Source organism: Symphodus melops, assembly GCF_947650265.1.
Source record: "Symphodus melops genome assembly, chromosome: 6".
NCBI lineage: Eukaryota > Metazoa > Chordata > Actinopteri > Labriformes > Labridae > Symphodus > Symphodus melops.
The window spans coordinates 7,890,071-8,034,249 of record NC_136696.1 but is presented as its reverse complement, the minus strand read 5'-3'; the positions used below and the strand labels follow the sequence as shown (position 1 = coordinate 8,034,249).

Below are 144,179 nucleotides of genomic sequence, written 5' to 3'. Positions count from 1 at the left end.
AATCAATTGTGTGATTTTCTCCACAACAACAGCTTGTTGGAGGAGTTCCAGTCGGGATTTAGAGCTTACCATAGCACTGAGACTGCACTAGTTAGAGTAACAAATGATCTTCTGTTAGCCTCAGACAGGGGACTTCTATCTGTGCTCGTCCTGTTAGATCTTAGTGCTGCTTTTGATACAATTGACCATCAGATTCTGTTACAGAGACTAGAACAATTGCTTGGAGTTACAGGGACTGCTTTAAGTTGGTTTAGATCCTATTTATCAGACAGATCTCAGTTTGTGCATGTTCATGATGAGTCATCGATGTACACCAAAGTTAGCCATGGAGTGCCTCAAGGATCAGTGCTTGGGCCGATTCTCTTTACATTATATATGCTTCCTCTAGGTAGTATTATGAGAAAACACTCCATGAACTTTCATTGCTATGCAGACAATACTCAGCTCTACATATCAATGAAGCCAGAAGACACCAACCAGCTTTGTAAACGAGAAGCCTGCCTCAAGGACATCAGGACCTGGATGACCAGAAACTTCTTACTGCTCAACTCAGACAAGACTGAATTTACAGTGAATGGACCTAAGAACCTTAGAGAGACTTTCTCTGCCGATATGACGGCCCTTAGTAGTATTAGCGTAGCCTCTAGTACCACTGTTAGGAACCTAGGAGTTTGATCAGGATATGTCCTTTGATTCATACATTAAACAAATTTCAAGGACAGCCTATTTTCACCTTCGTAATATCTCTAAGATCAGGCAGATCCTGTCACAAAATGATGCTGAAAAATTAGTTCATGCATTTGTTACCTCCAGGTTGGATTACTGTAATTCTATTTTAGCAGGGTGCTATGGTAAATCTCTAAAGACCCTCCAACTCGTCCAAAACGCTGCAGCTCGTGTTCTTACTAGAACTAGGAAAAGGGACCACATTACTCTTGTATTGGCTTCTCTCCACTGGCTCCCTATAAAATCTAGAATAGAATTTAAAATCCTTCTGCTCACCTACAAAGCTCTAAATGGTCAGGCACCATTCTATCTTAAAGAGTTAATTGTACCGTACTATCCGACAAGAACATTACGTTCCCAGAATGCAGGCCTGCTCGTGGTGCCTATAGTCTCTAAAAGTACTATGGGAGGTAGAGCCTTTAGTTATCAGGCACCGCTCCTTTGGAATCGTCTACCAGTCGGGGTCCGGGAGGCAGACACACTAGGTACTTTTAAGAATAGACTTAAAACTTTTCTTTTTGATAAATCTTATAGTTAGGGCTGGCTTAGGACCAGCTCATAGTTATGCTGCTATAGGCCTAGACTACCGGGGGAACTGGCACCAGGATCTCTTATCTCTCTCTCCCTCTCTCTCTCCCAGCTTTCATATCTTATTACTGCTTGTCACTATCTTTATATTCTAACCTCTCCTTTTTTCTGGGAGCTCCTGAGCTCTCTTAAGTTCCTTGGGACTGTTGGTGAGGATGACCTCAATCGGCAGCTTCATAATAGTACCCGCAAAACGCCAGTGTCAATGTTTACAGTGAAAAGGCGACTCCGGGATGCTGGCCTTCAGGGCAGAGTGGCAAAGAAAATGCCATATCTGAGACTGGCCAATGAAAGGAATGATGAATATGGGCAAAAGCACACAGACATTGGATAGAGGAAGATCTGAAAGAAGTATTAGGGACAGACGAATCTAAGTTTGAGGTGTTTGGATCACACAGAAGAACAACTGAAAAGATGCTTGAAGAGCACCTGACACCATCTGTTAAGCATGGTGGAGGTAATGTGACAGTCTGGGGTTGCTTTGCTGCTGGTAAAGTGGGAGATTTGTACAAGGTAAAAGGGATTTTCAATAAGGAAGGCCATCACTCTATTTTACAACGCCATGCCATACCCTGTGGACAGAGCTTCATTGGGGCCAATTTCATCCTACAACAGGAAAATGACCCAAAGCACAACTTCAAATTATGTAAGAACTATTTAGGGAAGAAGCAGGCAGCTGATATTCTATCTATTATGGAGTGGCCAGCGCAGTCACCAGATCTCAATCCTATTGAGCTGTTGTGGCAGCTGCTTGACCGTAAATTACACAAGAAGTACCCAACAAGCCAATGCAACTTATGGGAGGGGCTTCTGGAAGCATGGGGTGAAATTTCTCCAGATTATCTCAGCAAATTAACAGTTGGAATGCCAAAGGTCGGCAAAGCTGTAATTGCTGCAAATGGAGCATTCTTCAACGAAAGCAAAGTTTGAAGGAGAAAATTATTTCAAATAATAATCATTATTTCTAACATTGTCAATGTCTTAAAAAAGTGTGATTTTTCATGGAAAATACAAAATTGTCTGGGTGACCCCAAACTTTTGAACAGTAGTGTAGGTCGACTTGTCCTGAGTCCAAACCCACCTCTTCCTGTTGCACCTGTCCCACTCTGTCTCCATGCTTGAGAGCAGATTGTGCTTGCACTCTTGGGAAGAGCCGTTCGTACAGCTGCATCTAGGGACTCTGCCAGGGTCATATTCAGACATACTTTGGTGCACTTGTACTCCTCAGTGAGGCTAGAGACCAGCCGTTCCACAGCACCTTATCTCTATACAGCTGATGTTACTGAGGCAGCTTGGCAGACACCACAGTTTCAACTTACCGCTACGTTGATGTCACTGATCCAAGCCCATTAGCAATGCTGCTTTGCTCAAAGCAACGGCCTGAATTCCCAATATAGCAAAAGGGGCATTACATTTCCAAAAACCTTGCCGAACGACTGACCAATTACAACAAAGCAGATCAGCCAACCAACCAGATCCGACTTGGCACAAGTGGGGACCAGGAGTGTGGGGATTCTGAGCTTTAGAAATACATGCAGATGAGAGAGCCTGCATGGAGCAGCAGTACATGAAAACAGACAACTTTTGAAATATAAGCAAACAAAGCTTTCTAACATTCAGGTTAACAACAGGTTAAAGGAGTGTGTGTGTGTGTGTGTGTGTGTGTGTGTGTGTGTGTGGGGAGGGGGGGGGGTTCTTTCTCAACCTTTGAAATTTTACAAACAATGGAGGAAAAAACATGTAACTGTTTGATCCCAATGTTTGCACCTGTTAGTGTTCCTTGTGTTACAGTGTTTGTTGTATTGCAGTTACAGCTTCATCCAGGTTTCCTCTCATACATCCTGTTTAAGCAAACAGCTGAGTGTGATAGGACTAGGCAGTGAAGAGCGTTGACCAATTTTAAAACCTGAAATATCTGAAGGATTTCAATGTTTACTGATGAACTTTTTTTTTTTTTTTAATTTCATACACTATAAATCCCGAAGGGAAAACACTGGTTCACTATACTAATGTATTTATTGTACTATTGAATACAGTTTTTAGGTTTCCTGAGTCTCTATTTAAAACTTTCCTATATAGGCTAGGTAGCTAATTTTGTAAGCAACAATTACAATTTTGAGAATCAGAAAAAAAAAAACTGTTAGTGTCTTTGTGTGAATGTGATTATTTTCCCTATTATGATAGCCATTGCTGTCATTGATTTTGATCTCTGACCTACCGCTTTAAACTGTGGGAAAAGGATGTGAGGAAGATTGGTCTGATGCACTGTAAATTCTTTCCGATACAGTTAAACATCTGGGTATTTTTGGCAATTTAGCTTTTATACCAGGATGAGAGAGTTTCAGTGTCCATCAGTGTGTGAATTGGTGATAACGGTAGGTGTTATCTGGGAGGTAAAAGTGCCTTGAGACGACAAAAGACAAGAAAAGTGCTTTACAAACTCAACTCCAATTTCCATTGTGATCATCAGTATCATTAAGAGTGTAGGTGTTCATGAAAGAACTGGCTTTTTAGCGTTTTGTTGTGACGACCTAGCCTCCACTGTTATGATAAACATGGTAGGGCTCTCCACCTGCACGGGAAGGGGGGGGGGGGGGGGTGTAATGTAAACATCTGCCAGAAGAGGTGTTAGACTAAACAGAAGACACTCTGAGTGTAAAAACACTAACTTACACATTTTAAGTAAATAGTGTGCCATCAGAGGTGTGGGGCTGAAACTGAACAGTCGGAGGAGAGATGACAAAGGCTTTTGCGGAAGAGAACGTTAAGGTTTCAGAATAGGACCCAAATGCACGACAGAAAACAGATCAGTAAGTAGTAACAATAATTTAATGAAACAAGGAGTAGTGACACTAGTGAATAATATGAGCAAGAGTCCAAGCTCACGTGAGCGGTGCAACAATAATCCTGGTGACGATCCCAAAAACCCAATTCCAGCAAGCGTGAGGTGAATCCAAAGTGATAAACAGGAGACGAGCAGACGACAGGAGGGCAGGTAAGTCTTGACGAGGAGAAACACATGGAGAGGGTAAGTACACGCAGACCACAGAGGACATCAAAAATACAAAAACTGGAGAGCCTGATATGAGGTAAGATACCAACGAGGTGAAGACAATAATCTGGCGCCGGCTGCATGGAGAGAGTCGGCTTAAATACTGGAGCTGATGAGATGGTCCACACCTGTGTGCGCACCTGCAACCACTCTCATCAAGGGGGAAGGGAGAACACAGGAGGAGCAGACAGACAGGAAAAACTGACAACAAACACACATGGAAAGCACTAAAAAAACCCAGATCATAACAGAGAAATCAGAATGCAGAACGCTTACAAGGGTCTCTCATGCTCTGTATTTGACTGTGTTCTCCAAAGATCTTTGTTTAATAAATGTTTGCTATTGAACTTCATTCTCTCAGAGGTATTCTCTTTTCTCGCATCAAACCAACTCAGGGAAATCATTGTTTGGTTTCAACACTTGTTGAGAGATCTCAAAATGAACGGTCATCTAGCCTGCTGAGAAACTGTCACCTGTCTTCTGGCCAGCTAAGAAATACAAGTGGAAAGTTCATAAAGTTCAGTGGAGAGTTCATTAATGTTCATCCGGCTTACTAAAGAAAAAACCACTAAGGGGAAATTTTGTCTGGTCTCATTTTGAAAGAAGTGTTAAACAAAATGCATATCTGTGCATGCTTTTTGCTCGTGTCCATGGCAACCACCCAGTGTTATATTGTATTTTGAGAAGATTGGAAACTTATCTGACCTTATTAGTTATTTTTGTATTTCACAAGAAATCTTATGCAAGTTAATTTGATGCTAATGTATTACCCCACCCTATGTAGCAGATTTATTGGTCCTTTGCAGTAGCTTTATGCAAATTTATATGATTCATATGTACTCACGCTTGTAAATAGACATGAAATTCATAGTTTTTAGAACGAGTCAAGCAGCCGAGCAGTCGAGCAGCCGACCCCGGACTCTGGGACTTTTTCATCCTCAATAGCGGAGATTTTTCTCACTTACAGGAGATAGACAGTCCTTTTTATATATTTGTCTACACCAAGGAGGGATTTATTTTACTTATTATCAATTGTTGGATTTATTATTGTTGTGTATTACTAAAAAAAACAATAAAAGGGGGTCTTCCATTGTAAGACTCACAACAAATAGAATTATTTTATTTTTTTCTTCACCCACGAGAGCCACTGTGGAGAAACAACAGGGGTCCTCAAGGTAAGAACATTCTCCCCAGATCTTCCACAAGCCCGAGAGGGGGTAAGCATAGACGAAGGATCTGAACCCCGCCGATAGAACCAGAGACCGCAGGGTGAGAACCTGAGGGGTTCAGTCCTCCAGTAGGAGAGGTAACCATTCCTTCTCCCATCATCTGACCGATGGGAAAGAAGTCTCGAAGCGTACTATATACTCTCGCCAAACCACGTCGAAACTACAGCCCAGTAGAGCAAACCTAGCGAGATCCACACTCGTCCCAAAAAAGCAATTAAAGTGGGGAGCGCAAAAAGGGAAAGCTAAAAAATAATAAAAGGAAGCCACCGTCCAGACGTGGCATTAAAAAGAGTGCCACTGTCCAGATGCGGCAGCAGCTCCTCCTGTCGAAAAGGGAAGCTGAACTCTAAAAAGGGTCACCGTCCAGACGCGACAGTAACTTTTCTCCGGTGACTCAAAAAAGTACTGCTCCAAAAACCCACAATCAATTAGAACTACCGTTAGACAGTAACTACATCCTTTCTTTTTTCCTTTTTAACTTTAGTGACTCTGGGATTCTGTTGTCCCTCATTGACCAACACACGTGTGATTGTTTGTGTGGTGACTGTAGGACAGAAGGGAGGGAGGGGCTTAACCTGGGGATCAGAGTTCACAGGGAGTTGGCAGAGAAACTGAAGGGGTTCACACACAGAGCAAGGCAAGCCCAGATAACAAACTACACTTTAGAAACAAGCCCAAAAAATGTCAACCCATAACTGGCAATAATTGTAAGCGGCTTTACAGAAAAACATGCCCAAGTCACTTTTAATAAGCAGACTGGTAATACTGATTAACGTAATTTTCTTACCCCTGAGCTCTGCCCTTTGTTCTCTGGTGACATCAGTGAGCCATGGACTACGAGAGTTGCTACAAGCAGGTTTGGACACTAGAGAGCAGAGTGTGTCTGTAGCCTCATCTGTAGATTAATTGTGGCCAAGACCTCATTAAACAGCTGAGCTGGTGTTAGGTACGGAATGATGGTATGGAACCATTGGCGGCTGTGCCTGAGGGAGTTCCAGTAAGGAGACAGTGAATTGAACGAGGAATTGGTCAGATAGATGTAGAGAGGTGAAAGTCAGGTTTGCTGTTCCAAGTCAGAGTCAAATCAATAGGAGTGCCTGCTTTGTCGGTACTAGTAGGGACTTGCTTGAGGTCAAATGAGGATAGGAGAAATGGGAAGTGTCTTTCCTGTGCTTTATCAGTGTAGGTTGTAGGAGTACATGTAAATGGTATATGGGCGTCAGATTCGAGAAGGATAAAGCACAAATCATATTCCAACATAAACAGAATCTCAGTACAATTGCTTTTCGTCGCGGGATGGACTTCAATCCCTTTGCTTTAAACCATATTATTGTTCTTATAAAATATGGGGGTTTCATTGTCTCACATTGATGAGATCACTGAAAGGGACACGCATACACACACAGGACTCTCATGATCAGCTCTCAGACTGGCCTCTCAGGCTACAGTATTTGTTTGAGGCACCTCTTTGAAATGCTTGTGCAGCCAACTGCAACCCCCATTAAGTTGACCTGACTAAATTACCTGACACACTTTTTCGAAGTAGATTGTGGCTTTTAAGAATCCTCAAGTTGTCGGAAGCCCTGTGGTGGGCACAGGCCTTTAAAGGTTAGCCAAGACAGTGAATAACATGCAGAAAAGGTGACATAGTCTCTCTGCACATGGCCCACACATTTCTAACATAAATGTCACTATTGTATACTACAGAGGGGGTGTATGAAGATACAGCCGGAGGTAAAGTCACCACCGATTCTTTGAAAACGTACTTGTTGTATTGTTTGTTGTTTGAATCAGGCACTAGATTACAAAGAATGCATTCGACAGTTCCACAGTTTGTTTTTTTATTTTGCCAAGAACAAACGTCCAAAAGTAGCTAACTATAGTTAGACTTACCTAGCTTTTGTTTTGTTGAAGTCACTTTATATGAGCATCATTCATTTTAATATTACAGTGTCCATTCTAAACTTTGGACAAGAAAATTGTATCAGCTGCTGTCTGCTTTGGTGTCTCTTTGTTTATTTGTTTGTTTGGTGCTGTAGGAGTTATTTATTTGTTGTATATAGTTGTAATTTAGTTTACTAATATTTGGGTGGTGCTGTTTATTTAATTATTCTACACATCTTTTTTATTTAGAATAGATTTTGGATAATGTTTTATTTTGCTTATTTGTTTTGTATATTTAGTTTTTGCATTTGTATTTTTACTATGTATTTGGGTAACACTGTGAGCACCTGAGGTGGTAGGTAAGGGACAGGTAGAGGACCAGCATGCATCTGGTTGGGCCTGTGGATTTTTACCAGCGCAAGAGAGGCGGCAGGATTCATGATTTTCTTTTTTTATATATATACTTTATTAATCGCAGAGAGGAAACTACACTCTGTTCTTATGCATAGTCCTCTGGATCCCAACCCAATTCCCTACGGACTTCGTTTGCTTTCTTTTGAACCAAATGAACCACAAAAAAACTGCAGATCTCTCGCATGGACATTGGACCTCCTTTGCCTGCATACATCACATCCCCTTCGTGCATCAGTTGATTAAGTTTGATATCAATTTATTTTGATTTTTTTTCGGACAAATAGCCACTAAAGGTGCTATAGGGCATAGCTTCAGTTATTTCTTATAATTATCAAATGGTTTACCAAATGTATCTATAATAATAGAAACACTTTTCAAACTACAATTAATTTAATCATTCTTGACATTACTATTTTCATTATGGTTGTTTTAACTTTTTTTCAAATTCTTTGCCCATCTATTTTGCCCCAATTTTGCCACTACATCTTGAGACAAGACATAATGGAACGATTGATTGCTCAAGAGTAGCTATAAGATGATCAAATGGAAAGAATAGGTCAAGTAATTGTAAGGTAAACTCATGGCTGCCAAACACCCACTGACATTGTTTAAACAGTTGAATTGTCAACGTAAAGGTCCTTAAACCATTAAAAAAAAAAAGTATTGTTTTTGTGTTTAGCTTTCCTGTCCTCAGAAAGCTGTTAGACTGACCCCAGATAGTCGCAGGCTTCCATCCTAGGATGTGCTGAATGCTCTGAATACTTAAGAGGATTTGCTTGTTTGGTTCTATGAAAATTCATCAGGTATGTGTCATTATTACCTCAGCAACACACCCTACATGACCCTACCTTGAGCTTTCACAGTTTACTGTTACTACATATTTCCATGATATCTTCACAACAGATAGCAATTTCAGACATTATTTATGGCATCAGTGTTTAAAGGCTGGGGTCTCAGGAAGAGATTTTAATGGTAAGCAGTTTCCTTTCCTTTACATTCCCTTGGTCTCATTGAATATTTAATCAAGCTTGGTGCATTCCACTTTGACAAACGTCCACATCAAACTAAAACATTTTCAACAGTTACATTTCCTCCTCTCAAATGGAAACACATTCAATCGATAAAAAAATCAAAAGTTGCTATTGCACATGACCTCTATGTTTCATCTGTTTCTCCTACAGGTTTTAAACATGTATATATTGTATCACATACAACTCAGAACATCTCAGAAACAAGCATGTTATTATCATACCAAGCAGAGACAGAGGAGTATAATGTTTCTGGAAAAAGTCACAGTTCTAATGGTTAAAGATGCATTGTACAGATTGTGACCAACAAGTAAAAACAGTGATGCCAGGATTTCTGGCTGCATGTAGGCTAAAGTGTTTGCAATTGTGTATTATAACTTCCCCTCTGGCATTTAAAAAGTATGTAAAAAAAAAAAAAAAAAAAAAGTACACGTCATCACGCTTTTATAACTTAAAAAACAGGCTTTTACGTATCAAGTAAAAGACAATCTGTAGCCCATATGAGTAAAGAGACCTGTAAATAAAGTTCAAAGGTTACACAAAAGGCTTCAGTCTATCTAGACGTGAAATATATTGTTTGCCTTTTTTAAATGTTTAAAATCTTCCTGTGAGTTTTTATTAATGTGAACACATGAATACACAAAGCAGTGCAGGGGAGAGGAGGAAGAAACTCACTACACTGATTTCTGCTTCATGGTCAAAAGCTAATTTTGAGTAGCACTAGACTTAATATGAACAAGCTCAGATTGACTGATTGGCTTGATGTTATGAGGGCAATGATGTGTATCATCAGTATTCTACCAACATAGCCAAATGGATTACCGGTACACATTAAATGTGGCAGTAATTGTGATGCTGTTCAATCCTACTATTACACAAAAACAAATCTATGGAGAGATAAATTGGCACCGAGGCTTTTATAATGTCATCTTCCTCAAACCTGCATGTTTTTTTCTGGCCATTTGTAGGCTATAATCTAATTTTCATAGAGAAAATATCTGGCCAGTGAACAGCTAAATACTTTGAATTCTTTTGATGAAGAATTTTCTGTGTGCCTGTCCTTATCTTTTTACTTTAAGTATGGGTGAAAGCAGGGCCCCATGATTGATTGGGGAATTGTCCCCGATTCACTCCACTAACTGCATACTATTGATGGATTGATGAATAATAAAAGAAGCTACATTTGAAAAAGGGAAAAGTCGATGAAAAATAGACCAAAAACCAAAGACAACAGAAAAAAAGATTTATTTGTAAAGCACTTTTCACAAAATGCCCTGTAAACAAAGGGACTAATAACCAACAAAGTTTTCTAAAAATAAATAAATAAACTTTCTACAGTCCTATTCTTGTTAGTTTCCCATCAGCTTCAAGTGATGGCTGGAGTGTTAACAAAAGTTCTACTTCTAAAAACATACACATGAACCCCTCCTGCATCCCCTAGGAAACAACACTGCAACATGTACTTTTGGTCCACTGCAAGGAGGAGAGCTGATATTTTTTCTGTTAATAATAATAAACTGACTTTTATCTATTACTATTGGTTTGTGTGGACAGGTAAACATAAAGGATGAGGATGAAAAGTTATAACTAGCAGTTCATACTGTGATCTGAAAATGAACACTCTCACTTCATAAAAATACAAAACTCTTTTTTTCCAATTATCCGTAATATATGAATGAAAAGTTGTCTTTGTACTACTAAAGGTAGTATCCTTTTTTGTCCTTTTCACTCCAATAATTCCAAATTAAGGACATACATATATGTATAACGCACACTCACATGCACGCATACGCACACACACAAACACACCCACACTAGAAGAAAGTAGAGATGCATCGATTGTGACAATTCAGGCTTATACCAACAGTTAAAATAACAATTTTGCTGATTGCATACACAGATGTTTTTTTAAATGACACCTTTGACTTTAAGGCTCCCACAATGCCGACTTTTCCTCTAATGCTTGACCACAAAAAACGATCAAAGTTTGTCAAAAATTTGACTTCCCCTTCCCAATAAAAAAACACTTCTCCGTGTAGTTAGGTGCACTCGATGCCAGCATGAAATTGATGACACCACAGATAAACATTGGCTACTGACTTTACTGGCACATGCTACATCATTTGCCGACTGTTCCATTTCTTTCAACAGGACCAATATTATTAAATACTGATGTTAAACCGGTGAGTGTTCATGTATTTTTTTAATGTACAGTACACAACTTTACTACTGCTGTCTCTTCCATCAGTGTGGTTGACTTTAAATAGCCCTTGGCTAGCCAGGCTCAGTATGCTGAGATATTAATCCCCAAACAGAAAATCAGATATCTGACCCCCCAAAAAATTCAACGGTAAGACAATACCACATTATGGTGTTCCAATGTATCATACTATATCCAGCCCAGCCATCATGGTAATAACAATGCAACTTAAATAGAATCAAAACCACAATACCCAGAAGGTATTGTGAGGTGAGATCAGTAGACTACAATCTAATTGTGTAGGCCAGCAATTATGACTATGCTTGGTCTTTAACACGTTAGACATTAACATATAATGCAAGCTGGCTTTAAAAGACTTTAACTTCCATGTGTACTTCCATCCTTTTCTTAGAGTTTTTCAGTGAGTAATAAAAATGAATGAAATAAAATAAAATAATTGACAGTAGTGTAAGGAAAGTAGTATTTAGAAAATAGAAACCCTCTTTACACCAAGTTCTATTTTCAACCACAAAATAACAAATAGTACTGTTGAAACAACTGACGAACACTGGATGGTGATGACCATTATCTTGATGGACATGCATCACAGGTGATCAACAAGCACTAAAACAGACCAAACAAGGCCTTGAAGCGTCTGCTAAAAAAAACGTAGTGACCACAAGATTAAACGTTTTTAACCACGTCAACCTGTTCTAGAAAAATAAAATGATTGGGGATGCTAGCATGATTTAAAAATGGCAGCAATGGAGTTAGACATGGGAGTGCTCCTTTTAAAGGTGTTTGCAGAACAGTGTACAAGCTGACGACTATCTCAGGCACCACTTACGCCTACTGCATAAAGCTGACCTTTACTGTCAGATAAGGCACCGTTTGCTTAATGCAAAAAGGGTTTTGATGAGCGAGGTCAGTCAACATTAACATATCCTTGAAAAGAAACAAGGCGGGTAAAAACTATCAATTTAAATGCATCGTAAAAAAGTCAAAATGTAACAGCCTACCAAAGAAAGTTGGGGACAAAAAAACATGTTCAAATGACAACTCTAAACATGTCATCAATATATGTAACAGTTAAGTAAATAAATGACAACCACTAAAACACAGTAGCCTTAAACATCTGCATGTTCATCGGGTCCTTATCAGGAAAAAGCAGACAGGGTGTGTGTGTGTGTGTGTGTGTGTGTGTGTGTGTGTGTGTGTGTGTGTGTGTGTGTGTGTATTTTAGGTCGCATAGGGTGCAACTGTGAAAAAGGGCAAGGCCTTAGGACTCTTGAGGCACCACCTCCATCACCTTCTGACACATGGCTGTGGTCGAGACTGCAAAAAACACAGAAGCGATGTATAAAAGATTTACTGTTTTAAAAACCTAAATGTGAGAAAGTACAGGTATTGCACTCACAGATTCCATGAAGCAGCCACTTGGGTTTGTTTTTCCACCACACACCCAATAGGTAAACAGGGATTCCAGTGCCGATGATGCCAAAACCAATGGCACACTCCACTGGAGTCTTCCAGAAGGAGACAATGATCAGGAAAAGGCAGGCCAGCACAAAGCTCACTGGGAGCAGAATATTCACCTACAGGGAGAAGACATTAAGACTGGTTAGCTTGAACACATCATTGAAACAAGAACCACTGTATTCACTGGAATTAGATTTGAGTGTTGAGTTTGGTGTGGAAGGACTTGACCTTGACTTAATGAATATTATCAATCAGAAGAGTAGGAACTGAATTAAATGTTTTCAGTGGATGCTTTAAAGGGGGCAGACATCTGGCTATAGATATTCTGCCTGATCTATTTATGATGCGATCTTGAATAATATATGTTAAGTGTGTTACTTTGTGTCTTTTAAATGTTTTACAATGATGTTTTTTATTGTATGTTTATATGTAGGGCTGTTCTTTACTTCTCAGAAACATTGTTAAAGGGGACATCCGTTTTGGTGTTGAGACCCCCTGAGTTTTCCCCAGTAGACATCACTCCCCTGTCGAGTCAATAAAAATGGCGGACCTGCACAAAGGTTTTGTTTTAGGCTGGAGGTGGAGTCCATGGATGGAGATACCAGTGGAGGGGAGGGGATTTTCTTAACAGAATCCAACTTGTGATGTCACAAAACTTAGAAAATTTGAAACAGAGCATTTTTCTCTGAATGGTAAGACTAAGGCAGACCGGGGGCACTGGTGGCGCAGTGGTTAGTCCCCATGCATGGAGGCTCTCGTCCTCAATGTGTTCGACTCCAGCCTGTGGCTCCTTTCCCAATGTCAATCCCCACTCTCTGTCTCTGATTTCCGTCAATATCCACTGTCCTATCTCTCTAATAAAAAGGCACAAAAAGCCCAAAATACATCCAAAAAAAAAAAAAGACTAAGGCAGACCATGAACAAATGACTGGATGTATTTATTTTAAATTTTGTGGGCCGATAGACACTCAGGTTACCCAATTAAATGTTCAAAGTCCCATTTAATCATTGATAAATGTGCCGCTGCGGCGCTGCCTGTCTTACCCAGAACACTTATAGAAAAGAGATTTGTTATCTTAGGCCGTGTTCACGCTAGAATTCTTTTTTCAACTGCCAGCGCCTTTTTTTGGCATAGAATCCTATGGAAAAAGCAAGAAGGATGACGCTTTTTTAAAACATAAGCGCCTTTTCAAAAAGTACCCCGCCCAACGCCTTTTTTCAGTTGAACTGTTTTAACTTTTCAGAAGCGTGCTGTGTGACGTCAAGCACCTTTTTGACAGCTGACCAATCACAACAAGTCAAGTAGGTATCCGTGTGTACCTTCCCTAGTAACCTACGTCCCTAGTTACCGGTAGCCAAAAAGACGTGGTGCGAATTGTGTGTCCGCTCCAGTCCGTTACTGCTCCGTGCACCCTCATCTGTCAACAACCACCTGCTGCGTACTCAGTCTGCAGCTCGGAGAGCACAGCCGGACAGCTGGAGTGCGAAGACAGGAATTCATGAGGTAATTTTACGAATTCAGTTTGCAACGGCAGGCGGTAATACGATGGTATAAAACTCAATATATAACTTATAAACACATGCACAAAGTGTTTGCATGCATGAGTGTTTTATTATGAAAATAAACCGGAGGTTTTAATGTTGTGTCTGTGTCTGACTTCCTGTCCGGCTAGTTCTTTTCTGTGCTAAATTGATCTGTCGTGCACTGGCCATAAGCTCTAGTCTAATTCCGTTGTTAAGGTTACAGAACACTTGTGCAGTAGCGCTCAAAAGGTGCTGATGGCACGCAGCCTTTCTGGCATAAATAAAAGAAAAATACAATACATCCTTTGAATGGACTTCAGTATTGACTTGATGTCCAGTGCTGGACCTTACAAAAATCTTTTGTGGCTGACTTAGAGCAAAAACCCAAAGTTACAACAGATGGACAACCCTCTCAGAAGAGCATTCGCGAACCTTTAATATGAGGAGCACTTTCAGGTGACAGAATACCTGGGTGCATGATGGCTCAATAAAGGGTGTCATGAATCTACAAGGTAGCAGACAACCAGTATCTCTTCATTGAAAAGATTCATTTGTTAATGAAATTGCTCCATTCTCTGGCTGCTCTGTTTCAAATCTGTTGAACAGCAGGAATGTGACAGACAAAGAAAGGAGAATGAAATAGAGCGGGAGAGTGAAAAAGAGAGGTGGCCTGCAGAGATACAGTGCTACCACTGTCCCACCACTCAGTCGCACACACACGCATGCACACACAGATGCACACACACACACACACACACACACACACACACACACACACACACACACACACACACACACACACACACACACACACACACACACACACACACACACACACACACACACACACACACACACACACACACACACACACACACACACACACACACACACACACACAACTTTGGGGTAGCAGACTAATTGGAGGAGTCGGGGCGGCTATCAGGCTGTAACAAGGATACACACATACACAGCATCATATGTCAAAGCTTACAAACTCGGGCAACAATAACTCAATAGTCCTTTTTGTGTTTCAAAGTCCTGCAGCTATTGGTCCATCCAGGAGAGATGATGAACGTCCTCTCATGCACATACTATCTCTCGGCAGGCCTTAACACCAGGACAGAAGAGATATAAGCTTTGCTCTTTGGATCTTTGTTTGTTGCATAAAATGATATTTCCTGCTTTGAAGCTAACTTAAGTTGGAGTCAATACTGTAGCAACAAAGAGTGAATTGCAATGTCATTAAAACAGGTTACCAAGTGTCTGTTCCTGCCTCACAAAGGTGAAGAGAACCAACAAAATGCCAGTTTTGTTTCTTCTGTTTTAATGGTCTATTGCAGGGATCCTCAATAGACGACCCACAGGCCGCAAGTTTGTGGCCTCTAAACTGTTATTCCATGACTGTGTTTTGGTTGGGTCATGTGACATGTGTATACCAGGACTGGTCTCCATGACAACAACTATCCACATATAGCCTGTTACTGGGTTACTCCCTGCTGCAAGCACAATTTTAACTTCATTTCATTTCATTTTTGGAGCACTTCGCATATTGACGTTTTGTCAGCTGTAAGGGATTGATTTACTGAGATCCCAATTTAAGTGGAGCCTACTAATGATGGGCTGTGTCCTCTATGGCTTAGACACTCAGGCATGCCACTTGGGCCATTGGGCATCATCAGCTGGCCAGCGTTTTATGAGATTGGACATATATGCCTTTGCAAGAGGTATCAAATCAGGGGGTACAAGCAGCGGTGAGATCCCCCAATCCAAGCGTCGAACAGAGTAGCGGCCCAGGGCTGTAGAGTGAGGAGAGCAGCTCAATAGGAAGAAAGGCACACTGAATGGGACGAGCAGGGGGAAAGAAGCGCAACACCAGATAAAAGTAAATGTCCAGTTGAAAATGTGATGTTAACTAAAAGAGGGAAATATTGAGACATAACAGTCAATGTTGAAATTCTTTAGAATGTAGAGCAGACATGAAAGCAGATCATGGGGGAAAAGATGAGAAGGACACAGTGAGCTAGGGAGGTCCGGGGGCATGCTCCCTGGGAAGAGATTTTTGAATATTTCTTATGCATCTGATGCATTTTGAGAAAAAAAAATAACCACAATTACTAGACCAGGGGTGGGCAATTATTTTTTACAAGGGGCCACATGAGAAACCTACCGTATTTTCCGCCCTATAAGGCGCACCGTATTATAGGGCGCACCTTCAATGAATGACATATTTTAAAACTTTTTCCATATATAAGGCGCTACAGTAGAGGCTTGGGTATGCATCCATCGGACGGTGCTAGGCTAAAGCTAGCGCTAGCTCATCCTCTTGCTTCCTCCACTTCCGCACCATTGATTCGTTAATGTTAAACTCTCTCGCTGCTGCTCTATTCCCGTGTTCTACTGCGTGACTGATCGCCTTGAGTTTAAACTCTGCGTTGTAAGCGTGTCTCTTAATAGGAGCCATTTCAGGGTCTTTACACAAACACAAATGGAAATAAAACGCCGTTTTATATATCCCAGCATGCATCGCGCAATACTTCTTCTACGGGGGAAAATTGAGTCGGCGGCTGCTTACCGTAGTTGCGAGACCTGTTGCGGCTCAATATTGTAGCGATTGTAGAGCCAATCGTGGGGTGTTGATGCCGCAAAGCATTATGGGTGTTCAGGACTTTGGTGTAAACCATGAGTGTTTTGGGTATTGCTGTTCATGACTTTCTGCTGTTGGCAATTGTCATGTTATTATTTCATGTTCTGTCTAAAATATGCCCCTGCTTGGAACAGTGTGTGTTGACTGAGATTTAAAGCTCGCCTCTGGATCTTTCTTCCACGCAACTCGCCATAATATTTATTCAAATATAAGGCGCACGGGATTATAAGGCGCACTGCCAGCTTTTGAAAAAGTTTAAGGTTTTTAGATGCGCCTTATAGGTCGGAAAATACGGTACATTTTGTCAGAGGGCCGAATAAACGATAACTTGAACTCTGCTCAATGTTCTCTCACTGTAAAGTACAAAATTATATATTTTGAATAGCTGGTACTGGCAATCGGAAGAACAAAATGGTCTGTAAATATTTTTAGAAATAGGCTTTGTTAAATTGTGGTGTGCAGGTCAAAGAATAAAATACTCCTATTGGTGTAATAAACAAAAAAAGTGAAATATCGTGCATTTTATTTTTATTTAACTTTGTTGTCTTTACAAGCAAAGAAAAACCTTATAACAAGTCCAAACAAAAACTTTGAATACCTTTCATCTCATTCACTTCAGTGAGAATAATCCAGTCTATCTTCATCAAGCCTCTTAGTCTTGTACAAATGAGTCTTTAATTACCTATTTATATTTTTAGCTAATTGTAATTATTTAATGTTTACATTGTACACATAGAGCACAGTCTACCAAAATTAAATTCCCTTTTTGTTAAACATACCTGGCCAATAAAACTGATTCTGACTCTATTTTGGGTTTCAACAAGGACATTCAAATCTGGTTGAATGTCTAAGGTGGCTTTGTGAATGACAGCTGAGAGGTGTTCATCACTGATAGAAGATCTGCGTTTGGATTTGTTTAACTTCATCACTGAGAATGTCTGTTCAAATCTGTAGTTAGATCCACAGAGGACAAGCATCTTCTGAAAATTATTATAGTCATACTCGGCCGCTTTGTCCTTCAGCTGAAGCTCCAAGTTTGCAGCAATGTCCTCAACCTGCCTCGTTACAGTGCGTCAGGAGAGTGGCACGTTGTCAAGTGCTCCTTTTTCTCCATCAGTGGAACAAGGTCCAATAAACGCTCCTTAATAAACGCTCCGTCGAAAAACGTCTTACTTTTTCTGGCAACTCGTCCTGACGGGTGCATCTCTGCCTGTGTAACGTTTTGTAAGAAACCCTTGTTGGGTTTGCAACTTTGCTAGCAATGCAGTTTACCTTCACTCAAGCGCGCACTGCGTGCATCCATACGGAAGTAGTATGAACGTAGCGTCTTTCAAAATAAAAGCGTCAGAGTTTTCGAGCATGCAATGTTAGAAACCAAGGCGCACGGATTGGGCATGTTGAGGTGAGGGATTTTCATGTCTGCAGAGGCTGTGAATGTTTAGTTAAATTAGTTTAATCATGGTGTTCCTTTTTCTTAACTATTATTGAATTGAAATAAAAAATATATGCCTACCATTTATTTTTCCGTCATTCAAAACATGTTAACACATGGGGGGGAGAAACGATCTTTACCCTTACCCTTTTATTGAGCCTTTGTCTCCTACTAACTGCAATAACAGCAGCCTGGTGTGCCTAACACTGGGCTCCTGGATTAGCACGCTACTTTCAAAGGTGTTAAATTCAGACACAGTCACTGCGGGGGTTTTTTGCGCCAGGCTTTATAAATCACAATGCGTGTACTAAACTAACTTTTGTTTGCATTTTTGTTGTTGTTTTGAATGAAAAGAACATTTTGTTTTGAATATTACAGTATTATTGCATGTGGCCTGACCAACCTCAATAAATGGACCTTTGAGTCATTGAGAAAAAATTTTGTGGCCCTTTAAGATTTGTATTTGAGTACCCCTGGTCTATTGCATTGAGTTGGCTCACCTTGATTGGTCGTTCCATCTCTGGCTTCTTATAACGAAGCCACATCATCCCAACAATTGCCATGGCAATGCAGAGCCAGTTGAAGAAGCTGAAGAAGTTTATAACAGAGAAGATGTCGTTGGAGAAGGCGTAGAGCAGAGTCATCAAGCACTGGAGGGAAAGAGAGAGAAAAAATGGAAGGTTTGCAATAAAAGATACCAGGCAAAGTGAAGTTAGTGCACATTAACTAACGCTCACTGATGGCAAGCATTCATTGTTTTTTTCAGCGTTGATTTACAACAGCAACTATGTAAACATGCATGTTAAAGTTGTCACAAACTTGGTATGGGGTAAATTACAAATCTGAGTGAAAGACAGCGAGAAAACAGTCATCTGCAAGTAAATAGATTTTCAATGTGTTAATTTTTTCTACACATACCCCACAGCAGAATTATTCTCTGCTCCATTACAAAGCTTAACCGACACAATGACATCTTCCTAATTAAGAGAGATTTATTCCATTTGCTTTGTTTATGAAATATATATTTGCTTAGTGCAAAGGGATAAAGAAAACAAGACTACCTACAGTGAATATTAGTGAGGGCAGGGGTGTCAGCAGGGTGGGATGGATCATTGACAGCAGGCTTGGCAGGTGACCCTCCCGAGAACCAACAAAGAATAATCTGAACGGGAAGGAAAGCCATCAAAAGACAATTCAGTTGAATAACATGCCAGCATTGATGGAATGCAATTTCTTTTAGTTTTATTTACCTTGATGATGTGAACAGAGATCCATTAACTGATCCAAAGCAGGACAGTCCTACAAACACAGGGATGATCCATGCCATTGGACCAAGGTGGTAGTTACCAAAATCCTGCAGAACAGTTACATATAAAGTATAGTGTGATTGGTCAATAAGCACCTTGGCTAAAAAAAGAAAAGAGAGTCTGGGGAACAAAGGGAGAAATACCTGAATTATGAATGCAAACAAAGAATGACCAGAATGCACCTGTTTAATATTGTCAATATGTATGAAGGAGCCTCAGGCCTTCTTTAGGGTCACAATGCTTTGCTATTCTCATGTCATCAACATAACAAAATCAGCTGAACTTTGAACAGGTCAGAACAAGTTGAACTTTTTAAATTGGCAGTTAAAGTTTGATGCTTTCGAAGAATTTTATGTATGTACCCAAAAAGTATACATGATGAGTATAGAGAGGTGGTTTAATTCAATCCATGGGAACAACAATTTCTACAACTTGTTTTTGGCAAACCCCAACACTCGTGTCAGATACAGACGTAAACAATGGCTTGCCAGTTTGGTCTATTTAGTCAAAATTGTTCTTCCCTGTTTTCAAAAAACTCTTCCATTCCTTCTCTCTAGAAGAGGACAAGATGTAACCTTGAGCCCCTACAATTTCAATCCATATTTTTTTTTTTGTTACAAAACATATTAAAAGTTGTTCTTGTTTCTCACATACTTGCTCAACAGACCCACTCTTTGAGCTTCGACGACACAAAAACTATGTAACTAATAAATTTCTCTCTGTCTTCCATTTCTTAAGTTTGATTTATACTTCTGCCCTGGATCCACACAGTAGCATATGCCACAGCTTTGTTTGAATTATTAAACTACATAAGAGACCTAAAGAAATCACGTAATACATTTAATTATAAGTGGCAAATTGAATTTCAACATTAAGAAGGAGTCTATTGTTTATCTTGTTAAGGTTCATGTTCAAAGGTAATGAATGATGGTCACTTTTTTTTCTTGGCTTTAGAACCTCTTTGAGTCGTGAATATATACCATTGTTTGACTACCCGACCTGCCAATGCTATTGCTGAGGGTGATTGGGATGCACCCCTGGAATCAAAAGAGCACTACTGAATCCATCACTAGCTGCTCAGACCAATTGGCTCTTATCCAATATGCACATAGAAAAAATTAACATTGTTGTACCCTCCACTTCTGTCTTATGTTGCCACAAAGATATTGCTTTTCTACAGGGCAATGGGATAATGTAGGAAGCTTAAGTAGCTTCCTGTGTTATGAATCCTGTCTTTTCTCTAAGGCCTGCTCTTTAAACATGGCCTGTATTTTTCAGCAACATCAATGTATCTTTATTTCACCCTGCTGACTGAAATCACTAATATTATCATTCCACTGTAATACATTTACTGCCGTAAAGTGTTATAATCAAATGCTTCTGGGATGGTTCTGTTTAATGTACTGGACACTGGTAGTACAAGTATATATTATCATTATTAACAAATCAGATCAATGAATTTATTTGTGTTGATCATGGAAAAGATGAGGGAATAGTACTTTTATGTGTTCACTGTAACTGGAAGCCTTCATACAAAAAAGTTCAAACTTTCTGCACTCACCACGGCCACAGCCTCAGAGCCAAGCATCTGCTCAGGGGAGAGGGTGGTGAAGTATGCCAGATTGGTCAGGACGTACACTATTGTCACTATGGGCAGAGAAATGATGATGGCCCGAGGTAGATTTCTGGGGAAGACACACACCCATTGTTGTTTGTTACAATGGAAACAACTAGATACTATCAAAAAAAAAATCTGAATTGTTGAAAAAAATATTAACATGTAACTCATTAATACTCACTTATATGGTTCAATCATCTCCTCAGTGACAAAGTTCAAGTAGTTCCTGGAAGTGGAAAGGCAAAAATCATAAAGTCACAGTAGTCATAAAGTTAAAGTAACGTTGTTTAATGATGTAATTAATGAGTTTACAATGTTGATTCATGACCTCAGAGCATGACAAATCACAAAAAAAGAAGTAACGTAGCAAATGTACTCTCAAAAGTATGAAAAAAAAGATCTGATCTTGTAATTCACTTCTGGGTTAGGGTCTTGGAAGTGGTCTCCTATTTGTGACAGAACAGTGAATCCCGATCCAGCAGTTGCTATTTTTTGGGAGTATTCCCATCAGAAGAAATATTTACATTCTGGGCAAACGCTGTAGCATTTATCACACTTCTAGCCCAGAGACAAATTCTTTTACACTGGAAGTCTGTGAAACCTTCCTCCTTTAGACACTGGGACAAAGAGGTACTTTCTGTGATCCCATTAGAGAAGTTGAGTCGGAATTATTAACGGGACAGATACACTAAAACCTGGGCCCATTTTATAGAATATGTTGAAAATGTATCCCTCTCATGATGTAATGGTCTTTTGCAAATCAATGCTGTCAACTCGATTTATGATGCATAGTATAAGGATATATGTGGTATACTGATGCTTGATATTCCCATTCTGAGCAGTGTGAAGTCATTTACAGGAATTGTGTGTAACTATATTTTGTGTACCTATCTCTATTTGTTTTGGGGTTTTTTTGTTATGTAGTTTGAGTCTTGGTAGGTGGAATGGGTTGGGTTTGAAACACATTGTATCTTTGTCATTTTCTGTTTTGTAAATTGAACATCAATAAACAAAGTACTCAAAAAAAGTATGACAAAAAGTTTTACTTTAACAAACTGCATTAAAAGATCAAGTAGGAGCAACATTCACACAATCTAACGTCCAATTTATTCAGAAATGAAAAGACATTTCAATTGTTTTCATAGATCAGCAGAAACAATACTAGAAAGAAGGCTGGTTGATAATTCAATATTATGTGAATGAAGATACATTTATATATTTAAAAAAGAAAAATGTTTTCTTAAATTTCCATCTTTTTACCATGATTAGTCACTCACAATTTGAATAAGTCTGATCCTGAGTTGGAAAGTGGATGAACTTGATTACAGATGTAGGTCGATGTTTTAACTCACCAGCCACCATAGGCAAACAGGCCGCTATACAGCGCCAGGCCTATGCTGCCAAACTCATATTTGGAACCTTTGAAGGAATTCTCTGGAAGAAGACCATCTGTGCTACCTAGAAAATAAAAGTAAGAATGAAGATAAAACACACAGAAAGAACCCTAAATCTGACTGCCTGTATTATCCGATGTACTGATGTTTACTAGGCAAGTCTGGAAAACCTGCAATGTGGAGCAAGAAATCAACATTCATATGAAATATGTATATAAGTGTGCTGATCCAGAAAGCTTGCAGAATAAGTGCAGTTAAGACAGGCTGAGAAAGTTAATAAGTGACCCAGACAGTGGCTCAGCTCCTTAGACTGACCTGAGGGATGGACGGATCAGGAAACTGATGAAAATAAGGGACAACTATCGGTAGATGAGATTTTTAAGGGCATGGCAGCAGTAGTTGATAGGTAGAGGGTTTTTTTCTTCACTTTATTTGATCAGCCATTGTTAAGATTTATCACATGTTGGTCATAGCCTCTCTCCTCTGATCCCCAGACTGCTGCTGGTTTGAGGGGATCTAGGCCACATTCCTGTTGGTGCTGCTCCCCACAACATGCAAACACATTCTCAGACATGGTGACGGTTACTAAACCAACAGCCTGGGGCAGTGTTGGTACTAGAAGGGTTCGAACTTTGTGAAGTGTGGGAGCCTAATCACTGCACTGTATTTTATAATAGACAGCATCCTACGGCCTTGTTATCAAAACAGGAGTTGTTCTAGGGCCCATAGAATTAAACATCCCTTATCCTTCATCCTATTCAAAGAGGCATCAAAGAGTCTCCTTCAAAGAAAGCAGTCAATTTTCTTTTTTCGTGTGTTCTGCAGATCACTTCAGGCTGGGCTGAGCGAGATAAACATTATATATTACCATGAATAACTTGAGTTGCAAAACCACAAATTTGCTTTCAATTTCTCTTTGTCAACTAAGCTTTAAAAATACATGGATAGATGACAGACACAGAAGTGTCCCCATGTGTGCCAAGTCTGATCTGATTGGTCAGCCGATCTGCTCTCTCGTAATTGGTCAGTCGTTTTGCTTTGTTGTGGGATATGTCCTGCCCTTTTTACATTAGGAATGCTACAGTCAGTCACAGTGGAGGTTGTGCTTGCTACAATGAGCCAATGGGCTTGAATCAGGGACATATTCATCTTGTGATGTCACAACCCAAATTTTCCAATGAGGGAGGCTGGGGACCAAGAGTTTCATGCGGCTATTGCTACTGCTAACAGGAGGACGTAGGAGAAGCTGAGTTTCTGCGGACTTTGAATTTTTGCAAATATTTGTGCCTAAACATACAAAACACACCTGGAAAACACATCATATAGATAAAGATCATGTAAAACAAGAAAAAAAGTATAATATTGAAACTTTACTCTGTTATATTTGTATGAGTTAGTATGAGATAGATTACATGAACTTGTTGTATCACATGTAGTGGACTGGGATAACATAGAAGTAAGTGTTTATAGTGTGGGCAGGTGTTCGAGTTAGCAGCTAATCAGATTACACTGATCTCTAAACTGAGACACCAGCAGACTGTGTCATCATGGAGTTTGAAGGCACACACAAACACAGATTAAATGCAGTATGTGCAGCACAAACTAAGAGCACCAAAGTACACCAAATACCTGTCAACATAGCGGCAGAAACTGCGCACTTATATTGTACTTTTTCTTACGGGAAAACTTTAACAACACATTGGAAAATGTAATTTCATTCTGGAATAGAACAGTTGATAGATTTTAGAGCAAAACTTTTTTTTACTTCCAAAAAATCCAATAACTATCTTTTTCCTTGGCTGGATAACCAACATGCGCTATAATATTTATAAAAATAGTCTACCCCCAGTCTCTGTTTAATTCTAGATTACCTGAGGTGTCTCGGATGAACAGAACAAGAGCACAACAAGAACATACTGTTCAAATATTTAAGATTAAACAACGATAGACAAGGTCTCGCTTTTGAAACGGCACTGATTAAAGGACTAAGTTTACAAGAGAGAAGCATTACTGTTGCTGCTGCAGCCATAACCATAAATAGTAGTTACACTGGCATGGTCTTCATCTACTTTCTTTTTACTTTGTGGATTAAATCACTCAAAAACAAAAAGAGAAGAAAGGCGGATACAGTTCCTGCCTCTACTGAAGTGGCAGGAACTTGCAAGGATTGGATTATTTAAAGCTCGTGCTTGTTATTATGTCTCGAAGAATAGCTACAGCTTGATCCACCGAGGTTTAGGGAGGATTGACATTTTTTGTAACATTTTTTTTACAGATAAAGTTTGCAGCAATTTAACTTTGAAAATGTTGTGATTTCAGGCTTGAGAAAGAAACTGTCTTGTAACATTTTTGAGACAGATATTTTTGAAACTCTTTTGAAAAATTAACACCAATTAACAAATGATGACAGAAGTCATTTCTAATGCCAAAAGTGATCAAAGACTATATTAAATACTGTGACATTTATACGCCTTACCCCGGTTTCTGACACCTGCACAGATGCAGACTCAGCCAAGTGACATACATGCAAAATAAAAATGACGGTGGCAAAGACAGCGTCTTATTCTGGAGTGAGGAAGTTTTGTCTTTGGCTAATAAAAGATAAAACATAATTGGAGGTACAGATGGTGCAAAGCATCAATATGATAAGCTTAAAATTCTGTGGTTAACAGGCTGCAGGATGCCAGTTTCCTAACATACACTACATCGTACATGTTGAGCGCGAGTCTGGTCAGTATATGAAATGTTACTATGAACCTGTCACACCAGTCATGATTGCGCATCATCATCACCCATTGTAACCGTATACGGTGGCAGTGGCAGACTGACGACCAGTCCGAGTTGAGGGCAAGTGCCGGATCCTGCCGAAACAAGATACGTAACCTACCATATCTGGACAGGAAATCATTTGATTATGTCCAGCACCTTTGTCACTATCCAAATCTCTCGTTAAAGGGATACTTCACCCATTTGCATGAAGCTGTGTATCATTAGAAACATGGTAGTAGAGTTGAATGGTCGTGAATCCAGCCCTCATTTTGCCCTGAGACGAGAAAAATATGTTTTTCTTTGCCTGGAAGTTTTCTTCATGTGATGCAATATGACTCTTTTTGCGTCTCAGGGCAAAATGAGGGTTGGATTCACGACCATGTTTCTAATGATACACAGCTTCGTGCAAATGGGTGAAGAATCCCTATAAATGTGGAACAATATAACGTCATTTGTTCTGACATTCTTTTTTTGTATTTAAATAGGAATAATTAATAACAATAAATGTGTTTCTGCTTGAATCCTTTTTTCAAGAGGGACAGAGCGAGAGGTCAGATCACGTAACTTTTTTGTCTCTTCCTGCCGCCCCAGAACAGCACCCTCCCTGTTCTTCCCTTGCTGTAAATTAGTAAATATATGATATCGGCAACGCTATGTGGCCATTTAGTAAGCATGCAATATAACCCACAGTGTTTTCATGTTTCTCAGATTTTTAAATCACTTTTACCTGCCCAAATAAGATTCAGTAATCAAAAACTGAGATACTATCATTGATCGTGTATATAGAAATATGACATCAACCCTTAATGGTCTGTATTTGTGTCTTCTGATATTCTTACATGACCCCATCATTTAATCAGGGACTCATTATATTCAGAAATGAATACCCATTTACTTATCTCATTGCAGTGCAGATGTGTAAATGCTGTTTTTTGATATTCTTAATATGTTGTTGTAAGGAAAGGATCCATTAAATATGTACACGGCCCTTGGGTGCGGCAACTAAAACACTTGCACAAAGAGGCACTTTACGAATGTACATTAAGTATTTATGCTTGCTCAAGGTACCTTGGCCAATTTTGATGAAGCCGATGATGATGATGAGTCCAAGTGCCAGAAGCTTGGCTAGTGCAAAGAAGTCCTGCACTCTGGTGGCTGCCTTCACACTGTAGCAGTTGACAAAGGTCAACAACACTGCAAAGGAGAAAGAGAGACATGTACAAACTAAATTACACAAAGCTGACGCTGCCTCGTTATTCTTAACTTCTGTGGTTTGATTCGGTGCAACAAAGGATTTTAAACTGAAGAGTGTACCTTTCTGCAGCTGTTTTGTTATGTTTAATAGCTTTAATTTGCACACTGACCACTGAGGTAAAATGTGTATTTGAATATGGCACGCTTAAGACTTTTTTTTCTTCTTCCAATTACACATAGTGATTTTAACCAACCCCCTGCTGCACAAAAACACTCAAATACAAACCCCTAGAGTTGTTGAAGCGGCCCCTCACCCTGGATGCCACTAAAAGTGATTAACTAAAGCAGCAGGTTCTCTTCAAAGCTCCTAAATCAGGTCAGGGCCTCAACAGAAAGACGAGACAGAGCACAATGAGGCTCTGTGTTAAAAAGTCCAAGACAAAGAGAGAGAGCCTGAGTACAGTGGAGGGACTGGTTACACACTGTTCCCCAAATACACATAGACGCTTCTACATAAACTTACCCAGGAATGGGTAAACTCATTTAAATGAAAGTTAAAATCTTGAATGTTTGTATTTAAATAATGAAAGGATCAAATGATACACTTATTCACACAAAAATATACCCATGGAGTAACTGTGTGTGTGTGTGTGTGTGTGTGCATGAGTGGAGATTTGTGTCTCAGCCCCAAAGTAACCCTGACAACCCCACCTTCTAAACTGCAGGCATGCATGCACACACACACACACACACACACACACACTTAAGAGAGCAAGCAATCCTCGTTAAACACCCTCTCAAACACACACGCGCACCTTCAAGCACGAACACACACAGCCCTCTGTCATGTGGTCTTAAGAATTTAGTCTTCAGTCCAAATAAAGATTAGATACCAGGGTTGTTAGCTGCCACCTCAAACATCCACACACCACAAATACAATCTCCAAACATAATCATGAATGTAGATGGTAAAAGAGTGTGTAAGGCGAAAGGCGGACTTGCTCTATGTGGCTGTCAAAGACAACAACTTCAATTTAAAGCTCAAGAAGAAAATAATCCAGAGTTAATCTTGGTAGAACTCAGGCAGTGTGTCTGGGAAATGCACTTAAAGTTATGACTATCTCAGGGCGGCCCTGAACTGCACATCAAAAAACACTTGCTTATCATGAACATGACATTAACGTCTGGATTAAGCTGAGTGCTGAGAGGAGGATTTAAATATTACCGTTCCATACTTTCAGTTAAATTCTCAATATTTTGTAATGACTAAATAATAATTGACAATTTAAATGATTACACATGTCATGTCTGCAATTGGCAAATTGCAAATACCTAGTTATCGTCAGAGTAAAAGCTACTAAATATGGCATATAATAGAGGTGGAGGAAAAATCAGTACAGCATAGTATCCCAATATTTTTCAAGATGATATTATATCAATCTATGTCCCCAAAGTATCAATACTTTTATTATATTAATGACAAATATACTCTTTTTATTTTTAATTGCTGAAGGGTCAACAATATGATTTGAACAAGTAGCATAGTTAAAAATTACTATCTCAAAACGTGTCATGTAATAAACATCTTTAAGCTTCTCCCTATTTTTTCATTTAAAAAAAATGAAAAGGCATTTTTTAACGGCCTATAAAAGGCCATTTTAAACTAATAGTTGATATCTTTTAAAAACATCATTATAAAAAGTTAACGTATGAAAGAGCAACATAAATTGATTATCAGACAAAAAGCCCGGCATGTGCATCTCTCTACATTACCGGAGCTGATGTAACAAACGACACATTTTACAGCACTGTGTTTGAGGCTGCGCGCGAGAAGTGCATCCAGGCATCACACGTGCTCGGTCTGAGGCTGATCTTGGACAACTTGATGTTCGTGACATGAGTCTGTAATTATGTATTTGTCAGTATCGAACATAGGAATCAAAACTCTGTAGTAAAGTCAGAAAACTATATTACCAGTGAACGTCCCTAGCTGGACTTAAACAAAGCTACTCACATATACAGAGACAGGCCACGACCTTGGCCCCATTCTCTGGAACTGGGCAAACGGGGAAAATGGGTTTTAGAAGGTAGGTGGCAAAAACATAGGCGACTATGTATTGCGAGGACGGCCGAATGATGAGCAACTCGATCCAGAGTTTTAGGAAAGCTGGCAGTGAACCGTAAACCTCCAGGATGTAGGCATAGTCACCACCGGACTTGGTGATGGTTGTCCCCAGTTCCGCGTAACACAGAGCACCTACGGTGGAGAAGACTCCGCACACTGCCCACACAACCAGGGACAAACCAACAGAGCCGGTCTCTTTCACCACGCCTGTCGGTGTGACGAAGATGCCGGAACCTATAATTGTGCCCACGATGATGGCCACACCGTTTAATAAGGTGATGGTCCTTTTTAAAACGACCCCTTTCTCCCCTCCCTCTCCTCCGGCGGGGTTGTTGGGGCTTTTGTCGTCGCTTCCTGGTCCTCCATCACGGGTTGAGTCCCCCTTTTCCCCGCCGATTGCCGGGGCTAGCATCCTCTCTGTGACTTGCTTGTCCTCCTCCCTATCGGCCGAGGAATTTGAGTTCCTCTTTTTCAACCCTGACATCGTTGGCTAAGTTTCCCCTCTTTACGTCCTTTACTCGGCGGACACAAAGCGTGCAGCTCTGCCGACTCACGCCCTCTGTTTACTGTGTTCCTCCTCTCTCTGCCGGTCTGGAATGTGGTCGGATGTCTGAACCAGTCACGAGTAGTCCGCGTTTCTGTTGGTGCGAGTCAGAGAAACGTGGTTTGGTTTTCTACTATATTGATGTACATAGAGGCTGAACTGGCATGATGGCCCTCCTCCGTCAAGGCCAGCCCCTGCTTGTACTGTCTTCGCTCTGATGACTGGATCAGTTTGATCTGTTTTCGCCCTCTAGGGGCAGAAGGCGGAGCTACACCTCTACAATTTTAGATCTCGCACCTCCACCTGTTTGCTTGAGCTTGTGGCTTCAACCTGCATCCTCCTTTCTCGTACCATAATACATTTAAATTTGTTTTTAACATGTTTTTTTTTGTTTTTACCCTGTTTAGTCCTTTGTAAATGTCTGTGTAAAGAGCCCAAGGTGTGTGACGCGAAAGTGCATAAGACGAGAGAGAGGTCTCCTTTCTGCAGACATGAGGGAACTCACCATGGACCCCAGTCCCTGCATAATACAACAGGAACGAACTAGTACTCAACAGTGAACTGTCGGTCTGGTTTGTCATCCACCCTACAAAACCAGCTCGTCTTGTTTTATGATGTAAAATGTTATGAGAGAAAAAGAGCACATAGCAGTAGGCTAAATGCTGTCCAAGAATGAGGATTCCAAACACCTTGTGTCATTAAAGGAAAGCAATGAAACGCCTTTTTGCGTCAGCAACAGTGCACACATTTCTGAGTCCTTTGTGCCATAAAAGGTGTCAACAACTTAACTCACAAAATGAAGGGGGGAAAAAATCAAGACTCAGGACAGAGATGCTGTTAGGAGATGTTATCACCCACATTAAGCTGTGTATCATTAGAAACATGAGAAAAATGTGTTTTTCTTTGCTTGAAAGTTTTCTTCATGTGATGCAAAAAGTGTCATATTGTGTCACATGAAGAAAACTTCCAGGCAAAGAAAAACATATTTTTCTCGTCTCAGGGCAATATGAGGGCTGGATTCATGTCCATTCAACACTACTACCATGTTTCTAATGATACAAAGCTTCATGCAAATGGGTGAAGTATCCCTTTAAGGACATTCTTGCAAAATAATGCTGCAAATAACTAACAGCTAACTGATTAAAGCATGCTTTGTTTAACATGGGGTTTCAAACTTTTGTGTTCTATCTTAAGAGTCCTAAAACCAGACAAATTTAAAACAAAAACAATGTTGTGTTGAAATATCACTCTAAATACAACTCATTTAAAGATGACATAGTCTATATTTAGTTGTAAATAGTTATTTTTTTATTTGTGTTTGCAATCAACTGGAAGACTTTTGTTTTTGTTTTCAAATGCACATTTTGGCAACAGTAGGCTGATGATTTGTTTTTCTCGACAATTTATGGTGATCATGTGTAAAAAAGAACAGTGTGTTAAAGGGAATACTATGAGAAGCTTTTAATGGTGCAGTTCATAAATGAGACTGATGCCAGGCCTTTTAAAAGGCCACAATTATAAACTCTGCCTAACTAACGTAGTCATTTCCTGCCCCAGCAATTTGATTAGGCAACAGCAGAGGAGGCTTTAAAGGGAAGTAGTGGCAGAATGAGTGCTTGAGTTTAAGCTTAGAGCATGGCATCAAAATGTAAGTTTAAGAAAAGGACCTCATTTGTTTGACTTGTTGTATTGCTAGAGAAGTCGCATGTTGTGAGACTGAGCCGAATATTCTTAAAAGACTACATGAGATCACAGTCAGCAAAAAAAATCACACAAATGCCAAACTGTAATTTCACTGAAATAACAAATGCTCTTGAGTCTTTGAGTCCTACACACATAAAAAACATTATCTTACCACCATGGCCCATACTGTGCTTATTGATTGATTTATTGATGCATCTCCATTTACATGTAAAGGTAAGATATAAACATTTGACACTGCAACATTTAAATACCAAACAAACATTCCATGCACTTTGATCTGATGGGGTTCAAATGAGTCCAAAGAGTGCTTCAGTCTGACCTTGTTAAAAGATGGTTAAACCGAAGTCCTCATGTTGAGACACATAAACAGCCAGGGGGAAGGAATATTTTTAAGATGCAAAGGTGGACTATGAAAGTCCCCCAGTGTGATCAAAAAAAAGTTTGCGCCGTGTTAATACAACTGACCGTCCAAACACACACTGAGACAAATACAAACTTAAACACACAAGCCGCAGACATCTCATTTCCTTTGCCCAAACTAGACCCAGTAGACACTGTCTTCAAATCCAATTTAAAGATGCTTTCTAATATTGTTTCTGTTGATCTGTACAAAGCCTAAAGAATGTTAGACCCTCTTCTCGGGTCAAGCCACATACCAAGAGCCACAAATATATCTAATACATTTTAGTCACACCTAAACTATCCGTCTTTGTTAACCTGTAAATACCCCACAAGGAGTCTTAGTAATAAGTAAAGAAACCAGTCTGTTTGCTGTGGACTGACTTCAAAGAAAATATTATGTGCAGTATAGCAATAGCATACTGAATCAATTACACAGCTTTTCTTTATAAATTAAAAGTTTTTTTTTTCCATTTTTATACACCAAGCTATTGGATTAACTCCAGAAATCAAAAATAATGTTAACATAATTTGAAGAACTAAATGAAAAGGCCATTGAGGGTGGTACAATACAGCACATGTGATATTTGTAGTTAACTTTCAGTGAATCTCAATAGTTCTGAGTATAAAGGGAGGCTGGGGCTAAAACCCCAGCATCAGATTACCTCAAGTACTTCATCGCCTCTTAATGGAGAATTCCAAAATGACTGTCTTATGTGGCATTAACAGAGTAAACCCACTGTAAACACAAAATAAACACAAAAAACAGATAACAAGACAAGATGCAAGCTGAAAGTGAGAAAAGGCACTTGATATTTCCTCTCTGTATAATTTCATTGTTCATATAATTTAACAATTACCTAGAGCCTTTATCATAACAGGGTCTTATAGAAAAGGTATTTCTCCATATGATACATTTCTTCTAAAATTGCTTACCATCACCCTTTTATTGGTGGTTCCTCAAACACTTTTTGGTTAGTGTTATTATTATGAGAATTTTTTAGAAGGTATGTGTACTGAGTATTACATGCTGCTTGTATAATCCGTAAGTATGTAGTGCCAAAACTGCTCTCAACCTTAAACCCAGTAGGCCTTTTTATTTTATGGTTGCTGGTATCTGTGACCAATTTGATTGAATCACATGACAATAACCAGCTATAAGAAAATTGTCAGCCATTAGGTTCTTACACCATCTCCAGCAGTGACCCGATTCCCAAACCTGATTATATTCTTCAGTGCAAAGAACTGAACTTAATTTGTGAAACATGTGGACTGTATTTGACAGATATTTACTCTTCTTTTCCCATTCAGCTTTCACACTGCTTCTTTGAGAGTTGTTGAAATTAGTATATTCTTGATACAAGGTTTCTGCGAATGTTACTTTCATGCAGCATCAATGAAAATTTTGACCCATTTCTGTGCCTATATTAGTTGGTGATGGTGGTGTCGTCTGCGAACTTCAAGAGTTTCACAAAAGGGTCCCCTGAGGTGCAGTCATTGGTGTAGAGGGAGACCATCAGTGGAAAAAGAACACTGGATGTGACGCTCCCCAGCCTTACCTGCTGCCTCCTGTCAGTTAGGAAGTTGGGGATCCACTGACAGGTGGAAGCTGGCACTGTGAGCTGGGTGAGTTTCTCATGCAGGATATCCGGGGTGATGGTGTTAAACGCAGAGCAGAAGTCCACAAAAAGCATCCTAGCGTAGGTCCCTGGGGAGTCAAGGTGATGCAGAATGTAGCTTGAATGTAGCCCATGTTGACTGCATCCTCCATTGACCTGTTTGTCCAATATTGCAAACTGCAGGGGATCCAGCAGGTGGCCTGTGACGTCCTTCTACAGTCTCTCAATGGACTTCATGACCACAGACGTTAGGGTGACGGGTCTCATTGAGTCCTGTGATGGCAGTTTGTATTTAAAGCATTTGAATGGATAACTGTGCTGTGACGAGGGGCAAGAAGACAAGTGACACAAGCAAGGAAAGAGAACCATCACCTACCTCGACATCTCAGACACTGTCCACTGTCTATTTAAGGTGGAAATTGAAGAATTATCCTCTGATTTGTACTATAATATCTAGAAATCAGCCAAACTGAAAGACATTTTCCATGAATTTCAGAGCCGTTTTTGTCAATTCCCCTTAAAGCAACATTTTTCAGGCTCAGGATTTTTTTCACTTTAAGCCTTGTTGTGGTGGCTGCGACACTCATTAGTGTAAAACATTTCAATACATTGTACAGTATGCATTAAAGGCTGACTGTTCTCAGTGCATGTTCTACTGGTACTTACTGTATGTCCTATAATGGATGTAAGAATTATATTTAGGGTCAATTATTCAATGGGGCACATTTACAGTTATATTGACCTTTTTTAGTGCTGGCCCATTTCATTAAAGGGGAACCATAGTGTAAAGAATTAACAGGATTTTTCTCACGAAACGCATGAAAAGCTGTTCCCAAGGGAAAATATTTGTGAACAAAGACATGACACTGTGGTGTGTTTGTGGGAGAGACTGTGTTGTCCTAGCAGTTGTACTGTATAACCATGCGCTCTGTTTCCAACCTCTTTTACAGATAATTTCCATTTAGGCTGACCACTGGCATTAAACATATTCTGTAATCAATCTATCCAACCTGCTTCATTAAGTTGGCTCTGTAAAGACTTGTTACTGCTGATGTTTAAGAGATGAAGAGGTTGAAACAGATACATCAAGTGTATCAGTGCTTCTATAAAAGAGTCATTTGTTGTCTATGGCATTTTGAGTAAAGCCGTCTTTATTTTATAGAGAATCATCACAAGCCCTACGTTGGCTTAATTTCTCAACCTCCAGCTTCTTTGGTTCACAATAGTTTCTTAAAATGGTTGGCACCAACAACAAACGATTTATGGCTTCCAACATATAAAGGGAGTACATCAAGAGTATTTGGAGATGAGAAAACAGCCGAAGACAGCCAGTACTAGACTATCATTCATCAGGTAAACAGTGGCTAGAGTAGTGCTTTTGAAATCTGAAAATCTATTAATACCTTGTTGAATGTGAATATTTTTGAGAAAATAGAGCATTATTTTTTGATTTTCGCAGAAGAATAATATACCTTTTTTTTTAGTTAACAAGTAAACTTTCTGCCTAATTTTGATTTGTATTGAAAAAATGTAAACATTTTTACTTTCTAATCTTTTTACCTTGAAAAGAAAAACTAACAAAGGGGAATGACTGGTAGGCTTGGGATTGTAGTGTCCACTATGCAACTGTTACTCCATCAATAGGTGTAAGTATACGTTTGTGGGTAGGAAACAGGGAGGAGGACCCAAGTGCAGAATAAAAATTTATTAAACAAAAGACAAAACAAAAACTTACTTAATAAATCCAAAACATTCCGAAAAGCAACTCGAGCAAAAACAAAGAAAATCCCCAAAAAACCACGAGGAGAAACACAAGGAGCAGGGAGAAGAAACAACAGGCCACGACAACCGACATAAGACAACGATCCGACAAGAGGGTAAGAACACACAGAGACTATATAGACAGGGTAATCAGACACAGGTGAGACTAATCAGACAGGTGAGGACAATAAGGGTAATCAAGACAGGATCGAAACAGAGCAGAGAACACAAGACCAGAACACTGAGGACAACTACAAAGTAAAACCTGACACGGAAAACACAACCTAAACCAGATAATACAAAATAAAACGGGAAACACTAAAGACTACACTTAAAACAGGAAATAAAGTTTCAGGTAACATAGAAACACACTTAAGACTAACGAAAACACGAGACTATGTACATTAAAACACACAAGGGAAACGAAACAGAACACTTAGGAAAACTAAAATAAGACGAAACACAGAAACAAAACAAAACCATGACAAAGTACTTTTAAAAAAAAAAAAAGTTGATTCTTTAACACCTTTCCGTCTGAAAGTAATGTACAGATTACCATATGAGTAAATTACATTAAATTGTATTTTTTTTTTGTTTTGAATTAACTAAAAGTGTTGCCTTTTAAGTACTAACTTCGTGAAATATTGTGTTGCCTGTGACCATGACATTGTAAAATGAGGTGGACTGACAACCGAATTAAAACAAACCAGTTTCGACAGGGAGAGACAGAGGTAAGATCCCAAGAATGGAAGTCCATTGTTCAAAACACTAAAGCACCAAACAAATACATCAGAGAAGCTGAAGTACAGGGAGATAAGTAAAACAGGAGAAAGACGAGGAGAAAGAGATGCTCGCTCTGAGTACAGAGGAAATGGGCCTCACATTGTATGCTCCTGTTTATCTGCCTGTGTGGAGAGCTGGAGAGGTTCATTGGTTGATCTAAAACAATTCCCCCAGAGAACAGAAGGACAGCAGGAAAACAATTGTTCTCTGTTTAGAACATGCCTTCTTCAACTTCTTTTCATGTTTTCCTTCATTGAGGGCCAAAAACAAGCTTTCCTCAGGGCAAACTAAAAAAGTGTGCTTGACATTCGGCTGAAATATGTAATTTCTTATGAAATGTTTACATGATCTTTTAACCATTTTTGTAATCAGCAGTCAAGGTTTACTCTAAGGACACAAGAAGCCTTGCACTCTTAAAAGTTTAACCTTTACCTTTAGTTTAATTAATTTTGGGGTAATCTCGTTGTACAAATACAACAATAGAAGGATTTGATTCTCCTTAGTTGACCGCATGTCAGAATGCCTTTCAAATGTACGTTTTGAGAAATTGAAAACTGCTATTGTTGTTCTGATATTTTGTTACCTGAAAACAGACAGCTGACTATTCACTAACAGTGATTTGTGATACTCCCAAGACAGATATAATTTACATCTCATAAAAACATTGTTATCGCTTGTAAAAGTCTTTGTGTAAGTAACGTTTAAAAAGAGCAACAGTTATTGTGAAGTTCAAAGCTTTTATGTCTCCATTTAGTCTGTTCCTGTATACAATCAGGGGAAGACTAGTAGAGACTGACAGGTGTGTCCCTCTTCACTCAGGCCCCTTTACCAAGCAGCTAAAAACAATAAACAGCCCTCGAGTCAGGCTCCAATCTCCATGTCTTCTTTTTGAATCAGGTGGAGACCAAAATCACACCCAGCCATGCTAACAGTCTTTAATAGAGTGTAAACAGCCCACCCTAAGGACCACAGGCATTTGGGTGGGGCAACCAAACATCCCCTCTCTCATGGGTCTTCAAAGGTACAAGTCGGGATAGGGCGGGGTGTGTGTGTGTGTGTGTGTGTGGGGGGGGGGGGGGGGGGGGGGGGCGACTTCGAGAGGGAGCTTCGAGAGAGAGCTAGGTTTGGTCTGACTGAAGTGTATAATTTTTAGTATAGACATTGCCTCTAAAGGGGACCATACTCATACATAAATTTAGTCAAATGTAAAAATTATTATAGGTGACTTTAATGTTCATGTGGACATTGAAATGATTGTCTTTGCACAGCGTTTGTGTCTATATTGGACACCATTGGCTTTACTCAGGGTGTAAAGAAGCGTGTTTGAACCACACTCTAAACCTTGTTCTAACTTACTGCCTTGAAACCAAAAATTTAAGTCTCCCCCCAAATCGTGTTTTATCAGATCACTTATTAGTAACTTTCAACTTTCTATACTTCTATACTCTATAAGTTTTTCTGATTGTGCTGTACCCATAATTAATAAGGAAGCAATTTCAGCGGCTTTCATTCAATACAATGTCCCAATGTCGATAGAGCTGCAGGTTCACTGAGAGTTCCTCTTGCTTAGGTTAACCCCCTTAAACAAAAGATTAAAGGACAGGCTAGCTCCATGGTATCTGAAACTCAAGACCTGAAACAAGCATCTTGAAAGAATGTGGCCTTCCACCAAGAAGAAAGTTGTTCCCTCTGGCAAGGTAGTATTAATAAATACATGAAGGCCCTACAACATCTGTACCAGAGACAGTCATAGCTCCATAACCCTCAGCAGAATTATTTCATTAAGGACGTTGAAGATAAAACCCTTAACTGGCTGGATCTCCTCTAACACTGGAACAATGGAAACAGCTCTAAAACGTTGTGCATAACTAGACAGCTTTTCACCTAGCAGTTCATCAAGGGTCCACTTGTAGCTGGCTGCAAGAGCCCCTGAAGTCTCATACACACCACATTTATGTTCACAGCCAGGTAGAAAAAATATATTGGTCTGCCCAGGATTTGTTCCCATGGGCACACACTGTATGGGGGGATTTTTTTTGTAACCCAACTGTGTTGATTTTATGAAAGATAACTGTGAGGCGTGTAGTTAACCCAGTTGAACGACAGGCTTGGATTTACTGTTTGTCCGAGGTTTAAAACCCTCCTCAGCTCCAAGAGATAATTCTTGCATGGTATGAGCCTCTGGAGCCCCCTGCAGTAACAGATGGGTGATTTACCTTCCTAAACTAAATTAAAGTGTTTTCATGTAAACCATCACCTATTTTTTTAGATTTGATTCAAACTAAGATGATTAAGCATTCTTACCCTTAGTTAGCACTTTACTAAACATGATCAAGATGTCTTTATTGACAGGTTAGGTGCCACAGTCATTTAAAGGAGCTCTACTTAAGGGGCAACTCTTGAGTCAAGCACTTTAGATAATACAAGGCCTCTAAATAACCTTCCAAAGATCCTTGTTAAAGTAGTGGATAATCAGTTCTATGACTAGGGCTCAGTGGTCTCTGAATCAGATGCAGACACCCTCTCTACTTTTAAGAGTAGATTTAAAACATTTATTGATATGGATCCTCCCCTAATAGTGCTGCTATAGGCATAAACTGCTGGCCTGGCACACATAGCTCCTGAATCCCTCTCACGGCCGATGAAAATTACAGTTTTTAAATTTTACTAACCTTCCTGAGAATTCTGCTGTATGGGACCTACCCAACTCCAAATGCTTCATTTATCAATATCAGTTTTACTTCATTATCAGTTTTATAATTCGAAAGTTTATCTTGGAGGTGCTTGACTTCAAATGCTATGACATTTCTATTAAATTTCCATAAAATCATCTTTAGACTTCCATCATAGGATGCGTTTTTTTTTTTTTAACATCCCCCCAAAGGAACAGGCATCTCTGGGAGAAAAAATCTTCCCAGCAACATATCTTTGCCTATAAGGCTCCAGGTGGAGCAGAGCACACTGAGAGGTTAGAGGACCCACTGAAGTCCTGCAGGGCAGGAATGTCTACTACCCATTGGAAAAATAAATAGCTAAAATATATACTGCATAGTTGAAAAACACCTGCTTAAACATCATACCAAAAACAGAGTTCAAGATGTGCAGAGTGTAAAGCATTATGGAGAAAATAAAGCATGATGACAGAGTTTTGTAACACATTTATTTTTAGAAAGTAATATAAGAAATGAGAAATGAAAAATGGGGGACTTTTTACTCCCCAAAAATAATAAAAATGCAGGAAAAAAAAATCCCCCAAAAATGTATATTTTTATTTCTGATGCTATATGAAAGATACCGACATTAAAGGCCTATCATGGTGCAAAACTGAACCGTTGTACATGTAAGAAATACAGCTGTTCAAGATGAAGACAGTAATGGGTCCCTCGTTCCCATGTTAATGTAATGAACAAAATGCATCACTTGTAAAGACAAAAGAAAGGCAAGCTTGTAACATTCCCAACAGAGTTATTAACGCTCCTCAACTTCCATTTAGAGTAAACTTAATTTAAAATTTTTTAAATAAATGCATTTTTTTAAATCTGCCATCTAATACCTTGGGCTCCTTCACCATTTATCCATATTCATGTTTTTTGTTTATTTATATTTTTGTTCAAAATTAAATTATTCTTTCCCGCCACAAAATGATTGGTTTAAAATGTAACACTACTTAGATATTGGTGAGATCATTTCTTCTTGCATTGGTGAGATCTGTTATCCCCCTTCTCCAAATTGTTTTTTTTTCTACCTCTTCTTCTGTCTTCAATGACTCCTATAATAGTAATGCATAGTTAGATTCAGCAAATGCATCACAATTGTGTGACATGAAACACAGCGGGCAGACGAATAGACTTATTTAGATCATTAAAGGTTACATAAGTTTTCCTTTGTTTGCAAAATCCTTGTCTGAACTGTGTCTGCAGTGTTGTTGGACAGAGGAATGTGCAATTTACAAGCTCAGGAAGATGTACAGCATGAGCATTATGACAATTTGTCTTGAAAATGGAAGCAGAATCTAGTGCTAGATTTTTTTTCATTTGGACAAGAGAAGAGAATGACATTCTGTATCAGAAATTGCATTACAATCATTACAAATTGCATTATAGCTCTAACTTTAATTATTTTGTGCCAATATAAACATATCCTCGATATACACTGTTAGTGAAAAGGTGATACACCAGGCTTTTACATCAGTTGTTCCCACAGTGTCACATGTATATTCAACACCCTAAGGACATCTCAAGTGTTTCATGGGTCTACTAAAGCCATTTGAAGTAGCATCCCTTTGAAATTTAATTATTTTTTCGAGTTCAGTACTGACCTTTTTTCATCACAGCAAAACAATGTTACTTTAAAACCCATTCTGTTAAAATCTCCAAAGCCTTCTGCTATAATCTACTATACAATACACCTGAACAGTGTGTGACAGATGGCTTATCTGCTGCTACTCAATATACCTTGGTGTTTTTAAAGGCTGTCTGTAAATCAAAGTTATCAAAGGCATACTCAAGGTAAAGACAGGGCTGCAACAATTGGATTTTTAATCTTGTTCGATCATGGAGTTGAGTCTGTGTAATGCCGCTCAATGTTAGAACCTTTTAACACACATGCTTAGGTTTGCTTTGTGGTTTTTTCCATTAGTTGGGTAAAATCAGCAGTTCAGAACAGTTCTTGGAGTAGCTGTACAAATAAAAAGCTCAACAATCATTCACATTAATACAAACATTAATCCCCACAGCAACCACGCCTTATTGGTTATTTGTTTTTCACCATTAAAACCAAAAATCAAAAATTTCAGTAACCCCACAATGCAAGTATTTAACAACAAAAACATAGGTAAATAGGGATATGCCTCCATGTAAAAATGATTAACTGTCCTACACTATCCTCTCAGCCAAAGATCCACTGGGGATTTTAGTACTATTTTTTTGCTTTAAAGTTTGATGTCATTGTAATTGACGTAAGACCACTTGATGAAAAACACATTTGATTTGGTGACTTTGCTGACCTTGTCTCACACTATTTCTGATTAAACATTAAAGTACCAAAGATTGCGAAGGTTTTCTGTGGAACAAAGGCACTTCTGGTCATTTCCTTTTTCAGTCAAAACTCCTTGCCGTAAATTTTAAGAATCAATTTGCAGAATAATCCGGAGCTTTGAATTTGAATTGAACAGTAAAATTCTGTTAAAGTTCTAGCATAGGTGTGCTTGTATTGACATTTTTGCTACATTATGTTTATGTACTGTATTGCTTTGCAGTCACTTCAACCAACCAAATCTAACCTACAGCATTAGCTTAGCACCAGGGGCACTATCCTTAAAACCAGCCATACTTATTGAGCTGATATTGCTAACTTTTAACCCAAGGCATTGCTTTTTAAAATAATAGAAATCCTCACATTTCTACTAACTTTAAAATTCATAACAAAAAAAGAAAAAAAAACAGCACTTGGCTTGTCTGGCTCCAGAGCTGCCATTATGCATTTGCTCATAAACAATCCTTTCCAACTCTTTATCTTAAACCCATAATCCCCCACCCTTTAAATTATAACACATTTCTCTTTCTCCTGTTTTTATCCAAGTCAGATGGTGTTTGGGTGACATGAATTAGAATTTCTAGGTTATTATTTGAATATTTGAGCACAGATTTAAAGATAGTGTTGGCTTGGTCACTGCTGGGTCTTTGTCTGTTACTGTGTGAGATGTTGTGTGTACTAGATCCAGCAGCTTTAGTGGCTGTGCTTGTCCCCCACAGCCGATGGTGCCTCTTGTAGGAATGGGGAGAAGGAAGAGCGAACGGTACGGCCGCAGAGAGGCTGTTGCACACGGAAGTTGTTTACCATACTCTTTTGTATTTCCTCCTCAGCTGAGGTAAAAAGAAGGCTCCGAAAGACTGCCAGCTAAAGAGGGCAAAAGAGATGAAGGCTTCAGAAGAAATGTCATGAGATGGTTCATTTTATCCTCTGAGTTTGTTGTCAAGCAATTTCACATCAGTGCATCTCTTCTCTTGGTAAAACTAGATGGAAACACTGAAACAAAAACAAGCTAACAGAAAAAAAGGCTATGTTTAAATCTAGTGGTTAGTTTAGAGTTCTTTTATTATCTTCTCCAAGGGTCTTAATTTAAAATTCAAGTCCAGTCCAAGAAATATTCCTCAAGTGAAGGTCCAGAACATCATATAGTCAAAACTTGTGACATGATTTACTGCCATATATTATCTGCCTAATAGTTCCATAAACGTATATAAATATATATGTGGCAGTCAACAACTGACTGTCAAATCAAATCACTTAAATTGGTCTTTCAACAAATGTTTATTATGAACTGTGTTCTCTGATAACAAACAATTATAATACCAATAATAACCATTTCTTTTTCCACACTAAAGGGATTATGTAATCTTAAGAGTTTTGGCCTATAACATATAAGGACATTTAACACATAAGCTAAATAGGCCTTAAATCAAACAGCTGTAGAGACAAATGCAGAAAAAAAGAAAAATCGCTGACTGTGAAATTTAGGCTACTGTGTAGATTTGGTAATGAAATTTGAAAATTTGAAGGTGAAACAAGTCTATGCTCTATTTTCTGAACTAAACAAAGTTTTTTCGAAGGAAAAAATAGTTCCCTGGAACACTGTTTAGAGCTAAAAAGCTCCAGGTGAAGCTCATGTCTGATGAAGGACGAAGGCTCGAAACATTACATGCAATATTCCATTAAAAATTATACTTCACTGGAGCTGACTCAGTACTTTATCTATCGTTGGATGTTTTTTGTCCAGCACTCCTTTTTGACTACCAGGAGAGCTACTGGTTTCACTGTTGTTGGCCACAACCACAACTTCTGCCGTCAAATTGACATAAAGATATAATTCATAGCAGTAAGTATAGGCAAAACTGAATTCTTAACACGCAACACTTGTGCTTTGTGTAATCTGTTTCTAAAGAATCACATCTGACTGGTCAGTAGGCAGAGTTTCATATGGCCTGATCTCTTGTCCCAAACATAACCTTCTTTGGAGTAGGTTAGGTGTTTGGCACAAGTTACCATGGTGATCTTAGTGCTGCGTTCAGACAAGCAACTAAAGATACAATCCCTAAATGACCGCTAATCATTGGTTTTGTCTGACTGACACAACACCTGCTGCAAAAGCAGCCTGTGCATGGAATGAGTTGCTTGGGGTAACAAACACCATTGTTGAAATTATTTTGAAAAAATTCTGTAACAAATATCAAGATTGTTAAATAATATATGAGAAATATCATCTTTGGGGGATGTCTGAAAAACAATATAATTTGGCCAAAAATATGCGATCCTATCTGAACTGAATCATTACAAAAGAAACCTGTTGCATTATAAACTGCTTTTCACTCTATTGGTCGTATTTATATAGATTGATTATAGCATATTTTAATTAAATCAAATTAAAAAAGCTTTGATAATATTTAAACTATGTATCAAACTAAAGTTAGTATTTGGTTAAACACACACACACACACACACACACACACACACACACACATACCTGGTCATGGCTGACTTCTATGTGCTGCTTCATAACTATCCAGGTCACGGACTCTGTCAGAGGAGGTGTTGTCAATGAGCCATGGTACGTCCAATAGTCATTAGTGTTGGTGGGTAACAGACAGGCAGGATCAAATCTGGTGAACTCCACTACACTGTCCTGCAGACAGAAGGGCAGGTAGAAAAAACATATGGCTATTTGGGCTGCTCATTGAATTATCATTGAAGTTACAGGAAACCGGCATGTGTAAAGACAAAGCAAAACTGAACGATTCCCATTATGTTTCTTAAATATGTAATATCATTGAAAACTGTATTTAAACCATAAAAAGAAATATGAATATGAACGTATAGCTCCAACAGAAGCCACACAGCTTATATACATGTAGGTTACCTCTCGCAATCACATACATTTTCTTTGTACTTTAAACTAAGTATTTCAGTTCCTTTTTTAGTCTTGGCCATACCCATGCACGGTTTTTAGCCAGATGTGAACCTTGGACAGTGGGAGGGGAGAAACGCGTTAATCATTGATCAATATTGTGTTTGCGCTGTGGTGTTGTATGCAGACATGATTGTAAAGGAAATAGAAGAAAGGACTCTGTACACAATCTTCTTGAACTCCAGTATTGAGCGTTAGGTTAGAGAAGTAAAGGGCACTGACACTGACTGTGTTATTAGCTGAACAATATTTCCATGAAAACAGTTTCTAAAAGGCACAAACAATATAAACACAACCAGATGGTTACGTTCAAGCTGAGGTGATGTTTATACGGCAGCTAGCTGCATACACCTGTTGCTCAAATGGACGAGTTGATTAAAAATTTACTTCCCGTGACGGTGTCATTCAAAAATAGCCACAGAGACTACAACCTATTTTTTTTAAATTCAGGCTGTTATATCATCTACACCCTCATTCAAGTTGAGTTTTGTAATATTGGGCCTACTTTTCATTTCTGAAATATCCACTATACAAGCCCCTACACAAGGTGTTGGATATGTTGTAAATATTGTAAGATGGGGATTAGATTTATTGTCTTGAAGTATTTTCTAGAGATCTTTGTTTCTCAAGTTGAGGTGACAAACATTGTTTTGTCACCTCAACTTGAGAAGGTTGACGTGACATCTACTGAACCACTTGAGGGTGTCAGGCCTCGTCTTTTACTCATCTTTGTCAAATTTAAATTGGACATCATTAGGGCTACAACATTTTTTCAATACAGTGACAGATGTCACCCCTTCAGTTAAAGAAAGAAAACCTGTGGTGTGCTTCCTTATGAATACCGACCTTGTGTCTGATAGCTGGGAGAGCGTCAACAAGTTTCTGAAGCCCTTCATGTCTCTTTCCCACCTACACAAGCAAAACACATGAGATCTGGATTGTGTGGATACTGTTATGCACAAGAAGTAAACGTGAATCACGTATGCCCATGTGTATCCTACCTTAAGAAAAATTCCTATTACAGCCAGACCATTTTCCTCCATCACTGCCTCCTCAAACAAACTGTACTTGTCAGAGTTCCAGTGGACCAAGTGAAGCTGAAAACAAAGGACACACAACATGAGTTTGTATGTGTTGGTGTGTGTATATCAATATGACTGAAACCATCGCCTTAATCACCAAATTCAGTGATCCCGAGTGGAGGCTGAGGTCCTCCACCCAGAAAAAATAGTAATTCTGTTGAGTTGTTATATTGACAAATTCCTTCTGAATTAATCATTAATCTAGTCAAAAGTCGTATTATACGCTGTTAAAAAAAAACTGTAAAATGTGTCTTTCAAATATTCTAAATTACCCTCTTACTTTTTTCTTATGGACCTCATTTATCAGTTTAAAATGTGTATTTATTCTTTAGGTTAAAATCATCTTTTGTCTTGTATGCAATACCCTGTTAACCAAAAAAAGATATAAAAGAGAGTCACTGCAGTAAACAATTGTTGTCGATATAGATTGTCAACAATGACCAAATATACATAAAAAGGGAATTCAGTGCATGTGTAAAATAAGAAAAATAAATTCAATATAGCTGCTAAGTGCCAATAAGTCAAGTAATGTTTGAGGAAAAAGCTTGGCTAAACCATTTGCAGAGGACTTTCTGTAAATGAAATTGTTTGAATTTCTTTTAAGATAACAAGTGTGGAGTCCTTCATGAATCATGCTGCCACACAACACAACAGGGCAGACTATTCAGCATAAGCTGCAAAATAACCGCAAGAACAACTGACATGTTCAAAATTGTCAGTTTGTTAAATTTTTCATTTACTTTAGACGGTTGTTTTGTGTATATAGTGTGTTGTGTGTCTAACTGGTCACTCACTAAGCTAGTTATGGACCTTTGGCATAAGACTGTAGCTGTGGGCATAGTTTGACTAGTTTTAATGCAGAGGAAGACAGACTTAAAGAAGGAAGGAAGAAACAGAAAAAGGGAAGAAAATCATAAATGGGAAAGTTGTGAAAATCAACAGAGTCACCTGAGCTTCTACTCCCCCAAATATATCTCTGTGATCAAGTGTAGGCAAAAATATATGTTACAGTATAGGAAACTAGATTGAACAAAAGTTCTATTGGCACACATTAACACTAACTATCCCCCTAAAAACACAAACTCGCAAAAAGAAACCCATTTTCATGCAAAGAAAGCAAAAATGTGATATTCTGTGGATGTACATGTAGAGAGTGCTTAGAAACAAGAGAAGTATTGTGGACACGTTCCAAAGGAACTAGGGCTTGGCACTGAATAACCACATTAAACAGGGGAAACTGGTTGTTACACAAGTGTGCTAAAGTCAGGGAAACATCATAAACCACCATATTCTTTTATCCAATATGAGTCTGTAAAACATTAAATCCTACCCATGAACAAAGCCTTTGTTTTAATAGGCTGTAATGATTATAAGAGAAATGGAGAAGCAGTTCTACATCAAAGGATCTGGACTCGTGCCAGTGATACAAATAGGAGAATAAAAAACACATTGCATGATAAAGACTGAAACCCAGGATATAAGGATGGTCTGTGAGCCGAGCTGCTACAGGCTTAATGGATGGTACTTGTTAGTTTGTTTGGTTAAGCTTTAACTTCACAAAGATTTTACCCATAGGGAAATCTCTACAGGCATCTTCACAACTAAAATGTCAGGTGATCACAATTAGGTGAAATATTGAACAAGGCAGTTTCCAGATAAAAAAAATCCTCTGTCAAAATGGTGCTTGTGTCAAGTGCCTAAAAGCTCAAGTCAAAGTTAAAGGGGTTGGCTTTGTTGCAAGATAGGGTTAGTCCTAAGTTAAGAAAACAATTGATCACAAATACACAGGGCGAGCCCAAGTTCTGTGAGGGCCCTAAGTAAAGGGTCATTGAGAGCCCCTTCCAATGAATTTTCCTCTTTCTACCCACAGACGGATAACTTCTCTTATTTTTCCTTAATTGAAGAATTGTGGTTTTCACAGGAGTAATGCTGTGATGTTTAGCAGGGCATTGACAGAGAGTGCTGTCAGAAGGGGCTCCTTTAGGCAGATTTCCTACTGTTGTTGCAAAATGTGCACAATTTTAGGCAATGCTCAAAGTTTGTCAGCCGTCGGGGGTCCCTACTGGCCTAGGGCCTGCCTTGGCTTGGGGCCCTAGGATATAAAAAAAAACAAAAAAAAAACAACAACACCAAGATAATCCCCCAACAGCTCATTAGATTTTTGTTCTGGAAAGGTGAAGACAAACCACTCTGTTAGTTAACGTGGAACGAGAAAATCTCCTCTGAAGTGACAAATGGAAAGTGTTAAAAATGAAGTGAGGACACTGTTAGTAGCAGCTGAACATAAATAGTTGAAACAGTGACACATTATGAAACTTACTGCCTGTTGACTAGCAGCGTCTCTGCAACTATATTTACCAAAGCTAAATGTGGGAACACAGTGTCTAAGGGTAAACAATGGTCAATCGCCCAAGCCGTGCCAGCATCCTCTGCATTTCTTTGAATTCCCCCCTGGGGATAATCTCTTTTTTTGTTGTTGTATTGAACTGAATACAGTCCTCCTTATAAGTTAACATCCACATAAATAAAAACTTCATTGATCCCCGAAGGGAAATTAGGTTTTAACACTCTATTCTAACACTAATTGAGAGATGTCAGAGTGAGGGAGCTCCCAACCCAAGTCTGTACGGACTGAACTACCGCTTGTTTAACCAGACAGCAGGTTGAAAGAGACCTCTTCCCTTTCTCCTTTTTATTCAATTACTTTTTCAGAAAATAGAATGTTACTACCTTTGTAATATTCTTTCTTCATCCACGTCAATGCATGTTGAAGGTTTATGTTTCATATGTAATTGAGTTGGTGAATGCATATTATGAAGTTATGTCATAAAAAAAAATACCTCTGCAGGAAATAGCCTCCTGTCCAATGTGTGCTCTGACCCCCAGGCATTGCTTTCCCCCCAGTGGAAGTGGAACTGGCACAGCCTGAATTTGTCTTGCAGGGGGCCCCCTTTCAGTACTGCACCAGAGAGGACAAGGACCAGTTATTTGCACTTCAAATTTTGGCTCATAAAGATTACACAAACTTTTTAAAAGAAGGACATTTTGTGTACAAAGGACTTCGATCCTTTTCCCTTCCAATCATTCTCTGAAATTTGATTAATAATGTCCTGATCCATCTATTTAAATCTGAACAAGTGTACACAGCCGAACAGCCGTCACTCTGTGTGAAAGCAATGTAATACTTAGCCTTCACTGATAAAACATGAGAGTTACACAGAGCTACACCAGGCATCATCATTAAATGACCAGCCTCTGGGACAAAAATAAATAAATCTTCAATTTTGGTGAAATCTTTGATTCAAAACACATTTAGGTTCTTTTGTTTCTGAGTTAGCTACACAACTGTGCAGATGGTCAGTTCAGACTAACTACAAGTACAGACCTAATAAAAGGAAGAACACTCACAAAGGTGTAGTTAATGAGGTAATTCATTATTCTTTTAGGAGGCAGGGAGCGTGCTTCATATGATAGTGAGCAGTAACTCTCTTCCTTTCTCCCATTTAATTTCCTCACAAGTAAATTTAAGCTACTAAAGAGATGAAAGACCATGATCATGTGAATCTTTTCTTAAAGAATGTGACCTTTCTGCTGAAAATACCAATCGTGTCCAATTATTGAAATAAATGGTGTTAACTACACATAAACAAAGCTTGTGTTTACTTAAAAATAAAGACACTTCCATCACAATTGGGAGCTCAGTCCCCCCACACCCATACTTTATGTCCCAAATGCTGAAATACAATAAAATAAAAAACAACAGTCAACATTTGCATTTTTGTCTAAAATAAGGATGTCAGCAGGTTCTTAATGTAGTTAAATTGACCTAAAACATCCAATAAAAATATCACAGTCAGAGACCACTATCACCTGTAAAGCAATGACATTTTATTGCACCTGTAAAGGCTATCTTTCCCATAATAATGAAAAAAAAACAACAGATACGGAGTGAACAGTATCAGGTTTTGGCGACAAAAATATCCAAAGAATGAATGAATCTCAATTTGTAGTTATTAAAACAAATGTAGTGTATAGTAACTGCAGTCATGCTTTCTCAACATCTCACTGTTACACTATCTACTTTTGTCCTATATGTAGCTCAAAATAAAAAGACGAGGCATACGACACCTTTAAAGTCATAGGTTGTGCAACTTTTATAAAAAAAACAGTAATTTCATAAACCTTCAGGAATATATATATATATTGTTTTGGAAATAACAGGTTTTTATACCAAATTACCAATATCTTAAAGGCAGACTATAATGGAACTTTAGATATGCTGTACTAGTCTGACATGAAAGTCACATGACAGTCACCACATACACGAAGCTGCTTTCATCAGCAGCTTTTAAGTGCCACATTGATTACTGGATTTTCCCACAGAGAGCGCTTTAAGGGAGGTGAAGAAGGTGGGGTGGGTTTGAAGGAGATAATCCTCTTACGCATTCCAAAACATAAAGATTTAAAGAAAAACAACTGAATTGTCCTGATCCTGTACTTTATAGTGAGAAACGTCTACTTCCTCTTTCAAAAGTGTAAGTAATAAGTAAGGTAAGAACAAGTGGATTTCTATTTGTAAAGTGTTTACAAAACAGCACATACTGGATTTGTCTGTCGTGTCGTCATACTCGACCAGAAAGGAGTAACCGTTGTTCCAGATTTGTTGGCAGGTCTGTGGGTCGTAATCGGTTAACAGAGGCTTCAGTTCAGTATCAATGACAGTCTTTCGCACAACAATGTCGATAGGAGACTGGCGATCCCCTCCTGGTACCGCAAGGGGTCCCTGCCACATGGGATGCACTGTAGAAGAGAAGAACGGAACAGGAGAGGAAGAAGAGGAGAGACAAATCAAAGACTGTGTGAAACAGAAGACCTTAAGCAAAAGACTTTGAAAAAAAGCTGACACCTACTTTTCATGTTGTTCGCTGCTGCTTCCTGCATTTTTAGACAGTTCATTTTTGTAAAGGAAAATTTTTTTTTTGTTTCATTAAGTAAATCCAAAAAACTAAAAACCTTTCAGTGCAACAAAGACAAACACAATCCTTCTTTGATGAGCTGTTTGAAAATCTGAGTGGAAAAGGATCAATTGAGCAATACAACTTCCTTCTAATGCTCTTATGATTTCTTACAAGCTCAGAGAAGTGGGCTGGCTGAACAGAAAGTGACATGCGGAATGTCCTGGCACGCCCCTACCTCCCCTCCACAGCAGGAGAAACCTACCAGGACCTCGAGCTGGTCAAACTGCCAGCTCGTGCCAAAGTCTGTAAACGGACATAACTCCTTTAATAACCTGAAACTGTACTCACCTTCCCCAACTCTTTTCATTATTTATTTTCGTTTACCTTAGAAAGACATCCAAAAAGCAAAATACTCTTTTAACTCGTAAAATCCAAACAGTGCTAGTATAAAAGATGTTTTTCTCCTTCCTTTACAGAGACCTAAAGAATAAATGTATGAAGTATACTTAAGACCACACTTCTTCCTCTCCATTCATCCAGCACAGGGGGAAAAAAGTTTCCACTTTGAGCCAAGCTAAACAGGTCTAACAGGAAAATGACCTTCATCTTCATCAGATTTCCGTGTTCCTCATGGGGGAGCCGACACAATGGCCCTCCTTTATCCACCTGGTGTAGAAACCAGCGTAGCTCTTTGTTCAGAAATCCTCTTATGACAGGGTCCAGGTGGGATCTATGAAATGTGTACACACGTATCTGGACGATCACAGCGAGCAAATGACTGAGTGTTGAGAAGTGTGGTGGCTGAAAATGATTGTCATTCAAATTAGAGCCTGACCGATTAATCAACCAGCTGATATTAACTGTCGATATTAGCATATCTAGTGAATCAGCTACTTTATTGCAGATATGCACCGATATTACAAGATTTATTCACCAGTCATTTGAGTTTCATTGTATTTAACTAGGAGTTCTCTTTCACCAGCAGCACCTATATGGATTACATATATGGATATGGATTAGTATCACTATCGGTTCAGCCTCAATATCGGGCACAGACACTCCACCTAAACATTTTTAGCAATTAAAATCTTTTTTCTGATAAATGTGTATGCACAATCTGAGTGTTCTCTGCAACACTTTGTAATTATGATTCAGTATTGTGTCCTCCGTTATGTCTTTAAATCTATTTTGGTGTTCATCACGGACATTTTCTCACAGACGGTGATGCTTACTGTTCAAAAGATGTGGACTTCAAGTTGTTGTGTTTTAGTCCTCAAGAACAACTATAATACAGTATATACTATAGTACTTCATATGAGTAGCCTTTTCTCATAGGCTGTCATTCGTTTATGACATCAATGGATTCATACTACTTGTATTTATAAACTGGTAAGAATGGCAAAACAATCCAACATGAGCTGCTGAGTGACATCACTTGAAGCAGCATGCATCGAAATAGAGGTGGACTGTTTTTTTGTTTGTTTGTTTTTTAAAGAAATTACAACCTTGTACTGTTTAAAAAATGGTTAGACCCTGGTGAGCTTTGAGTAGAGGGTAGGAGCAAAGAACTGCATCAGATAGAATGGTTAGGCAATTCCAGGTTACAAATCAGACATGGTTCCTGTCACCAAGTTGATCAAATTTAAAGAAAAGTCTTTCCAAGCAATTCAATTTGCAACACTTCTCCGAACGTGTAAGTCTAGTGTAAATTTCAAAGTTGCTTTATTGCCATTGAGGCACAAAACATTTCCTTGGTTGGTCCCAGGCTTCTAGCTTTGGGGTCAGCTAACCCTTTTTAATAATAGCCAGCTTCTCTTTAAACATCCTTCTTGAGAAACGTTTTCCAGAAAATTTCACCACCAAACCATTATTCCCTAATTTCACTTGAACTTTTCTTGCTTTCAATGATGTGCACCTATCGCTAGTTTCACAAAAGTTAGCCTGCAGCTCAATGACCAAACAAGACTACTTGGTCAGGTGAGCTAAGGCTGTGGCATTTCAAAGAACACACCCAATCCAGCAAAGAAGATGATCATCAATATTATTGTCCTCATTTACTTATACTGCAGAGGGACAACATTGGAATTCTGATAGGCAGATTTATTTTTACCTGGAGACAAAACTGGGAAATTCGGATTGGATATGAGCTGTAATTAAAACAAGCAGCACTGGAAGAAGCTCAGTTGAAATCGATGGTACTTGCGAAAATAAGATAAACTCATGGTAACAATTCTGACAATCAACAATACAAGGATTAAGTTTCACTGGAAAAAAAAAAAAAATGTTTGAAATCTAAGTTTGTGATTCTGCCACTAGAGAAGGCCTTGCTGGCCCAGATAACCCAACACTGGAACAACTGAATCTGAGGTTTAAGGTGTGGTGAGAACATTGTTGGGACCAGTCAGACCTGTTTGGTTACCTCAAATATTCAAGAGTGCACATTAAAATGAGGTTAAACAATCGCAACAGGTCTAAAATGGGTTTTTTTAAACAAAAAAAACCCCCAACATATTCTTTGTGTAACAATTTGAACTGCTACAGTTGCATTTTACTACTGGACGTTATATATATTTAAATAACTTTTACACATTCAATCAAGTCATCTACCTACTCATAGGCGTGTAGAGAGGAAAGGATATTAAAGATATAGCCTATACAATAAGGATGCAAACCGTAAAGGCACACAGTAATCAAATGAATGGTAACATGTTTTGATAAATAAATGTAAATATGTAGGCCTGTGCTTTTGAGGGTAAAAGGGCTTCAAAGGCCCCAGTATTGAACGCTAACCAAAGGTTATTAACTTGATGGGAAATCGTGGAGCCTGAGACAGCTCTCAAGAACGGACAGGGTCCAGATCCAGTAAGGATGAAAATCCAGTCCTTAGTTTTTCCACTGTCTCGATGCACGTTTTTTTATTCAGATGAAAACAAAACTGAATGTTAAAATGTTGAACACAAATAGGACCCACACTGACATTGCTTTAGAGCATTCCATCTCAGAAAAGGCCGATAGCCTAGAATCACCATTTCATCTGAGATGAAGGTGTTACCTCTGGAAGATTTCTGATCATGTTTGGCTTTGTCGACATACAAGAAAACGATCAAGATATCTAACTACTAGATGGCTTTTCAAACATGTACTTACTCTGAGATAGAACATATTTACTTGAGCACGCAGTGAGGTTGCATCTCCTGTCGGGCGTAATCCGGAGACTCTTTGCTTTTCTAACCAGGTGTCGTTGAAGCTGGGAAGCCAGCGGTCTTATTACGGATGACAGAGCCACCATATTGATTAAGCAAACGTTACCAGCTTCTCAACAGGCGTAGCTTCAAATCGCTTTACTGTCCTCTGGCTTTGAGTCTTCCGTCGTGTTTTTTTGCCGTATAGCCTATTTCCTCCTTCAAAAGTAAGGCGTCGATACGGAATCTGTACAAACATGAACTGGCTGCCTTTCGGTCACTACCTTTCTACTGACCGCTGGGAATGAGGCAAGAAGGGGAAAGGATTCACCAAAGCTGTAGTTCCATTCGATATTTAAACGCAAAAACCCTAAATAACGTTTCTCCGAAAATATTCAACCCGGGTTGACTCTGCCCTAGTCGAGAAATGAGCTGTCAATAAACTACCGTGCATTCATGTGGTGTCGGAGACAACGGAAAAACAAGTTTTCGATTTGGAAAAAGCACGAGGCTGCCTGCTCGTGTCGGAACAACAACTCGGAAACTCTCGAAAGAGGTGCCGACTCAACGTCATCTTCGTCATCACAATGAGGGCAACATAAGTTTAGTTAATGGTAAGATGCATTTTATTTAATTCGCGGATTGCACATCAACGTTTTGCTCAAATGTAACTGATAGCAGTGACATTAATCGTAGTATTCATGCTGGGTTTTTTGTTTTATTTTGTTTTTTGTTGCTGTTTTTAGAACATTTCCTCTTTAAGAACCTTTAGGAAATGAGGTGAGCACGCTGAAGTCGATGAGCGACTCCTCGACTCAGAAATCATAGGAAACATCCGAGGAGCACATGAATGCAGCAGATGAGGAAGGGGTCCACATTAAGGACCAATCACTGATCTCCAATGAGGGGCGTTAACGATGACGATACGGGGTCGACCAGCTACTGATAGCCTACACCAGGGGTTCCCAAACTTTCCAGCCCGTGACGCACAAAATAAGGGTGGTTGAGTCCGGGAAACCCCACTGTCCTTGGAGGTGGTGAAGCATGTAATGTTGCGCACAGCCAGGCACACTAGAAGAACCAGAAGCTGAAAACAATATACATTTCAGCAAATTGAGCGACTTTTATATACATTTTACAATAATGGGACAAAAAACTAACATAAACATAACAGTTTAAATTTATTTGTGTTTTCGGAAGGCATCTCGAGACCCCATTCTCATTTTCTCATGACCCCCCAAGGCGCCCTGACCCCCACTTTTACCTACACCATAGACTGTTATTATTTATTAATATTATTTATTTAATATTGATGCAATAATTGACTGTCACAATACCCTTTGGTTAGTTCTTCTGGTTAAAAAAGAAAAAAAATTGTAAAGCAACGAGGTGGTTGGCAGCCTGTGGTGTAAGGGTTTTAGAATGTTAATTTGTATTTAAGCCCCTTTTGCATTGCCAATTAAAGGCAATTAGAAGTGTTATGTCCTTGGGTATAGCTACGCACTACCTCAGTCCTTAATATACTTAACATGTGACAAATCTCTGTATTCAATGTCTTGGACATGACTGCAAAGTATAAAAGACAAACAACTATAATATCAGCCTCACATCTATTAGCATGATTGTGAATCTTAAATTTAGTCTGGATATTAATATCAGCATTACATCTGATTTTCACCCATCAAATGTATTTACATGATTTTAATTATGTTGTATGTCTGAGTGTCATGGGTCCCTGTAGATCCAGCTTGTCTTTGAAGGCATGAGTGTTTCAGTTCTCGAAAACATACTTTTCCTACAGGCACGTGTTCGAGTGATTTTCACCTGAAATAGTTTCTCTCTTCTGCAGCTGTTCATGTGTCAAGAAAACTGTGCCTTCACCAGGGAAGTCTCAAATGTCCCAGGAATGGGTGGATCAAAGACCACGTTTCCAGTTTCATTATTTTTCTTTTTAGGTTTTTTTGTTTGTTTTTTTCTAATTTTTCTGTAATTTTTGAGGATTTTCCATGATTCTTATTTTCATGTTAGACATGGCACACTTAGAAAATAGAAGGACACCATTCAATTTAATTATGTATTGTCATATTTTGATATATTTTGATGACAAGTATTTTTTATTTGAGATATATCAGGTAAAAATCACCCAGCATTAGTGATGGTGTTAGTAATTTAAGTGTTAGTGTTCTAGCGTTAACATACATAATAAAGTGAGTAGAGCTGCTCAACTTTAACTGCTATAATTAACATACTTAGTGTTTACTGCTAATACACACATTTACCATTAACAACATCGTACATCTATTTCATTCATTGTTGTTGCTGCTCTGTTTGTCCCTATCCTTGTTCCTACATCTCCTTCTATACCACTTTACAAGCCCACTACAGTTTAGGGCAGATGGCTGTTATTTATGAGCCTGGTTTGCCCAAGATTTCAAAGTTTGTTTTTGCTACTGTAACTTTGATAAATGTTGCTTAGTGCTGTGCTCATGATGGATTAATGTTGGGTCTTTGTAATATAACAATGACTAAGATCTTTACGAGCTCTTTGGAGTTGTCTTAAGATAACATTTGTCATGAACTGGCGCTACAAATAAAGATTAATTAATTGATTGATGATTGTAACTTTGGCCACTAAGGGTTTGCCCCACCTACAAACAAGTCATTACTGTGTACTAAAACAAATGTGGTTTATAGTACTAAAAATATACAAAGAATGCCAGTTTTGTGTTGGAATGCCCCTAAATAGGGAGTTCATTGGTGGTGCAGATATTTTTGGTAAAAAGTTAAGAGTCATGCATTTCATGAACTAGAATGTGAGTGTAGTTAACAATGGAGACAATAAAGAAATGTTCACATTCGGAAAGGGACCAGGAATTGCTGTGCACTAGCATGACTCAGACATAGCTACATTTCATATTTCCCAGGCCTGAAAAGTTAAAGTCTCCATACAACTTTCACAGGATCTAACTGTTGGGTTGGCGCCATGGACTGTAGGTAATACTGAATGAAGCCTGATTGTTGTCATTGTAGTTTTTTTTTAATCCTGTCAATGGTGGCTGCCATGCTGGAAAGTGTCTGAACCTTAACAGGACAGGTAGGTCTTAAGTCTCCTAAAAAGCTGCTACACAGGGCCCACCTGTCAGTCATGTCAGCTCTGCACTTTATCATGAATAACTTGTATCCCTGAAAACTAAAACTCTGACATAATAAAACAAGATCCTTGGACATGTAATAGTTTGTTCCTTTATTTCAAGTTTGCCATTGTCAGTTTGATTTGAAACACGATGATTTGTCCTTCCTTAACCACAACTGTAAATGGACTTGTGTAGTGCTTTAATCAATATTAAGATTGTGTTCGGACATTGGAAAAGTATTAAGATAAATTTGAGAAAAGGAATCTTAATTGGGACTGATTATTTTTACATTTTTGTATGGGTAGAGATACTTGTGTCACAAAGTTTATTGGCAGTTTATACTAATTATTTTTGTGTCTTTAATCTCAAATAAATCTTCTGCCATTGCTGAAGGTTGGAAGATATTTTTTGTGGTAATAAATGTAGTTCATACTACCTAGAAACAGAGACATGGAAGACAATGGTCAGTCCAAATACTCTAAATTCAGAAAAGATTAGTCGATGAGGTCAAGAAGAAGTTATTATTAACGATGTGTGCAAGTCTGTAATAATTCTCCTTTCAAGTGGCAAAATTAAGAGGGGAAATGTTTGACTAAAGTCTACTGCCAGACATTGTCTTGTCTTTGTGTTCCAGCATTGCCCCAATTCTCCTCTGAGGATCAACAAAATATTATCTTATAGGTGTATTTTCAGGGAGTCAATGGAAAGAAGGATTTTTTAAAGCACCTGGGATGTTTTAAACATTGTGTTCAGAAATTAAAAGTTCAATTGTTCAGTATGTTTACATTTAGCTTGTTCCTTTTTTTGTCATTTAGTGCTGATTAATACATTATGATATACGGTTGTTGGCTTACAAATTAAAATTAAGTCCTGCTGTTTTTGTTTTTTAAGTGATTGTAATTGTGATTTAAACCTTTTTTCTTGTGATTTAAACCAGTTGGTAGTTGGCTTCGGGTAATTGTAAAACCATACTTTGTTTAGTAATACTGTTATCGTAACTGCATATCAGCAAGCTTATTATAAAGTTTGGGTCATCCTGTTTTTCAGCAATGGGGTGACTCTTCATTTTAAATAGTATATAATAATGAAATTGGACTGTTGCAACCCCAAAGAACAACTCCTCCCATGTCTGACTAAGTAAGTTTAAAAACTATGGTAAAAACATCTCCAACAAACAATCAGATTATGTATAAAAATACTTTTTTAACACCTTTAACTTAGCACCTTTGACAAAGAAAAAATAAAGAAGAGTCACAAGAAGTCTTTAGCTTTGTTAAATTTATTATGTTTATCCAATTAGTCAATCAGGGCACTCATATGCTTCCAACAAGTCAGTTCCAAATGAAACGTTTTTTACTAACACGGCTTACACGAGAGAGGGCAGCAGAAGCAAAACTTCCATACTTTTTGCCAGTGGCTCTTGTTGCATTATTTTAATACAGATTCCTACTACCATTGAAAAAAAAAAAAGCTTGAATATGAATGAATATGCATGAATCTCTGGTTCTGTCTGAAATATCTCTTTACGCATCAAAAATGGTTGACCTCTTTATAAAAAAAAAAGAAAAAAAAGAAAGTAACTCAGAAGCAACTGTACCATATTGACATTAAACTAAGACTAGCCTGGTTTAAAGCTGCTTATGCTTTGCCTTACGCTTCATTCATACATACTCTGTGCACGCCGTGATTCGTCTGTGCAACCGTTTCACACGGGATCCGTTCCCGGGATGTCAGCGAAGCACACCCATAATCAGCTGCACACATCACGGGAGAACTACAAGATCACACGGGAATAACAAGAATAGCATGCAGACAACATTTCTGTCTTTCTGAGGAAGATTTGTTGTTCGTTTCGTGCCTGTTTTCACATTAGACAAAGTAGGGAAAATAGATCGCAGGTCTGTGTTTTGTGTTTTAACTTTAAATTGACTGTATGCTGAGCGCGTTTCCTTGTCTGACTTCCTGCCCAGGTTGTGATATTTTGTCTCGCTTACTGCATGTCTGCAGCGTACTTCGTTCATAATAGACTTGCAGCACATTTGAAACGGATGGATGACATGGTGCTAGTGGCACGATCCAGAGACGGACCGCAGCGCCCACTGTGTGAACACAATAATTGACTAGAGTGGCAGCTGACGGACCGCACAGAGTATGTGTGAATTAGGTATTAATGTTACAATGTAAAGTTTCAAAAAGGAGCCACTGCAATGCTCCATAGTACTTCTTAGTAACCAGTTTTGAATGCCTCACTGTGGTGTTATGTAGGGCATGGCAACATCTTTGCAACTAAAACATGTTAGTTCCATAAAAGAGGTAGAAAACTAACGCCCAATTGCACAAAAATTGCTGTGCTTCAATAACCTGATAACTTCAACAATACATACAGGCAAGCACACCAGCTAGACTGTGACTGTCCCTTCACAACAAGTTCGATATAAAAACCAGGTAACATGTTTTTGGTATTTACATTTTTTGAACCTGACAGAGCACAAAAACACCTCGACTTGTGTTGCGTGAGATACTGTTACATTTATAAAAATGACTACAAAAGCACTTTACCATCAAGAGAAGCATTTATATAGGGACCAGAAATGAAAAAGAATAACAAGTTTTATGTATTTCTCAAAAGTAGAATCTATTTACAGTATTACAGAGCAAAGGAACCTATGTAAACACTAACATTTTAGAGAGGGAATCAATCAATGACTAACCAGGGTAACTGTTCTTCATATCAGAGGTGCTTTATTGACAGCAACCGTCAGTCATGAGCCAAAATGACGAGTGTTCAAAGAGTTTCCAGTGCCACAGAGGACCAGAGAGGATGGGTTAGTCCAGAGCAATAATGTCACTGTCGTCATTGTTGGAAGGGGATGTTGCTTCACTTGATCGGTTCATCCTAGGGCGCTTGGTGGAGCCCTCACCAAACTCTGCATCTGAGTGCTTCCTCTTTGCACTGCAAGGCGCTGCTGCAGCAGAGCCAGATGGTGCACCTTCCTCATCAGAGTCAACGATCATTAAGTCGTCATCCTCTGCTGGAGCTGAGGGGCATTGGACAAAGGAGGTTAAAGAGAGGTGATTACTGATTTGCCTTCATACAATACAAGAGCCGGTCCACATAACCCAAATATAAGTCAAAGTTAAAATCAGGAAGCAACATAACTTTGTTGGAGTTATCAAAGGCATGTGTCCTATTTGGGGGAAAAAAGCTTAATGGATGAGAGGCTTTTCACCTTTCATCAACATGTTCAATGTATCACCTGGTGACTTCATAGACATGAAGCCGAAAAACAGTTGGCCTGAATTGCAGATTTTAGCTTCAAACTACAAGTTTCCCTTTTTAAACTTGCTTCCATCCCTGAATAATTCAATAGGACAACCACTGTGGCTTAGTATATTAGAACTGAGAAACTAAAACAGAAACATAGTGTTGTGAAGAAGAATTTCTGCTGACCTTTTGAAGAGGTGGATGGCTGTGCAGAGTCCTTGTTGCCATTGGTAATACTGGTAGCCTCTTCCTTGTTTGGCTGAGGAGAAGGAGCTTTATCTGGAGCCTCACCAACTACCTCAAATTCTACATCCTTCTCCAGTTCCTCACTGCGGATGAGAACACATTAAGCAATTGCATTATGTTTAATTGAGTCCCTATCAAAACTAAATCTAAAAGATGTATAAGAAGCATTACCATTCATATATAGCGATAAACAAACAGAAACCTACCTGTGAAGGACATTAATGAGGAGTGTATAGTCTTGGAGAAAGTCATCAACTTGGAGGCGGCTTCCGTTACGGATACCGAAATCAAAGAGATGTTTGCTGTTGTTGGCTGTAAATGACAGATGTTTTCAGAGTCAAAGATCAAAATCTTTTTTTTGAATTTAGTGTTAATTTCAATAGTTAATTCAGATGTATAACATTTTTAATCGCACATTTGAAATGCCATTCATTTGCATTTAACAGTTTTTTTTAAATCGTTTCACTGTTTCAACACTTTCTGTTTGAATGAAACCCTGTTTAAAATATAGGGTAGACTGAAGGTTATGACATTAACTAAAATACTAAATAAGGAACTTGTTATGGAAATGAAAACGTAATGAAAAAGATAAAGGAAACAGTTAAAAAAGTCAAATGTTTGATCTCACACGGTGGATATTCATTTCCCTCATCAACATAGTCGCTTAGGACTGCAGAAGATGCAACGCAGGCTTACCCACAGTGCGGCAAAAGAGAAAAAATAGATCTTGTTAACAATATATATACACCGTAAATTCCGGACTATAAGCCGCTACCTTTTTGTCACGTTTTGAACACTGCAGCTTTTACAAGGATGCAGCTTATTTATGGATTTTTGTTGGGGGACAATGAGCTTCTGCCGCAAAAACATTTCACCTTGTCACGTCGGATCTTAATATCAGTCATTTTGCGCTTCATGCACGCACACTCATCATGGAAAACACATGGAGAAATGCATATGATGCAGCTTTCATGTTAAAGGCTATCGACCTGGCTGTCAAAGAAGCTAACAGAGCTGCTGCACGTTAAGATGACACTGACAGCGACAACGAAAAAGAGACTGAGGAAGTGAGTAATGAAGTCATTCTGAGGCAGTGAATGGATGGACTTTTTCTTGAGAAATGTATTACGGTAATCTTTTTCAGTAGCCGTGTTAGAGACACTGTTCGATAAAGGATTTCCAGTAGGCTTTGTATTTGCAGATGTTACAGGTAGCCTACATATTTAATTAAATGTTAAAACAATGTTTTTGTGTCACGTCTTTCTGTGTAAATAGCTCTTTTACAATGTGGACACCTGCGGCTTATAATCAAGTGAGGCTTATAAATGTACAAATACATTTATTTACTTATTTTTAGCCGGTGCGGCTTATATCCAGGTGCGCTCAATAGTCCGGAATTTACGGTATATACTTATTTGAGACCTTAATGAATCACAATACTGTTTGCATTTATTCTGACAGCCTTTGTTGTCAGTGCTACACAAGTTAAAGTTTAAGCAAAGTTTACAGCTGCGTCGGTGGCGCCGATAGCGCAGCGGCAGCGCGCGCACCATGTTGCGAGGCATTGCTCCTCGCGCGGGCGGCCCGGGTTCGCGTCCAGCCTGTGGCCACTTTCCCGCATGTCTCTCCCCACTCTCTCCCTGTTTCCGACTCTATCCACTGTCCTATCAATAAAGGCAAAAAGGCCAAAAATAAACCTTTAAAAAAAAAAGAAAAGTTTACAGCTGCGTCAAGATGTCAGCCTTTAATGTCCAAATGACAAATCACTGATCTTTATTTTCATTCTCAAAGTAAATCTCATTGAAACTAGTCTATTTTTTGTTCAATTGCCATTCCTAACTTTTTTTTTTGTCATTTGGCCACCTCTTCCCCATTCTGGCTCCTTTTCTCCAAGTACTCCAACACTTGCGTTTGAATACTGTGCCGTCTACCCCTTCTTTCTTACATTCAGTCTCTCCTTCCTCTGAGGAGATAAGGATGGTCCCTTTTCCATCCTCTATCTGAACATCTGGAGCCACCATGCCAAACCTCTCCTTTAGGATCTGGTTAATTAAGAAAAAAGAAAAAACAATCATTTAATGAATGCTTGTTATGATAAGCTGGAGTATGTTCACATCACTGTGATTAAACAGAAAAAAGCCAAGATGGCTCACTCCAGTTCTTTTGAAATCAGCAAGTTGAGTTCAGATGAACATCATGGATAATTAAAGTCCTGTAGGTCATCATTAAGGTAAAAAAAGAACCCAAGGACAATCCCATTCCTTTATGTACTTGTGTTGTATTAAAGTATATATGATACATATAGCCTATTCAGGCTAAGTACCCTACTTGGAATTGCTAAATCAAAGTCAAAAACTACTCTCCCAGCAAGGGCCTAGGGAGTTGCAGTCAGTTCAGATCTGCATATTATTTTTGGAAATGAACGAGCCAAACATCCATATCCCTGGCTCTGGATAGTGTATATTTTAGAAACAATGAACTCACCCTGTCCTGCAGGGAAAGGACCGTGGTTTTCTGGACATCAAGTCTGACAGTGACTTCAGGTTTGCTGGCACAGACATAGCAGTTATTACTGGGAGGGTCAAGTACACATGGGACCAGCAGCTTCTTTCGAAGATTGGGACACTTGTTAAGGAAGATCTAGAGAAGGAAAAAAAAAAAAGAAAAGAAGAAAGAAAGAAGAAACAGCATTGGCAGGAACAATTTATTGACTCAAAATGACAAGGCAGCAAGAAAGTATAATGCAACCTCTGCCTCCGTTTAAATTTCTCATTTCTTATACTAAAAATGGTTCAACAGATCACAAAATCCACAATTTGGATGGTGAATGAATTGTATTTATACTTTTCTATAATGGAGCACGTGGGAGTAGATAAGGGATGTAGGGATTAGTCGCAAGGCAGTTAAAAATTGATTACATCGATACTTTAAAAAAATGAATCACAGTAACAGGGTCTGAAATCAACATCAGCCAAGCGCCAAATGTGGGTAAATTTTCCATTTGGTGAGTTATTTTCAGAGGGCTATCTGCCACAGGGCGTGTAAATGTTTAACCATAAAATCATCAAAACTATGCTCCGAGTATTAAGAGCACTTCATGTACCTGCTCCTCTCTCTGCTGCACACAGAGTCTGACACACCAACAGACACTTCAGCGCTAATGCACACACGTACATGCACACACGTACATGCACACTCGCACGGCCCCTTTTAACTTTTTGTGCATCAGCACACAGTTGATCCGAGATCCATACGAATCCATATGTTTTCTAAATTTTTCAATTTCCTGATCTGATAAAATGATTGAATCTGTGACTTAAATCTGTGATTGATTCAAGACAACATAACGCTTTCTCAAGTTGAATGAGAAAGATGTACAGCAACATACATGTATGTGACACATAAACACTAACGCTATTTGTCATTTAGGCTGGTATAAAACACGTTTGGCCGGTGAATTTTTTCATCTACCCGCCACCTTGGAAAGTCAAAAAGTTAATTTCGGACCCTGTGAGTATAATGGTGGGTGGTTGGTTGTAATCAGAAGGCGTTACCATGGCAGCTGTGAAGCCCAAACCTGAGGTCGCAATCAACTCATGACCCCAAAGATCAAAATTACATTGAATCCTGAGACACCCACTGATTCCCAGCCCTACATGAGCAGAGTGTGGAGGAAGAGTCATTTTTATATATGACCCATGGAAACAACTGGAAAGGAGGAGGTTCTGAAAGACACTGGAACTTGTTCCAGTCTTTTCAAGCAATGACAAAAGTATAATTGTATTAAATAGGAAATGGCATCACACACCTTAATTACTGTATGTAGACGATGGATGTCCTGAATGTGTGTGTGTCTTGAAGTGTGACATTTTTTTGCCACAGTTCAAATGAACCACAGGTGGCATTGTTCTCTCAGGTGGATAAAATAGCGAAAATGTAAAAGCGTATTATATTGTGGCCTGTGTTTTAACCATAAAATGGAAGCACTTCTACATGTTTTGCAGAAGCACCCTCCGTAAACCTAAAGCACGTCCAACATCAGCGATTGAGAACAAATTCACATCAAATATTTAATATTCTCCAGTTACTTCCAAACAGATTAGAAAATCTACTGGTGAAATCATGCAACAATTTTATATCCAAATGTAATCCACACTGCCAATGCAAGTAGAACAGAAAACATTAAATAGTTTCTAAAGATTATTCGACTGTGAATAACTGATCAAACACGACGGCCTGGATTCATTTAAGCAGTCATAGCAACCATCAACATCGGTGACCATGGCTCGTTGAACTCACTGTACGACAGGATTCCATTTCCCCAGAAAGGATCTTCAATCCCTCCAGCACGATGAGTCCTGCGATCACAGCATTGGTTGTAGCAATGGCCGGTATAATATTACCTGCCATGGCTGAAAAACAAATGAATCAATGCCAATGAGGATCCTTTATTCAGACGTGAACAGCAAACCTAAAATTATTTTGTGTCTACTTTAGACATTCTGATTTTAAAAAGACTTTAGACGACAAACTTACACTTCACATCAAAACGACTCTTCATGTTCATACTGAAGATGTGCATACGCAAGTTTGCTGCAGCAGTAACAAAATCCATGGCTGGAGGGTCATCCTGGAAGAGGAGACAGTAAAGTGTATGTGCTGAAGAGACAGAGTACAAGCACTTCCTGATTGTTATAAAGATCAGTATCTCAGTACCTTAGCGATACACATGTGTCTCAAACATCTGTTCACACTTTTTCCACTGATATCTAATAATCTAATACCCCCATAAAGACACATTTCATGCATTAAAAAAGTACTTTCTTTCTCTGAAAATCCTTTAAGCCTTGTATGGTGTTCAGGTCTGTGGGATCGGTTTTACAAGAAGAAAAAAGTTATTAGTTATTACTTCCCCCCCCCCCCTCCCCCGTTGGTAGTTCCTTGGATCCAGGGGTCCAGTTTTGATTCTTCGAAACCTTTTTATTGTAAGAGTTCACATATTCCCTTTGTTACAGTTTGTATTTTACCTTGTCCCAAACTAGCTCTGCTCCTTCTCCCTTCTCGATGAGCTGTGAGCGGAGGGTCTCCACGCTGTGCTGAAACAGCTGGCAGTGACCCCAAACACCCAGAACCTGCTGGTCCTTCAAACCAGAAACTGGAGACTCCTCTTGAGGACACGCTGAGACACGACAGATAAATATGATCATTGAGAAAACAAAAAAACTCCGGACAGAAAAAGGCAAAGACATTAAACACAGGGATGCAAACTTGTTACAATACTGATGGCCCTCTTTATAACTGAATAATTTATAATGCATTTAACAGAGTGATTCCCGAGAGCACAAACTAATACATTAAAAAAAGATACAGGTAGCTGGGTGAGCAAAAAAAAGATTTCAAGAGGGAACAACAATGATCCAAAAGTCAATTAGTGCCAAATATATTTATTTATACTGTTATTATTAGGAAAAAAAGACTTCTTAAAAGCTTCAGTTAGTTTAGCCAACATATTGCTTTTAAAAATTAAAGCATCCTGTCACTTCATTAACAAACTGCACACAATGGTTTTAGTTTGTAAGAGTAACTTTACAAATGCAATTCTCCTACTGGCCATCAGAGCACAGTTGAGTAAGGATATTTTTCTATCAGAATATAAACCTCATCAGCCACTACACCATGATCACCTGCTTAAAGGGATACTTAACCCATTTGCATGAAGCTTTGTATCATTAGAAACATGGTAGTAGTGTTGAATGGTTGTGAATCCAAACCTAATTTTGCCCTGAGACAAGAAAAATATGTTTTTCTTTGCCTGGAAGTTTTCTTCATGTGATGCAATATGACGCTTTTTGCATCACATGAAGAAAACTTTCAAGCAAATGATGATCAGAGCAAAGCTATCTGAAGCTAAGGATCTTTAAAAACAAACATACCAGAGTTCTCTAGCTGCTTCCAGTCCAGAGGAGTTGGGGCTTTCCTCTTTTTCCAAAGTTTGTCCATGGTCAGCAAGTACATGATGTCATCTTTGAAAAGCTGGAAATACATGAGTGTGTCAAGGGAAATCAGAACAGTGTGCGTCTGTGATGTAATCATAATGCTGTAAATAATTATGGATTTCTTGAAACATTGTTATGAATTGGTGCTGCTGTACAGGGGTCCTGTTACCTAGGAGATAACAATATCAAAGACCAGTTTGTCTCTGCCCTACAGCAAGCTGGCCAGGGCCAATCGCATGCGTTTAAAATGTTAAGAAGCTCCTTCCAACATCCTTCAAATGTGTATTCTGGACAAAACAGGCATCAGCAAGCTTTAGTGTAAGCAGTAAAACAGTCTGTAGAAAGAGCCAAAACCAACAAACCACACCCGCTGGAATCTGTTCATCTCTTTAAACAGATATTTGCATGTCTACTGCTAACTTTTCATTAACCTTGCTACACAGTCTGAAATAGCTGTGAAGATGTTATGTATAACAGACAAGCTCATTAATCCTGTATGATATCCTGGTTGCCATTTGTCATTTCTACTTGTTTCTAACAAAACACATAAGACATTTACAGACGAGTGACTGTGTATATTGTAAATGTTTTTGTATTCATGATAACTGGTTTCAATTTTTACTAGATGCTTCAGCCTATCTTAAGTAAGGAAACCTAATAAAAATAGAATACATAAAATAAAATAAAGAAAAGTTCTGGATTGTATCTTATTAAAGATTTTGAAGTCTGTGTGTTTGGGGCCAATTCAACTTTGTACAAACTATACCAAATTTAGCTGATCAGTCTGTAAAAGAACATTCTCGAGATAACTCTCATTATGTAAACAAACATTGGACATTGTTGACATGAAAAAGTCAACTTTGATCTTCAACCTTCTCTTGCAGCAACAGCAAACAAAGCCAAGAGAGCTTCATCAGCAGGTGATTGAAAGTCAGCAGGGGCCCTTTACTTTGATACTTCAAAACAAGAAAACTGCATCACCTACACTTGCATTTAGTTCCTGCATCTGAATTTCTGCCTCAAACATCTGTTTTGAAATATTTATACCTTATTGAAGAGTTTTTCTGGGTCATATCCTGTGGAGCGAGCCCATTCCTTGGTGGAGACTCGCTTGATGTCCCCGTCCTTTTCAGAGGCTGTGGCTCGAGCAGCTGTGTCTTCAGGCTTCCCTGTTGACAGGATACACAATTTTTTACAGGTACTCTTGAAGTTTTATCTGTAAAACTTTCCATTTATTCCATTATTGTTATCCACAAAAGACTGGTAAGACACTGTTTTTTTTAATTGTCCTCATGTATGAGCAACTATCGAACTAAAAGAGGACTAAAAGATTTGAAAGTTTGCATTTACACTTGCAAACCTTCGAGACAATTGTTGGTTAAAAGGTGCAATATTATGCTGTATACACTTTACCATGTTTTTCTGACACTAATGAATCCCTAGCATATCAACAAACCCCCAATTACGAGAAAAGCCTCTTCGTCTTTTGCCTGCTCCACTTTTCAGAATTGATGTAATAAAACAGGCCCTTTGGAGATTATCCCTTCATGACATCACAAGGGGACGTAAGCCCTCCCCTAAGTAGGTGACAGTCCCACATAGAGCTAGAGCCATTTCTCGAGTAACTCGAATAATTCGTTTTAATTGTTCGAGGAATTTCCGTTGCCTCAATTAGTTTTTTTTTTAAATAAACACGTTTAAGGGAGCTGCAGCTACCTGCTCCTCTCTCTGCTGCACGCTGAGTCTGACACACAGACACTTGAGTGCTGACGCACACACAAGCGCGGCACGCCCCTTTTAACTTTTAGTCAGTACACAGCTGATCCGTGATCCACACGACCGAGTCGGGAACACGTGATCCGGTCAAACGGTCAGCTTTTCTCCGTTCACTCTCTGCGTATCTGCAGCTAACATAGCAATAGCAACGTCCTCTCACAGTCTCAGTCTGTGAGCGCACTGAATGCACATGCACCAGTCAGAGATGCACGTCTAATAATGAACAGGCTGATTATATTAAATATCTTAATGTTGGTAAACCTAAATCAAGAGAGAACTTGTTTCGTGGAAAAACATTATTCTCTGATGGATTTTAGCTTTTAGTCTGTAATGTTAATGCAGAAAATTTCCTGATTTGATAAAATGATTGAATCTATGACTTCAATCTGTGATTGATTTGAAAGCATTCGTGAACGTAATGCTTTCTCAATTAAATGTACAGTAACAGATGTGTAGGCGACACAAAAACATTATTTGTTATTTCAACCATTAAAACATGTTTGGCCTGTATTTTTCATCTACCAGTGAATCCAAAAGTTAATTTGGGCCTCTGTCAGTAATATGGTGAGCGTCAGCAGCTGTAGAGCAGAGGTGGTTGGTTGTCACAAGCAGGCATTACTGGTAGCTGCAAAGAAGCAGCTTTGTAGAGACGACCCGAGACGAGTTTAACCTTAATTAAGCAAAAGTATGATTTATTCGATTACTTGATCGGGATATTCGATAGAATACTCGGTTACTACAATATTCAATAGCTGCAGCTCTCGTCCCACAGGTAGGTGTTTGTTCTACCCTCGGAGTCTGCCTTCTTGTTGGGCGTGGTAGGACACAACTCATTTACATTTAAAGCTATAGACACAGATAAAGGCTGTTCTGAGCAGAACTGAAATAAGAGGGGTCTTCAGGCTTGATCAAATACAGGATCTTTGTGGATTGTTAGCAAGGAACATCAAAGACACATTTTGGGGACATCTGACACGTATTAAAACTGGTAAAAAAAAAAAAAAAAGAGTCAAATATGTGACTTTTAATTTCAGTAGTGCACTACAAGTTTGAAAGAGGCTCTACAGTAACAAAGTTCATTAATGTATGAGACACTTGCCATAAAATCCGAAATATAAATCACACCAGTATATAAGACGCAGTCCGATTTTAAAGGTTCCCTGGAGAGAAAATAGTCATAAACTGTCTACCGCTGACAATTTCTTTTGTGTTCAATCCACAATGTGCAGATTCTGTCGCTCTTTAAGTTCAGTTTGTGGAGTTTGCACTTCTACTAGCTACACTACAGTACTTGAGCTCTCGGCCAACAGTGAAACCTGTGAAGAAGCCTACAGACGCGCAGCAATGAGTCGTACTGCCCACCTCCTCTGGCTTTAATATAGGACCCTTTCAATCAAAAGTGCACTACCCAAGAAGTATTTACAGAACAATGTATCACACAATTTATGACCAAATGAGAGAGAAAGATGTTAAAAAGTTGCAACAAAAAATGCCAAAAACAAGCTCGAACTTACAAGCTGCCTCGGGGTCTGCTGTATCAGGGGACACCTCTTGATCCGCATCCTCTTCTCCAAATAGCTGACTACAGTTGGCAGAAAAACAATGCAATATGGTGATCAGATTGTTGCATCATTGCAAAAAATCTGCATGATCTGTGCAAAATCTAATTGGATAATTAGCTGAATGAATAATGCTAAAGCAAAGATGAGATTGAGACTAACTTGAAGAGATACTTGGCCCAGACAATGCAATGAATGGGCTCTGAAGGTGTGTTTCTGATGGTGCATCCTGGGAAAGTCTTCTGGGTGGGCTTAGGTTGGCACTCGTAACATTCCGTAATTCCCTGGAGAACAAAAAGACGTGAGACAGCCGCAACAAAACAGAGGTGGAATTATAGCTACCATACATTTTCAGCGGGACTAAAAATGACTGCAACTGATGTCTAAAAAAAAAGTGAAATAAAATAAAAACATGCAATTCCAACCTTCTTGATAACCGTCACTTGTCCCAAGTAACCAGCAGTGCCACTCTCGATCAGAGGGATGTCTGCTGCCAAACACATCCTGTTCACATGGTTACGTGCCGCTACAGAGAAATAAATGGAGTATTATGTCTTCACTGTCTTTAATGTACAGAGGTGAGCTTCAAAAATGGAAATGTTACAGATCCATGGGCTTCAAAAATAAAACTGTATTATAGACAAGCTCTGACATTATAGGCTCTTCTGTCGATATTTTAAGATTTATTTTCACTCCTAAATCAATAATAGAAAGAATCTAAGAATCTGCTTCAAGGAGTTTTCTGTGCCTCCCTTTCACAAGAACACAAAGTGCTTACTGAAGGACAGATCTTAATAGTGTGGTTACACTTAACTTTACAACACAGTAAACAGGAACAACAGTCTTTGTTAGAAGCTAGTATTTTATGTAGTATCCTTGTAGAGATTTCTGGATATTCGGCATTCCACAGGTTTTTAATTTGGTATTTTAGCTGGCTAATTGTTCATGTGTCTTCATAAACGGCTCTCCAGATAGTCGTTCTTTTCACATTACCAAGAGAGAAGTAAGAGGTGTAAAGATAATCTGACATTATTTGAAGTTAAACTACCTCTGTTATCCAGAGCGTTCATCACCAGCACAAATTTTCTGAAGAACTCCACGTTGTAGTCAGGGCTGTTAGGGAAACATAATTATTCCAAATCAAAAAGGACAACCAGCTAGACTCCTTGTGAAACTAATCAAACTTTTTAATTGATCAAAGAAACGAAACCTAAAAACACAAAAAGAAACTTACTTCATGATGCTGTCATGGTATGCAATGATATTTGCAGAGGGACAAAAGCGTAAGGCACTCTCCTTGGCCACCTTCAAAATAACAGGAAAGTCAATGTCTATATACAAGTCTTCAGAAAGCACGTGGGGGTGTTTTAGTTCAGTATACACGATCAACAGCCCAAGAGCCAGCATTCACAAAGATTGTATCCACAATGTTTACTAACCTGTGCTTTAGATTTGCCAACATGCTTCTTCTGGAAGAGGAACTGACGGTTCAGGTTGCTGACATCAATTGTGTCCAAGTCAATCTGAAAAATCAATAGGAAAAAAGTGTGTTGTTAATGTTAATGTTTAAGGGCTGGACGGTGACACTTTAAATGTTAGAATATTATGGAAGTATGGAATTTGAATATGCGTCAATGTTAAACCTTTTCAATCTTAGAGGGGACCATAGACAACCACAACATTAGGACCACCTGCCAATGCAACGCAAATGCCGACAAATAGTGTGTCATGTAAGCTGACACTGACCTACATGTTTGTTAGCATAACTCTGTATGAAGGTAATTTAAAAAAGCACGGAGAAATGACTCCGCCTAATAACGGAGTTTATTGGAAGTGATACAATGCCTCACAAGACCAAGCTTGGATTTACAGCTCTGATAAATACACTTAAAGAGTTGTACAGATATTCTGCATATATTTAAGCAAGGTTGCCATCACAAAACCTACATTTTATTAAATAAACTATTTTAATTTCTTTCAGGAAATGCCATCCAAAGATGACAGAGGTTTAAGAGCAACAGGACTGTGCAAGAAGCTGGTGGGGAACTGAAATGATATTGTCATGACAACTATTAAAAACTTACAAGGTTGGAAGTTAAACAAAATCAATATACAAATGTGGTTTAAGTGAATAAAAGTAATTAATAAACTCTCTTTGATTCATGCCTCATCTTATTTTATTCGAACATGTTATCGGCAACATCTACAGTAAGCCAGGCTTTACAATAAAAACTTGTTTTGAAATGTTGATCTATCTAATATTGAGTTAATTATAATATTGATTAATGTATTGCTTGTGTTTGTTGAAGATGGGAACTTCAAAAAAAAAAATCACACTGTATATCGTAATTTCAATATTTGGGAGGGGGGGGGGGGGTGGGAAGAAGTGGCTGTTGTGTACACACAAACCGTAGATGATTTTCTGATGTGTGAAAAGGGTTTCAGTGTGCTCTGTCTTTTTTTCTGTTTTTGTTTCTTTGAACTGTCTGCAGCGCTGCTCACACACAGTGACAGGAACGTTTGTGTCTGTCAGTGATCATGGCGTTCTTGATGAGGAAATATGAAAATAAATCAGAAAAGCCCCAAATACACATTGGTCTTTGCACTGACTTGTTCAGATTTGTTACTGTAAACATTGCAACATATTTTTCTTGTGGTAACATTGGGTGCTCATTGTACTTTATGTGAAATGATTTCAATTAAAACATTTAACAAGCTATACATCCATGTGTTGAGTCATATTGATGTTGACGAAAATAATTACGGCCACCGTCTCCTGTGAACAAGTATAATGAATTTGAATAAATAGAGATAAATGTACATTCTGGATTATTTCTAATGACAGTGTGGTGTAAAGATCCATTATCATTGCATCCCTACCCAGAGACCAAACAATTGAGTTTGACAACGCTGCAATAAATACATAATGGGCACAAGCATCACCTTTAACCCTCCTCCTAAAATATACAATAAACACTTGTCTCCAGAAGTTCCTGTAACCTATTTAAAGGGAAGGAAATTACTGGTAATAATAGATTGTTATTGTCCATCAGCATCCTTCAATGAGCAGTTGAGCTCAATATGCCCTTTTTGGGATCCTTTCAAACATTCAGCTCCAAGCATCGAACGAGACTCTCTAAACCCTCTCAGGCCGTCAGGGTTTTAAAAAAGGTAATGTATGTGTAATGTAACGCAACTCTGAAGGCGTTGTGGGCTCGTGTTAAGCCATTCAACCGGCTAACTAGTGGTCACGTTACAAAGTAGTCATACAGCAAACACAGCAGTGATAATGGCGCCAAACCCTGCAGCTTCATCGTCTCTGCTGTGTTCATTTTATAAACACTTCCTCTAAGTATTGTGTGTCTTTTTATGCACATAAACTGTAGGAAACGTACCAAAACACCAGTACGCTTCGCTTCTTTAAACGCCTCTTCTCAGTGAATTAGCCACAGTCGGCACACCTCTATGCTCAACACAAAGACATGATAGCAGCTAGCTAACACAAACAAACTCTTACGGACCACGTCGAGGTTTTTGAAGCCGGTGAGGACGAGGTTCTTCAGCAGCTCGCAGCCGATTCCTCCCGCTCCCACCACCAGCACCTTACAGGTGGCAAGGGAGTCAGCCAGCTCTTTCCGAAGGGAACCCACCAGTTGGACCATGATGATCGGCTATAGACAGCTACCAAGCCCGCAGCACAGGGAGGATGGCGGCGGATAGCTTCTTGTTCTGAATAAAGGTAGTCCCGCCTACTTCCGGGTCATTTAACATTTTTTTTCTTTATTATACAAACGTTCGTGTACAGAGCTAAATTAATATTCAGCAACAAAAGCAGCAAAAAATAAATTGAAACATTACAATCTTTATCAAATGGAAGATCTTTATTTACATGTTAGACTGCAGGAGTAGCTTGAAATACTTATAGCAGTGATTCTCAAAGTGGGGTCCCAGGACCTCCAAGGGTCCGCGGAATAATTTGCAAAGAAAATTGTAAAAGGTAAACATTGAAAAAGCTGGGTCCTCTTGCCCCAATAAAATCAACTATTTGGTCCAATATTCCCACCCACTTTAGTTTTGTGCCAACAGATCAACTCGGATATGATATTCATAGTCACAACAAAACAAGAAAAAACACCACCTTGGAACTAACATACACATTTAGCCTAATTATAGCGTTGGACTACTACATAGTAAATGAATATATTTACATAATACTCATCAACTTTACAATAAAGAAGGGTCCTTGGAAAAACCTGAAAGGGGTCCATGGTCGAAAAAATCTGAGAACCCCTGACTTATACTAATAATACTTATACTTAATAATGAAGTTTCCAAAAAGTCAAGAAATATGAGATATTACCTTATTTTTCAATCGTCACTCCTTTCTAGACATTATATAGCCTAGTATTACATACATTTATTAATTTTATTTTGTATTGTAACTTTACTTTCCATCATCAATTCATCTGTGATCTGTCCAATTACAGAGAACTTGACAACAGCAATGTTAACATCCTGGCCAAAAGAGCATTGACCCTTTGCCCTACTTACAGTGCCCAAATATATTGATGTTGTAACCTCGCAGAGGACACTTTATATGGTTGACTAAACACACTGCTGCACACATGACAAAGCAGCGATTTCCAGGGCCAGGAAAACTTGCTCATCATATGGGGAGAAAAGTCAGGATGATTTGAATGGCCAATTATTGAAAGGGGTCCTAAATATATATATATATATATATATATATATATATATATATATATATATATATATATATATATATATATATATATATATATATATATATATATATACACAGTGGTGAAGAAGGCCAGCTCTGTCCTGGGCTGCCCCCTGTACCCTGTGGAGGTGGTGGGAGACAGGAGGATGATGAAGAAGCTCTCATCCCCCATGGAGAACGTCTCCCACCCCTTGCATGGTGCTGTAACAGAACTGGGCAGCTCCTTCAGTGACTGGCTTCGCCACCCGCGGTGTCTGAAGGAGAGATACCACAGGTCCTTCCTTCCTGCTGCAGTCAGACTGTTTAACCAAGCCTGCTCCCAGTAGATTATAAAACACACCAAACTGGACAATTTACTCCTACTTCTTGTGCAATAATAATGTTATAAGATGTCACCTGATCTGTATTTTTATTCTTAAATTTGATTGCATTGCAATATTTATTTATGGGACAATCTGTGCAATAACATTCCATCCTTATGTGCACTGTGTGCATGATAGTGTTCATACTGTTTACACAGACTTACATCTTTAAGCTACTGGCATTTCAACTGTTCCTTTCTGAGGCATGTTTTTTAATAGCTCTTTAAATTGATGCACATTTCTTTTTCGTACTAGCTCTTGATTACTGTTTTTGATGCATGTTTTTTTCTGCACTTATATTTTTATCTATTTTAATTTTTTTGCACTGTGTGATTTTCTTCTGCTATCCTGCTTTGCTGCTGTAACACTGTAAATTTCTCCGCTTGTGAGATGAATAAAGGATTATCTTATTTTACACACACACACACACACACACACACACACATATATACTGTATATGGTGTAGGCCTTCTAGGCTGGGTGGACATTTGAAAACCAAGGTTTTCTGTGCGTTTTGGCCTTTTAGACCTACACATGGAACGGTGTTTTAGCACACTGAAAACGCACATTTTTGGAAAACCTTTTCCAAGGAAACTCCGTTCAAGGTTTTTATGTACAGACAGGGAAAACGTTTTGGTTTTTTGTCTCGTAACGTCACACTGTGCGCCAGTTTTCTCCTCCGTTTGGCATCACTGTGCGACGCAAAGTGACTACTTTTGTTTTACGTGACATTAGTGCGCATGCAGACAGAACCATCTAGTGCTTGGTTTAACGTTTTTAACTGGACTTTTTACATGTTTACACATACATTACAGTGACTCCCTCTATGTTTACAGATGGGCCAGAAATTTGGACTAATTTGTAAATGAAATGGTCATTACAGAGGAGTGGAGGAAAACGTTTAAGCATGTCATTGACATCGTTTTTGACTCCATCAATCAATCATTAGACTATTTGTATAGGGCCAATTCACACAAGTGCTATCTGGAGACACTTCACCAAAGAGCTTAGGCAATGGGATAATATTGGAGGAGGAGGACACAGTCCGATGGTCGTGACTGTGCGTCGGGCGGTGGGTGGGACGAGACACGGTCCGATGGCATGCTCATGTCAGCTGTAAAGGTGCGTGTTGCGTTTTCATGTGGACATTAGCAGTTTAGCGTATGTGGACAGGATTATTTTTTAATGTACGCCTGCGTGAGGACAAGGACTCGGCATTATGTCATCGTTATGTCATGTAAAATCATCATTCACATTGTTTAGAAGAGTGTTGCTAGCAGCCAAAGTAGGACTATAATTTGTACAGAATCTATGTTGAAAGAGACTGGTGTGAAAATTCTTCGTTATTTATGATTGCTCTCTCAAAAACTCGTGTTCTGAAGTCACTGTTATTGTAAATCATTTATATTGTGCAAATAGGCTAAATGGCCAATGTGTTGTGTGTACGAATCAATAGGGCAGCGAGTAACCTGTAGGCTAAGCCTTTGCGTTTTTTTCTTAGTACGCCTGCCTTGCATCCCCATGTTTTTGTGTCATTTACTTTGTTTGCCAGGAGTGAATACTTCAACAGTAGCCTAGGAAGGTCCATCATATCGGCCCGCGTATAGACCACCTCCGCAGCATACTAAACTCAGTTGTAGAATACTTCACTGCTGCTTGAGAGGAACATGGGACCATCTGGACATCTCTCCTTGGTACTGCTGGTTGTCTCTCTGCTGGGGCTTCATCACTCCTCAGGTTTCTGGATCCTGAACGTGGTATTCCCTCCAAACGCTAAGCCTGATTTACAAAGCAACAGCACTCCACCACTCATTATTGGTAAGTGTAGATAATGTTGTTTGGTCAGGTTTTAGTATAGATCTGTGACACAGTTTTTGTACCATCAAACACATCTAGGTCTAACACATCCTGTTTGCCAACATAGAAAAGCGAGTAAAAGTAATGCTTATTTGTGTTCTGCGGTTTGTTTTATTTAATGGATCACAATAGTTTGAAATAGGCCTATAGTTTAATTTGATTAAAGTAGACTAATGGGGAAAGGAAAATATACAGGAGTAACATATGGATGGTTATATTATTTTGACACAGGGTGCAATTTTAAGAAAAGGCAAGACCCACCACCATTGTTCCTATTTCCATGTTGTGAAATATGCACTTTAGTGGTGTACAAAGCACTGCAATTTACTGATTCACATAGCTGTCCTAAACTAAAACTGTATTATAAGGGAATGGGAGGTTGATAAGAGATAAACAAACAACATCTGCACACAAAGAAGCTCCTGTTTAAAGGATTTATTGGCATGTGGCATTTTGAGTAAACGTGTTTTTCTTCATACACAAAGTGTTTGTTGTGAGTTACCATTTTAAATATAAATAGACAAAAATATGACCCAATACAGCTGAAATTCATAATTTTCTAATAAGCTAGCTTCGGAAAAAATACATTATTTAAGTGACAGACTATCATAAAGCTAATTCAATATGGAAATATCTTCTGTAAAACAGATGTCCATAATACGTGCAGTTGAAGTGCCTATGAAAAACAGTAAATATTGATAAAAAGCATGATGAATAGATATACTGTATATACCTGACAAAATCATAATAAATACTAGTGAAAAAACATACCACGATATATAGGAATATTATTAACCAGGCATATAAACATATTCAAGAATTTACATGAAGGGTTGATTAGAGCCCAACAGCTTATTTTGTGTATGGATGTGACTAACTGTTTGTCTGTGTATTGATGTCCAGGCTATGATTAAAGTACATTGTACTCTGTACATCTGACCCAACATTTCCATGTTTGTGTCTTGCTTATCTAGACCATGCAGGGCAATTTCAGGCACAAAAGGTCAAATATGTAATACCAATGTCAAAAGACGTATATCCCTCTTTCTTTTACCCCTCCAGCCCTTCAACTCACGAGTCTTTCTTGTTATTTTTAAAACAATACTTTTTCTTCATGTACAGAAATTGCATTACAATTTGGAGCAAAAACAGGGCATAAAGTCTGAGTCTACAGTAAACTATGCACAGTTTTTTACTTTTTTAACATTGGAGTTAAATTAACATATTTATTGTTCTATAAAATAAAATGTGTTTATTTATGAGGCCCATGTGACTTGATGTGCTTTAAATTGAGGTAAAAACAGAGTAACTACCAACAACCATGGAAAAGCTATAGAAATCAGATAAAAACCACCATGCAATGCATGTCAGAAACATTACATATTTAAACACCAAAAACCCCAAAATTAAAATGAAACCAATCAATAAATCTTCATTTGTACAGTGCCAATTTATAACAAATTTTACTTTGAGACACAATAAAAAAAGCAGGTAAAAGACAAACTTTGTTATTTGATATAACAAAAGAATATTAGAGGAAAAAATAAGTTGGGGTGGGGAAGGGGGTCTGGGTTGGTGTTTGGTCCATAGCAGTCTGCTGTCCCCACTTACGATCCTGAGGAGTCTACAACACATGGGAGCTCATGAGCTCCCAGGAAAATGTGTAGTTAGTAACTTAGATCCACAGATATTGACATCAAGCAATATGATGTGAATGCACAAAAAGGAATTTTTAAAGCCTATTCTTAAAAGTAGGCCTACGGTGTGTCTGCCTCCTGGAAACCTGACTTATAGATGATTCCACAGGCGAGGGGCCTTATAACCAAAGCCTCTATCTACCATAGTACATTTAGGGCACACTGAAACTCTGCACTCGCAATCCGTACCAGGCCCTAGCACGCTCACTGCTAAATGCCAGTTCGTTTGACGACTCCAATCCTTGCTCACGGTACACTTCCTTGGCCATGGCACACTTGTTCAAGGTATGTTCATGCACAAGCACATAATTTTGACTGTGGCTGTCTCTGACTATAATGACTCAAAATAAGCCACAAAGTCACTGAAATAGCTGTCTCTTCTTTAGTGTTGTTGTGCGGACACCGACCCGACAACACATCCTTTTTTTCTTCTCTCAAGTCCACCTGTTTTGTAAACTAGGCACTTCTTCATAGTTATATAAACCCATGCATGTGTTGTATTACAATCTTGTGAACATGAGGTAACTATGCTTAGGCCCGGTTTGTCCTGAAGCAGTTGGGGAGACCATCATGCTCAAGCATGATATGTGACAACTTTGCGAAGGTGAATGTGTCCTTGGAGAAAATGTAGGTACCAAGAGCAGGCCTGTATTATTGGAGCATAATGTTCTTCTCGAAGGGGTTAAGCATCTTGCCCAAGGACACATCAGACATGTTAACATGTTAATATTGGAGAAACTCCGGTTGAAGTCTGTTTGCGTTGAAATACAACCCCTCTGGGTAATGTCCTGTTTTAGCGTAGTCTCAGTGTCTCAGTGTAGTCTCAGTGCTAATTCTAAAAACACACTGATTGACTACCACTTTCTCCAGGATCTTTGAAATCAAAGGAAGATTTGATATAGGTCTATAGTTAGCTAAAGTTTATGAATCAAGAGTAGGCTTTTTAAGAAGATGTTTATTTACGGCTACTTTAATTGACTGTAGTGAATACTTCAACGCTCTGTGGATGAACTGTAGGACTGCCAGTAAAGACATATTGATCACGTCTAAAATAGAGCTGCCAACTAAGGGTAACTGAATTTAGTTCTGAAAGGTTATTTGGAGAAAAATATTCAAAGTTATTATGGAGTTTTATCGCAGTTTCTACCGAATCAGAGTGATCTGCATTAGGTAAGGGCAGGAGTTAACTAATTTTGTCTCTAATGTTTAGAGTTTATTGTTACAAAAGCATATGAAATGATTACTGATTAGGGCTAAAGGAATACATAGTTCATAGTGCGGAAAAGGTCAGATTGTTTTATTTTCATTGATTGGAGAGTAGTAGGTCACTCAAATGAGACATAAGGCCTTTGTATATTTATTAGCAATATTGCGCCACATTCTTTCAAATATATGCAATGTTTGTTTTAGAAGACACATGTCTGAGTTGTACCATGGAGCCAGAGGCTGTTTGATAACCTTTTGTTTTAAGGGTCCAAGAGTAACATGAGTAACTCTGACCAAATCTACAAAATGTTTAACAAACTGTTCCAGTTGAGTGAGACTTATATTATTATAAGAGTTTCCAAATGGGTTAAAATATGGTACTGAATTAGGTGGAATAGTTTTATTAAATATCCCCTCATCCCCGAGGGGCAATTAGCGCACCAAGCGGTCGACCACAGGAGCAGCGACCTGCATACACCCTGACAGAGCAGGGGGAGCAATGCAGGGTTAAGTGTCTTGCCCAAGGACACATTGGACATGTTGCTCGCAGGGGCTGGGGATCGAGCCTTAATGCATTAATTGACCAGTGAATGTGTGAAGGCACTGCTTGGATAATTAATAATTAAAGCTGTATGTAGCACTTATGGTGCTTTCTGTACCCTTATGGAGTGCAAGAATAGACTGAAGGGATAACTGGGCCTGATCAGAAGATTCAAGATTCGTAGGAGCCTAGGGGATGCAACACCAAAGGAGACGCACACACAAAGTTGCAGTGAAACAATGAATTTACTCTGCAAATTGTTTTAGAAGAATTATGTACAAGGGCAATACAACATGCGCACTTTGAAAAGAAAAGAAAATAAAGTACCCTCAAAAATGGTAAAGTCCTCTCAATGTTCTCGAAATCCAGAAATTGATAACAAAAAAACTGACCATGCTACATCTCACACGGTTTCCCAGCTCACGTGGTTTCACAGCCTTTGGGACTCTCAGTATCAATCACGGTGTATTTCCACCAAAAACTGCTACTGACACGTTAGCTTCCCCGGAGCAGGTAAAGGGTTTCTCTCTGTCTGCGTCTCTTGCACGTCTGAGAGCAGAGCACGTAGTGATCAGGAGAGGAGACTTGACCTTATTGGCTAATAATGATTTTTAACTATAGCGCAATTGACTGCCCGAAGTGTCAACCAAAATACGTATTACGTATTTTGAAATGATTTCTTTTAAACATTTATCAATTTATATTTATGTACTTTTTAGTCAATATTTAATCCTACTCTGACATATGGGATTTTAATTAGTTACATCAATATTTATATTTTAATCCGGTTTTTAAGACTGGGTTACATGTACCTATTCGAAGAATGACATTAAAGCTGTGCTAAGGCTATCATTATCATCAGTCATATGAATATTTAAGTCACCTAACTATTATTTTAACATCAGTGCTAAGAACAAAATTTGATAGAAATTCGGCAAATTCAGATAGAATATCAGAATATGATTAAGGTAGGCACTAAAATAGAACAAGAGTAACAAATAGAACTTGCTAAAAGGTTCTTGTTTCAGAGTTGGGACCACATTAACTAAAAGAGCTTTTAATAGTAAAACGCTTTTCCGGTAATAATGGAAATGTGATTTTCAAAGTTAAGGTTTGGGTCTAAAATAATTATAAGTTTTCTTACTTGCTCACTATATTTCCGGGAAATTGATTACATTTTCGGAACAACAGTGAGTAATCCAGTCTGGTTTGTGTTGAGTTTTAAAATGTTCCTTAACATCTAGGAGTTGATATTGGTATAGAAGAACATAGTAGATGTGTGTGTTCCTGCATGAGAGTCCTCCCTGACTCCATCCACATACCTGCAACAAGGAGATCACAGCCAGCAAAGAGAAAAAAAAACAGGAAGAGGCCAACCCTGAGGCCGTCATAATATCTTTTATGCAATCTGTACATTTTTTAGCCCCATTACATAGGGCTAAAATCATCAGATGACACTTAAATGTAAAACGGTGTTGTCACTTTGTGAATGGTATCATATGGTATGTTTATTAATGAGTGTACTAAGAGGGAACTTGTAGATTAAAGATCAGCAATCTATGGGATCATCCTTGTTGAACCCCAGGGAAAACCTTTCTTTCTTCTTAAAATTGCATAGAAAAATATGAAACTTTTGAAAAAGGATGTGAAAAAGTCAAGAACAGGCCAACGAAATGATGATGTCTTTGAATCAAAATTTTATGCTAAACAGTATCAAATGCAACTTTAAGATCACTTATATTTGTATCTTTGTCACAGTCAGGGTTGATCCTGAGGTCATTGACAACTTTTACAAGTGCAGTTGAGGTAGTGTGGTTTGCCCTCAGGGCAGACTGGTATGTACCATGTATATAAAGTTGAAAGATATTTGTCCATTTGAATGTTAACAACTTTTCCAGTATCTTGCTAATAAAGGGCAGATTTGAGATTGATATACTATTGATGTACTTTATTGGTACCTACAAAGGTACATGTGTTGTGCAGAAAGAATCGATTCAGTGTTCCACTGGATACATACAACATATAACATTACAAATTCAAAGTCATTTTTCTTTAGCAAAGGCCTTATTACAGAATTCCTAAAAGGAGAAGGGAAAATGCCAGTCTGTATAGAGGTATTTATGTTAACAAGCTATTCTATAAGGCAATAGGAGATGGTTTTAAAGAGTTTGGTTGGGATTAATTTTCAGAGGATTGCAGTGGTGTGAAGACGCATTTGCTGGGGAGGATTTGTGATTGGGGGTTCAGGAATATTCTGATGAGCAGGCACTGGGCATGTTGGACAAAAGTGCATATCTGTTCTCCTGCTCCATCTGGAACACTCCACCTATGCCTCCATCCCTGTGATGGAGGCTCTCACAGATCAGGGTTTCCCTTTTTGGAATTAATGTGGCCAAAACTGTGGCAGGGACCCTGCTCCCATCTTGTCCAGGGACGGCCCGTCTTACAGTCTGGTCTGAACAGCGTGCAGCCAACAACCCGTCCCTGCTTGCCCACTACCTATCAAGGCTCCTGCATTTTGGGGGGCTTCACATGGGTCTGGTGGCCTGTCCCTCTCACATACAGTGGGTACGGAAAGTTTTCAGACCCAGCCTGGTTTTCTCCACACATACCGCTTAAAATTAACACCAAAAAATCTTGATCTCATCAGACCAGGGAATCTTCTTTGTCATAGTCTGGGAGTCCTTCATGTGTTTTTTGGCAAACTCTATGCAAGCTTTCATATGTCTTGCATCGAGGAGAGGCTTCTGTCGGGCCACTGTGCCATAAAGCACCGACTGGTGGAGGGCTGCAGTGATAGTTGACTTTGTGGAACTTTGCCCCATCTCCCTACTGCATTTCTGGAGCTCAGGCACAGTGATCTTTGGGTTCTTCTTTACCTCTCTCACCAAGACTCTTCTCCCAAGAATGCATAGTTTGGCTGGACTGCCAGGTCTAGGAAGAGTTTTGGTCATCCCAAACTTCTTCCATTTAAGGATTATGGAGGCCACTGTGCTCTTAGGAACCTTGAGTGCTGCAGAAATTCTTTTGTAACCATTGCTAGATCTGTGCCTTGCCACAATTCTGTCTCTGAGTTCCTTGGGCTGTTCCTGCGACCTCATGATTCTCATTTGCTCTGACATGCACTGTGAGCTGTGAGGTCTCATATAGACAGGTGTGTGCTTTTCCTAATTAAGTCCAATGAGTTTAATTAAACACAGCTGGACTCCAAGGAAGAAGCAGAACCATCTCAAGGAGGATCAGAAGAAATGGACAACATGTGAGTTAAATATGAGTGTCACAGCAAAGGGTCTGAATACTTATGACCATGTTACTCGTCAGGTGCCGGCTGGACTGGCGGTGAGATGTCGTCAGGTGTCGGCCGAACCGGAAAGGAGACATCAGGTGTTGGCTGGACTGCCAAGAACACGTCGCCAGGCGTCGGCCGGACCGCCGCAGGGACATCAGGCATCGTCCGACTCTTGACGGATTGCAGAAGTAACATCATCTGGAAGCAGATGGCGCTCTATGGAACCAGAACCATGAAGCACGAGGCGCTCAGCGGAAATAGGATCAGTAAGCAGGGGGTGCTCTGCGGGACCAGGGACAGGAAGCAGACAGCGCTCTGCCAAAACCAGTGACAGACGGCGCTCTGCAGGAACAGGAAGCAGACAGCGCTCTGCCGAAACTGGTGGCAGACGGCGCTCTGCAGGAATGGGGACAGGAAGCAGACAGCACTCTGCTGAAACTGGTGGCGGACAGCGCTCTTCAGGAACGGGGACAGGAAGCAGAGGCTTGAGCTAAGGAGTTGGGGAGCACAAGGGCAGAGTCACAGGAGCACAGGGCAAATGTGAGCCATGGTGGCCACTTCTCCTTTTAGGGCCTCCATGGTTCCCAAGGAAAAGGGCCAAGCGGGTGCCAGTCCAGAAAAAGTATCCATATCATCCAATTTTCTGCTGGGTACATCTTTGGTTGGTTCATTCTGTTACGGTTGCGGGCAGAAAAACAGGGAGGAGGACCCATGTGCAGAAAAAAAAAAAGATTTAAACAAAAGGCAAAAGTTACTCAAAAACAGGGAACATCTAAATAATCCGACAGCAGGGTACATGAGACAAACGAAAATGAACCGACAACATGAGGGAAGGAACACAGAGACTAAATATACATAGGGTAATCAGACACAGGTGAGACTAATGAGACAGGTGAACACAATGAGGGCAATCAACACTGGAGGAAAACTCAGACAGGAATTAAGACAACACTAAGAACAACAAGGTAAAGCATAGAACACTGAAGAAACACAGAACTGAAGAATGTAACAAAACACAGAGAGGCGCAAGGAGAAGAGATTACAAAATAAAACAGAAAAGTAAACAACACATTAACACTACACTAGGAAACACTGAAACAAACAAGGGAAACAATCAACACGAGAAAACATTAACACAGAGAAACTCTAGGGGAAATGGGAACTAAAATAAGATGAAATACATAACTAAACAAGACAACAAGCATGACACTTCTGCCCCAGTCACCTCCATCCCAGCTCAGCTGAGCCCAGAGGGGTATTGCACAAAATCAAGATAAGGGATTAAGACAAGATACTGTAGCGATCGTAAGGCCGATTGCGGGGACTGGACTGAATGCCGCAAAGCATTATGGATGTTCGAGACTTTGGGGATAAATGTCTTTATTGTGTTCAGTATTGGGGTGGCAGTGTTGCTGATGTTTGTGTTTTGTTGTGTTCTTGTTGTCAGTTGTTTTGCTTAGTTTGGTTGTTTGTCATGTTAGTGAAAACCGTGAGTGTTTGGTGTAGCGCTGTTAATGACATCCTGCCATTGGCATTGTGGTTCAGTTCTTGTTGTTCTGTCAAATAAAAGCACCTGCTTGGGGCAGTGTGCAGTGAATGAGACCAACTCTCATTCCATGCGTCATCCTTCCATGCAGCTCGTCACAATATGTTAGTTATCCTGGCAAATCAAAGCCCTGTTTCCACCAAGCAGTCTGGTTTGGTTTTTCTTGGTACGGAACACATTTTGTGATGTTTCCATAGTCTAATCCCGGGAAAGATTCCCAAATAACCAACCTGTACCATCTTACTTTTTGGGAAGTATCCGTTGGGGTGCCAAGAATATTGAGCCGAGTCAGTCGAATCTACAGACCGAGTTCAACACTGCAGTCTGTTGATTGGTCAAAAGAATTGTCACTTCCTGTGTGACAACACTAAACAAAACCCTGCAGTGTTTAAATGCACAGCTGATTGTTGTTGTTTGTTTATTTCTCCTCGCGGCACATAGCCTTCTCTGAAACAAAGCTTGATTGAGTTTTATAAGAAAGAGCTGCATGCCAGTGATAGAGTAGATGAACTGCTGGGTGTCGTTGGTTTTGTTTGTGTAACGTTTTTCTCTTTTGTTGAATTTATTAGGTAGCGGTCAGCTGTTAGCTGTTAGCTGCTATTTTGTGACGCTATTACGTAACTGACACGGTTCAGGCTTTAGTGAACCAAACCGTACCAAACTGTACCGATTCATACCCTACTGCTGTGTCGTGAGAACAATCAGGGTAATAAAGACAAGAGGGACACACAGAGGCAGGAAACAAGAACACTGAAGACCAGAACTACATCTTAAAACAGGAGACACTGAAGACTGAACAAAGAAACAAAAGAGGCAACACTAGAGAATTAATAAAAGAGAACATAAACAAAACCAAACCATGACAGACCATGTGATATTTCAGTTTTTCTTTTTCAATAAATTTGCAAAAATTTCTATATTTGTTTTTTTTCTGTAAAGATGGGGTGCTGAGTGAACATTAATGAGAAATGTATATACTGTTAGTGCGAGCAAATTAGTGGTATGTCAGCTTGGTCAGCAAAAAATAAAAAATATAGATAGATAGATACTGTAGGGAATAAAATCTTTTGAAAAAGTGAAAAGATTTTTTTATCATTCCCATATAACTTAGCCTCTGATTAAACGTTAACACATTGCATTAAATACAATATTACCTTGCATGCATTTGATTGAGTAATATAAAGAATTTTATGAGCAAATATCCCTTGTGTCTGTATTTTCAGAAAGTTTCAAAGCAGAAAAACTGGGCAATAAGAATAAGTCTTGAGTGAAATTCATCTACCAAGAGATGTATTTATGTGGAATGATATTAATTGTTGTAATGTTTGGAATAGGAGGGAGTTTTGCTCTTCGTACAATGAGATAGTATGCTCTGTATATGATGAAAGTAAGCCTTACAGGCATAAACATAAGACCCATTAGATAAAGCCTGCACGGAATGAGTATGTAGGTAAGTGGCATGCTAAAGCCCGGTTTACATTAAAATCATGGGCACAGGTAGGCGGACCCAGACAAGGGTCAGTGCATCAGTACCAGAAGCTGACAACTGCAAGATATATATTGGCCATCCACTTTATTTGTAAAAAATTATCAGGCTATGAGTGATCATTATATGGCCAAGAAAGTGTTAAGACACAATGTTTAAGATTTATGGTTATAATTCTAAAAAAACATCTTTACTCTGCACAATATTGCTGACTTAGTAAAAGTGAGGCCTATAAAGCAGGAAATGTGGAGACTAAGTGATTCTTAATTTGGAATTAGTCCACAGAAGCCGACAAAGCGATGGGGGCAAATGGGGTTGGGTGTTTTGTCCAACGATGCATCGGACATGTGACTGCAGGAGCTGGGGATCAACCCCTACCTTCCGTTTCACAGACGACTGACACTTTCCTGTAGCTCATCTTATTTATATATTTTTTATCGTCTTGTCAATCCATGGGCTATTTCCAGTCAATGTTGTCTGTTTGGTTAGTTCCAGTCAATACAGACAAGGCTTGTGAGCTCTGCAGCGTAGAAATGTAATCTCTCAAGCTGAAGACTTTTGATAGTATGCTGGTGAAATATATGATAGATAGATAGATAGATAGATAGATAGATAGATAGATAGATAGATAGATAGATAGATAGATAGATAGATAGATAGATAGATAGATAGATAGATAGCCAAAACCCTCTGAATAGGTAGAGGGCACTCAAGGTCAGTCTTGCAGTCTTATTTGAGTTAATAATAATAAAAAACAAAAATAAACTTTCAGTATTTATGGTAACTTGCACTAATGTGTATGAGTGTGTTTTTATGTCTAGTGCCAGGAAACTTGGGGAACCGCCTGGAAGCTAAGATAGACAAGCCAACATTGGTAAACTGGATGTGCTACAAGAAAACGGATCACTGGTTTCCCCTGTGGATCGACCTCAACATGTTCATGCCTATAGGTGTAGACTGCTGGATTGATAATATTAGGTATCATTTATTGACTTACATTGTCTATATTGTATTTGTTTTGCCTTCTATCCTGAAAAAGATGTAATATTAAAGTTAATTCTTTATCGCCTTCTTTGTTATTGCAGTTCATCAAAGTAAGATTCCATAACAATGTATATCATGTACCCTGGTATTATCAGGCCATACTTTTACTGTACAAGTACTTTTTACAATTCATTGTTTGGTCAAAGTCATCACTCCCAGACAAATCAGCTATAAAGGGGTAATAGTTATTCTTTTGCAAACACGTGACCAATCACACAAAAAGATTGTTGAAAAGATTTCCCAACTAGAATGACATGAATGTATATGTTTGGACTCCAGGCTTGTTTACAACAGGACTACTAGGAGGTCATCGAACTCACCAGGGGTACAGGTTCGGGTGCCAGGATTTGGGCAGACATATCCCATCGAGTTTCTTGACTCTAACAAACTGGCTGGTAAGAAAGAAAAACGTCTGTTTGTTGATTTTGGGCTTTGAATTTGTACATTCTGTTTTCTAATTCTATAATTTTATATTGAATGATATATTGAGTGATACAACATTTACAAAGGTTTAAAGAAAGAATAATCCTTAAGAATAGACCAAACTTACTTGATCAGCATCGTAATATATTTTGTCCCAGAGGATTGGAACACCCAACCAAGTTATGTTTAAATTTTTCACTTAAGTCTGCTGCTGTTTTGTTTAGGTTACTTTCACACTCTGGTGCAACATTTGGTCCAGGTGGGCTACACCCAAAATGAAACAGTCCGAGGAGCACCATATGATTGGAGGTTAGCTCCAAGTAAGTCACAAAGCCACACTTGCACCAGCACAAACATAACACAAACACTTTTACTGCTGTTTTTTGTTTTGCTGAGCTTTGCTTTAGATAGGTGTATATACCACAGGGCAGGAAATTAGCCCCTGCCACCGGCCAAATGCGGGTATGGCGAATTTTGAAGTTTGTTTTATGATGTTCATTTCAAATACGTTTATCATATATTTAGCCAGGATATTCTCATTTCAAAACCAGAGCTGCATCCCACAACTGATGTTATTGTTTACATTTTGTGTTGATATTTGATCTAATCTCACAATGGGGGGGGGGGGGGGGGGGGGGGGGGGGACGCTAAAGTATTCAGAATTTGAATGTTGAAGAATATTTAATTGTTGGTGACGTCGCCGTGCTGTTGCGAAATAAAGCAAATCCACTTATGATGTGAAACAATTATTTCAAAATTGTGGATGAAAAAGTTAATTTCCTGCCCTGATATACTACAAAAGTAAATACAGGTTCTCAAATATGAACTGGTGTACTTTGTAATACAGAGTACAAATTTGATGCCAATTTGACAAAAGTTTAACAATGCTGAAAACACAAATGATACTTAGACTAATTACTAAATGATTTAAGTTGCTTTTTTGTGGTCACATTGTCGATGCAGATGTTGTTGTCAGAAAGTACTGATAAGGTCTGCAACTAGTGCTACACTCCATTTACCTCAGAACTGAGAAGTCGGAGCTTGGAATGATGTTACACCCGAGTTGAGCGTGTTCCAGTTTCAAGTCAGAAAAGCAACATGGACACCTCCAGGAGTACCTTTGTTTTGTTAGCAAATACCTGACGATAACAACACTATGTAATAGTTTGCAGACAAAACTTTAATGACAACATGTCCACAGAGAGAACTTGCACAATACTGTCGGCGTGATTGATTTTCTGCCTCGTAGGAGGTCGTTCCAACTCTGCAGACTCCTGCGTTATGTTCGAGGCCCTGCTGACTTCTGCGCCCTCATCGCCAATTGCTCTCAAAACATTAAAAAGACAGCTGTGACAAATAATCGAAATGTTTTATCATGGCTTGTTTTGCATTATTAGATGATTTGGCAAGCAATGCGCTCTGCAGTAAGTATGTTTCAAAAGAGCGCAAGGATCAGTTTGTTCTGTTGGGAGAACGTCACTGCTTGATTATTTCCCCAGAAAAAGCTGTTCTGCCAATGACGCTGTAAATGTTCTATAGGGAAATTGTGTTTTATTCTGATAGACAGTTGCAGATACCTCTCGCTTTTGTGCCGTGATGCATTTTATTTTTTGCACTTAACTTATTATCAAATTTCATCCTCGTGTTTTCTCTTCAGACCAACAGAATAAACAGAAATTGTCACCTTCTCTCATGCAGTATTAACTACAACTAACTAACCTATAACTTCGGCTAAGTGAAAAAAACTAATTGTTTTTGGGTCACTCAGCATTCGAGTTACTTACCTAATTTTTTCAATGTATTTTATATATTAGAGTTTTTATTCAACCTTATCCACTTCCATTCTTGTTATTGGGAAGCTAATTTTGTTTGCTCTTGTATTATTATGGTGAGGTAAATATATTCACATAGTTTCTAAAGAGCTGTATGCATGTTTGATAAATACAGATTTTTTTATACTTTGGCAAATTCTAAATTTCAATTGTAAGGCAGAATTTAGAACACTTTTTACGCACTATTGACAAATGAGGGCCCTGGTGGTTAGGTCAGGCTCCTGACCGCCCCCCTGAACTATTCCCTGGTTTTGGTTGACTTTTCACAGTTTGACTTTCCCACAAGGGAAAATAAGGCACTCATTATATTTCACAGTCTTGAAGTCAAAACTCTGAAGTATATTCATCTGGCGATGAGTGGATGGAGAGCCAGGGTATATTTACTGCTGAGATGATGAGCTGATGGAGAGTAGATGTGCAGGTCTGAGCAGGTGGATGGCATGAGCAGTAATCAGGAGGGAGCCATGACAGTACCCCCCCCCCTCAATGAGCGCCTCCAGGCGATGCCCCAGGCTTGTCAAGGTGATCACAATGGCAACCACTGACTAAGGAGGGGTCCAGAATCAATTTTTGGGATATCCAGCAATGTTCCTCTGGGCCATAACCCATCCATTCAACAAGATACTAGTAGCCTCGACCCTGGTGGCTCACGTTCAGCAACTGCTGGACAGTGTATGCAGGATGGTCATCGCTGATGTAGGCCTGAGATGGAGGGGTATCCAGGCGAGCGAGCTGGTTTTAGCTGTGACACATAAAAAGTTGGGTTAATTCTCATATGTGGAGGTAATGTCAGTTTAGTAGTAGGATTGATGACAGCATCTATTTCATAAGCTCCCCATAAGGTCTCAAACGAGGAGGCAGTTTCCTTGAATTAGTCCTTCAAAGGGAGATCTTTGAAAGAGAGCCAAACTTTCTGACCTGGTTGGTAGTTCGGTGCTGGGGTACGGTGACTGTCCGCATTGTGACGGTTGCGATCAGCTGAGTGAAGCAGTGAGGCCCGAGCATCTCTCCAAACCTTGTGACAGCATCGAAGGTGAGCCTGGACTGACGGAACAGTGACCTTATCTTCCTGTGGAAGGAACAGGGGCTTCTGGTAGCCCATAGCACATTTAAATGGTAAGGCAGAGCTTGACAGAGAATTGTGCGCATACTCAATCCATGTCAGATGGGTGCTCCAGGAGGACGGGTTCCTGGCAGTGATGTAACAGAGAGCCACTTTCAGGTCCTGATAAGCCCTCTCACTCTGACCTGCTCTGTGGATGGAAACCAGAAGAGAGACTCACAGTGGCCCCAATGGCCTGACAAAAAGCTTTCCAAACCTAGGACATTGAGGACCCCTGTCCAAGACAATTTAGGCGGTCCTATCAACAGGTCAGCAGTTTCCAATGCAGTGGGTAGCTTGGTTAGAGATACGCAATGGGCTGACTTGGAGAGCCTGTCTACAATGGTTAGTATGATGGTGTTGCCTTGTGAAGTTGTTAACCCAACTGCTCAAGTGCTATGTGGGACCAAGGGCAACGGGGGATGGGCAAGGGACGGAGTAGCTGTGCAGGGGTTGATGTAAAGACTTACCACGAGCACACACAGTGCAGGCAGTCACAAAGGCATAGGTGTCTTTGTTCATCAAGGGCGACCAGAAGTGCCTCTTCAGGAGGGACAAGGTGCGGCTAATTCCAGGGTGACAGGCAATCTTCGGGCGTGTGTGCCCACTGTAGCACCTGTGAGCGGACAGAGTCTGGCAAAAAAAGACGATTGTTAGTTCCATTCCCTGGGTCAGGTTGGGTGAGTTGAGCCTCTCGGAACAGGGACTCAATCTCCCATGTCACAGCTGCTCCCAAGCATGATGCAGGAAATACAGTGTTGGGAAGGGAGGCTTGACCCTCAGAGGCATACTGGCAGAAGAGACCATCAGACTTGAGGTTCCTGGAGCCTTGGACAATAAGTGAGGGTGAAATTGAATTGGCCAAAAAACAAAGCCCACTGGGCTTGATGCAAGTTGAGTTGTTTTACAGTCTGGATATATGCCACATTTTTGTGATCTGTCTGGTCCCTCCAGCCACTATCTCCACCCCTCAAGGGCCAGTTTTACTGCAAGTAACTCCAGATTCCCTACATCATAATTCCACTCAGCAGGTGACAAAGAGCGTGCACAGGGGTGGATCTTGTGGTCAGAGGTTGAGCGTTGGGACAAGATGGCCCCAATCCCAGAATCAGAGGCATCTCAGAGTTCATATACAATAATCTATGGGAGTTAAGTCTTGTGAGAGGGGCAGCCACTGGACTATAGTCTCAGATAAATTGCCAGCAAAATTCGGAAAATCCCAAGAAACGCTAGAACTATTCTAACAGTTGTCGGTTTTGGCTACACTTGCCAAGCCAATGAGCTAACATGAAATTCACATTTCTCTGCTTTGACGTACAAGGTTAGCATCCAGAAAACTTTCATCTACCCCAAAATCCACTCGGCCGAGTAGTGCCAAGACAGCATTACTTCAAACTGAATTCGGGGCTGGGGGGATATCGGGATGTTGCTCTGCTCACCAGACCCTTTCCGCCCAGCTAGATTTTTCCCTACGACGCTCAATTGAGGCAACGCTTAACTGTCGACTCACTGTCCCAAATTGCTGATGGCCAGGCCCAGGCCCAAACATTACCCTTAAGAAGCCCCATTATACAAGGTTCAAGGTTCAAGGTTCTTTATTTGTCAATTCCAAAATATGTCAGACATACAGTGAAATCGAAATTACGTTTCCCCTCTCCCCACGGTGCAATGTAGATAAGAAAAAGGTAAATAAAATAAAACAAGGTAAACAAGAGGTAAAAAAGATAAATAATATTTACATTAATAAACCTAAATGTGCAAAAGTATTAAGTTAAATAAAATGGAGTATAGAACAAGATTATAAGAAACTTGTGCATGCGTGCAATGTGCAATAAGTGACCAGGGTTCTGTTTCAATGTTCAAACAGGAGGAGGTTCCAAGGTTCAGTGTTCATGGGGGCAGAGGGGAGGGAGGGGAGGGAAGAGAGGGGAGAGAGTTCAGCTTCCTGACAGCTTGGTGGAAGAAGCTGTTTCTCAGTCTGGTAGAGCCGGCCCGCAGGCTGCGGTACCGTCTCCCCGATGGCAGGAGGCTGAAGACGCTGTGTGAGGGGTGGGTGGGGTCACTCACAATGCGGGTTGCTTTGCGGGTGAGGCGGGTGCCGTAGAGGTCCAGAAGAGAGGGGAGCGGGACACCGATGATCCGTTCAGCCGCCTTCACTGTGCGCTGCAGGGTCTTGTGGTTGGCAGCAGTGCAGCTCCCCATCCACACAGTGATGCAGCTGGTCAGGATGCTCTCGATGGTGCCTCTGTAGAAGGAGCACATAACACTATCTTAGATTTGTCAGTAACATAGGTCAACGGTTGCTGTTCAAAGACTAAGAAACACTGAATAAGGATAAGCCCTCCATGTACCTAGATCTCCTGCATAGCGCTCTTGTGCTGGGACATGTGCCTCTCTGGGAAGATAAGTAAACTGAGCTACAGGAGGCACAGGAGCAGAGGGCTAGGCTGGTCTGCCTGAGCTGAAGAGGAGAGTTTTGTGAAAACATGATCTCCATCTGGGCTACAATGCTTGAGAGGTTCTTTAGTGTTGCCACTATGTCGCAAAGTGTATGGTCATGAGTCTGCTGGGTCCATGATGGTCAGATTGTTCTGTTATGACCAGTGAATTTTGAACCCAGATGCAGGACACTAAACAGTGGGGTTGATTGGTAATGATGTTTATTGCAGTGAATCGGGGTGAAGATGGGTGAGGATTCCGGAGGTTGGCAGAGTGAAGGGCAAGATGGCTGACCAAAGAAGAGGAGGATTGTGAGCACTGCTGATAAGTGGCCGGGAATCCAGATAAGGGGTTGAGGCAGATGGGTGTGCAGGAATCAGGAGAGAGCCATAACAAACTTGGTGTCTCATTTCTAAAACAGTGCGTAAAATCCATACAAAAAACGTTTGTACGCTAAAAAACAGTTTTGCGCACAAAATATTTCAGATTCATAAAACCATTCATACTCACACTTTCATGTAATTTTCTCTTTATTAATCACGATCCACCTGGAAACGTGCGCACGTAGATTAGCCCCATGCTCCACCCTCTACATGCCCACATTCAACCATAGATGCAAAGCAGCTTGTGAATGAAAATGCATACAAATGAGTGGGCAGATGAAAGGTTTCCAGTGCTGGATCACAGCGAAAACTGACATTTTTGACGAAGAAAATATACTTTCTTTACTAGAAGGAGCAATGAACTTAAGGTTGGAAAGCACATAGAGGTATTGCTGCAGCTGGAGTGTCACAAACTTCAGAAAAAACAGAGAATGGCACCACATTGCTGCTGCAAAACTTCTTCCTACAGTGCCATAACATTCACTTTTCATAATTCCGCATGAGTATACCTGCAATGTTTATGTTAACAGGACCAACACTGATTCATGCAGTATGTTGTCAGAGTGCAAACGTCAGTCAGCAGTCTCCCCCATTCTGGCTGCATTTGGAGCCGAAGAGGTTTGATGCAAATTCGCGACAATAGGCGTCAAGGGGTTAAGGAAGTGAGTTAGCAAGTGCCATGGGGAATTTGAATGGGTTTGTGGTTAAAAGCCTAAAATAGGTTAAGAGATGTTGGAATTTGGTAGACGAGATAAACTACATTAGGTAATACCTCCACTTGATCATCTTGAAGATTGTTCGTGCCCTTAAAACAGCGATTGCTAACAAGTGGCTAAATGAGACTACAGTGGTTGTCAGGGTCACGCCAGAAACTCTCTGGCTAGTTCACCTTACTGCCTGAAGTGATGTTTTTCTGTAGTCTTGCAAATACTAGGTTAATAAATATTAAGGTATGATTTCCTTAGCTTGTCATAACCGCTGAATAGATCGATGAAGCATAACATTGTGATGTCAAAATTTTGCTTGTAGCTTCACATCGCATCACATCTTCGCTTGGCTGCATTAACGCTTCAAACTTTATAAAAGTGGTGTTCATCTGTGCAGATTGTCTCACTGAATATGACACCTACACATCAGAAACATGTTTGATAAATAGCTTATTTTCTGCAATGATCCAAAATCTAATGCAAAAATCCCTGAGGCGAATTCTCAATAGACCCCATGACGATGCTACTTCTGGGTTGGTCTATAAAAATGTGTCATCACTTTTGTTCTCTATTGAGAATTTATGATTTCTTACTCATATTGATGCTAAAAGTTATGTGAGAAGCTTGTGCTGAAAAGTTGGTGATATCTCTTTTTGAGATGATCACTATAAGTGAACATTTCACATTACAAAATCATAAAGAAATTGATTTGTGCCAAACTAAAATAAAAATACCATTATAATCATTTCAAAGTTGTCTGTTGTTGTGACAAAACCAGTAAGAATTATTTGGATGGTGAGCAAATTGGAGCTTAAAGCGAGTAAATAATAAACTCACATGCTGTTTGCCAGAAACACAAGTCTACAAATCTACAAATGTTGTACATATAATGCATAAGTTCACAACTTTATAAGGTAGTACCAGGACTGCATGATTATTTCCTTGTTATTGGATCTTTGCATATTTACTTGGTTTCACATAAATACAACTTCAAACATCACAAATATACACATGACAACTTCTGTGAAACGCTATGTACTGTTTATGATTATTATTTAGATTGTACACCATGAACAAGTCTGCATACACTTATCAAAGTTTAAGCCATCAGCCTACAATATCTCTGTAATCCCTTTCCTGACAGATGAGAATGCAGATTATTTTACAAAGCTGCAGGAACTGGTTGAAGAGATGTTCAACCAGTATGGGAAGCCTGTTTTCCTGCTTGCACACAGCATGGGCTGCCACTATGTCCTTTACTTCCTCAACCACCAGCCCCCGGCCTGGAAAGACAAATACATCAGGGGCTTCATTTCTCTAGCCGCTCCTTGGGGGGGTGCTGTTAAGCCACTAAGAGTCCTGGCATCAGGTAATGAACATTACTAAGAATAGAATAGAATATGCTACCAATGCTAAATGAATCCGCCACTTGGCGCTGTCAGTATGATCAAAGTATTTCCATTTAAAATGTTGGTTATCTTTGATTATAGTAAAGATCATTACTTAAGAAGGCAGCATTAACTTTTTGGAATAACCACTTTTATTCAAGATTTTTTTATTTGATATTAAACCATGCAAATCCTACAAAACAATATATATTGCTTCGTATATTTGCTTGTGACATTAATTTATTAGCCACATATTTCTTTTTTTGCTGCTACAACAGGTGAAAATGATGGCATTCCAATGATTTCCAACATCAAGATCCGAGAGGAGCAGAGGATGACAACAACTAATCCCTGGATGCTGCCGTCTCAAGAAGTCTGGCCAAAAGACCATGTGTTTATTTCCACACCAACCTTTAACTACACTAACCAGGACTACAAGCGCCTCTTCACAGACATCAATTATGAGGATGGCTGGTAAATATCAGATAAAATGTTATAACACAATTTTAATAAACAAGAGTCATTCACATTTTTAAATTTAGACATCCTATATTTGTCAATCATATACTGTATCTGACTCTGAACATGTTTATGGCAGCAGTAACAAATTAGAATCTGTTCCACTTGAGAAACTGGTCAATAATATAAACTAGACAATTTGCAGTTTAGTGGAGAAACGTGTGAACGTTTTAAAGTAAAAATGAAGTCTCTACGTGGAACAGAGCAAAAGTTATAAGGCTGAGAAAAAGGTGGAACAGTGGAAGAAAATCCCATTCATTTCAATGGGGCAGAATTTTGTGGAAAAAGTGAAATACCGTAAATTCCGTACTATTGAGCGCACCTGGATATAAGCCGCACCGGCTAAAAATAAGTAAATAAATGTATTTGTACATATATAAGCCGCACTTGATTATAAGCCGCAGGTGTCCACGCTATAACAAGAGCTATTTACACAGACGTAGGCTACCGGTAACATCCGCAAATACTGTAGCGTCCGTACGGACGTTAAAGGACGACGAGAGCGTTCAAATAATAACTTTTACTTAACCCGATCACTGTCGGCCGTGACCACGCCGTTTACAGCGGAGAGCAACACACGTAACTTGCCGTAACAATCCAACTCTCTCCCCCAGCGTTCTCTCATACAGCCACTCAACACGTTCTCGCTGGTGCATTCACTGACTCTCCACATAATCGGAATTATGAACACATTATCAACTACTGACTTTACAACATGAACCGTTACAATACGAAGCCTAGCCGACGGTGTCTGTAACACGGCTGATGAAAAAGATGACCGTAATATATTTCACAAGAAAAAGTCCATCCATTCACTGCCTCAGAATGACTTCATTACTCACTTCCTCAGTCTCTGTTGTCGCTGTCAGTGTCATCTTAACGTGCAGCAGCTCTGTTAGCTTCTTTGACAGCCAGGTCGATCGCCTTTAACTTGAAAGCTGCATCATATGTATTTCTCCGTGTGTTTTCCATCATGAGGGTGCGTGCATGAAGCGCAAAATGACTGATATTAAGATCCGACGTGACGAAGTCAAATGTTTTTGCGGCAGAAGCTCATTGTCCCCCATAAAAAATCCATGCATTAGCCGCACCGGAGTAGAAGCCGCAGTGCTCGAAGTGTGAGAAAAAAGTAGCGGCTTATAGTCCGGAATTTACGGTAACTTAAAAAGTAAAAGTAGTAAAAACGTGAAAAGATATAGCCATCATGTCCAGAACAAGCTGAACAGAATGATAGTTGAACGGTGAAAGTAGCACAAACGGTGCAAAAGTAGAAGCGAAGCAAAAAACGTACGGAAGTAGAAGAATAAGTATAAAGATTTGGATAACAATAGTGTGAATGCTTTGAAGCATTCACACTAATTATACTTCAGTGTGCTGCATCTTTCACCAGAAAATGTAATCCAATCAGACATCTAAAACCCATTTCTCAGAGCACAACTGCGTAGTGGTGGAAAAGCATAAGAAGCAGATAAAACCAAATTAGAAGTTATCAGCTAAAAAGAAACAAAGTTTGTACAGAGAGAGCACAGTCTACCGAAGTTAAATACATTGTGTGTTAATCATACCTAATAAAGCTGATTCTGAGACATGTAAAGTTAAGTAAAATAGTGTAAGGTGCACTGTTGTTTAGAGATGGAAAAAAAAAATATTTCTCTAGATCTAATGTATCGATTTTTTTCCTTAAACTGTTTTGAGACCATCTTACAAGAAATACTTTATGTAAAGAGTACCATTTATCTTGATTTCAACAATCCTGAGGAGAGCTGTTGAGCCATTTAACAATTTCCTTCAAGATTACCTCTGCCAGGCACCTTTAACAAGAAGCTACATGATCAATTATATAAATACAAATTATGACTTTCACAGCTTTAAAGTTTGTTTCTCAACACTTCTTATTTTCTTCTTGGTAATATAGGTATATGTGGGAGGACACCAAGAATCTTACCAGCGATCTACTCCCGCCAGGTGTTGAGGTGTGGTGTATGTACGGCGTAGGACTTCCAACTCCGGTAACATACATATACGACGAGAATTTTCCCAATGAGGACCCGGTGGACTTTATTTATGCCGATGGAGATGATACAGTGGACAGCTTTAGCATGAGTCTTTGCAAACGATGGGCGGGGCAGCAGGAAAAGCCGGTCCATGTTACAGAGTACCAAGGGCTGGCCCACTTGGATATTGTGTTTCACGAAAAGGTGCTCAACCAAATCCAGAACATCTTGGAGGGCAAAGATGTGTCAAACAGTATTGATGTCAGATCAGGAACCAACTAACTGATAATAACTTATAAACTTTGAAAATCTATTAATGTGCAGGGTTTTTAAATAGTTAACCTTTCAGTGTGTTGAAGTTTAAGGCAAAAAAAGTTAATTTCAAGTAGCTCCAATAGTTTAGGCATCCCAAGGCCAACAGTCCCAAACCAGTAATTTAATCTCCACTTCTCATTCTATATAAATGACAACCTTATGGATGCTGATGACTTGCAGTATGACTTTGTCCCTCATCTGTTTTTTTTGCGTTGGAAATTTGATTAAATTCAGAAGTAAATCTGTATTATTTTGTCCACATACACCAAATGAGACATAGATCATATTGTATGGATAGTTACTTTTGTAAATAAAGTCTATTTCTGTGTTAGTTATATAACTATAGCATTTTAACTAGACTGTAGTTATTTTTAGTTACTGTAGGGAATAAAATCTTTTGAAAAAGTGAAAAGATTTTTTTATCATTCCCATATAACTTAGCCTCTGATTAAACGTTAACACATTGCATTAAATACAATATTACCTTGCATGCATTTGATTGAGTAATATAAAGAATTTTATGAGCAAATATCCCTTGTGTCTGTATTTTCAGAAAGTTTCAAAGCAGAAAAACTGGGCAATAAGAATAAGTCTTGAGTGAAATTCATCTACCAAGAGATGCATTTATGTGGAATGATATTAATTGTTGTAATGTTTGGAATAGGAGGGAGTTTTGCTCTTCGTACAATGAGATAGTATGCTCTGTATATGATGAAAGTAAGCCTTACAGGCATAAACATAAAACCCATTAGATAAAGCCTGCACGGAATGAGTATGTAGGTAAGTGGCATGCTAAAGCCCAGTTTACATTAAAATCATGGGCACAGGTAGGCGGACCCAGACAAGGGTCAGTGCATCAGTACCAGAAGATGACAACTGCAAGATATATATTGGCCATCCACTTTATTTGTAAAAAATTATCAGGCTATGAGTGATCATTATATGGCCAAGAAAGTGTTAAGACACAATGTTTAAGATTTATGGTAGGATGTATCATTCTAAAAAACATCTTTACTCTGCACAATATTGCTGACTTAGTAAAAGTGAGGCCTATAAAGCAGGAAATGTGGAGACTAAGTGATTCTTAATTTGGAATTAGTCCACAGAAGCCGACAAAGCGATGGGGGCAAATGGGGTTGGGTGTTTTGTCCAACGATGCATCGGACATGTGACTGCAGGAGCTGGGGATCAACCCCTACCTTCCGTTTCACAGACGACTGACACTTTCCTGTAGCTCATCTTATTTATATATTTTTTATCGTCTTGTCAATCCATGGGCTATTTCCAGTCAATGTTGTCTGTTTGGTTAGTTCCAGTCAATACAGACAAGGCTTGTGAGCTCTGCAGCGTAGAAATGTAATCTCTCAAGCTGAAGACTTTTGATAGTATGCTGGCGAAATATATGATAGATAGATAGATAGATACATAGATACATAGATACTTTATTGATCCCGAGGGGAAAAAAATATGGGCCCATATATTTCGCCAGCATACTCCCCCAACAACTATTTTGCAGTTAAGATCATTTTTTAAATGTATTTTATCGATGCATTCCAGGATTTTAAACAGGTTTATAATAAAAAGCTATTTCAATCAGGAGAGACATACATACACTTACATACACTAGCACTATTGGTCAAGAAGTGTATTTAAGCTCATGCTTTGACTGTGGGCTCATGGGGTAGAAAACCTTGTTTGGTTTAAAAAACGTGTACCGAGTGCCAACATTGGTCAAAGTTTTTACATGTTTGCAACTGCTTCAGTTCCAGCCACCAGGATTTTCAAAGTTAGCCATGGAGTGCCTCAAGGATCAGTGCTTGGTCCGATTTTATTTACATTATATATGCTTCCTCTAGGTAGTATTATGAGAAAACACTCCATGAACTTTCATTGCTATGCAGACGATACTCAGCTCTACATAGCAATGAAGCCAGAAGACACCAACCAGCTCCGTAAACTAGAAGCCTGCCTCAAGGACATTAGGACCTGGATGACAAGAAACTTCTTACTGCTCAACTCAGACAAGACTGAAGTTATAGTGATTGGACCTAAGAACCTTAGAGAGACTTTCTCTGCCGATATGACGGCCCTTAGTAGTATTAGCGTAGCCTCTAGTACCACTGTTAGGAACCTAGGAGTTCTGTTTGATCAGGATATGTCCTTTGATTCCTACATTAAACAAATTTCAAGGACAGCTTATTTTCACCTTCGTAATATCTCTGAGATCAGACAGATCCTGTCACAAAATGATGCTGAAAAATTAGTTCATGCATTTGTTACCTCCAGGTTGGATTACTGTAATTCTATTTTAGCAGGGTGCTATGGTAAATCTCTAAAGACCCTTCAACTCGTCCAAAACGCTGCAGCTCGTGTTCTTACTAGAACTAGGAAAAGGGACCACATTACTCCTGTATTGGCTTCTCTCCATTGGCTCCCTATAAAATCTAGAATAGAATTTAAAATCCTTCTACTCACTTACAAAGCTTTAAAGGGTCAGGCACCATTCTATCTTAAAGAGTTAATTGTACCGTACTACCCATCAAGAACATTACGTTCCCAGAATGCAGGCCTGCTTGTGGTGCCTATAGTCTCTAAAAGTACTATGGGAGGTAGAGCCTTTAGTTATCAGGCACCGCTCCTTTGGAATCGTCTACCAGTCGGAGTCCGGGAGGCAGACACACTAGGTACTTTTAAGAATAGACTTAAAACTTTTCTTTTTGATAAATCTTATAGTTAGGGCTGGCTTAGGACCAGCTCATAGTTATGCTGCTATAGGCCTAGACTACCGGGGGAACTGGCACCAGGATCTCTTATCTCTCTCTCCCTCTTTCTCTCCCAACTTTCATATCTTATTACTGCTTGCCACTATCTTTATATTCTAACCTCTCCTTTTTTTCTGGGAGCTCCTGAGCTCTCTGAGCTCTCTGAGCTCTCTTAGGTTCATTGGGACTGTTGGTGAGGATGGCCTGCCCAAACAACCCCCCCCCCCCCGCTGAAGATTTCTGTCTGTTAAAAGGAAGTTTTTTCTTGCCACGCTATGACGGATTAAGCTGGGCTCTTGTAATATAGCCATAAGTAAGGTCCTTTACCTGCTTTTTGTAAACATAACAATGAGCATGGTCTTGTTACCTGCTCTTTTGTTAATGTTAACAGACAAACAGTAAGGTCCTTTACCTGCTTTTGTAAAGTGTCTCGAGATAACGCCTGTTATGAATTGACGCTATATAAATAAAGATTGATTGATTGATTGATTGATTGATTTTTCCCTCCAGAGCAGTAGCCAGTCAACTGTCAGCTACTTTTCAGCCACTTCCCAGGCAAAGAGAGAGCCCCCCTCTTTGCATACATTACACGGTAAACACACCCATGTATCTAATTGTAGGGTGTCACCTTTAGATGGTGCTTACAACAACACATCAGCCTACAGTATTATTGAGCTATTATCAGCTGCTGCACAAAGTCCTATTGAATATATTCTGACTTTCTCTATGATATTAAATGTAATCATTATTTACTGCGCAATAACTTGAATTGGGGTTGGTTGTTTGAGCAGCCCATCCTCATAAACAGTCCCGAGGAACCTAAAGCCCCGTGTCCACACAGCAGTCCGGTACGGATCAGTACAGTTTGGTACGGGTGGGTTTGATTAAGCCTGATTCCGTTTGCGTTTCCACAGCCACCCGCGCCCTATTTAGTAGGTGGCGTGTAAGCCGGATGCCACGTTGATAGCAGCTAACCGCTAACCAATAAATTCAACAAAGGACAAAAATGTGACACAAACAAAACCAACAATGGAAGACATTTAGCAATTCATCTACTCTGTCACTTAAATGTGACTCTTTTTTACAAAAACTCAATCAAGCTTCGTTTCAGAGAATGCTGTGTGCCACGAGGAGAAATACAGACGTAAACAATTGCCTGTGTGTTACAGTCAATGGTTTAAACACAGTGGAATTTAGTTTGCTGACGTCACACGGGAAGTTTCGCTTCACCTTTTCAGGCCAGCTCGATATTGCGCATGCAGCAATAACGTTACAGGCCCTGTCCGGGGAAACCCTCAGGTGGTGCAGGCAATGAAACCGAGATTTCAGAAGGCCGAAGCTCATCTCGATTAGAGCCCTTGTTTTGTTGTATGCAGGGTTGTAGGCCTGCTGTGTTGGGGTTTGGGGGTCCGCAATCGGAGTCAAGATGAATGACTTGCAGGCGTAGCCTTCGTCTCCCAGTACCACACCAGAGAATTCACCTGATAATACAAGAGATAATTTAGAAAACTACACAGCAGAGTTAAACACTCATGATGTCCAAGGTGCCTGCAGTACAAATAAAATATGTGGCATACCTTGGGAAAGTCTCTCGTAAATTGGACTAGCCTGAAAGACTCTGGAGTCATGCACTGAGCCAGGCCACTTTGCCTCTAAATTGCTGACAAGGCAGTCAGCGTCACAGATCGTCTGCAATGTTAAGTTCATTTAATGCACAGAATTAAGTTATGTAGGTCATAATAACTACAAATCACTCTTACCTGAACATTGATGCTGTGGAAGGATTTCCTGTTAATGTAATCTCCCTCATGTTCTCTTGAAGGGCGTTTGATCCTGATGTGAGAACAATCCACTGCACCAATGATGTTAGGGAAATTAGTCACGAGCAGGTGCAGGACCCCGAGCCGATCTGGCAGCCCGAGCCGATCTGGTACCTACACCGGCCAGGATTTCACGGCCTTTTTCAAAAAATTGCAATGCATGTTGCAATGTTTTTAGCTGTTTTTTGCAATGTAATTGCGGCAGGAAGCAAAAATTGCAAGATAGTGGTGGTTCTTTTTTCATGTCAATTACTTTCTTTGCTAAGAGCTTAATCTGAGGCTATGGTTTTCAACTGGAAAAAGGTGGCTTTCTCTGTCCGAGTCGGTGAGGAATCCTTGCCCCGGGTGGAGGAGTTTAAGTATCTTGGGGTCCTGTTCACGAGTGAGGGGAGGATGGAGCATGAGATCAACAGATGGATCGGTGCTGCGTCCGCAGTCATGTGGTCATTGTATCGGTCTGTCGTGGTGAAGAAGGAGCTAAACCGAAAGGCGAGGCTCTCGATTTCCCAGTCAATCTTCGTTCCTACCCTCACCTATGGTCATGAGCTTTGGGTCATGACTGAAAGAACGAGATCCCGGATACAAGCGGCTGAAATGGGCTTCCTCCAGAGGGTGGCTTGGTGCACCCTTAGAGATAGGGTGAGGAGCTCGGTCACCAGGGAGGAGGTCGGAGTAGAGGTGATACTCCCCCACATTGAGAGGAGTTATCTGAGGTGGCTCGGGCATCTGTTCCGGATGCCCCCTGGACGTCACCCTAGGGAGGTGTTCCAGGCATGTCCCTCCGGGAGATAGCCTTGGGGTTGACTCAGGACACGCTGGAGAGACTCTGTCTCTCGGCTGGCCTGGAAATGCCAAGGGGTCCCACCGGAAGAGCTGGAAGAGCTTGGCGTTTCTGTTAAGACTGCTGCCCCCGTGATCCGGCCCCAGATAAGCGGTGGAAAATGGACGGATGGTAGTTGAAAATTACAACTAAATATGTTAGGTAAGAGTTATGTTGAAGTGATAGTGATATGAAAAAATAAATCCTTTAAGTGGAAGTTTTTATATATCTGAAAAAATGTATATATTTTTTTATATTATTATATATAATATAAATAAATAGTATATATATTATATATATAATAATATATATTATTATCCCCATTAGCATAGCAAGAAGCTTTTCCTCCTGGGGTCCGTAGTTTTACACTGTGACAATACATTTTACACATTAATACTGTTCAGTTTTATTCTTTTCAAACTACACAAAAATCCCACAACATATATCATATCTACAATAACTAAAGAATAATATAGACATTTTACATGAATGAAAAACCCCAAAGGAACGCAAAGGCTCTGTTTCAGTTTACAGCAACTACAAGATAAAAGGCCCATAGTCCGATCAGTACTGACTAGACTTTCTCTGAAGATAATGTTTGTTAACGTTTTAACGGCACATAGGCCACAAAAAATATCAGCAAATAGATACCCACGTGAGAGAGCTACTCATGCAGCTTTATTTTAGACCAGTTGCAATTTTTATGTTACTTTTTGAAATACTTGACCAAACCTAGAGCAGTAATCCAGGTGAGAAAAAGGATTGAATGACATGTTTAATTGTTTGTTGTGTGAAGTGTTTTGCACATCTTTTGACCACAGGCAATTTGTTTCCCATTTTTGTTCCAACTTTCTGTACATACTTGTCCCATGAAAGTCTGTTGCCTTTTTTTTTTTTTTTTAATACTGAGGGAAGCTCATTTGTAAAGCTTGTGTACAGGAGCAATCCAAGAAAGCAGAAAGCTTCCTTGAGGAACTCAATGTTTTACATGTTTTGCATCTGAAAAAAAATCCATTTAAAAACACTGACTACCTTCTATCAGTCAAATAACTATTCATACACAGTAATGCAGTTTGAGAAAAACCATAACATTTAAATTTTTTTAACATCAACTTATGAGAGAGCTGCAGAGAACTCACGCACACTTATTAATTTCCTCAAATCAATATCCTTCAATCAGTCATCAACCATTTGAGTCAGGGCAGTAGTTGTAGAGAACTTTTCTCTGTATGCATGCTAAAAATGTTTTATCTTTTTTTTTTCATTCCTACAATTTATACATGTGGATTAATTGTGTTTTGCTTTTAGCCTTTCTATCAATAAATTAATATCATGCTTTTTAGCAAGTCCAATTTCCTTAGAAATAAATCACAGTTAAGGAAATTGTTATTCTAGCTTTAGTTTTACAATCACACATTTAATTTTTTTATCCACTATTAAAAATCTAAACCTTAAAAAGTACCAAAAAAACCATCACTTTATTCATAAATGTTTTATTGCTATCCTCCTAATTAGCAGCTCCCCCCCTTTTTTTTGTCTTTCTTTTTTTTGTCTTTCTGTTATTGACTTGTAAGCTACAGTTATGTTATTTCCAATGTTTAAACTTGTTGGTATTTTTAATACTGTGCACACGTTTTTTAAATCTGAATAGAGAGCAAAACAATTTTACAACAATAAAAAATATCACTAAGAATGACAAACGTTGCCTCCATACCTCACCTCTCTTTAATTTAGCCTTTCCCAATATTGTGTACACTGTAACATTATGTGTTTAACATTTTCTATGATTTTAAATTCCACACATTCACTTTTACCCAACACAAATAGTGTTTGATTTAACCAGCGAGCAAGTCAAAAGTTATTGATGTCAGATGTAATCAATATTTGTAAGGAAAGATCAGTTTAGTGTTTACTGGGAACAGCAGTAGAGGGACTAAAGAAAACAGAAAGCTGTGCTAGAATCATAGAAACATATAGGGACAATTCATATAGGATTTAGATGTATATTTTTAATTGTAGTTAGTGTCACATAGCGCAAACTACATGGTCCGCTACAGTAGGTGGCAGTATAACTCTTGAAGTTATCGTCGAAACCCGCCATTAAATGAAAAGAAGAAGAAGAAAAACACTCGCTCGTTGAAGTTGTGTCACCGGGTGGGTGGAGTGATTTATTAACTGGATCTTGTGACCGCTACCTTCCTGGACCACGACTTACCATCGATCTCGGTAAAAGATTTGCCCCCATCAGTGTAGTGACTGCAGATCTATACCTACAGTCTATAATCTACTCACGCCGAAGAGGCGTCCTGGTTGTTCGGCTATGAGACTCCAGGAACCATGACTGCTTGGCACCGCATGACAGCCTGCTCTTCGCTGCTCCACATCTGTTTGTTATTGTCGCTGTTTTCGAAAAGCAGTAGCGAGACACCGCTGGAGAAATGTCCCGGAAAGAAGTCCTGTCAACCCCCGAGACCTCCTGTAGTCCTCAGTAAGTTTTCTTCTTCGTCTTATATTACATGAGTCCTGTCCAGTTCACTTTACTTTCAGGTAAATACTCGACTTGTAGTCAGTCAACAGCGTGCTCCTCGTGAGCTAGCTTCTGGTAAATTGTTTAAGGCCGAACTCAGTTTAGAATAAAACCAATTTCACATTTTTCCTTCTCGCCATGTTTATAAAAAGCCAAAGGCATTAGTCCGTGCTTCTTCTTATACAAACAATTTAAGTCTTTAGATTGGGACACATCTAAAACATCCAATTCTTATACACATCCATTAAATATTTATATATTAAATCATATTTTCCTTCCACTGTAACCAGGTTTGTTGTCTTCTTACACCTCTGTCGCTATCATCACTAGTTATATGAAGCTCATACGTTGTTATAATAACCCTCTTCCTTCTGTAAAGGCCCCGGCTGCCTTAGATGAAAAAGATGGCTCAAAGAGAGGTGAATATATCAGAAGAATGCACATGTTTCGATAATCGCTTAGGCTGACATGTTAATAAGATTTGTAGTGACTATGTTTTAATTCCATTCCGTGTTTGATGAGCATAGGGTGTGTTCCACAGTCTTAAGTTCTCAGATCACATCACATGACTGAGTTGGAACAAAACACCAGAGACTGCAACCTTTTCAGGATTCAACGAAAAGACAGACTCTCTACAATCGTGAAACCATTCGTATGAACAGTATTCTATACCATGGTGCTGTTTGCGATTGTTTGGAAATAGTTCAACATTAGGCTACTGATACAGACCAATGCTAATAATTAAAGTATCTCGTCAACGTTTCCATTGCTCCCTTGTTATAAAAACACAACAACAACAACAACAAGGCATTCATTATTAAATGCATATTTTTTTAACAAAACCTATACTTTGATTAAATGAGCTTAAAATACATTGGCATTATTTAGAAAACTAAGAGGACATATAGCCTACTAAAGGCACAGCTGATGTAAAGTTACAGTGCTTACAGTTTCTGTGTGCTTTGGCAATGATTCCATAGCTATCTGTACACTAACAGAAATATTTAACACTATTATTTCAAACAATATTCCCATTATGTGATATGGCGATGAGATGTTTAAGGAGCTAACGTGTTAGTCCAATTCTGCCGTACAGTAGGTAATTACTGGGTTGGGATCAGTTGGATGTAGAGGCCAAAGTACGATCCAATTATTGTTCACTCAAACTCACACTCATGCCTTTTGGATGTTATCACTTTGAATGACTCAGTATTTGCAGTGAGCCAATCACTATATGGGGTTAGTTGGTCCCAACAAAGCCAATCATTTGATCACTTGAGGAAAGTTACAATTCATCACATCTTTGTAGCTTCGAAAATTTCATGACTTGTTTTAGTTGAACTATACAGAAATGTTGACATTTGCACATTCTGCAGGTCAAATGGGGATCTTGTCTAAAGAGTGATGTGAACGTCTACATTTAGTACACCTTTAAGCCTGTTAAACCCAAAGTTCCTTTTTTCACCTATAGCCTTCCTGAAAACAAAACTACTCAGTTCATGTTTTTTTCCCTGTCATGTAGATAATCGGTGAGTCTGAGTCAGAATGACTTGCGTTTTTTTTTTTTAAAAGTCATTATAATGTTAAGAATATGACCGTACCAAGTTTTTTGAGTAAACATGTATTAAATTCTAATTAGGGCTTGTTGTGGCTATATTGCATTTTTCAGGACATTAATCTTGTGAGACTGAAATATTAAAGCAAAAATAAATTTATTTTTTCACACGTTGTAAAGTGAAGACTTTTAATGTACTCTGTTTGTTTGATCTCATGAGCTTTTAGCCAAACTCTGTTATTTTGCAACATTGGGCATTATTTGGAGCAGAATTTCAGTTTCACAGAACAACTAAGATAAATTTGCAGGATGGATAGCTGGGCTCAGTTAGAAGTGAATGATAGGTAATAATCAGTAATATTCAGTGATATAAATATTCTTTTATTAATAGAAATAACAGAAATGTCACAGACGGCAATATATCATGATGCCTTTCTTAGCTTGAGATGTTATATGTCGGATTCCCATGAAAAATTCATTATTGACACAACAAGCTCAAATTAGAATTTAATAAACCTTTTCCTCAAAAAACTTTGGAGGCTCATGTTCTTAACATTGAAATCGTTGATACAAAAATCCAGGAAGGCTACAGGTGAAAAAGAAACTTTGGGTTTAGCAGTGTTTGATTTTCAATCAGGAGAATCATCCCTTTTAATGAGTCTACCACAATGACTGTAGTCAGTGTGAAACCTTGTATGTCTGGAAAATGATATAGGGTCTTTGACAGTGATGTAGCCAACTTTCTTTGGTTGTCTGTTGCAGTACCAGGGGACCTGGGAAACCAGTTGGAGGCAAAGCTGGATAAACCAAGTGTGGTCCATTACATCTGCTACAAGAAGACTGACTCTTTCTTCACTCTATGGCTGAATCTGGAGTTACTAGTTCCTGTAGCCATAGACTGTTGGATAGACAATATGAGGTATTAAGTTGCTCTTTGTATTTACATTAAGACATCACTAAAGTGCAAGTCAATGACTGACAAATTCAACTGCTTAAGTCTTTTGTTCTTGTTAAGTCATTGTCCTGTTTTGAGTATTATTGTGTCAGCAGTCATCCTTTGGGGAAAGGACTAACCTTTACATTTATATATTTACTTTTTCTCTTTTTCTGTTAATAAATAACATTTGTAAAAATATAATACAATGCTTATTTCATCATGCGCAGTCAACAGGGTGACAGAGTTATTGGATAGGTTCAACGAACAGGTTGTCCTTCAGTGATTAGATATTGACCTGCACAAAATAAACTGACCTCTGAACCAAGCATGTTTTGGGAGGAAAATAGGATAAGATAGCATTCCTTGTATGTTCCCAATAGCAGTCAACTTTTAAAGACACTTATGGTGCCTGTGATTTAACTCTTTATTGTTCATGTTTGATTATTAACACACTGAAATGCTAACCAGTACCTCAGAATAGGTTTCTTTGTTGTGATAGTATTAGTTACATTAATTGTAGTTTCAAAATGTGTTAGCTTCTGTTTGGCATCTTTATGCAATCTTTCAACGAGGTCATGGGACAATACATTAAATACATTCTACATTAAAATAAGACTTGCCTTTTGCCTCATTGTAAGATGCACACTGCTCAAGAAAGTTAAGGGAACAGCAGTTGGGTATCGTTCATGGAGGTACACCTAGTGGAGGTGAACGCCAATCGAGCTGCATGGTGTCAGACACACTTGAGACTGTGCTGGGAGACACAGCTAACAGTCTTGCTACTGCACGTATGGAGCCCTGGAGGACCTGGATTACCTGTGTAACTTGATTTGACTACAAGTACTGCTACATGCTACCAGTAGTGATAACACTCGCAGAACACAAAACTACAGAAGGATCAGTCAAAAGGGTAAAGAAGAGACACCACATTCCCTTTTGTGGGCTGTCTTGCTTTTGCCTCAGCATTGCAAATGTTGTCACTTTGATTTGCACTAAAGCAGGCCAAAGTGATGCACAATTGCTGACCTAATATTATAAATTGACACTTCTCTGTTCCTTTCATTTTTTGAGCTGGGTATATTTAAGTGTATGTAATGTAATTTGTCTTTATGTAGGCTGATCTACAACAGGTCCACACACGCCAGTTCATCCCCACCAGGTGTGAACATTCGTGTCCCAGGTTTCGGAAAGACATTTCCGCTAGAGTATCTGGACCCCAGCAAACGCAGTGTTGGTAAGTCGAAAGCCCCAAAATGATATTTTACTTCAGATACCTACAAATAGTTTTCAGGTGTCCCAAAGCTCAAGCCTCTAAATGTCTTCTGACAAAACTAGATCATCCTAGTATCAAGCATACGATTTTATTTGTTTGTGGATTGTTGGTTTTTGTCTCTCCTCTAGGCATGTATTTCTTTAGTATTGTACAGGCGCTGGTAGAATGGGGCTATACCAGAGATGATGATGTCAGAGGAGCTCCCTATGATTGGAGGAAAGCCCCAAGTAAGCAACATTGGACACAAACTTGCATACACCCAAAAGAAGTTCATATGTGCAGTCAGAATGAATTATGTTTATGTAAACTGTCAGTTTCAAACCAGTTATTCTGGTGATTTGTTTTACAGTTGAACATATTAGACTAGCGGCAGGTGTCGTAATAGGGACTGAACAGGTATAACAAGAATAGTAGCTTGTATTTGGGGAACTTTACTAGTAATGTTGAAGTTACTGGCTTAATTCAAAAATATGATGCATAAACACGTTTCATTGCAAGGGATTTTTTGTTTAATTAAACATTTAAGACGTTTAGGATTTATTTTTATTTTTTTTACTTTTTCGGGGAGGTTAGGTGGTTTCAGTCTTGAAAAGGGACAATATCATTTATACCTTTTTCAATTCTTTATGAATGTGTTCCTTTTATCGTAGATCTTTGGGCTTTTATTTTGAAACAGGTTGACTAGACTAGTGGTTTAATGGTTTACCGAGGACAGTTCGGTTGGTCCATTGGTGTCAGGGTCGTGTTTTGGTAGAAGTTTGGTTCAATGTGAAACAACAACAACAAATAGTCCTGGATGCTTATAAGTTTCCGTAAAGTATTTATAACTGACTGTAGTGCAGGTTCAATTTTTGTTATTTAGATTTACCTGCAATAGTTGGAACAAGAAGTAAAACATAAATCAATAACTTCTCATTTAGAAACAAATAAATATAATGTCAAATATAAGACAAAATAAAATGTTTGCCTTTATGAGCAATGTATCATACCTGATTTATCAAGTGTTCACTGTGAGACAGCTTTAATAGACATTGGAACTCCATCCAACTGTTGTAAATTAATGTGTTAATTCATATATAAAAATGTATTAGCTTCTGTAATGTCTATGACCCTCTCTCTGATTTCACATCCAGTGACTTTTTAATTTAACATCAGGGATAAATTGTGGAAAAAATGTTCTTTCTTGCCAATCCTCTGTGATTGGCATGCTGTAATATTGTTGGGTGCTGCTGTAATATTCATCAACATGTCAACGTTTTTTCTATGACATTCTGCACTGTGAACCTGTTGTTTCTCCACACAGATGATTAAAAGAAGTGGGTGGGTCTGCAGTGTGGCTTAGTTAGTAGAAAGGGTAGATTGGTGGTTCAATCCTCAGTTCCTGCAGCCACATGTCAAATGTGGCCCTGGGAAAGATACTTACCTCAAGTTGATCCAGCTGCTTAGTAGGCAGTGTATGAATGGGAGTAATAACTTCTAAAGGTCACTTTATATAACAACCCAACCCTGCCATCAGTGTGTAAATTGTGAGTTGAGATCTGCAGTGTAAAAGCACTTTGAGTAGTCTGGCAAACACTATACAAGCTCAAGTTCATTTACCTATGCTAGCTCTACCATGTCATCTTGCTTTATTACTCATCTTCTTCATGTCTCTTGTGTCTGCTTATTCGCCTTTGAGCTATTAGCCAATAGTTAGGAGCATTAAAAACCATATTATGCTTTTTCTGGTTTTTGTTAATTTTTGTGTTTTCCAGGTGTCTTGTGCATGTTTTGGGCACATCTACAGTATTTGCAAAAATTCAAAGGCGTGGAAACGCGGCTTCTCCTACCTCCTCCTCTTAGCAGTAGCAATAGCCGCATGAAATGCTCGGTCCCTAGCCCCCCTCATTAAAATTTTGTGGAGTGACATCACAAGACAAAGATGTCACTGATTCAAGCCCATTGGCTCGTTGTAGCCAGCACAAGCTTCCCTTGGACTGACTGTAGCATTATGGTATAAGGGGCAGGACATATCCGAGAACAAAGCCGAACGACTGACCAATTACAAGAAAGCAGATCGGTCGACCAATCAGGTCAGACTTGGCACACGTGGGGACCCTTTTTTTTCTCTCTCTCTCTCTTTCTGTTCATAGAGGATTTTGAGCTAGAAATACAGGCAGATGAGAGAGCCTGCATGGAGCGGCAGTCATGAAAACAGACACTTTTGTAACATTAGTAATTGTGAACTTACTTTTGTAGACGCATAAATTAGATAAATGAATTTCAAAAAGGGCATAATATGGGACCTTTAACATAACCTGGATAAATTTAAGGATACTTTCATGTGCCTTTTCTCCCTACCTAGACTTACTCAGTCTTACGCCTGAATGTGTGGGAGCATGATGTGATAGTACAGGACAGATACAAACACTGGTGCACCTATAATAGACCGTTGAGTCAGAATAGCGCAAAACCTCACTCATCAAGCCAGATTTTTATACTGGTCCACACAAAAGCTTTTTGTGTAAATAAGGGACTTATCAGGTATTAGGTGAAATAGCATCTCTATCCTAATCATTGCAATACAGGGTAAAGGGCCACAAAGGCCAATGTGTTCCCTCATCTGTTTAATGTTTTCTTTTCTTCACTTTCAGATGAGAACAAACAGTTTTTTCTGGCGTTGCAGCAGATGATTGAAGAGATGGCAGAGAAAGCTGGTGAACCTGTGGTGCTGATCGCTCACAGCATGGGTAACATGTACACATTGTACTTCCTTAATCAACAGCCACAGGCCTGGAAAGACCGATACATCAAAGCCTTTGTCTCTCTTGGACCACCATGGGCAGGGGTGGCCAAGACTCTGCGTGTCTTTACATCAGGTATGAGATCTGGTATTGCTTCAACACTTTTAGTTTGCTATAAAGGGTAAAACCCTGTCTTTAGAATTGTATTAACAAAAAAAACTATCTCCACTACATCCAGATTGGGAAATATGAAAGAATAGAGCTTCATATGCATTGCAACATTACAAAAAGAAAAAACATTTAAATTAATTATATTATATAGAGACAGAGAGATGTGTCCTCTGGTACAGTGCCATTTCATATAAACAATTGTGCAGCAACCTCTCCAGTTTGAAGTACGTACCTACTTTTCTGTTTGAAACTGAAAATTCTTTGCTGAGTTTCTGTAGTATACCACTTGTTCCCTTTCTCTCTCTACAGGAGATAACAACCGCATCCCAGTGATCAGCCCGTTAAAGATTCGCTCACAGCAACGTTCTGCTGTGTCCACCGCATGGCTGCTCCCTTATACCCATTCTTGGCCAAAAGATCAGGTGTGTCTAAGTGTGTTTATGTTCCTTCAGTTTCTTGAGAATGTAATTGTTTTTCCCTTTCCTTTCTGCTCTGCCTGTCTTTTATCTGCCCATCTTGGCTTTTTGAGTATTGAGCCAGTGTATTCTGCCAGTGGCAGAATGTGTAACAGTTATAAATCTTCAGATAAAATTAGATAATCCTTTAGGGGAGAAAATTCACACATTGTTGCAACACAAAGACAAAGTAGCATGTAGGTAGATAAAGTATTAAGGACTTCTTCTGGTTGAAGTACTTTATAGTAATCTTAAGTACTCCAGCATTCAAACTCATCAATTGTGTCCCAGCTACAGGTGGCTGTTCTCTATGTTCTTTAGAAAAGCTCTGTTCTTTTGACTATGACTATTTTCTGAGATATTGGTATTGGAAAAACAAAGCAAACAAGAATGAGCTGGGATTTAGTCAAGAGACTAAGTCCTCCATCTAAACACTAACTGTGCTCCACATCTAAAGGATTTTGATGACAAGCAACTGTTTTCCAGTTTTGTTATCATATTTAAAGGAGCAATATGTAAATCTTACACTTAGCCTGTAAAATTGGTACTGCGGTCTAGATTCAAAACACTGGAGAGAGCTGTCTCCATCCGCCACTTCCTCGTTAGAGTCGATGCGCACACAGGTTGCCATGGAAGCTTCAGCATTTAACCCGCTCTGAATCGGTCTGTAAACCTTTCTGTGATCTAATCTCTCTCAATTTTTCAAAAGCATCTGCAATATTTTTTCTAGTTTTACCTCGTTTCTAGTTCTGAGCTTATTAGAAACACGCAGAGGATTTTTAGGATGTATAGATAGAAAGATAGATAGATAGATAGATACTTTATTGATCCCGAGGGAAATTCAAGGCATCCAGTAGCAGTATACAGACAGGCAGGACACAAGACATTGGTTACAATACACACCCGCAGTCCCCCCCCCCCTCTATACAATAATCCCCCAAACAAGATTTAGCAGCCCCTATGTGACTGAGAGTAAAGGTTAAACCTGTGCAGTTGGCATTAGCCAAGTTTTAGGCTTAAAACTTATATAACATAATGTACCTAACCTGTGAGGAGAGAAAAACATGTGTGATGTTTAAAGGAGACCTGTAGACAGTTAGAGAGCCTTGGAAGACAAGGTCTTTGAGCTTATGCCAGAGGTGTGAGTACAGTCGTTAAGCAGTCAATGCAGGGAGCAATTTTGCTCAGCAACATACAGAAGCAGTGATTAGCATTAAGTGTCCATGACAATAAAGTGAAACCAGGAGTGATTAGGGTGATTGCCATTTAAGTACCCAACTATTGAGGAGCAGATTAGCATTAAGTGTCAAAGACAATAGAGTGAAACTTGACCTAGTTAGGGTGATCATGTCAACCATTACAGATGTAGCATAACAATACAGTAGGATGAAATCAGACATGATTAGGGTGATTATCTTTAAAGTGACCTGTGCTCAGTAAGTGACTATCAACATGCATTAAAGTGTCCAACTGGGGGCTGACTCTGAGGTCAGCAGTGCAGATGAGGAGTGAGAAAAAAAAAAAAGAAAGTGAAAAATGAGTCCAGGGATCACCGTGCGCTTCTTCCCTGTCGTGACAGCGAAGTGTTGTACAGTCTTATTGCCAGGGGGACAAAAGAGTTCTTGAGTCTGTCCGTGGAACACGACTGTGACAGCAGTCTGTCACTGAACATGCTCCTCTGCCCGGTGAAGGTGCTGTGCAGAGGGTGGTGTGTGTTGTCCATGATGGAGAGCATTTTGTCCAGAGACCTCCTCTCTGCCACTGTCACCAGTGAGTCCAGCTCTGTGCCCACCACAGAGCCGGCCCTCCTCACCAGTCTGTCCAGGCGTGCTGCGTCCCTCTTCTTGCAGCTTCCTCCCCAGCACACCACGGCATAGAAGAGGACGCTGGACACCACAGACTGGTAGAACATCTGCAGCAGCTTTTTGCAGATGTTTAAGGACCCCAGCCTTCTCAGGAAGTACAGACAACTCTGTCCCTTCCTGCAGGTAGTGTCCATGTTAGGCGACCAGTCCAGCTTGTCATCCAGTTGCAGCCCCAGATACCCGTAGGTCCTGACCACCTCCACGTCGACCCCCCCAATGGAAACAGGTTCTGGATGTGGTTTGTTCCTTCGGAAGTCCACCACCATCTCCTTGGTTTGGAGGTGTTTAGCTGCAGATGGTTGGCACTGCACCACGTCACAAAGTCCTCGATCAGGCTCCTGTACTCCTCCTCCTGACCATCCCTGACACAAGCAACTATCGCAGTGTCGTCCGAGTATTTCTGCATGTGGCAGAGCTCAGAGTTATACTGGAAGTCAGAGGTGTACAGGGTGAACAGGACAGGGGAGAGCACAGTCCCCTGTGGTGCTCCGGTGCTGCTGACCACAATGTCAGATGTGCAGTCCTTCAGTCTGACGTACTGTGGTCTCTCTGTGAGGTAGTCCGTGATCCACCTCACCAGGTACGAGTCCACCCTCATCTCGGTCAACTTGTCTCTCAGTAGGAGGGGATGGATGGTGTCGAAGGCGCTTGAGAAATCAAAGAACATGATTCTCATCACGCTGCTCCCTTTGTCCAGATGAGAGTAAGCCCTGTGTAGAAGATAGAGGATGGCATCGTCCACGCCCACCTTTGCCTGGTATGCAAACTGCAGGGGATCCTGTGCGTGTTGGACCTGGGGTCTGAGGTGTTGGAGCAGCAGCCGTTCTAAGGTCTTCATAACGTGGGATGTCAGAGCGATTGGTCTGAAGTCGCCTGGCTCACTGGGGTTTTTCTTCTTGGGGACCGGGGTGAGGCACGAGATCTTCCAGAGCACAGGAACCTTCCCAAGCCGCAGGCTCATGTTGAAGATGTGCTGGAGTGGCTCCCCCAGCTCAGCAGAGCAGGCCTTTAGCATCCTGGGACACACCTTGTCTGGGCCTGCTGCTTTCCTGGGACGGAGTCTCTTCAGCTCCTTTCTAACCTGGTCTCTGGTGATGGTGGGGGGGAGGGGGGATGGATTGTCACTGGAGGTTGTGTCTGTCCTGGTGGAGGTGTTGGGGGTAGTGAGAGGGGGGGAGGGGGTGTGTAGAGGGGTGCTGGGGGGACAGGCACTGGCTGCAGCGATGGGGCAGTCAAACCTGTTAAAAAACAAGTTGAGCTGGTTTGCTCTCTCAGGGTTCCCGTCTTCTGCGTTGTTGTTTTTCTTCTTGCAGCCTGTGATGGTTTTCATGCCCTCCCAGACCTCCCTCATGTTGTTCTGCTGCAGCTTCTGTTCTACCTTCCTTCTGTACTCCTCCTTTGCCTCTCGGAGTCTGACCTTGAGTTCCCCCTGCACACGCTTCAGCTCTGCCTGGTCTCCCTCCTTGAATGCCCTTTTCTTCCTGTTAAGGATCTCCTTGACATCGCTGGTGATCCAGGGCTTGTTGTTCGGGAAGCAGCGCACAGTTTTAGTGGGAACCACAACGTCCATACAGAAGTTCATGTAGTCAGTTGTGCAGTGTGTGACCCCCTCAATGTCATCACCATGAGTCTCTTGCAGGGCACTCCAGTCAGTGGTCTCAAAACAGTCTCTGAGCGCCTCCTCTGCCTCAGGAGACCACTTTCTGAAGGTGCGTGTTGTTATCGGTTGTCTCTGGATCTTAGTCTTGTACTGTGGCTTTAGTAGGACCAGGTTGTGGTCGGACTTACCCAGAGGTGGTAGGGGGGTGGCAGTGTAGGCGTCCTTCACGTTTGCATACAGGAGGTCTATTGTCCTGTTCTTCCTGGTGGGACAGCTTACAAACTGGTGAAAGTCCGGTAGTGTGGAGTTCAATGTAACATGGTTAAAGTCCCCTGAGATGACAATGAAAGCATCCGGGTGCAGCGTTTGTAATCTCGAGATGTTTGAGTGGATGACGTCACACGCAGTCTCGGTGTGCGCGCGCGGTGGGACGTAAACAGCAACCACGGTCGCGTGAGAAAATTCCCTCGGCATGTAGTAAGGACGGAGACTTACCGCCAGCAGCTCGATGTCTTTGCTGCACATTGCCTCCTTCACAGTAACATGTCCATGGTGGCACCATCTGTTGTTAATAAACAGCGCGAGTCCTCCTCCTTTCCGTTTGCCGCTGCATTTCGTGTCTCTGTCCGCTCTCACTGTAGTGAAGCCTGGTAGGTCCACGTTAGCGTCCGGGGTGTTTTGAGTCAGCCAGGTTTCTGTGAGGCACATTAAACTGCACTCTCTAAATGTCCGGTTGTTCTTCACGAGGGCAGCCAGCTCGTCTGTCTTGTTGGTGAGACAGTTTACGTTCCCCATAACTATCACCGGAACCGAGGGCTTGTACCTCCATCGCTTAGCCGCTAGCTTAGCCCTTAGCAGAGCCCCGGCTCGACAGCCTCTATACCGCCGCCTCAGCTCATCGGGTATCGGGTGAACGACGCCGGCTTGTCCCGCTGACCGGAGTGAGAGCAGCATCTCCCTTGAATAAGAAAGTTTTCCGCTGCTATTTCCACGAAAACACGAAAAAGTATCCATAAGATACATAAAGTTATACACTGGAAGTGTACTATAAAACTATAAAAACTATAAAGTAGAAGTTGGCACAGAGCCAAAACAAACAAATAACATATCACGACAAGTACGACAGGGACGGAGCTACTGGATATGCGGCCACTCACGTCGGCGCACAGGTGAGAAGTATAGAATCAATTCTATCCGAACTAGTTCTCTTGTTTGCTTCCATTGCTTGCAACACCACCTGTTGGTTTGCTGTGATAATTTGTGTCACATCTGGCAAACCACAGACCACTCAGGACCAGAATCAAAATATGACAACGTACTAGCACTTCAACATAGCATGTTTCCTTAATGTCTGATGATATAGTAAAGTCATTTTATGATTTAGTTCAGAAGAGATCTTACATATATGTTCAACTATATGTTCTTTTGAAGGTCATACTTAATAACATGGCTTCCAGTTCCTGTAGTTGAAGTTTATATGCTGTGAACTTGCTTGTTTTGTTGCTGTATAGAAACTGAGGGATGTGGAATGCCATGTTATAAATGAAATGAAGTGTGCAGAAAAAAATAAGACTTTTAAAACAACACTAACAATTTTTCCCCCATCCCCCCCAGGTCTTGGTTCAAACACCCACTACCAACTATACTGTGCTGGACTATAAAAAACTCTTCACAGACATTGGTTTTGAGGATGGCTGGTCGATGCGGCAAGACACAGAGTCGTTGGTGGCCGATCTTACACCTCCTGGGGTGGTAGTCCACTGCTTGTATGGCAGCGGCATTCCCACCTCAGAGGCCTTCCAGTACTCTGAGAAATTTCCAGATGTGGAGCCCACAGTGGTGTTTGGTGATGGCGATGGGACAGTGAACCTACTCAGTGCTACTCAGTGCAAACGTTGGATAGGAATGCAAAAGCAGCCCGTTCTGTTAAAAGAACTTCCAGGGAATGAACATGTGAACATGTTATTGAACTTCACAACAGTGGCTTACATCAAGAATGTGCTGTTCTCTCCATGATGTATTGGGCCAGGTTCAGAGGGAGCTGGCAGCTTTATCCAAACATACCATTATAAACTAGCTCAACACAAGCAAATACACACACAGCCATATGATGGACAGATGGAGACGGATACAACATTTACATGCTACATCTCTTAAGAGAAACAGTGGTAAAAAAATGTCAGTACAATTGTAGAATTTAAGTTTTAAATTATTTAAAAGCTGAAACAGTGTACATTTCTATCAGGTTTTGTGCTGTCAAGTTCTCACATATGAATGGATTTTTTTTTACCTTTGTATCAGTGATGAAGTATCCAGAACTAACCTACTGTTACAATACCTTCAGTATGTTATTGAGTGTTCAAGTTAAAAGCCACAGATAGGATGTATGTATATGATATAAATCAAAGTTGTATCTTTTAATAATCTTGCGAAGAGATTTTTGAATTATTTTACTGTTCTGTTTGTGAAATGGTAAAACACATGCAGTAATTTTAAAATTGTCTGCGCATCAGATCATGTTTGAGTGCAGTTTATATATTGAAATTAACAACTAAATACACTTTTATCATAATAATCTTATGACCTGTTTTGTTCCTGCTGATCTACGATGTTATTCATATACTCTTGTACACCTGTTGATTATACATACTGCAGTCTTAGAATGAAGTTCTGGGATCACGCCTAGTTTTTAAGTTGACAAAAATCCTTACTCAAAGTACACTTATCATCCTCTGATCAAAAAGTGTAATGGTATCTCACCAACTTAAACTATAAGGGGTTTGCTTTATTCATATTTGTAGTTAAAAGTTCAAGAAAACGCGAGTGGCCAGATGAGAGGGATAGGATTTTCTTAACAGTTTGGATACGTATTTCATTCATCTTTTTTATTCATCAGAAAAAGCTCTGTCCCTGTGGAAAGGTTTCCTCCCTACCTTTAACCTGCCCCAAATTCTCTACAGTCAGCAGAGGGATCAGGCAAAGTGAAGCAACCAGCAGTCTCTTCCTTTCTCTCTCTCTCTTTCTTCCTCCTTCCCGGAAAACATTATCGAAAAGTGCAAACGCCACCATAGTGTCATAAAATGTCTGTAGCAGAGTTCTGCACACTCTAAAGGACCTCGGTTGCCTCAGCAAGTGCAGTCGACTTTGGCTCTTCTTGTACAGGACATCGTGTTGTGTGACCAGTCCAGTTTATTGCTGAGGTGAACACTCAGGTATTTGTACATCTCCATCATTTTCATGTCCAAGTCTATCACCATCTCTTTGTCTTGCTGGCATTGAGCTGAAGGTGGCTCCAGTCACCTCGCTCAGGTCGACAAAGCCCATGATGACCTACCTGTACTCCTGTTTTTTCCCCTTAGACACACTCCCAACGATGGTTGTGTCATCGGAGAACTTCTGCAGGTGGCATGTCCCAGAGTTTTATTTAAAGTCAGAGGTGTATATGGTGAAAAAACCTTTCCACAGGTGAAAAGAAAAGGGGAGGGCACTGTCCCCTGTACTGCTGACACCCATGTCAGACTCACTCACCTACTGTGTTCTGTAGGTGAGGTAGTCTGTTGTCCATGCAACCAAATGACAGTCTACTCAAGCTCGTTCTAGTTTTCCCCAGAACAGTGTAGGCCGGGTGGTGTTGAAGAAGTCAGAAAGCATGACCCTCACAGCGCTGCCAGTGTTCTACAGGTGAGTCAAGGATCTGTGCAGCTGGAAAATGACGGCGTCATCCACCCCGATATATATATTGATAAGGTGTGGAATTTTGGTGAATGCCAAATCTTAAAACCAATTATGTCAAATCTTTGGACAAAAGACTTCAGCAGAGCTCTATAAGAAGCCTCCTTTCTCCTCGTCCACTCCAGTTGCATGGAGGAAAGGAAAGGATGTGAAAATTAACGAATGAGAAGTTCCCCATGACTAAAAAAGCCCTACCTGAGTTATTTGTTTGTGTTGATGTTGTACAGGCATCAACCATAGGAAAGCAACACAAAAACATGTCCTGCAGGGTAGCAAGGCTTACCCATGGTACTTTGTGTTGACTTCAGAACTCTAAAGAACAGTTATGCCCAGTACTTTTCTTGTACCCATGGGTGGTGTTGCTATCCATTACACTCTCCACCACTCCAGAATAATAAACTGTCATAAATCTCCTAAGCTATCAAATGGAACAGTTTCATGTGTTACATTGTGCACCCTGTGTTTATGATTATAGTGGTAGAAGGCTCTATAGAGCCAAGATGCACCATGCCAATTTACAGCCAGAGAAGAGCATTGAGGGGGTGCTGTTAGCGCAGTGGTAACCCATGTATGGAAGCGACAGTCCTCAACGTGGGCGACCCGGGTTCGACTGTATCCTGTGGCCTCCTTCCTGCATGTCAATGCCCTCTCTCTCTCCTTGATTTCCGACCCTGTCTACTGTGTCTCTCTAATAAAGGCAAAATGCCAAAAATAAATCTTTAAAAACAAAAAGAGAAGAGCAATGAACTTCACCATTTTCAGTGACCCACTTGTTATATTGTGAAACATTTCCTCAGAAGGAAATATGTTTCCCAATTTCAAACATACATAGAACACTTCAGGTTAAATTCAGAAATGTAGTTAAAAAGAGAAAGCTAACTTCTTTTTTTTGTGCAGCTTTGTTGATAAACTAATCCCTTGAGAAGCCCCACAGACTTAACATGTCATCAGTGCGAATGCTTTACCTTCAGTGAATAAGATAGAGGCTTTCTTTACTGAATATACTGCACTTCATTTTAAGTTGTAGGATCTCACACATAAAAGTTAATTGGTAATGGATAAAATCTTTTTAGTTCAATAGAGCATTTTGGACACTACTCACAATGAGTCAGGGATATTGTGAGGTCCTCAGTGGGTTTCATACATAAAGTTGTTCGTTGTTGCTCGTGAACTTGATGTGTCTCAAAGTGTCATCAGCAGACTTGCAGCAAGACACAGAACTACTGGCAGTGTTCGTGACAGACCCTGGAGTGGAGCCCCACGAGCGATGAACCGCAATGATGTGGTCTACCGTCCTGTCCACTGATGAGTGTTGGGTCACCTTGCACAGAAATGATAGTTGTCAGCTTTGCTGGAGAAGGCAAGGTGAGCAAAATGCCAAAGTTAAGATGGTCCCCAGGGTTCGCTTTGGTGGAGGAGCTGCAACAGTCTGGGCAGGCATTACCAGTCAGCCCAAAACAGATTTTGTGATTGCACGTTCTTTGTAATCATACAACCCATCATCATCCCCCAATTCCACCAGTACAACCCAAACTGTTTATGGATGACAATGCTCCACCACATCGTGCCAGAATTATCACAGCTCGACTTCAGGAAGTCAGAGTTCCTCATGTGGTCTTGCCAGCAATCTCCCCTGATCTGAACCCCAAAGAGCACATCTGGGACCAGCTGAAGCAACGACTGGACTCTCTTACCCCGCCCCCACATGGCCTTGCAGAACTGTGTGCAGCACTTATGGAGTGGAACACATAGTCTCAGAACAACATCATGAGGCTAGTTAGGAGCATGAGACGTCGCTGTCATTGCGGCGAATGGTGGAAACACTCGCTACTGACTTTGTCAATTTTGGTTATTTTGGGCTGTCTTTATTGTCTGAATTGTTGGGGTAATAAATATTGCACTGATGGAAGTGGTGCTTCTTCTCATTCATTAATTGTAGTATCAAAGGAAACTATAACTTATTTAATTAAAATCCAGACCAAATAGGAAAAGCACTCATGTAAATAACAATATCCCTAACTTATGGTGAGTAGTGCATATTTGAAGATAATCCATAGTCAGTGTTGTATTGAGAAAAAAAAATGAATCCTTTGACAAAAGGTTACAAAAGTGTCAGTGAATGAAATTCATTAAAGCTAGACAGAAATCTTCATTTGTCAAAATTAGAAGTGGCAGCTTTGACTCAGAAATGCTAATTCACCAAGATGTGTTCATATCTCTTGCATTATTCCATGCCATTTAAACAAAAAACATGTTCAAAACAGCTTTTACCTACACAGAACAAGATTTTATTTTTTTAATTTTGTTATTTTTATTTCATATTCTCAATACCAAATATTTTTTACCAAAGAGTATGCAACAACACTTGTTCTTGTGGTCACAAATGTCCAAAACTGCAGTATAAAATAGGGCAGGTCCTACTTCTGGCATTGCAGTGTGGCCTGTAATTTGTTATGAGATGCTTGTGAAGTTTTTGGCCTGGACCTCAGGGTGAGAAGAAACATCCAAAATGTCCAGAGGTCAGGGTACACTAGGCATCCAATCTAGAAGCTACAGAGGGAAACAAAAGGTCTTGTTTCCGGACCTGCAGTGCACCTCCACGCAATCCAAGATTAGCTGAAATGGTCCTTCTTCGTGGTCATCAACAAGACTCTACAAATCAGAGACGTGAATATTTGTAAGCTGGTAAATAGTGTCATTTCAAACCTATGGCCAAACTGCATCTTTTTATCTTTTTTTATTCCTAACTGAATAGCATAACAAACGTTACAAAATATTTTTAATACATATTTTTTGTAACGCACTCATTTTGTTTAATAAAGAATTCTAAATCTCTTAGTTAACAAAAACATCTGCAAACTCAGTGGAAAGATTAGATTAGTTTTTCTAGACACTTGTGTGGTGTGTCTAGTGTTTCTGGTCTATTTTTTTTTTTTTAAATTAGTATCTTCAAATTCTCTGCCTTTTTGTATTGCAGTTTCTAACAACAGTATTGCAAATACCAGGACAGCTCAATCAACGGTCAGCTACACTGGCTGGTCTGAAAACATCAGTTTCAAACATACAGGGCTACTTTATATGACTATAAAATTTAATTTACAGTATATCTTTGGATTTTACATGACAATAAGAAAGAACACAAATAAAACAATGTTTAGGGTAATCAGACAGATGACATCCATGTACCTGCAGCTCCTGAATTCCATCCTTCATCTGTTCCCTCAAATCTCCAACACACCAGGCTAAACTCACATGAAAAGATGGATCCTAGAAATGGAAGATGATGAAGAATTGGCAATTATTCCAAAACAATTATTTATAACCACTCATTGTCTGATATATATATATTTTCATTTAAAATCACTCTTAAAACTGTGCTATGTACTTTGATGTTAAAACAAACCACCATTTGACCCAGCAGATTCAGTGAAAATACTCTATTACTAACAATTCAACAAGAGAAATAAATAAATTTATTCTAAATGGTGACATACAAACATGTTTAGCTAATGATGAAATTCACTTTGTTTGGGTTAAAATGTATTGATGACTGACCTTATAGAAAGGGTCCAAGTGAAAATCTGCCATTGTTTTGTCCACTACTTGGACCAGGTCCAATAGCTGAGCATGCCCAGTAGACATTTCCATCCCAAGAAACGTCCTTCAGAGGACAACAGGCAGATGCACATAGAAGCAGTTAGACTAGGGCTGGGCAATGAATGGAAACCGACATTGAGAACCTCTAACTAATGTAATCTCACCCATGTCAATTATTTAAAAAAATGTAAGGACAACGATATGGCTGCAGTTAGGACAAATTTTGTCTTTAGAAGATACTGAAAGAAAGATCTTAAATGTAAACACTGCGGAAAAACATTTTGGAAGATATGAAAGTTATTTATTTTCTACTTTTTTAGAGAAGTTAATTTCTACTTTAAAACATTGACAGTCATTTTCACTTTCAAGCGATTCTTTGAGTTGAAATATTTAATAAATAACCACATAATAGGTCATCAGATATGCACTCTTTCATTAGGGAAAAAGATTCCCAGCTTTAATAGTTGAGCGAGACAACGCCAGTGAACTATGAGGGCAAAAAAACTAATCGTCATTAATCGTAATCAAGGTAAAATGTTCATTTAATCGTGATATTGATTTGAGATCGCCCAGTCCTCAGTTAGACTGATACAACTTGATCGATGTTGAGAAAATTAACAGAGAAATAAGGAAAGCAGAAAGGTCTGACTACACTTAACAGGGCTTTAAGAGAGAGATAGAATCTAAAGGTATTGGCAGTACCTTGTTCCTTCAGCATTACAATAGATCTTCAACTTCCCCGCTGAACATATAAACCTGGCAACAGGAAACAAATATTAAACATAGTATTAAACATTCAAATACAAGGTTTAACTATTTCCAAACATGTTTTAAACAAATCAATCTACTCCAGTATCAGTGATATGATGCTGTGATGCTGCTGCAAATAGTCTCGACTTTTGATGTGGTATATGTTATAGGGAACCGTTATATTTATGGTGATAAGCTGGTTATTTTTAACGTCAGTCACCTTCTCATTTACAGTAAAGTTAAATTATCCATGCAATACATTCATCACTACCTAAATTATAAATACAATGAAATATGGCTTGTAAAATCAATAAATTACATTAGGGATAGTAGGAAAAAAGAAACCTCTTGCAATGCACAAGGCCGGCTCTGAGACTCTGTGTGAAGGGTTGGATCCAGTGGTGTCGCAATGCCACTGTCTGAGACAGGCTGAGGTGGAACTCTTCCTGGGGGGTCATATCCACACCACGAGCCCTTGCTATCGAAAGCATTGCCTTTAACAAATAGCTAAATTCTTCTTCAGGATGGTCTGATGCACAGAGAAGACAGGAAAACAAGCAAAACTATAAACCACACCAAGTGAGGAAAACATTAAAAGAAATGATCATACATTGTACTCCGAAATGAGCAGGATATTGATAAAACATGTTATGTTGTCTTACATGGTAAGAAAATGTAAGTTGCCCAGTTGCCTCTCTCATGTTTAAACGACCGGATACGTCCACCATGAAGAGCACTTTCTTCAGACGATGACTCCACTTTATCTGGGAACATCGCCAACAGGCAACCAGGAAGAGGCAACCTGGTAACACTTTCAAATAAAAGTGTTTATTTCATTTATATTGGCTACAAACAATACATTAGAATTAGAAGATAATTTATTACTTTTATAAATTTACTGGACGACTTGTCTTATACGCTGAGTAGCCTTTTCCATATGGAACATCATAATTTAAAGGTTCACTATGGAGTTTTGGTAGAGAAATTGGAAAGTTGGGGAAATGTTCAAAACTCTCTACACAAACTGTCTTGATAGAAAAATGTGAATGTTTAAAGATAAAATGTTGGGTGACAAGTGATGGAGGAAGGCAGCAACAGTGAAACTTTAACTGCCCTGGTAGCTTTTTCGCTCTAAACACTGTTCACGATAACTCTAACCCTATTTTTTCTTTGAATATAATTTCTATATTTATAGTTCAGAAAATAAAGCTGGTTCACCGCTCCAACTTTCATATGTCCCTATCAAATCTACTGAGTGCGCCTTTTAGAAATATAATTTTCTTTGCAGCCCTCTTTATAAATGTTCATTTTAAGTCATAAGCTACTAGTCTACTTAAGCGACAGACACCTTGTTTCAAGAACGTGCTCCTTGGTTTTCGGCTTCTTCCTTGTTGGGCTCTTGTCATCTTCGCGATACCTTGAAGATATAAGACTGAGGGAGCTTTCAGTAGTGGTCGATGGGGCCTCAATCTCGTCCTCCGAGCTGCTGCTGTAGGCAGTCAACATCATCAACAATATGACTTTTGAACACTAAATAATGTTGACACCGTTCAAATTACAGGGGAAAACACATATTATAACTATTAAACGCAGCACAGCCCTTCACTTCCGGTAAAAACAAACCGGTTGTATTGTTAGTTTATGTCCCTGAGAAACACAACCCCACATCTCAACAGTTCCCGTCGCTGTACCGGGAAACCAACCATATACCAACCTTTTTCGATACTGTTATGTTTAGTTTGGCTATCATTTGGCGAGATTTGGTTTATGGCATTAAACAGTTGACAATGATTTTCATGTTCAGTCGAAAGTATGCTACTATGTAATTTTTAAAAGTATTTTGATTGATAAATTACGTGTGTGTGTAAGTGTGCTGTGAGCATGCCAATTAAGTATTGGTTTATTCATGTTCCCGTGTTCGGGCAGCGGCTCTGAGCTAGCCTATAGCTCACTAGTGATCTAAAAAAATGCAAAATTTTTAGAGAGCCAGGCGTAATATCCAATGAGGCATACTAATTTTTTTGGTGGAACGCTCGCGGCTTTGGTACGATTTGGCAAGTCACGGCAATTTTTTTGACCTGTTTTTATTGACCCGTAAATCCCGATTCCGACCCAGGAGCCACAGAGCACGAACAAGAGAGAAAACGAGCAGCGGATGTGAACAGACTGCGTTATCTGGGAGAGAAGCTAACCTAATACCGATCCTCTTGTTATTGTGTTAAGCGCCCCGGGTATGTGAATGTGGAGTTTCCTTGTCACTGTTTACATTAACAAACGTGTCATAGACGCGGTGGCAGGTTGCTTGATATAGTAACTCCTTTCTGTGCCTCTGTAGTTGTATTAGCAAGTTGCTAAGCTAGCTAGCTAGCTAGCTCACATAGCCTGATTGTAGTGATATGTCTTAAGACGTTTTGAAGCGCATACATTCACTTGTGCTTTATTTTACTGTGGTATTTTGTTTTTCCCTATTTGCAGAGAGGGGTCTATTTAAAAGTTGAATAAAGTGTAATCTATTGTGTTAGTCATGCCCGAGAGTGTAGGTTAACACACTATTTCTCATTTATTCTGTGCATTGAGATAACATCATGGTAAACGTGATTTCATTCTAATACCTTGTGTTCAGGTAAAATCTTGCTATGTTTTATCGGGATTGCATTGAACAGGTATCGCAAAAGATGCTTTTACCCGTCTGTATTTTCCGAGTTTGAGCGCTCAAACGCCAACCAGCTTTCCAAGCTGATCCAAATACAAAACAGCCAACACGTTTCTTTCTATGCATACTACTTGTACTGTACCTGTTAGTCAATAATGCCTGCAACACAATGTTGTAGTGGCTTAACAAAAAGGTTTTGACCCAAAGTGTTTTTGTGGTATTTTTACTTGCCCTGTGTTTCTTTTGTATACAGATATCATCGCAAGTACAGGAATAAAGTAGGAGAACTGCTACATTTCTACCCTGTGTGGAGCTGTCTTCTTTCATTTACGTCTTTGTCACAACCCCTTCATCAAGAACCCATACCAGTAATTTAGTGCCAGTTGCTATAATGGAGTAAGTTTTTCTTTCTGTTTTCTAACCATGATCCAAAACTTTTAGTTTATTACTGTAACAAGTGCCTATCTCCCTATGTTACCACAGTTGGGCCACATCAGCTGCCAAGGTGAATCCCTACAGCCGAGCTCGCATGACTGAGACATGGCAACATGCTCCTCCTCCTGTTGTCCACACAATCCCCCCTGGAACAGAGAATTCATTAGGCTGTGCTGTGTATGGCATTGTACTGCAGCCAGATGCAACATCTCTACAGCAACAGCAGCAACAGAGCCAGCACGGCCAGCATAGCCAACAACATAATGGGAGTCAGCAGCATGGAGGCGGACAGCACAGTCAGCAGCAGCACGCTGCCCAACAGACCTCCCTACAGGTAGGTACAGAGGGAGTGCACAAGTGTGGGGCCTGTGGACATGACATCTCTCATTTGGCCAACCCACATGAACACCAATGCATGGTGAGTCAGGACAGGTCCTTTCAGTGCACCCAATGCTTGAAGATTTTTCACCAGGCAACAGACTTACTAGAACACCAGTGTGTTCAGGTGGAGCAAAAGCCATTTGTTTGTGGGGTGTGTAAGATGGGCTTCTCCCTACTCACTTCTTTAGCCCAGCACCACACATCACATAACAGTACCAACCCAATGAAATGTTCGATATGTGAGAAGACTTACAGACCTGGTTCTTCTGGCAATGTTACACCCAACCAAAATAATCTCCTGCAGCCCAGCAGTGAAAGAGCATCATCAAGCAGCAGCTCTTCCATCCTACCCTTTCCTTCTGCACGAGACCGGCCGTACAAATGCTTAGTTTGCCAGAAGGGCTTCAAACATCTCTCAGAACTCACCCGACATGAGAGGGTGCACACAGGAGAGAAGCCTTTCAAATGTGATACATGTGACAAGGCCTTCAGCCAGTCGTCCCACCTACAGCACCACCAGCGGACTCATAGCAGTGAGCGCCCATTCAAATGTGCTGTTTGTGAAAAGAGTTTTAAGCACCGCTCCCACCTTGTGCGCCACATGTATGTACACTCAGGTGAGCACTTGTTTAAATGCAACTTATGTGAGCTGCACTTTAAAGAGTCAACAGAGCTCCTTCACCACCCCTGCCATCCGCAGGGTTCCAGGCCGTTCCGCTGCGCAACATGTGGTAAGGGTTTCAAACGACCATCTGACCTACGTCAGCATGAGCGCACACACTCAGAGGAGCGTCCCTTCCACTGTGATGAGTGTCAGATGAGCTTCAAGCAGCAGTATGCTCTGGTGCGCCACCGACGCATGCACAAAGACCCCACTGACCGGCCATTCAAATGTAATTTGTGCGACAAGGGTTTTATGCAGCCCTCTCATCTCCTCTACCACCAGCATGTCCACGGCATGGACAACCTTTTCAAGTGTGCCTCATGCCAGAAGGAGTTCAGCCAGTCAGGAGAGCTGCTCAGACACAAATGTGGTGAATCGTCCAGTACCTCACCTGACAAGCCTTACAAGTGTGATGTCTGTGGCAAGGGCTACAAGAAGAGTTCAACGTTACAGCGTCATCAAAATGCTCACTGCCAAGAGAAGCCCCTTAAGTGCTCCCTTTGTGACCGGCGCTTCCTGTCGTCTTCAGAATTTGTTCAGCACCGCTGCGACCCATCACGCGAGAAGCCGCTGAAATGCCCTGAATGTGAGAAACGTTTTAAATACTCATCAGACCTGAACAGACACCGCCGCGTGCACACAGGGGAGAAACCATACGAATGCAGCCACTGCAACAAGGGCTTCAAACAGCGAGAGCACCTGACCAAACACCAGAGCACCCACTCCAGAGAAGGCCAGTTCAAGTGTGTATGGTGCGGTGAGCGTTTCAGCGACTTGGGCTCTTTGCAGGATCACACAGTGCAGCACACAGCTGACGGAGGGGGTTACTCAGTCTCCCAGTGTATATAAATCCACTTTCCCTTGAACAAACATGGCTCCAAAGCCCTCTCCTCTTGTCTGCCTCTTGATAGCTTTTCTGTAGCCTCCAGGCTATTGTTACTGCATTTGTTTTGTTGATATGTCAAGTGTTTGTGTCTTCAATAACTTGTTGAAACCATTTTTTACTTTGACCCTTTATTTCCAAAATCCCCAAGAGGCCTTTTTTTCCTGTCTACACTTTTGTTCTTCTCATCAGACCTGTCATCTGTCCTTAAAACTCATAGAAGCAAAGAGTTCAGAACCCCTTTAATTTTGATAAGCCAATAGACAAATCCCCTCCCTCTCAAAAAAAATAGAAAGTTGATATGTACCAATAAATATCTGTGGTGTTTGATTTGCAACTTTGGAACTATACAGAGCAGTTTGAACATCGAATACCACAATTAATCCCTCCTTTTTTCTTTTTTCTTTTTTTTTTTTTTTTAGAAAATGGACTTTGCAGACTTCTGTCTCGCACAATGGTCCAGAGTTTACCTTGTGTTGTTTTTCATTTAGTTTGATAGGTCTATACTTGGTGGCCAGATTATGTGGTTCTTGTTTTTATAGTCATTCAAACCACTTTGTGACATACCTAAGTGATGGAGGCATGGGCATATTTCAAGGGCCAACTCCTGTTAGGACAGAAATTAATATGATATAAACATCTTGTTTTGCATTGCACCTGTGTAGAAGCATTTTTACATATTTTTATCCACTTATTAGAGGTACTCTTTTGTCACCCGTCCATGTAAAGAACTACTTAACTCATACTAGATTATGACAGTGCTGTCAGACTTGTTTTACTGAAAATGTTTGAAAATCAGCCTGTGCATACTGTGATTCTGTGAGTATTTCTGCCACATGAGATGGAATTGTTAAAAATAATGAGAATAGTTTTTGTATTTTAACTACTTTTAAAATGTAAACATTTTGACTTGTGCTCTCTCGTTTTGTGTTGCATTTAGTGACTGTATTCATTTTAAAATGTTGCAGGGAATCTCGTAGATTGTTCTGAAAATGTGTGTTTGAGTGTGTGAATGTCTAAGGTTTTCTGTTAAACAGGGAAATTCTATTAGTGTTAAACATTTTCCATTTTTTTCAAGGAAGTATTAATACGTTTTTTTTCTGTTACTTGATGCCTACTTTTGATTTTGTGTAAAGACGAGCTTACTAGAATGAATGACACCTTATTCTTCTTAACTTGTTTGCTGTCACAATCCCCCCCCCCCCCCCACCACCACCACCACCACCACCACCTTCTTTCCTCCTCAATTCCTGACTTGAGAGCAGTAATGAATACACAAGAAGACACCAAGGACTTAGAAGCCACCTTTATTCTGTTTTGCAATGATATTTTTTCTTAAAGCCTTAAAAGGAGGCCACAGTGCCTCTTTTTCTCTTTGTCCCCTACTACTTTCTGTCCCTGATCCTTGTCACCGTCATTCTCATTATGCTAGGCCAGATGGTTTAATCAGTCATCACAATTGTGTTTCCTGGATCTGGAATTGTAAGCCTTTGAGTATGGCTTTTGGTATCTTTTTTTTTAATGGATTTAATTTACAATTGATAAGCATATCTGTATTACTTGGAAAAAAGACCAGGGCCCATATTCACAAAGCCTCCTTAGTACTAAGAGTTGTTCCTAGTGACAACATTCTATGAACATTCTTAGAATCAGGATGAAAAAGATGGAAGTTCTTAGGTGTAAAACTATTAGAAGTAGTTACAAGAATTCTAACGTAAAAGTTTCTTAAACTGAAGAGATGATAGAGAAATGTTCTTCAAACACTACATGAAGAATATGATTGACACATTTGGTCAGAATAGACAAATGATTTGTGCAGACATTTCAATCCACTGACTTTTTTTCAGTGCAAATTCAGACATGCATGTTGATTTTCACTTCATGTAGTTACCTTCACAGGTGCATCCAGTCACTGAGTAAGGCCCTTTACCTGCAAAAAGCAGGTAAAAAGGCAGCTGCATACGCGGGCATGTTATTTCAACCATCTTGTAGGCTATATTCCTTTAAAGCACATCTTACGAATTATAACACAGATGCGAATTTCATAGTGTTCATAATTACACATTGTCTAACTAGAGTCTATGATTGACTTTTTGTTGCTTTTTTTTTTTTAGAATAACCAATCACAGCTTTTGGAAAAATGTGTCATGTCCAGCAACGGGGTCAACCTCAACCTGTTCTTAAATCACTCTTCAGCTAAGACTCCTTGCTAGGAATATGTAAGTGAAGTTAGAAGCTGTCTGAGAGAACTCTCAGAATGTTTGTGAATAGGGCCCTAGGGGCTTTGGGTCAGTTTGAGGGTATGTAAGAATATGTTGTAGCATATCTGCCAGAGTTTGGTGTCCACAGTTTCTTATTTTTACAATAGCCATATCAACTAGGCAACCATTTCTACCCAAAATACTGATTAGGGTGGGGGCTGTAACAGTTAAATATATACACTTAAGTAATAAATGATGGGTTACAATGACCTTAAGTGCCAAAGAACTTTGTACTTGTTGCTTGATGCTAACATCATAGAATGAAAATAATCTCACATACTTTTCAATGCTCATAGTACATTGAATATGTAATGATTTAAAAAATACAAGAGTACATTCAGGGTTTAGGAAGAATTCAAGCCTCACCTTCTTGTTTGTATTCGTGAGGTCTACTGTCTGGGAGAACATTTTATGTTGGGCAGAATTTAATTCAGGATGAACAGTGGTAGACCAATCTGAGAATGGATTGGAAATACTACATAGTGAAAAAAAGGCTTCACTTAACATGACACTATCAATTAAATTATCCAACATGAAAAGCAGTCAGGAAATATAGGCATGTATTATGTAAAAGGACTATTGAAGTTTTTTAAATAGTTGGCTTATTAGGGGACAAAAACTTGAGGTGCCAGTTTAAACAAGTATTCCTCTCCCTTTTTCATTTCAAGTTAGGCTGTCATACCCTGTTTTTTCTCTCTCTCTGCATGCTTGCTGTGTTAGTTCATGTGTTCTGTCCCTGGGAACAGGTGATCTCTTGTCCTCACGGCACTGCTCCCTCATATCCTTTTAAATTGTAATGTAGTTTATGTGAACAATGTTTAAAAAAGAAAAAAAACTTTGTGGCGACGTACAGTATTTGTACATTCATGCTAAAATTTCTGTATGTATGTAGCCTTCAGTTACACGCAGCACTAACAAATAAAACTTTTTTTATTTATAACTTACACTTGTTGTAAATGTATTTGATCATGAAATCAACGTGAAAGACACAGCTCTAAATATAAACATTAAAATGTATTCGATTTTTTTTTTTTTCAGAAATATTTACTTCTATCATTTAAATTTGGTTTACATGCAAATCAAATACTCTTCCTTCAGTGTTAGTACTGCATTAGTAAGAGTTATGAAATAGAAGGGGACAAAGAAATGCATATATAAATCTAATTAGCATACTTGATGTAAGCTCACTATACAGTGGGTACGGAAAATATTCACACCCCTTCACATTTTGCACATTTTATTTTTTCTAATTTCGAAAGGGATTTTGTTAATAAAATAAAAAATCAAAAAACACTGAAATCTCATATACATAAGTAGTCGTGCTCTTTGCTATAACCCTCAAAACTGAGATTAAATGCATACTGTTTCCACTAATTGACCTTGATATTTCCTACAACTTAAATAGAGTGCACTTTTGGCAATTTCAGTTGACTGGACATAATTGGGAGAAGCACACCTGTCTATATAAGACCCCACAGCTTACAGTACATGTCTGTAGAGCTCTGAGACAGGATTGTGTTGCGGCACAGAGCTGGGCAAGGGTACAAAAAAATCTGATTCATTGAAGGTTCCAAAGAGCATAGAAATGGAAGAAGTTCAAAACCAACGTCACCTTACTTAGACCTGGCCGCCCCTCCAAACTGAGCCATCGGGGGACAAAGGCCAGGTCAGGGAGGCTACCAAGAACCCAAGGAGCACTCTGACAGAGCTCCAGTGTCACTGTGAGGAGCTGGGAGAACCTTGCAGAAGGACAACTATCGCTGCAGCTCTCCATAAATCAGGCCTTTATGGTAGAGTTGCTAGAGAGAAGCCTCTCCTCAGTAAAAGGCACATGACAACCTGCTTGAAGATGCCATGCAAAACCAAAAAGACTCAATCCATGCTGAACAAGATTCTCTGGTCTGACTAAACTAAGATAGAACTCTTTGGCATTAATGCCAATCGTCATGTCTGGAGGAAATCAGGGACTGCTCAACACCTGGCTAATACCATCCCTAAGGTGAAGCATGGTGGTGGCAGCATCATGCTATGGGGATGTTTTTCAGCGGAAGGAACTGGGAAACTTGTCAGGACAGAGGGAAGGGTGAATGGAGCAGTCCACAGAGACATAATGGATGAAAACCTGCTCCAGAGTGCACAGGACCTCCGACTTGGATGACGATTCACCTTTCCACAGGACAATGACCTCCTATTGAGCATCTCTGGAAGGACCTTAAAATCGCTGAGCAGCAACGCTCCCCATCCAACCTTAGAGATCTGGAGAGGATCTGCAGAGAAGGATGGGGAAAAAATACCCCAAATCTAAGTGTGCCAAGTTTGTGGCATCATTCCCAAACCGGCTTAAGGTTGTAATTGCTGCCAAAGGTGCCTCCACTAAGTACTAAAGTACACTAAGAGTGTGAATACTTATGTACTTGTGTTTTTCTGGTGTCTTATTTTTTATTTTTTTTAATTAACAAAATATGGAAAAAAACAAACAAACTATGTCATTACGTGGTATTGTGTACAGATTAATGAGTAAAAAAAACCGAATTTAAACCTTTTTGAAATGAATCTGTAAAAAAATAAAATGTGTAAAATGTAAAGGGGTATGAATACTTTCCATACCCACTGTATTTGCTTTTGTGCATCGTGAGAAAAGATGCAGTTCATCATTGAGGGGCTTGAACCCTTTAAAGTTTCTTGCAGTTATACACAAAGCTCTTTCTTTGCCAAACAATGCCATAAAATTGAAACACAAAAAAAGTATCAATATTTCAAATCTGTAAGTTATTTTAACACAAAATGTAGGAATTTGACTTACTAACTCTGAACACATGTTAGTAAGTCAAATTTTCATCAACATTTTCATTGTGAAGTGTCAATTCATGTCAAATATGGTCTCTCAATAAAACATTTTTATAAAGAGCAGGTCTAGTTTTAGGTGTCTTGGAGTAGGTCATGTCCTTATTCACTTGTCCTGATCGAAGTATGATTGTGACAATAGTGAACAATATATAGAATTGACATGATAACAAAAATGCTATTAAAACCCTGTACATATGTATGCTAAGGCGTTAAATAGTTGTGTTACTCTTTGCATACTTTTCTGGTATACGAAAAAAAGCGTCATATTGCATCACATGAAGAAAACTTCCAGGCAAAGAAAAACATATTTTTCTCGTCTCAGGGCAAAATGAGGGTTGGATTCATGACCATTCAACACTACTACCATGTTTCTAATGATACAAAGCTTCATGCAAATGGGTGAAGTATCCCTTTAATTATCTCATAAAATTAGATCTTTTTTTCATAATCTCGCAATATATCTTTTTTCATCACCATCACATCCTGTTCTTGTAATATGAGATCGTTTGTCATTATTAAGAGATAATGTGTCAATTGTTTTTCTTTGGTGAATGCATAGACATAGCACAAGAAAAATATACAAAGAGTAACATGAAAAAACATTATAGGCTAACCTATATTTATTATTTCCCTTACCACTAGATGGCACTGTGTCGCCGGCTGCTCTGTTGCTTTTACATCCGGGCGGCTCTCTCGATTTCTTCAATCGACATCCGGTTTCCTTCCCTCCACTCTCGACAGGGGAGGTCTGAAGCTGCAGAACCCTCCCCTCGGCCCGAAACCCCGGGACCTTGGTCGGTGTCTGGTATCGGGTCACTTCGGAGCTGCTTTCCCGCACTGCCGGTCGCACATGACGCGGGCTCCGCCGATGGTGGTGCACAGCGCCGCGCGCTCCCCGTCGGTGCGACATCCCTGCGGTGAAGTAGCATCGCTGGCTAACGTTAGCTAACAACACCGATCTCTTTGCTGCTCCACTCCCTCTTCTCCCGGTCGACCCCCGCTACCGATCCGTCACATCAGCAGTGGATTGATCATTAAAACTGGACCACCGAGGGAAAACCCCCTCGACGACTTTCTATTGACTAAGGAAGGCCAACAAACAATTCGGAGTAAGGACCGTATAGAGACAGTTGGTTCTTATTTGTAACCGTTATATTTAGACAAACGACCTTTCCTTTAGCTCTGTGGCCTTTAGGGATACGTTTATTCTCTACCTCATCACCCGATGCCTATTATTCCCGTTGTGTAACCTCAACCGCCCTGTCAATCCAATCCTGACCACATCCTCTGCCCATCTGAACCTCTCCGACCCCTGCTGACAGTCCGACCAACGAGCGTTTCTGGATGGGCACCGGCTGCACTGATTCACACCCGACATCTCCAGTTTCCTTCTTCACTTTAGCTGCGTGGTGAAACTGGCTGGTTGGCCGGTTTAACTGACTACCTTAACAAATTAAGCTACGAGCCCATTAAAACTGCGACCCCTGCCCCAGCAGATCAAAACAAACTCGCACGAGCTTCTGGTCTCGCCATGCCGGGTCCGGTGGCCGGAAGCAAATCCCGTGTGTATGCAGATGTCAACACGCTGAAAAGCCGGGAGTATTGGGACTACGAGGCTCATGTACCCAACTGGAAGTGAGGGGTTTTCCCTGCAAGTTTCCGTAATTGCATGCTTTGGATTTCTTACAACATAAAGTAATGGCGTTTGGTGTTTGTGGAAAAGTGAATGTCATTAGTTATAAATGTCTTTCAGATAGTGCGATACTGTATGAAGCCTAGCTGTCTGTCTGCTCGCCAACACTCCTGTCCTACAACGCCTGAGACTTTCTTGCTCTTAACTCATTTTTAGTTTCAGTTTCTGCTCTGGCTGTACTCTTAAATGGCATCTTAGGATCACAAACATAATTTGCTCAATACCACAAGGCAGAGTTTATCAATATCTTAAACACAAACTTATTTGCATGTCAGTGATAAACTATGTCCTCCTCCTTACACAGGAGCACATGCCCTGATCGTCACTCTGTTTCCTTATAGCAACCAGGAGGACTACCAGCTTGTTCGTAAACTGGGCAGAGGAAAGTACAGTGAAGTCTTTGAAGCAATCAACATCACCAACAATGAGAAGGTGGTTGTTAAGATCCTGAAGGTGAGCGGCTGGTTCCTTATTAAACTACTCTGTAAGCTTGCAATTCAATTTCAGATAACCAATTTAAGTATAAAGTAACATTTTAAATGAATTTCATAAAATATGTTTTCCAAGAATCATGGTTTAATCAGCAAAGGCATACATCTTTCTTGTACAAAACTTTAAAATATTTAAAAATCTATTATGAGCTTTACTTCTGATTACAATTTTTTTTATAATATATATAGATAGATTTACAAAGAAAAGTTATATTCAGCATTTTATTGTCAGAACTGAGACAGAAGAACCCTATTAACTCGTAGTTTCACTTCAATCTTATATCTGTATCTTATGTAATTTGTAAAAAAAAAAAAAAAAAAAAAAGCTAAAATTGTGTTTTGAAATCATGAGAATATTACTGCAAATCTGTTAATGTGACCTTCCTTGTTGATGGAGTGATTGAAGACCTCACACATGTACTTCCTGTTTGTACAGTAAATGACCAGGTTAGGAGGGTCTGAGGGCCCAGGAAAATTATGAGCAATAAAACATTATTTTCCAGCATTAAAATACATTTTTATACAAACATGAATATTTAAAGATTCATATTTAACAGAGTCAAAGAAAGATTGAAATGATCCTTCACCCCCCGCTTGCTTTAAATGTACCGATGTATGCAGAAAGATTGATTGAAGCTGAGAAATTAGGAACAACAGGGGAAGCTGGATCATCAAGTTAGAGATCAGATAGGTCTATATTCAAGTCTGAAGTAATTCTCATTCTGTTCCTGTCTTGCCTCTTGTGGCCTTGTTGATCCTCCTATGGATTTAGCCAGTTAAGAAGAAGAAGATCAAGCGAGAGATCAAGATACTGGAAAACCTCAGAGGGGGCACCAACATAATTCGACTTGTGGACACGGTCAAGGACCCAGTGGTAGGTTGGCTATTGCCATGTGTGTCCTATTGAGCAAAATGCCTTCCACACATTGTCTAACTGGCATTCATTGACTTTATTTTAGTGGTTGAAACTTGTTTCACCAACACATTGCTAATAAATGTGAGTAAATGTGTGGGAATAGTTGCTTAATAGTATGAAGACTTTTATTCTGATGTTTGGCCCTTTTAAAAGTTACTATATTAAATATATTAATCAGGTGACTGAATCAGTATAATGTTACCCTGATTTTATTATTGGTCATCAGTGGAGTGATTTGGCTCTCTAAATCTTCCTCCCCTAACCCTTCTCTATCTCTGCGGTGGCTGTACAGTCCAGAACTCCTGCGCTCATCTTTGAATGCATCAACAACACAGACTTTAAGGTAAAATACACACCTCTCTTCTGCCTGCATCAGAGGTCTTTAATGTTGTACTGAATGTTGACCGAGTTGCTGAGTTAAGGACGTCAGCTTTTTAAACTAATTTAATAATCAAATTAAGGTTCAGTTCCTGATATAAATGTATTAATCCCTACAGGAGTTGTACCAGAAGTTAACAGATTACGATATCCGTTTCTATATGTATGAACTACTAAAGGTAAGTGTTTCCTTTTGAAAGATAAACTTTAATCAGTCTGACATTTTCTCAACCTTAATTCTTGGTTAGGTTCTTTGAATTCAATAGTTTTGATTTAAATATTTGTATCCTTGTCTGTACTGACCTGTGTATGTTTGTCCTGTAGGCTCTTGACTATTGTCACAGTATGGGAATCATGCACCGTGATGTTAAACCCCACAACGTTATGATTGACCACCAGTTGAGAAAGGTTTGTGGTGACCTATGTAGCACTTTAACCAACACATTACCTTGTATTTTACCACAGTCAGATTGAAATCCTGACAATATCACTGCTAATTTGGGTGTACATATATACTTGGGGGACCATATTTTCAAATTTCCAAATCCGGACGCTTAACTTTACCCACAAACCCACATGTATAGATGCACAGATCAATGACCTGCACCAGTGACACAAGGTGGGAGGCAACGCTGGCCGCCTGAGCAGCTTGTTGAAGTTGTAACTGGTGTTTGCCTCACTGAAGTTGATTGTAGCAGTGCTACTACCAGCCTGAGCCCATTTTTTATGTTTGCTTGTTTTTAAATCATACATTGCTTTGTATGTTGGCTTTTCCAACATATGAGACTGAAAATGGACACTTGCAGTGTTTGCAAGCCTTTGTAATTTTCAAAATGAAGCTATAATTCTGCCAGAGCTATTTGGAAAACAGTATTATGACAGCTAGCCTACGTGTTGTTGTATAGCAGGTCCTGTTAGTATGATAAGCTGGGCTTTTTTAGGCTCTATCTGCAGCATTTTACTCATAACCATTGCAGAAATCTAATATATCCTCTGAAAATATCCTGACTTTACAATGACTTTGACATCCGAGTCTCGCTTTCGGTGATGTTGTCTGAGCTGTATCTACCCCGTGTCTACATGGATGGGATGGCCGGCTGTTTAAGTGAGGAACTGTAGAAAAGAAGAATAACATTCTGTATTCTGACTAATTTGAATGTAACAGAAGAGTTTTAAGATCATGTTCATTCAGTGTAAATTTACATGCAATGTGAAGCTATGAGTAAGCTAAAGGGCGCTACCATTTGCCTGCTAGCACAACAATGCAGATCGAGTTGTTTTGGTTTCATGCTGGTGCTCAAGGGCGACATCCACTGGTTCAAAAAGACACATAATTCTTCCTTGAAGCAACAGCTGCATAGCAAAGATTGATTGACATGTGTTCAGACAAATCAGTATTGAACGTTGTGAGTCAGGGTCCATTACTGATTTTTTTCTATTGGTCGAAACAACAACAACATTGGCAACAACATTGATTGACATACAGACCAATCGCTGTTGCACAGTGTATTGTTTCAGTTGGTTAAAGCTGGGACGAGGACTACTAATAACCAGGGAATAATAGTGTTTTATAGATATTTGTGGGGATTTGGAACACAGAGCTTGAAAGCGGGACGGTTTCGATCAAATCAGAACGTATGGTCCCCAAAATGTTTACATTTTAAGTTTGGGCTTGAAGCGTGATCATATTTATGATAAAATAAGGGTAAAAATGTGAAAATAATACTTTTATTGAATATTTTTGGACAATTTCTCTTCATCACAGTAATTTGCAAATTGTGGTTCAGTTAATGCCATTAATTGACCCACTACTACCACCACTAATGGGTGGTTTTCTTCTCCTTTGTACAATAATCAGAATTTTACAGACCACATTAAGCCTGAACAGTTAGCTTTTATTGCAGGGAGCTGCTTTCTCACATCCAATAAAGTTTCTCCCTTCTTTTTTTATTTATATGAAAAGGAACCCAGGTCTGATGGCCTTGGGAAAAGATGGCATGGCATACAATGATAAGAGAAAAAAAAAACCTGTGTCTGTTAACCTTATATTTTTCATTTAAAGCCCTGTGAGTTCTTTCAAACTGGGGCATATCATCCAACATGAGTATCTGCTATAGAAGAAGTCATAACTTCTTGTATTCTACTTTCATGCAATTAAATATGTACCAATTTATGTAAGCATGGTTGGCTCTGTTTTGGATATCTAACAAAGTAAAAACCTTTACAAAAGAATTCTTATAAGTTATGAAAGTAAAGGGAAAACAAGCTAGGACTGTATCCATAGTTTTTAGAACGTTTGAATTTTTTTTAAATTAATTCTTAGCTAATTATTAGAACTCTAAAAGTCAAAAATATATATTTTTAAAATTATATTTGAGGTGTATCTCTCTGATAACCACTTTAACCCCAGGTTATATATGCCCTACTAATTACAATTTTATTGAATTCAAAAATGCATTTCTACCATTGGCTAGCAGAGGGCAGCAGACTAACTTATTTGATTTACCTCACAGACAACATGATTACAAACATACAACAGTTACAATCTCTGAGCAAAGGTTGAATTGTGATTGTAGTTACAACATTATCAATGTTCTTTTTTTAAATCTTAGAAATGAAGCTTAACGAGGGAGTATTGTTTGTTTTTAAAGCTGCGCCTTATAGACTGGGGTTTGGCAGAGTTTTACCATCCGTCCCAGGAATACAATGTCAGAGTGGCATCACGATACTTTAAAGGCCCAGAACTCCTGGTGGACTACCAGGTAATATGCACATTATCACAACTCTGAAACACTTTTCTCTCACGTTTACATCTCTATCAACAATGTAACTACACCTATGAGATTATGATTGTGTGTTCTCATTATTGGCTGTTTGTGTTTCAGATGTATGATTACAGTCTAGATATGTGGAGCTTGGGCTGTATGCTGGCTAGTATGATTTTTCAGAAAGAGCCCTTTTTCCATGGACAAGACAATTATGACCAGGTACCTCAAACATACAACTCTTACACAATTAGCAGCACACTAGCAAAAAATGACAAAGATTAGTTAAGATCCTTAATTAGACATTTATGTATTTTATATGCTTTACGAGGGGGAAATTCAGGTTTGCCCTCTGTTATTTTAGAGACATGCTTCTCACACACACAGGCCTGAATCACACAAATGCACAAGCAGGAACTGTGGACATGCTTTAATCGAGAGATGCCAGAGTGCTGCCACCGGAAGCACCCCCTGAGCTCGTGGGGGTTTGATGCCTTGCTCAAGGACATTTCGGCAGTGCTCGAGAAGTTGTCTGGCACCAGACCAACTTCCATATTTTGATCCGCATCGGGACTTGAACTGGTGACCCTCCAGTTCCCAACCCAAGTCCCTACGGACTGAGCTACTGCTGCCATTTAATGTGTGTTGTATTTCTATACACTGTTTGGGGCATCCAGTATCTCAGTTAGGCACAGGAAAATGTCTCGAACATGCAATGGAGACAACCTGTATTTTTATACAGGAATTTTAACCAGATGTTATCTGCAGAGTCTCTCTTGTTAAGTGTCAGCTGTTGTATGTCAATGTTGTTCACCTCAAACAGATCTTGAGTTTTTAATTGGAAGGTTTTCATGGTGAAGTGAAAACTTGTAAGTTCATCATTTGACCAATTGTTATTCAAGTTGGTAGGTGGCTTATTGTGTTAACCCTGTTGTGTTGTGTTTTTTAGTTGGTGCGAATTGCCAAGGTCCTCGGGACAGACGAGTTGTTTGGCTACCTACGTAAATACCATATTGAACTTGACCCACGCTTCAAAGACCTGTTGGGACAGTAAGTACTCTGACTGAGGGATTCAAATGACAGTATAATAATTATAAAGTTATGTCAGGAGCAGAATGCCATGTAAAAGTAAAAACTGAATTCAGGCTACAGATTATCAAATGACAAACAAAGCAGAAAAACACTAAAACTGCTAATTGACTTTTATACTGCGTGTGCTTAAGTCCTCTTATTCTTACATTTAACCTTGGAAGGAGTTAGGAAACTTTGTCAGCTCCTATTTGTGAAATAAATAAATGAATAATAGAAGTAAAAAATAAAATGATAATATCTTGTAATCAAGGCAGTTCTGATAAGGACGGACTCAGTCCACCTTTTCCACTACTGCTCCAAGTTGTAGCCTCTCTTAGGTTATTTGCTGAGGGAAACATCGGCACCTGCTTGATCCAAATAGTCACAACCCCAAAAGATGCCATATGGAGTTGTTCTGGTAAGCATTAAAAATGTATTTATTATTTTTTTAATTTACCGTAAATTCTGGACTATAAGCCGCTACCTTTTTGTCACGTTTTGAACACTGCAGCTTTTACAAGGATGCGGCTTATTTATGGATTTTTCTTGCGGGACAATGAGCTTCTGCCGCAAAAACATTTCACCTCGTCGCGTCGGATCTTAATATCAGTCATTTTGCGCTTCATGGAACCTCATCATGGAAAACACATGGAGAAATACATATGATGCAGCTTTCATGTTAAAGGCTATCAACCTGGCTGTCACAGAAGCTAATAGAGCTGCTGCACGTAAAGTTGACACTGACAGCGACAACGAAAAAGAGACTGAGGAAGTGAGTAATGAAGTAATTCTGAGGCAGTGAATGGATGGACTTTTTCTTGTGAAATGTATTACGGTAATCTTTTTCAGTAGCCGTGTTAGAGACACTGTTCGATAAAGGATTTCCAGTAGGCTTTGTATTTGCAGATGTTACAGGTAGCCTACGTATTTAATTAAAAGTTAAAACAATGTTTTTGTGTCACGTCTTTCTGTGTAAATAGCTCTGTTACAACGTGGACACCTGCGGCTTATAATCAAGTGAGGCTTATATATGTACAAATACATTTATTTACTTATTTTTAGCCGGTGCGGCTTATATCCAGGTGCGCTCAATAGTCCGGAATTTACGGTAATCAAAACATTGTATACCCCAAAGTCTGACAAGCTTTTAATCAAATACTTTGTGACTAACACAATTTAATTTGAAAGTTTATTGGTTAATTACCTTGGCCAGTTGTGAGTTGGTAGAATAATGCAAAACTGCAGATATATGTAGTCATCTTGCATATAAGGATTATATTAAGGCACATGCTTATGTGAATATCTACACTACGTGCATTCGAGTGTTCAAAGGTAAACAAAAGAAGGGACCTATTTCTTCTAACATGACCTCTAAAACCCCTCGTGGTAAATGTGAAATCTTCTTGAGCTTGTATTGCACGTTTCCATTATTCTGACTACTCAGATCACTTAAACACCACAGATCACACCAACCCAATCAAACTAGGGCTTTCAATTATTATTCTAAATTCAAACCTGATAGGGGAAATTTCTCATTCAACTTTAATAGGCGGCTGATATTCACAATCTACAGTCTATCAGCGCATCAGGCTGTCTGAAATAGTTTGTAGTCAGTTTTAGCATGGGGGCTCTGAGCCTGACTTGAACATAGCATGCACTCTCGACGTCAGTAAATGAAGACAGTGCTGTTGTGGCAACAGCGCAAGATAATACGATGTACAGTATGTGGTATGATACTATATTAAAACCCTTGTAAACATAACAACAAACACACATCAGGTAATTGTTGCCACGTGGAGTGTTAAATTCTGAAAATAAGCCAGATGTTTTAATTTTGTTTCCGTGGCCGATTTCCTGTCTCACCTGATTTGCTCTGTGGTTTATGACACGCTCCTGCATCCAGCAAAAATAGAAGCCGTGGTATTTGCTGCAGAGTTCTCAGCACTGCTGGAGCTGAGTGGAGCGCAGTGTAGACAGTAAAATCACACAAATTAAAAAAGTGAAAACCTCTGCTCTGCTGAGGTGGTGGAGCGGAGACGGACCACACACATCTGGTGGAATTTAGCAGTCATTCACGCCCATCCACACACTTTTTGCAGACTGCTATGTAGTGTCCATCAATCTGAACTAATCCCATTCATACACATTACACTAACAAAGCAGTCTGGTCTAAGGACACATTGGCATGTGGCTGCAGGAGATGGGGATCAAACTCCAGCGTCTGATTCTAACACTTGTTCACAGCTGCCAGACATCTAGGCTCAGTGGCAAAGGCAGTCATCTGCAACTAGATGGTAGGAGGTTTGATCCCGAGCTCATGCAGTGACATTTCACTGTGTCCTTTTGCATTCAGAACACAAAGTTGCTCAGGTGGCATGTAAATTTGTATGAAGGGAAATACCATGTTTGCGATAAGCAAACATGGTATAAAATATCTCAAGTAGCTGACCTTGTACTCTTTAGAATAGATTATTGCCTGCCAATTCAAGGACTCATCTCTTGGAAAACCTGAGCTGTGAATTTTGACATCATAGAAAGAAAATAACCTTGAGCCAAATAAACATGTCATTAGTTTTAGTGTTAGTGGCAGCACTCATTAGATATCAGCTCATACTTGATGGTTATTTGTGTAACTGCAGGCAGAGCAGGAAACGCTGGGAGCAGTTTGTGCAGACAGAAAATCAGCACTTGGTGAGTCC

At 39.6% G+C, this 144,179-nt stretch overlaps 8 protein-coding genes across 14 annotated transcripts in view; 4 read left to right on the top strand and 4 right to left on the bottom strand.

Annotated features, from left to right (window-relative positions):
• Positions 1–10,149: 10,149 nt before the first annotated feature.
• slc7a5 (solute carrier family 7 member 5) lies at positions 10,150–29,376 on the bottom strand. Its single transcript, XM_079345674.1, has 10 exons — positions 28,500–29,376; positions 26,360–26,485; positions 22,481–22,586; positions 21,310–21,354; positions 21,072–21,195; positions 19,454–19,557; positions 19,269–19,365; positions 18,704–18,853; positions 12,539–12,716; positions 10,150–12,456 (listed from the first exon to the last, which is right to left on the bottom strand). The coding sequence occupies exons 1-10, from the start codon at positions 29,092–29,094 to the stop codon at positions 12,401–12,403; spliced, it is 1,581 nt and encodes a 526-aa protein (XP_079201800.1). The 5' UTR covers positions 29,095–29,376; the 3' UTR covers positions 10,150–12,400.
• Positions 29,377–38,563: 9,187 nt separating this feature from the next.
• ca5a (carbonic anhydrase Va) lies at positions 38,564–52,869 on the bottom strand. Its single transcript, XM_079345269.1, has 7 exons — positions 52,571–52,869; positions 49,068–49,265; positions 47,306–47,424; positions 44,385–44,480; positions 44,230–44,292; positions 42,943–43,101; positions 38,564–41,318 (listed from the first exon to the last, which is right to left on the bottom strand). The coding sequence occupies exons 1-7, from the start codon at positions 52,710–52,712 to the stop codon at positions 41,148–41,150; spliced, it is 948 nt and encodes a 315-aa protein (XP_079201395.1). The 5' UTR covers positions 52,713–52,869; the 3' UTR covers positions 38,564–41,147.
• A 4,133-nt stretch (positions 52,870–57,002) lies between these two features.
• On the bottom strand, positions 57,003–72,329 carry uba2 (ubiquitin-like modifier activating enzyme 2). The gene is made up of 17 exons (XM_079346207.1): positions 72,103–72,329; positions 70,021–70,104; positions 69,816–69,886; positions 69,630–69,694; positions 69,007–69,107; positions 68,744–68,865; positions 68,537–68,604; positions 66,294–66,415; positions 65,184–65,283; positions 64,278–64,429; positions 63,787–63,880; positions 63,550–63,662; positions 61,735–61,890; positions 61,196–61,292; positions 59,457–59,562; positions 59,191–59,333; positions 57,003–58,777 (listed from the first exon to the last, which is right to left on the bottom strand). The coding sequence occupies exons 1-17, from the start codon at positions 72,241–72,243 to the stop codon at positions 58,566–58,568; spliced, it is 1,947 nt and encodes a 648-aa protein (XP_079202333.1). The 5' UTR covers positions 72,244–72,329; the 3' UTR covers positions 57,003–58,565.
• A 2,295-nt stretch (positions 72,330–74,624) lies between these two features.
• On the top strand, positions 74,625–97,986 carry lcat (lecithin-cholesterol acyltransferase). Of its 2 annotated transcripts, XM_079345251.1 has the most exons (8): positions 74,625–74,809; positions 75,240–75,505; positions 86,131–86,287; positions 86,633–86,748; positions 87,001–87,096; positions 94,384–94,608; positions 94,906–95,101; positions 97,062–97,986. In XM_079345251.1, exons 2-8 carry the CDS (start codon positions 75,355–75,357, stop codon positions 97,420–97,422), a joined length of 1,302 nt encoding a protein of 433 aa, XP_079201377.1. In that variant the 5' UTR covers positions 74,625–74,809; positions 75,240–75,354; the 3' UTR covers positions 97,423–97,986. The 2 variants fall into 2 exon arrangements, with proteins under 2 accessions (XP_079201377.1, XP_079201378.1); XM_079345252.1 differs by lacking the exon at positions 74,625–74,809 and having other exon boundaries at positions 75,070–75,505.
• A 7,026-nt stretch (positions 97,987–105,012) lies between these two features.
• pla2g15 (phospholipase A2, group XV) lies at positions 105,013–118,538 on the top strand. Its single transcript, XM_079345262.1, has 7 exons — positions 105,013–105,345; positions 107,702–107,858; positions 108,992–109,110; positions 109,278–109,376; positions 111,783–112,007; positions 112,353–112,465; positions 117,578–118,538. Exons 1-7 carry the CDS (start codon positions 105,195–105,197, stop codon positions 117,977–117,979), a joined length of 1,266 nt encoding a protein of 421 aa, XP_079201388.1. The 5' UTR covers positions 105,013–105,194; the 3' UTR covers positions 117,980–118,538.
• Positions 118,539–121,981: 3,443 nt separating this feature from the next.
• usb1 (U6 snRNA biogenesis 1) lies at positions 121,982–125,673 on the bottom strand. Of its 3 annotated transcripts, none has more exons than XM_079345270.1 (7): positions 125,391–125,673; positions 124,705–124,853; positions 124,388–124,571; positions 123,995–124,048; positions 123,251–123,356; positions 122,882–122,962; positions 121,982–122,347 (listed from the first exon to the last, which is right to left on the bottom strand). In XM_079345270.1, the coding sequence occupies exons 1-7, from the start codon at positions 125,549–125,551 to the stop codon at positions 122,246–122,248; spliced, it is 837 nt and encodes a 278-aa protein (XP_079201396.1). In that variant the 5' UTR covers positions 125,552–125,673; the 3' UTR covers positions 121,982–122,245. The 3 variants fall into 3 exon arrangements, with proteins under 3 accessions (XP_079201396.1, XP_079201397.1, XP_079201398.1); XM_079345271.1 differs by having other exon boundaries at positions 124,705–124,806; XM_079345272.1 differs by lacking the exon at positions 124,705–124,853.
• Positions 125,674–125,927: 254 nt separating this feature from the next.
• On the top strand, positions 125,928–132,263 carry znf319b (zinc finger protein 319b). The gene is made up of 3 exons (XM_079345248.1): positions 125,928–126,273; positions 126,949–127,091; positions 127,179–132,263. The coding sequence occupies exons 2-3, from the start codon at positions 127,087–127,089 to the stop codon at positions 129,022–129,024; spliced, it is 1,851 nt and encodes a 616-aa protein (XP_079201374.1). The 5' UTR covers positions 125,928–126,273; positions 126,949–127,086; the 3' UTR covers positions 129,025–132,263.
• A 2,628-nt stretch (positions 132,264–134,891) lies between these two features.
• The window catches only part of csnk2a2b (casein kinase 2, alpha prime polypeptide b), a 20,162-nt gene continuing 10,874 nt past the window's right edge, over positions 134,892–144,179 (top strand). For 3 of the 4 annotated variants that reach the window (XM_079345267.1, XM_079345266.1, XM_079345265.1), the window contains exons 1-10: positions 134,892–135,801; positions 136,201–136,312; positions 137,123–137,224; positions 137,559–137,609; positions 137,764–137,823; positions 137,969–138,052; positions 140,296–140,406; positions 140,530–140,631; positions 141,359–141,459; positions 144,120–144,179. The exon at positions 144,120–144,179 is cut by the window's right edge and continues 89 nt beyond it. In XM_079345267.1, the coding sequence (XP_079201393.1) occupies positions 135,698–135,801; positions 136,201–136,312; positions 137,123–137,224; positions 137,559–137,609; positions 137,764–137,823; positions 137,969–138,052; positions 140,296–140,406; positions 140,530–140,631; positions 141,359–141,459; positions 144,120–144,179 (887 nt within the window). In that variant the 5' untranslated portion in view covers positions 134,892–135,697. Of the gene's footprint in view, positions 135,862–136,200; positions 136,313–137,122; positions 137,225–137,558; positions 137,610–137,763; positions 137,824–137,968; positions 138,053–140,295; positions 140,407–140,529; positions 140,632–141,358; positions 141,460–144,119 lie in introns of all 4 variants that reach the window. The other variant, XM_079345268.1, reaches the window with a different exon arrangement.

Excerpts from the sequence above, each read along its gene's own strand:
- ca5a (XM_079345269.1), bottom strand. The coding sequence starts at position 52,712 with ATGGTGGCTCTGTCATCCGTAATAAGACCGCTGGCTTCCCAGCTTCAA. Across the intron at positions 44,293-44,384 it reads TAATAGGAATTTTTCTTAAG|GTGGGAAAGAGACATGAAGG; the intron begins GTAGGATACACA and ends TTGCTTGTGTAG. Across the intron at positions 43,102-44,229 it reads TCCCAGCTATCAGACACAAG|GACAGTGTAGTGGAGTTCAC; the intron begins GTCGGTATTCAT and ends TTCTGTCTGCAG.
- uba2 (XM_079346207.1), bottom strand. The coding sequence starts at position 72,243 with ATGGTCCAACTGGTGGGTTCCCTTCGGAAAGAGCTGGCTGACTCCCTT. Across the intron at positions 64,430-65,183 it reads GAAGCAGCTAGAGAACTCTG|CGTGTCCTCAAGAGGAGTCT; the intron begins GTATGTTTGTTT and ends GTCGTGTCTCAG. Across the intron at positions 61,293-61,734 it reads TCCTTTCCCTGCAGGACAGG|ATCCTAAAGGAGAGGTTTGG; the intron begins GTGAGTTCATTG and ends TTAATTAACCAG.
- slc7a5 (XM_079345674.1), bottom strand. The coding sequence starts at position 29,094 with ATGTCAGGGTTGAAAAAGAGGAACTCAAATTCCTCGGCCGATAGGGAG. Across the intron at positions 21,355-22,480 it reads CTGTTTGCCTATGGTGGCTG|GAACTACTTGAACTTTGTCA; the intron begins GTGAGTTAAAAC and ends TTCCACTTCCAG. Across the intron at positions 18,854-19,268 it reads TGCCCTCACTAATATTCACT|TGCTTGATGACTCTGCTCTA; the intron begins GTAGGTAGTCTT and ends CTTTCCCTCCAG.
- lcat (XM_079345251.1), top strand. The coding sequence starts at position 75,355 with ATGGGACCATCTGGACATCTCTCCTTGGTACTGCTGGTTGTCTCTCTG. Across the intron at positions 75,506-86,130 it reads CACTCCACCACTCATTATTG|TGCCAGGAAACTTGGGGAAC; the intron begins GTAAGTGTAGAT and ends TTTTATGTCTAG. Across the intron at positions 87,097-94,383 it reads TGATTGGAGGTTAGCTCCAA|ATGAGAATGCAGATTATTTT; the intron begins GTAAGTCACAAA and ends CTTTCCTGACAG.
- usb1 (XM_079345270.1), bottom strand. The coding sequence starts at position 125,551 with ATGATGTTGACTGCCTACAGCAGCAGCTCGGAGGACGAGATTGAGGCC. Across the intron at positions 122,963-123,250 it reads ACTTGGACCCTTTCTATAAG|GATCCATCTTTTCATGTGAG; the intron begins GTCAGTCATCAA and ends TTCCATTTCTAG. Across the intron at positions 122,348-122,881 it reads ATGGAATTCAGGAGCTGCAG|AGTCTTGTTGATGACCACGA; the intron begins GTACATGGATGT and ends TCTGATTTGTAG.
- pla2g15 (XM_079345262.1), top strand. The coding sequence starts at position 105,195 with ATGACTGCTTGGCACCGCATGACAGCCTGCTCTTCGCTGCTCCACATC. Across the intron at positions 105,346-107,701 it reads GAGACCTCCTGTAGTCCTCA|TACCAGGGGACCTGGGAAAC; the intron begins GTAAGTTTTCTT and ends TGTCTGTTGCAG. Across the intron at positions 109,111-109,277 it reads CCCCAGCAAACGCAGTGTTG|GCATGTATTTCTTTAGTATT; the intron begins GTAAGTCGAAAG and ends TCTCTCCTCTAG.